This window comes from Lacerta agilis, chromosome 2 (genome assembly GCF_009819535.1).
Source record: "Lacerta agilis isolate rLacAgi1 chromosome 2, rLacAgi1.pri, whole genome shotgun sequence".
In the NCBI taxonomy this organism is placed as follows: Eukaryota; Metazoa; Chordata; class Lepidosauria; order Squamata; family Lacertidae; genus Lacerta; species Lacerta agilis.
Window position 1 is genome coordinate 19,995,485 of NC_046313.1, and position 116,425 is coordinate 20,111,909.

General features: G+C 42.3%; 5 protein-coding genes across 14 annotated transcripts; 2 read left to right on the forward strand and 3 right to left on the reverse strand.

Annotated features, from left to right (window-relative positions):
* Positions 1 to 3,908: 3,908 nt before the first annotated feature.
* On the reverse strand, positions 3,909 to 43,469 carry PECAM1 (platelet and endothelial cell adhesion molecule 1). Of its 6 annotated transcripts, XM_033138854.1 has the most exons (17): positions 43,152 to 43,468; positions 43,006 to 43,032; positions 36,341 to 36,634; positions 33,212 to 33,511; positions 32,729 to 33,004; positions 30,457 to 30,708; positions 29,541 to 29,822; positions 28,780 to 29,061; positions 27,710 to 27,817; positions 27,034 to 27,061; positions 25,420 to 25,493; positions 22,897 to 22,956; positions 21,292 to 21,360; positions 18,919 to 18,975; positions 13,559 to 13,612; positions 10,867 to 10,889; positions 3,909 to 6,414 (listed from the first exon to the last, which is right to left on the reverse strand). In XM_033138854.1, the coding sequence occupies exons 1-17, from the start codon at positions 43,183 to 43,185 to the stop codon at positions 6,385 to 6,387; spliced, it is 2,250 nt and encodes a 749-aa protein (XP_032994745.1). In that variant the 5' UTR covers positions 43,186 to 43,468; the 3' UTR covers positions 3,909 to 6,384. The 6 variants fall into 6 exon arrangements, with proteins under 6 accessions (XP_032994745.1, XP_032994748.1, XP_032994746.1 ...); XM_033138857.1 differs by lacking the exon at positions 21,292 to 21,360 and having other exon boundaries at positions 43,152 to 43,469; XM_033138855.1 differs by lacking the exon at positions 13,559 to 13,612 and having other exon boundaries at positions 43,152 to 43,467.
* Positions 43,470 to 57,532: 14,063 nt separating this feature from the next.
* On the forward strand, positions 57,533 to 66,049 carry MILR1 (mast cell immunoglobulin like receptor 1). The gene is made up of 7 exons (XM_033135900.1): positions 57,533 to 57,605; positions 57,687 to 58,001; positions 58,772 to 58,894; positions 62,032 to 62,115; positions 63,174 to 63,236; positions 65,007 to 65,066; positions 65,844 to 66,049. Exons 1-6 carry the CDS (start codon positions 57,533 to 57,535, stop codon positions 65,060 to 65,062), a joined length of 714 nt encoding a protein of 237 aa, XP_032991791.1. The 3' UTR covers positions 65,063 to 65,066; positions 65,844 to 66,049.
* A 555-nt stretch (positions 66,050 to 66,604) lies between these two features.
* On the reverse strand, positions 66,605 to 74,812 carry POLG2 (DNA polymerase gamma 2, accessory subunit). The gene is made up of 8 exons (XM_033135911.1): positions 74,161 to 74,812; positions 72,139 to 72,259; positions 71,877 to 71,982; positions 70,488 to 70,661; positions 69,807 to 69,947; positions 68,994 to 69,074; positions 68,302 to 68,402; positions 66,605 to 66,803 (listed from the first exon to the last, which is right to left on the reverse strand). Exons 1-8 carry the CDS (start codon positions 74,810 to 74,812, stop codon positions 66,638 to 66,640), a joined length of 1,542 nt encoding a protein of 513 aa, XP_032991802.1. The 3' UTR covers positions 66,605 to 66,637.
* A 4,357-nt stretch (positions 74,813 to 79,169) lies between these two features.
* DDX5 (DEAD-box helicase 5) lies at positions 79,170 to 85,824 on the reverse strand. Of its 4 annotated transcripts, none has more exons than XM_033138864.1 (13): positions 85,673 to 85,824; positions 84,330 to 84,495; positions 84,095 to 84,191; positions 83,867 to 84,000; positions 83,717 to 83,782; positions 83,048 to 83,189; positions 82,763 to 82,923; positions 82,483 to 82,655; positions 82,199 to 82,309; positions 81,706 to 81,770; positions 81,564 to 81,623; positions 80,155 to 80,379; positions 79,170 to 79,837 (listed from the first exon to the last, which is right to left on the reverse strand). In XM_033138864.1, exons 1-13 carry the CDS (start codon positions 85,702 to 85,704, stop codon positions 79,464 to 79,466), a joined length of 1,806 nt encoding a protein of 601 aa, XP_032994755.1. In that variant the 5' UTR covers positions 85,705 to 85,824; the 3' UTR covers positions 79,170 to 79,463. The 4 variants fall into 4 exon arrangements, with proteins under 4 accessions (XP_032994755.1, XP_032994753.1, XP_032994754.1 ...); XM_033138862.1 differs by having other exon boundaries at positions 85,697 to 85,821; XM_033138863.1 differs by having other exon boundaries at positions 81,706 to 81,767; positions 85,697 to 85,820.
* Positions 85,825 to 91,546: 5,722 nt separating this feature from the next.
* Positions 91,547 to 116,131, forward strand: CEP95 (centrosomal protein 95). Of its 2 annotated transcripts, none has more exons than XM_033138867.1 (22): positions 91,547 to 91,688; positions 95,959 to 96,087; positions 96,537 to 96,644; positions 98,790 to 98,903; positions 99,561 to 99,669; positions 100,266 to 100,381; positions 102,264 to 102,371; positions 102,806 to 103,014; positions 104,072 to 104,144; positions 105,073 to 105,161; positions 106,555 to 106,673; positions 107,242 to 107,377; positions 108,284 to 108,410; positions 109,807 to 109,988; positions 111,510 to 111,602; positions 111,862 to 112,012; positions 113,070 to 113,230; positions 113,910 to 113,984; positions 114,387 to 114,539; positions 115,211 to 115,357; positions 115,442 to 115,513; positions 115,728 to 116,131. In XM_033138867.1, exons 1-22 carry the CDS (start codon positions 91,670 to 91,672, stop codon positions 115,905 to 115,907), a joined length of 2,670 nt encoding a protein of 889 aa, XP_032994758.1. In that variant the 5' UTR covers positions 91,547 to 91,669; the 3' UTR covers positions 115,908 to 116,131. The 2 variants fall into 2 exon arrangements, with proteins under 2 accessions (XP_032994758.1, XP_032994756.1); XM_033138865.1 differs by having other exon boundaries at positions 99,558 to 99,669; positions 115,728 to 116,130.
* Positions 116,132 to 116,425: the final 294 nt, after the last annotated feature.

Below are 116,425 nucleotides of genomic sequence, written 5' to 3' on the forward strand. Positions count from 1 at the left end.
GCGCAAGTAGATATATAGGTACCGCTGCAGCGGGAAGGTAAACAGCGTTTCCGTGCGCTCTGGCTTCCGTCACAGTGTCCTGTTGTGCCAGAAGCAGTTGAGTCATGCTGGCCACACGAACCAGAAAGCTGTCTGTGGACAAACACTGGCTCCCTCAGCCTGAAAAGCAAGATGAGCACCATACCCCATAGTCGCCATTGACTGGACTTAACTGTCCAGGGGTCCTTTACATTTACCTTTTTACTGCCATAGGTAACATTTTCAAAATGCATCAAGTCCAAACTTCTAAGATGAAAATTAGCTGATCTCCTCCATCCTGATCTTCATGATAATTATCAAAATATCTAATTATGCTGCCAGATAGTGATTCTTAATACAGTGGTACCTCTGGTTATGAACGGGATCCGTTCCGGAGCCCCGTTCGCAACCCGTGACGTACGCAACCTGAAGTGCCATGTCTGCGCATCTGCGCGACGTGATTCGGCGCTTTTGCACATGCTCGTGACGTCATTTGATGCGTCTGCGCTTGCGCAAACCGCCAAACCCGGAAGTAACGTGTTCCGTTATTTCCGGGTGCGGCGCATTCGTATCCTGTGCGGTACGCAATCTGAAGCATTCGTAACAAGAGGTACGAATGTACAATGAATTATACAGCTCATATTGGCATGCATATCAATTGCAAAATTAGGTGTGGTGAGGTTGGAAAAGAAGGACATGGAGAGAAACTGAAATAATTCACAAATCCAACTCCTTGCTTAAGAGAGGGCATTTCTTACTTACTTACTTACTTACTTACTTACTTACTTACTTACTTACTGAATTTATATACCAGGGAGGTCCAACTTCCAATAGTCTGCAATCTACTCACAGTATAAAAAAACTGGCAGTGATCTACTCATTGTTGTAAAAAGACTGGCAGTGATCTGCCCAATGTTGTGGAGCTTTTTTTAGGAAGCCTAAGTTGGGTTGTTGTTGTTGTTGTTGTTGTTGTTGTTGTTGTTGTTGTTGTTGTTGTTGTGTTTTTTGCTTTTTTGTAAGGAGATTGCTGAGGGGCCAGAGATCTACCAGGAACACTCCATTATCTACCAGTAGATCGTGATCTACCTGTTGGACATGCCTGCAATAAGACATGAAGTGCAATTCTATCCAACATGTAAATGAGTGTGGCATGCTGGATTCAGACACTTTATGTTTTCTCTGTGCTTTCTGGCATAGGATATTTCTCTCTCTCTGCAATGTTACATGCAGACAACAGGAAGTAAATTAGGCAGCCTGTTACGTTTTCTTTCTTTCTGGAAAACCCGTTCCTACTGAATGTTGATGGAGAAGAGTCTATTCCCCTTCCATAAAATTCCAGAAAAGGGGGGGGGGCTCTAAAACAAGTTGCCTGCAATCTGGAAAGATTCCCTTAGCTCGTATTTTCGTAAAAGGCAACAGTCTTCAACGGTAAGGTTCGCCCAATTTCATCTCACTTTAGGATATTACCAGGCAAACAGAACAAGTACATTACACTCAAGGGAGCATTCCCACCTTATCAGATTGCTTTTCTTGAGAACTACTGTCCCCTGAAACATCTTTCAAATGAACCCAATGAATTTCAGTGGTGAAGCCTTGCTAATGGTCTCGTCAAAGGTCAACCACATTTTGTTTTATGGCTGTTGATCCAGCCTTGGCAAGACAGCAGATACACAGAGAACTAAACATCCAGAGTTTTAATGGCTCATTGTTTGCATCTTGTTGAAACCAAGCCCAGATTCGAACTGAGTCAACACAAAGATCTTTCCAAAGTCTTACACTTAGCTGCCAGATGGGCATTCTTGGCTTCCAAAACCTTTTGTCTGAATAAAAGGACATTGACCTCCATGCAGTTGAATACTCCAGCCCTGCCCCCCCTTCTACAAGAGTGGACTTCGCAAACTACTTCTGTAGGTATACTTGTACCTACAAATGTAGGTATGAAAATGCATTCACTTTGCTTGATCTTAGCTGTGCCACAGACTTAAAGTTGCCTTAATCAACTTGACTCTCTTCAGAGACCTGCAGTTCCATGAGGGAGGCTGGCGAGGGTTGTTTCTAAGGCTGTGTAAACACCATACATTCAAAGCACATTTTTGCCCCCAAGAATCATGGGAACTGTAGTTTAAGGGTGCTGGGAATTCTAGTTCTGTGAGGAGAAACTACAGTTTCCAGGATTCTTGGGAGGGGTAGAATGTGTTCAATGCTTCAAATGTGTTTTACATGTACAGTGTGTACACAGCTTTAAAGTGCATCTTCATTCTGCAACACACAAAGAGGAGTACTGACAGCTCCAACTCAGATCAGAATATTTTTTTTAAAAAAGAAAACACTTATTCCACCACCGTTTTCCTTATCTATCTGTAAAAGGGAACAAAAACTGAGATATATCTGCAGTAGCTACAAGCTAGGATGACCAGGTGAAAAACAGTGCAGGATGCTGCATCTTAATACTTCTGTAGAAAAGGACATTTCAATAGGAGACGCTTGCATTACAGTATAAGCTATTCCTACCCTGACTTTGCATTCTATATGGTGCTTTCCAGTAGACTTCCAATAAGAGGAGGTTTGTGCTTTAAAGTGGTCCATAAATTTGTTTATTATTAATAACAGTATGAAATCAAGTCCTAGCATGGCCCAAAGAATATGGGCTGAAAAGCTATTGGAACATATATATAGTACAGAGAGAACAGTAACTAAGGCTGAATCCACACATATTTGTTTTTTTTTTAATGTTTTAAAATATATGTGGAATTTGCCATTAGCTCACTGGCGCCATCTAGTGTCACATTTGTATAATGCACTTAAAACATTATATTTGCAGCTGTATAGCTGAGTCCCAAGATGCTAAAGGTGGCTCTGTTAGGGTTCAGAGGAACTCTTGTATGGAGCATTTGCACAAGAATGTGTCCTATCCTATACAGGCCAATATCCACATTGCTACACTTGGAGCTTGATGGCCTTACTGGAGTGGAGAGGGCTGTTTAATATGTGTTATTTCACTTACTTCGACATGGAGGAAGCCAACCCTGCTGCATTCTGCTGAATTGGGTCTTGCCCCAAAGTCCTACCCTGACAGCACCACTGACAGCTGGTCATCATCACAGAAAAGCAGATTGCTGATCTTCTCCCCATGCCCTGCAAAGCAGGCAAGGGTAGGTGGGTGGATGCAAAGACATGGTTAGGCAAAGTAATAAGCTACTACAAAGAGAACCAAAACAGTCCTTCTGGCATAAGGTGTTAGATATTCTTTAAACCTCCACCCCGCCCAAACCTTGGACAGATGTACCAAAAATGATGTGCATTCCAATTCCAGCTTCTAACAAAAGGGCTGCTATCCACCGAAACAATAACACCAGTGGACCCTATATTGTATTTTCATTTTCAGTGTGTACACCTCGTGTGCTTACCTCGCTGCCCTCTTCCATGGATGTTTTTATCACCACTTTGAAGTGCCTTCAGCTAGCACAAGGGATGGGTTTCTTGGCCCTTTGCACAGGGAAAAGTCTCCTAAAGGGGCTTTAGCCCTCACTCAGTGGTACACATACACAAGTGATAGCACTAGGACAATTGTGGGAATGGCATAAGCTGTAGCTTTTTTCCATCATAACTTGACTCAGCTGGATGGGTTGGGCCAAACATTTCTGATAACAGACACAGGCTGCCAGACACAGAATTATTGCCAGAATGTCACGCCTGGCTACAGAGAGGCTGCATCCAATAAAAGTCACACAGACTGTTTCCAAAACCATGAAGTTCAGAGTCTAAAATTAACTAACAGCATCACTGAAGCTTTCAACGCAGCTCTCAGTCTGATGCCTATCTAACGTCCGCACTTGTATATTCTCACACGTGTGACAAATGTAGTAAGAAAAGATTCCGCCACAAATTATATTTGAGTCAATTCTTTAATTAAATACCTCATCAAATTCAGTGTAATAACATTTGAATGGGGGAGCATGGCCAAGGTTCTCCTAAACGCATTTGCCAAGGGACACATGTTGCAAAGAGCCTGCGCCACTGCTAAACTTTTAAAAAGGCAAGTCTTCAAAAGTGCAATGCAGCAACTTAAGGGAGATTAATTAAAATATATCGCATCGGCAAGAACCTGAGCGGCTCACTCTTTTTTGTGGATCGTAATAAACCTTGCTTGAAAAATGGATACCAATCCACAGAGGTAACAAGGTTAGTCCCAACATCTGCCTATAGATCATTTAACACAAGGAACATGACTTAAGCCATGTTTCATTGATATTAGTGTTCTTCACTTCTTAGTTATATGTAGCTTCATGGTTTTTGTGGCTAAATACATTAATAAATTATTGACTGGTGTTATATGTGCTTGAGCATTTACACATCACTTTCTGCTGGAGTCTACGTCCTGCTTTTATGAGCAGCACAAATATCACAGTAGACAGACAGAAGAAGCTTTGTTAAAATCAATGGAAGCTTGCACCAGCATAAAGGCTGCTTTAGGATTACTGCCTTGGGAGTAAGTCCAATAAAAAGGGAGACTACTTATTGGGCTATAAGCATTGCAGCTTTTTGTATCATAGCAATCACTTTAAAATGAAATCCTTATTGTTGTCCTGGGCCAAAATCGTGACACTGAATCCACGCTACATGTTTTAAATGAAATCCCTATTATAAAAGATGTGCCACATACAAGTACAACATTTTCATCATCTTAGTGTCTTTTAAAATTTATCACAAATAAAGGAGAGGAACATTTTGAACTGGAATTATTGAATCCTGGCTTCCCCTCCCATACCCAGGAATCATTTCTGATATCCAGGTTTCCAGAGATATATTCAAGAGAGGATGGAATGGCAAAACACTGCAAATGTAAAATCAAGGTCTGTTTCAAATCCCAACCAAGGATCTAAAGAGTGGACTATGCAGGTGTAACCCTTTGGGTAGATGTAATGTGCCAGCGAGGTGGAAATGAGATCATGCCCCCCACTTCCAACATATGTTCAACGTAACTTCTGAAAAAGCTAAGCATGTACAAACTGTCTGTGTGTACCCTCTGTGCAAGTAGGAATATGCAAGTGCAGTTTGTACATGTGCAGACTCTTTTAGACAGTGTGCTGAATGTCACAGAGGGTGGATACAGCAAGCGTGCTCCTGCTCTGCCCCCGTTCTGCTTTAGTTTACACAGTAATATGACGTCTTCACAGTCCTATAATGTATCAGTGATCTCTGCTTTGTGTCATCTGACTCATGGGAAGAACAGTAATTTATGCAGTGAACTATTAAGCAGCATATGAAAGAACCCTCGATGCAAGAGGTTGTTTGACAAAGAACAACTGAAGCTCACAGTTGCACTGGCATTACACCTTTAGGAAAGTCAGAAACTTTTCACAGGTATTCAACTTAAAATATAGTTATTTGGTTCTAGTGTGACATGCCCAGGTCTGCAGATGAGGTTGAGTCTCAAGAGCAAAAACCTGCTTTGTCAGACAGCTATAGTAGTAGCACTTCTATATTTAAAAAAAATGGCAAATCCTTTAAGGACTTATTTATTGTGCACCTTCAGAAAGTGAACACTGGGGGCAGACAATGGGTGTTTAATAATCATTTTCTACGCACCCTAGCCAAGGCATTCCACGGATGATGCAAACAGGACATGAAATGTCGATGCTACTAAACACTCTGGACATTTTTCCTGTGTGAAAGACTGTCATGTGTGTAAGACACTCCTCCGTCTGGCAAAAAAAGAAAGAAAGAAAAAACAACTCTGATGTCTTGCTACCAGCAGCATTTATGCCCACAAATCAATTGCCAGAGTGGCTTGCACTGTCTTCAGGGATCATAGGGAAGTGAACAGATGTAGCTTCACATTTTGGCAGGCATATCATCTCTCCAGAAGGGTTTGGAGGACTGAAAACAAGAGAGGTGGGAAAACAGTCTCCATATGTACACACACATCTGTTGATTAGAATGGCATTAAAGAAAAATACAGCTCAAACATTGGGAGAGGGTACATCACCCACATCCTCATGCTTGCCCGATGGCTGCAAAGCACGGGTACAAGTGGTTTTCTGTTTGCCCCACCGCTTTCCCCAGAAAAACCCATTCTTTACCACAAAAGCAAATGTCAAACTGTGGAAAGCCCTATTGAGGTTTGTAAAAAAGCAGGTTTCCCTGGAGGAAGCAGCGGGGCAAGTGGAAGTGTGGGTGAGCCCTATGTTAAGCGGTAGCAGTGGCAGAACAGCAATAACACTGTATGATGCTAGGTTCGCCCCATGGGGGTTACCAACAGCTCAAGCGAAATGTGACTTCTGAGAGCACCTAAATGCTGCAGAATGTTGGGAACTGGTAGCTTGTCCTCCTCCTTGTTTTCACAGGTGTTTGTTGCCTGCTTTTCTAAGTCTCATCAGGAGAGCTTTCTATTCGCTGCAAACAATGAGAATAAAATACAGTAAGCACAAATCCAACATGTTGATCAAACATCACACCAAAATATGATACTCCTCTGGATCTAATAAATATATTGCTAAAAATTAAAAACATGCAAAATTAATTTTGAAAAGTTATGCAATGCACATTGGCATTATTGGCTGGGGCTGAAATGAGTTGGAATCGAACAACATGTGGAGGGTTGCAGGTTCCCCACCCCTGAATTAGAGCCTGGAATATGTTCTAAAGACCTTTGACAAAGAAGAGAGTTTTTTCAAGCATGTGTTCTTCCTTCCCTATTGCATAATTACTGCACATCTGCAATGGTGGACAACATGAATTGGTCAGCACCATCTTCCCCCAAGGCATTTGGAGTGGCTTTTCTGCCTAGCCAACAAGTACCAATGGACATGTAAATACAAATGAAAGTAAGGTTATCTGAGCAAAATGGACTGCTCATTTCCACACAAAAGACATACCCAAGTGTACCTATAGTTTCCACTCTGTTGTCTTTATGTGGTTTTTAACTATGTTTTTCTTTGTGTCTCCACACCAACAGTGTAATGTTTTCCCTGGAATTTAAAATGGATGCCTTCAGCACAATAATTTATTGTTCCATCCTAAGTAGTTTCTTGAGAGTCCCATGGACTGCAAGAAGATCAAACCTATCCATTCTCAAGGAAATCGGCCCTGAGTGCTCACTAGAAGGACAGATCTTGAAGTTGAGGCTCCAGTACTTTGGCCACCTCATGAGAAGAGAAGACTCCCTGGAAAAGACCCTGATGTTGGGAAAGATGGTGGGCACAAGGAGAAGGGGATGACAGAGGATAAGATGGTTGGACAGTGTTCTTGAAGCTACTAACATGAGTTTGGCCAAACTGCGGGAGGCAGTGAAGGATAGGCGTGCCTGGTGTGCTCTGGTCCATGGGGTCACGAAGAGTCGGACACGACTGAACGACTGAACAACAACAACAACAAAGTAGTTTCTTCTTAGGTACTGATGAAAACACTCACATCCCCTTCTTAGAGTAGCTGAATTGTTGAAAAAGCATCTTTTCTGCAATTCAGAATTTTCCCAGAGTGGCTTGGGTTCATTTGACCACAATGGCAGCACAAGGTGTCCCAAATGGACAGCTGTTCAAAGAGGTAGATAGTAGATATCATCTTCCAATATGGCACCCTTTAAATCTATAGTAATTTAACACTTAAAGTATGTTCTGGCTGTATTTTGCTTTAGACCAAATAAAGCAAACCAACAAGACAAAGTAATGGAGGGGAAAACGTTGATAAAGTCAAGCTGCATTGCTGAACCAAATCAAGCACAATACCAAATTAGTATTTGACGAAGTGGTTGCTCATTGTTAAGATATTTCCTTTTCATATGTTTTCAGAAACTGGTGGTAGCTATTAAATAACACAGAAAGATTGCCAGCTCTGATTCCAGGAAGGAAACCCCCCACCCAGTTCCTTTCTGAGTAATTCAAAATTTGCCCATGATACTTTCAAAACTAGCTTGAGACAGAATTCATTAAGGGGCAAGGAGCACTGTAGAAGCATCTGCAAACAAGTCCCATGCATGACAAGCAATGTATGACATCTATAATTCTGAATTAGAACAATTAGAAGATGATCCATGAGATCAAACAATGAGATTATTATGGGATGCAGGGGCATATATTAAAGTACCGGTAATTCCATATATCCCTGCAGCTTTAAAAGTTCAAAGCAGTGGTTCTTAGAGCTTCTTTTATAATCGATTAAAACATAAGAAAGAATTGATCCAATTTAAATTCAAAGCAGTTTGATACAATTTGAAAAGTGCAAAAAAAAAACAACAACCCCAGCTCTGTCTGGTGCACTATAAACTATGTTGGTGGTTTTTATGACCCCAGCCCTTCAACATACATTTAAAGCACATGACTTCTTCCAAAGAATCCTAGGAACTGTAATTTCATCCTCACAGAGCTACAGTTCCCAGCACCCCTTAAAAAGCTATAGTCTCCAATATTCATTGGGGAAAGTCATGTGCTTTAAATGTATATTGTGGATCTCGGGGGGGGGGGGAGAGAAACATGCTTCCTGTAGGGAACTGGAGGCAATCACGACTCTCTGCAGCATGTTTTTGCTGCAAGGAGACAGTGAAATACACTGGGTGTCTGCTATCTGCATCGGGTGAAACAGTCCTTGAACACCTTGCTTGTGAGAAGTGCCACTTGATTCCCCCCCCCCTCCCGCCGCCGCCACCTTAAATAAAATAAATGAAGCTTATGGCCCTTCGTTTCTTGTGCACAAGCACTTCCCAAGGTAAACCCTTACGTTTCAGAAAACAGGAGGTGAAGAAAGCAAGGGCATCACCCACAGCAGCAGGGTTGCAGGATTTAAAGCTGGAGATCATTCACATGTCTTGAAATCTTGCAATGCTGCGGGAGATAAGGCAGTCATAATTTCTTCTCCTACCTGTTCCCTGCCTGGCACAGTCACCCACCATCCTCCCCTGCTTGAGGACAGCCTCTCCAGGTATGCCAAACTGTAAGAAGGTGGCAGGGTGGGTGGGATGGTGGGTGGGTGGGGAATCGTTAGGAGAAGTTCATTAGCCCGTTCCCTGCCTCAGTGGGGTGTGTAAAAGTATATGGCTGTTCTCTGGTTCGGAATATGTCAACCCTAAAGACTCAGCCAAGTAGTTAAGCACTAATAAGTTCCATTGTCTTCAACATGAGAGAGCTTAAGGGTCTGTTTAACTTTCCCATTGAAACAAACAAACAAACAAACAAACAAAAACAACACTTTTCAGCCTAACCCAAAATGTGGTGACTCAGATGTAAATCTAGCTAGATTCAACTGGCCTTCCAAAATTTGGTTGACACTCTTGTCATTTTGGGAAAATCTGTGTCCCTCTCATCCCCAAATCATCTCAAGCCTTAGAAAAATTCTTATTTTAAAGAAGTGATTGGGGCAAACTATTAAATATCTTCTCCTACAAAGCCATTTGGATAGTAACTATCAGTCACTCTTGTTTATTCTTCCACATATTGACATTGACCAAAAACATGCTGCTTTAGATTCAGAGTGCTTCAGTCAAAAGAGAATTAAATGGAAGAAAATACATTTAACAACATTGCGTGGACCCTGCAAAAAAACTTGCATCCATGAGAAGCACTGATCCCACCCCACAAATACCCGCCTGGAAGCACTTTAACAACGAACAATGCAAGTCTAAGGCAACAGAGATATTAAATGCTAATCTGAAGTGAACAGGGATGAATGAGGTAACTACTGTTCCTCTGTTAAAATAGGTCTGTTTATATTCTAACAGACTCTGTGACCTTCAGTCCTGTCCCAGTCGGATATAAAGAATACAAAGTGTTTCTTCCTAATCTCACAAGGACTCGGATGCCTATTAACAAGAACACCTATTAACAAGAATGTTGTGTGTGTGTGTGTGTGTGTGTGTGTGTGTACGCACACATTTTGTGTCACTGAGTGATGCAACTGATGCTATTTATTGTGATTCAGAGTCAGGGCCTACTGACATCATTATGGGGCATTTGAATATCCTGAATGTGCTATGATTAGTTGGTCATGTGCGAAAGTGCAACCAGGCAAAGGACGTGACTTCCTACACCTGTGAAGCTTGGTTTGGAGACTTCCTTGTGTATCCAGTGCCATCTTCTGACCACACCTAAAGCTTACTGCTGTTGGTTAGCTACTCAAACAGGTGCTCACAGCATCCCACTGCTAAATATCACTCTTTGAGCATTCATAAAGGCAAGCCAAGAGCAGTATCCCACATGCAGAGGCACACAATGAGGAGGTTCTGGTCTGGGCACCACCATGTGCTCAATTTTCCCCTGGCTTGTGCCCATAAGTGTAGGGTTTGTTTCTTTACACAATTGCCAGAATTGAGTTGTATATGTGTTTTTGAGGAAGAATTTGTATCAGGACACTAATGTGGAGGATAGGGAAGATTTTATCCCCCTGCAGTGTGATTCCAAACCAGATCAGACCCACCATACCGGCAATTTGCATTTATTTATTTATTTTCATCCTACCTCCTCTACCTGTTTCCCCAAAGACACTCAAGGTTAATGGATGAAGCTGATGGGTGGGTTACATATATATATGTGTGTGTTTTTAGTTGTATCTGTTTTAATTTACAGCTCTGGGCTGCATTGGGGAAAGGTGCAGATATAAAATAAAAAAGGAATAAATAAAAAATTAATAATTAAATTCTTTCAAACATAAAAAACACTATAATTTACAGAATCTCTCTCTAGTTGCTTATTATTCTTATTAGGTTTACCAGCTCAGTATATACACTGTAAGTATACATTGTAAGAATGAACAAAATGCTACAAAAAGCATTTATTAAAACAGAAATCTAGGCTTCTGCTTTGACAATCAAGTTCTTATCTCCCAAGTTCTTATGACGGAAATAAAATGCATACTTACTGAATGTCTGTTTCCTCCAGCATCTGAAAATCATAAAATCTAGTTTAGGAACTGGTAAGAGTTAACAAAACAGTACAACCGTACACATCAAGGTACAAACAAGAGGTCTAGAATCCATTTTTATCTGAGTGCTTTCTAGCATTCACAGTTACATATGCAATAAACATATCATGGAATCATAGAATTGTAGAGTTGGGAAGGACCTCCAGGGTCATCTAGTCCAACCCCCTTCAATGCAGGAATCTCAAATAGATCATACATGACAGGTGGCCCTCCAACAACTGCTTATAAAGCTCCAAGGAAGGAAAGTCTACCACCTCTCATGGAAATCTGTTCCACTGCCAAACAGCACTTACTGCCAGCAAGTTATTCCTGATGTTTAGTCGGAATCTCCTTTTTAAAAAAGCTTTTACTGTCAAAGTGGTTGATTTTAATTTTGAAGTCGAAACAAAAACTAACATTTTAATTGTTTTGCCATTTCCCTGGTATTCCTTTGTTGGTAACTATGGTGTGTTCAAACGTCAAACTGCTGATCCTCTAACAAAAATATGTAATTTGTCCCATAGTACAGCTTCCACACCCAAGGACTGGAAAGCGGCCAATATGATACAATTTTTTTTAAAAAATGGATCCAAGGAGAACTGGAAAATCACAGGCCAGATAGTGTAATGTCTAGTTCTAGGAAAACTGGGGGAAAGTATTATATTTTTCAACATATTTTCTTGTTGTTTTTATTACACAAAACATATCTTTAGAATAAAGAATTAACATCAGACACCTCCCACACCTGTTCCTGGGTGGAAAGCATTATCAAAGCTTATAGAAGAGCAAGATTTCTGCAAGGATACATCCATATTCACTAAACTTTTTTAGTTCTTTTGAGATTGTCAACAACAAGCATAGAGAGGTGATCCAATCAACACTGTGTATAGTACCGGTACTTAGAATCTCAAAATATCTGCAATAAAATTCTGCATCAGACTCCTAAGTAAGCTTAGCTGTCACAGGATATGAGGGCGGGTCCTTTTATGGATCTGTAGATGGTTAAAGAACAGGAAGCAGAAAGTAGGAATGAAATGACGTTCTCCCAATGGAGGAATGGAGGAAGTGGATTCCTAACTAAGATCAGTATTAGGACCTGCCCTTTTGTATTTGCTTATAAATGACCTAGAGTTAGGGGTGAGCAGTGAAGCAGCGAGGTTCGCTGATGACGCCAGGCTGTTCTCATCAAACTGCAGCTCCCAAGGTTCATTGAAGGAAGGTGTTACAGTGTGATATCTTTGTTAATTTATCCTGATTCCCTGTTTTGTGTTCATCTTACCTTTATAACATTTATCAATAATTTGAAAGTGTATTCTGTTCCATGTAAACTGCTTAGAGGTTTTTACAATGAAGCAGAAAACTAATTATGTTGAGAGAAGTGTTAAGTCGGTAAACTCCTTTCAAAAATTATACTGTAATTATAAATGGAAAAAAATGATAGAAAGCTAACATACGTTTTTACTATAGAGCTACCTTCCTATTATGCTCATTTCTCATTTTGTGTGTAGAATAAAATAATAAAATAAGAAACTCTCAGCCAACTCATGGGGTTGCCATATTTCAAAAAGTAAAAACCAGTACACCCCCCCAAAGTTGCTGAGCTTCCTTTAGACAAACACCACCTTTTGGAAATTCTGCCTTTGAAATTCCAGTAATCTCGGCCCTTGCACAAAGTTCCAGAGCTAATTAAATGCTCTCCCTCTATATTGTGCTGAAGTAGCTTCCAAACAGTCAGGAGTTGGCACTGATTCCAGTTCCTATTCTACGCTCTGCCCACCAAAATACAGGGTTGGTCTCGCAATGTGAAGGGGGGAGATGTGCGCAATGTGAAGGGGAGGGAGATGGAGTAGTTGAATCAACTCCTTAATCCATACTGACAGGTCATGATAAAGTAGGCACAAAATTTGGGATTGTTGAAGTAGATACAGTTCAGAACAGCTCCTTTCACCAAAGGTTAGATCAAAGAGCCATTTGAAATAAACAAATCTGAAACAATTTATTAAAGTCACATGTGGCATGCTAAGCATTGTACTTACCAGGAAAGAGGAAATTATAAATTTTGTGTATTTCGAAAGCTTCAAATGAAGGGATGTTTGTTAATTATACTATGGCTGGGTGGGTGTGGAAACCGGGGGAAACCAACGGATATCCCATGTCTTTGTCACCCTAAATCAAAAGTCTAGGTGGCCAGCAATGTTTTATGAGTAGGTCTACAAGTATGTCTCACAGAGTTTTTACAAGTGTGTCTTTATCTGCAGCATATCTTTTGGTGCAGATACCCTCCGACTTTAATAAAGTGATGTACCGGTAATTAAATTATTTTTTAGCCCCCAAAATCTGGCCTAAAACAAAACAAAAGCAATGGACATGGTTGCCAGGTTTCACAGCACCCTCTGCAAGTCAATGAGGCACGAGTCCCAACTTTGAAAAACGAGAGATGCATTGCTCACATACTATATACAGCGGATATCCAGCTCTGTGGAATGCATGAAAACACTCATACATTCCATTTTGAATATTGTGCTTCCAACAATTTATTCACTGTTATCATCACCAGCTTTCCCTCTGCTTTAAGAGAAAGGCCTAGACAACAAAACTGTGTTGAATACAATGGTGGGTGGTATTCTGCTAAGGGCTAATCCACACTTACCTTTTGCCCCGTGCTTTCCTGTCGGACACGGACCTTGAAAGCCCGGACCTGTGCCTAGAAATGCAGAACAAAAGTAAGTGTGGATAAGCCCTCTTTCCACCACTAGAAAGATTTATGCTTGTGCAATGGAATTCCACCCCATCTCCAAATCTGCCCTCCCCTAGAATAGATTTAGGGGGCATGCAGGGGAGAAGAGAATGACATTCAATTGCACAACCGCAAATCCATGCTATACAGTTTAGCATTACAATGGGTGGTATTTAACTAAACATTACTCAGAGTAGGCCTGTTGAAAATTAATGACTAAGTTAGGGCCATTCATTCCAATACTCATTCTACACTGAATAAAACTTAGCTCAGGGGTCGGCAAGGTTTACCTCGCCTGGGCTGCTTCACTCCAGTGGAGATCCCTCCGTGGGCCGGATCACGCATGTGATTTCCGGCGTCTGCGCAGACGCGATTTCCGGTGCCGCGGAAGCGAGTCCCCGCGCCGCATTGCGCTGGTTTAACGCAGCGTGCGGGAACACACCGAGTGGGTGGCTCGGTTCAGGGGCAGCTCAGGGACTGGTTAAACGACCCCCGTAGGCCGCTTGTGGCTCATGGGCCTTAGGTTGCCGACCCCTGACTTAGCTGAAGGACAACCAGTGAAAAGGATGGTAAAATGTTCCAACTATTTTGCAAGTGTAGGCCTATACTCACAGATGGGATAATCTTTGGATTAGCATATGAGAAGTTTAGAGGCTCTTTCAATGGCACATACTTTACTGTGGCCTTCTGTTGGGAAATGTCTCAGTTCCACCAAGAGGGCGTTTGGAGGGGTAATGTCTGGAGTCTGAAAGCAGGAAACTGGTAAAACAGGTTTCCTGAGGCACAAAGCCACTTCTAGGGTCTTATTCCAAAGTGAGAAAGGCAGCAAGGATTTCTCAGGCCTCTCTCCGCTTGAGAACATTTGTTTTTCCACAGCATATTGTGGGTGGCAATGGGACCCTGTGAGCGTTTCCTGTCTGGACACTGAAACTGCCTCCCAGCAACTGACTCATTTTTCCAGTGCAAGTACCCACACAGAAGCTTGTTGATCAGGTTTTCCTTATCCCAGGTTATAAGGAAAAAGAAGAACGGATTTCTGCATGGTCTGATTCTCAAATTTTAGATGCATTAATTTGAAACGGCTTCAAGGGAGGGCAGAATTTAATGGGGAAACAATAGCTGAGAACAGGCATTCTCAGGATCTTATAAGTCTGCTGGCGCACAGCAGCCATGTGAAAATCCTGGAGTGCTGGCTCCATGGTCAAGGGGAAGCGATATACACCAATGCATGTGAAAAGTTTGGTCCTGGGTGTAATAGTGGGCAGCTGGAGTTGTGAATTGGCCCTCATTTAGGACCTCTTCCCATCGCAGCTGGCTTTGAAGGGCCTATGGGGAAAGTTCTTTCAGTGCTCCTCCAATGGCCTTGGGTGGGGTTACATGGTGCTGGGCAGCCCTGTAGTGCTAAACGGAGTGGGCAACAGTGGGATCAACAGACCAGGAAGTGGCAGCGCACAGAGGCGGAGCTAGCTGCTCCGGCAGCTGGAGTGATGCACATGCTGTGCACTTGGGGGCAGGGCTAGCTGCCCACAGGGGCACACCTGGGGTGGACCGCATTCACTGCACCCCCTTCCTCTACCCATGGCAGCGCATAGAGCAGCATCTGCAACACCCGGAAGTATGAGTCAGGGACACAAAGCACTGCAATTGCTTCTCTGTGTACCGGGCAGCTTCAGCAGGCCACTGCAACTTCCCGCAATGTGGTCAGGCGCCATGGAGTGTCACTGCAAATCAGTGATGGCATGTTGCGCCCAAGTATTTTAAGGCGCAAGGGAAATGACACGGCTGCTCACCGCAGCCATCTAGCACTCGGGCAGTAGCAGAAGTAGCAGTGGTGACATTGGGAGGAGTTCTGGGAGTCTGCAGCAATCCACCATTCAACTCTCCCACCAATGAGCCTGTCCTGATGTAACATTGCTGCAAAGTGACACTACTACACGGTTCCTGGGTGAAAATGGCCAAATAAAACAAAGAGTCAAAAGCAGCATTAGGCTACAAGTGCATTAGAACATCCCTGCACCTTGAAAATGCTTGCTGGAAGAGACTCCAGCTACAAATGCGCAATGGAATCCCTACTCCAACATATTGTCTCATGGCAGGCAACATTCCAGGCACCTTCTTAGAAAAGTGCCCACCACACAGCTGACAAATCTGGTGACATCAGAGAGATGGGAAGGAAAGGAGGAAAGAAGGAGAGTTCACAGGTATGAATCACTTTTTTCTATTGGAATGTAAGTCAGCATCCCTCCAGGTAGAGTGGAACTAACTTCCTGGCAAGTGGATCACTGGTACGTACCAGGAAGAAAAGGTCAAGGCGGGGAGGAAACTGGTGTGGTGTAAACACATCAATAGAAGCACCAGATTGGTTCCACTGGTGCATTTGCACCGTGCTGACTTCTCTGGCATAATGCCTCTCCCAATTTCCCTCCCAGTAAGCAACACTGACCTACCCACCAGTAAGCTAGAAAAGTGGCTGTGCACTACCTAGCAAATGACTTTTGCTGCTAAGGGGAGGGAAGGTATGCTCTGGGAGGTGCCTTCAGAAAGGAAAAGGAGACATATTGTTCCCCACGGATGGCTGGATCATTCAGATTTTGGCCCCCTCAACATATATACTGCAACATTGCCTCCAAAGCAGAGCTCTTTAGTTTGTCCCATAGGAAATTCATGATAGTTATACTTCTAGAGGCATACAGATGGGAACTAAACTTGCTTCTTGCTCATATTATTCCAATAAGTTTGATGCAAAAGCGTATGAGGCCACTGTCTTGCTGAAGTTATACTAGATGAGAAGCTGTCTGGGAACCATCTTGGGTTCCATGACCGAAGAAAGCAGGGGTGTACTGTAATAAAATAAATTAGAATCAACACCTTATCCTATCTGCATAGTTCTGCCATGGATTCTTCATTGGCTACACTCTAAAGAATGGGAGAATGTTAAACAAGAGTTCTGTTGCAAGGCTCCAGTTTGGAAGAGCTTTAAATGTGTCTCCAAAGCCAGGAAATTTAGTCACCCCCATTTTTAACACCCTCCCTTCTTTATGAGCCATGCCTCATCTGGGTGTGTGCTTCTTTATATAAATGCTATCAATAATCATCTCCATACACAAAGTCAACATGGTTCTGTTTCAGTAAGTAATGCAGTAAGCCTCCAAAATGGCTTTGCTGTTGTGTGATGCCCTGCTTATCTGTTTGAAACACTTTTCCTGTGTATCAGTCAGGAAAAGCAGGCGTAATTAGAACAATACACTGTTATTACATTTCCAAAAATAACTGAAGCTGTAGCTGGGTATGTGTAGGAGAGAAGGTAGAATGCAAGATTAAGGGGGTGCTTGCTTATTGTCAGCCTAATTCAGCTCCCACTTTTAATCAAATCTCATTTCACTGGACTTCCTGGCTCTACAACAAAGTATTGATTAAAAGGATTTTAAGTAACATATGCCCTTCTCAAACTCATTTAAGCAGATAAACTAAATAATGATAGTAAGTTTTGTTTACTATAAAGTTTTAAAACTATAAGCTTCTCCAAATGAGATTTATTGTGGAAGTTATAGCAATTCTCACTTTGCCAACTAATAGGGTACAAAGCAGAGAAGCATTCATTTTCTTAAGAGGCAGACCTCTAGTGCTTTGACATCAATCAATCAATTTATTTATTGCATTAGCCCTATGGCCATAGCACATAGTAAAAAACCAGGCAGTAGCCTGACACGATTATGCAAAGAATACAACAGATACAGTTAAAACAATTGGAAGTAAAATCATACAGGATAAAACAAATAAAATAAAAAGCACTAGCGGACAGTGTCCATGTTGGGAATATACATAAGACTAAGGCTAAGGGAAGTTGGCCAAAAAGGTGGTCCTGAGTTTCAGGGCCTGTAATATGTACATGGCCACTCCACGTGAAACCAAGGGGTTGGCATCCACCAATAGATATTTCATGTGGTCATCGTCCCTGGCGATAGTCGGCGGGATTAGAGGGAGAAGCCTAGATCTTATTGAGGCATATAGTGGGCAGTAGAGGAAGAAGTGAATAAAGTCCTCTATCTTTCCATTGTTGCATGGGCAGAGTCGAAGATCCAGAGGGGTATTGGAAAATACACCCTGTAAGAATGCTGTGGGAATGGCATGAAATCGAGCCAGTGTAAAGGCCCTTCTCAGCGTAGGATCCATCAGATCACTCAGATAGTGGGCCAGAGATCTAACTACCTTCACACGAGGGAACCACGTGGAGAGTCTGGCCGCATTAGATAGTTCTTGATCAAGTGCAAGCTGATTTAAATCTTGCAATTATCTTATTAGTATAGAGCTGGATATTACACTTCAAGAAGTTGGGGGATATGTTTGCAAAAAACTGGAGGATAGTTCCAGACCCTCCAAGTGTCCCTATTTTTCAGGGGCATCCCTGATTTAGAGAAGCTGCCCCAGTTTCTAATTTGATCCCAGAATGTCCCACTTTTCCTTAGGATGTCACTATTTTCATTGGAGAAATGTTGGAGGGTATGGAGCTATCCAACCCCTGAGCTGTCTAAAGGCAATCCTGTATAGGGAAGGTTTTTTTAAAAAAAAATGTTTAATGTTATATTATGTTTTTTATATATGTTGGAAGCTGTCCATAGTGCTAGGGCAACCCAATAAGTTGTGCAGTGTATAAATACAGCAGTGAAATTATCATTATGGAATGGGACGTCCCTATTTTCATCAGAGAAATGTTGGAGGGTATGTAGTTCTTGGCAGCCTTGGAAGAATGCTGTGCTCAGTAACATTTCTTCACATGCACTACCCTAAATGTTTAAACTGGCGTATTCAGGACTCCTGGATGGTTAAGTCCAGTCAAAGGCAACTATGGGTTCCTTTTTGTTGCAGTCCAGTATGAACAAGAATAAATCCTAGAGTGACATATGCAGATGAAGAGAAGTGTACATGTTAGGGAGCAGACAAAATCAGCCAGCTTTTGATTGCATTGATTTTTGTTATCCAATCTTAAATTCAGTTCTCCACATTTCCACAATAGTTTGGTTGGCAGAAGGGGAAGATTGGCAGAACCCAGTTGGCTAAGTTGAACAGAAGGATACCTCTGCTTGTTCCAGCACACACGCTCCCCAGACCAGCATAAGGCAGGCTTGGATTGCTCTGTTCGTAGCTCTTTCGTAAGTTTCCAAATGAACTCGTCATAAATGCTTTCTTCCTCAAAGAAACAGTATTTACATATAAAAATGCCACATGGGTTCTGTATTATTTATGTTTTTGATCTTTTCCCCTGGCTTACTTACCATTAGTAGCTTTTCTGATTTCAGTATAAACCGTTTCAGGCTTCTGTACAACAGGAGCTGGGAAAGGTATCAATATAGAATCAGTTACTTTGCGGTGCGTGTTTTAAAACTGCCCTGTCATCTCAAAAGAAGGAAGCACATGACTACCAATTAGGAAAATGGCTTTTACTATCTGTCCAGACCTGAAAGTGCACTATAAATGGATGCAATGTTTATCCATAACCAAGGTGCAATTTTGCATTCTGATACACAAATATGAGCAAGACGTACCTCAGTAATTTTCCAGTTATTTAGCCAATCCTGTTTATGGTGCAACACAAAAGCAACCATAAACAACGAAGCAAGGCTGCAGAGCCAGCCTCCTGACAGCAGAATCACTGCCACTTACCTGGGGCAGGGCAGGGGCAGGGGCAAAGTTGGAGTAGTGAAAGCACAGCAGCCTGCCCACCCCAGTTGCAGTTAAGTAGCAGCAATGTCATTGTCAGCACCCCTCCAGCCCCCTCAGGTGCAACGAAGTCAACGAGGAAGCCCTTAATGGGAGGAAGTGTGTGAAGAGGCGGGTCTTATACCTGACAAAATATGTGTCACTTCTGTAAATCGGATCACTGTGCTCTGTGGAAAATAACTTGCCTAACTGAGCTGCTGACCACAAATCTATTTGACTGCTGAGCCAAGGAGATAAGTAACTCTACAACATTTAGATTTAGAAGACATCTGAAGGCAGCCCTGTATAGGGAAGTTTTTAAATGTTTAATGTTTTGTTATGGTTTTTATATATGTTGGAAGCTGCCCAGAGTGGCTGGGGCAACCCAGTCACATCGGTGGGGTATAGATGATGATGATGATGATGATGATGATGGTAATAATAATAATAATAATAATAATAATAATAATAATAATAATAATAATAGTAATAGAATAGGACATTCCTATTTTCACCGGAGAAATGTTGGAGGATATGCTATGAAATAGCAGAGTACTGCTGAACTTTTAATACCAACCATTTCAATAAATGTGCATGTTTCTTTTTAAAACACACCATTACCCATATACTTCTGTCCAGTTCTAAATTTGGTTTGGTTATTTTTTTTATGTTTACCAGCATATCTGTGCCAAAATATTTGAGACTGGTAGCAATGCCAGTGGTTTTTTACTGTCTGGGTCAAAGCAATGCAGGATCTGTGCCTCTGCCTTTTCCTATTTCTTCCTCCTGATGGTTTGCCAAAGAGGTCTTCTAACAAGCAACATCCTTGATTCAGACAATTCATCCCCTGCCAAGTCCTGCTTCAGCTCAACATATTGACACTGATCTGACCTACGGGCTTTCACTCCCAGGAACAAATCCCACAGACCAAGCATGCTGCTTCATCCACTGGGATAAAAAGTTAGTATGACACCAGACCAGACACAGGCTAATGTTACCAAGTAAAACAAATCAATGGTCCATGTAATGATTATATTGTAGCACAAAGACTATAATCAGTTAGACTATTTATTAATGCCATACATGTAAACCTTTTTTTTTAAAGAGTAAAAAGTGAGCTGCTATTTATATGGCTCCATGCAGGTGATAAGCCTTTAAATCAATTGGCCTGCTACACTCAGCCTGGGAATGGCATATTCACGCTCGTATTATTGAAAAAGGAAAAATGCTGGCATGCCGTTTTGCGGGGAGAGCAACATTGGAATGGCTGCTCATTTTTGCCTACACTTCCATACACAACACAAGGACACATACCCAGCATATTATTGTTACTGTGAAATTAGATTAACAGGGATCTTATATCTGTGAATGCAAAATGGATCAAGATGAGCTGTGCTAGAATCAAACTCTTAAGGGCAGCCATTCAGGAAAAAAGGAACCCAACTGTTAAGATTATCTGGGGATGCATAATAAAGCCACCATGTCTCCCCTTGTTTTCTTTTTCCCTTTTCGTGTGGGATTTTTAGACTCTGGTTATAGTATGTGGGTTAGCTCACTTCCCCAACCCATTCTTTTTTTCTAAAATACCAATTGCCTGCAGGCACCCTTGGGGAAGGATGCACCTTATGCACGCGCCTGCTCTCTGCAATTAGGATGGTGTGGATTCATCTATAGGGGATGCAGGTTATGTGCCAAGGGCTGCGAGCAGAACTGCATGGTTCTGGTGTCCTTTCTGACTATATGCAGGTGGCTGCAGTGTCCTGTTTATGAAGAAACACCTGCTGGTCCTTGAAGCGGAAGCTTTATTTCTTCCTGTTTACTAGTAGTGCGGAACAACGGTTTTAAGATATAATCCTGCGCCTTCTAAAATGAATTGGAAAATTACAATTGACACCAGTCACCAGTCTCTTCCTGCTATATGTAATGGCACAAGTCAGCTATTTAGTTACCTCTGTAAGAGTCAGCAGCCGACACTTGCACGACAGTATATTCCACCTCGGAATTCTCAAGATCAGGTCCTGCCCCAAAAATAGCAAGAAGATGTTTCTTTGTATTACACTCTGAACTTGCTGAAGGCCTGTTTTTTTTTGCTATCTCTGGAATAAACCAGTCACACTCCCATTGACTTCAGAGGATGCAAAAACAAAGCTTGTGTACACTACATCCACAATTCAGAATTTTTTAGTCGTCCCCCCCCCATTTTGGAATCCCAATAAATGCAGCAGATTTTCCCTCCACCAGTGACAAAAACAAACCCAGAGAGTTGGAAAGACTTGTAGGGACTAGCTTTTGCCATGTTTGTGTGGAGAGGAGGAGGAGGAGGAAGAGGAGGAGGAGGAGGAGAAGCCATGGTATACATGTGACCCAACCTCTCCTTCCGCAGAATCTCTCCCCCTGTATTTGGGCCTCTGAAACAAGAAGTGGCAACCTCAAATACATATCTAATATTGTATTTTAATTTTAAGTAAATCTGGACCCCACCTTTCAATAAAATTGCTGCTGAAGAAGCAACCCATGAATGAGCCATGTCTGATAACTTGCAATTAGATTTATATTTATTTATAGCTGTTACTTCTCTCAGTGGATATGTATTTATTTTAAATATATATCTGACATGCAGATCTTAATTCATTCAACAATGTGCTATTTATAATTGCTTGGTTAACACGAGGTTGTGCTTAAAATTTCTTTGAGTGGGCAGTATGAAGAACAGTTCAGCTAATTTTAAACCAAGCAAAAAGGAAGTCTAGCTTTTCTGACGCAACCCAAGGCCTAATGGAGGTATCAGTCTTTCTAAGAGCTAGACTAGGTCATATATTAGCTACCAATCTGTGCCCTGAAGTGCAGCATGTTTAACACAAATTGCAGGTGGGTTATCTCCAATCTGGATTGAGATCCTAGCATGTGGAGCTTTAGCCAATTGCCCCCCTTCTCTGACTCCAACATGGATTGAGAAGCCCATGCCTGTAATTCGTATATGGAAATAAATCTAAAATGTGCCTAGTAGAATCTAGCAAGACTTGACAACAGCTAACTTGAGCTTTTCCACTCAGTCATTGGATTGGCAATCAGTATAAAACATGGCAGGGCTATATCAAAGCATTAAAAGCATTTGCTCATATGCTATGCTAATAGCGTTGACCTGGTGTCAACAAAACATGTAGTGGAAGGTGGCAGGTTTGCTTTGCTGCAGGGACGTTGTTGGTGGGTGATAGAAATAATAACAGATCTCTTTGCATATTCAAAATGTCAAGTAATGTCAAAGCAGCTATGATTAAAAAGAAGTGGGTAAGGATGGAAAGGTCCCTCTAAAATATTTTAACATTTGTAAAACAGGAACAAGCCTGATTAGGCTTTCTGTGGAATCTTTCAGTATCGGAATCCAAGTGGCATCCATGTAAATTGTTGTATTTTGGAATTTATCCCCGGAAAAGATATACAAGCAGGGTGAAATCACTCCAAGCTGGAAGAAACAGATTCTGTTCTAATCCTCAATGAACTATACTCTCTTGAAAAGTTAGAAATACACTCAAAAATAAAAACCCAGAAGTTACCTTGACAATCCTCGTTTGATTTTAAATTATTTTTTTCACCATCTTCATTATAACCTGACCCTAAAATGTTAAAAAAAAGAAGAGATGAGCAGACAAACTAATTAGCAGCAGTTTGAAAAACAGCTACAACTCCATTTTATGCACAATATTTGAATCATCACATATCACGTATAGAACGTCTTAAATCTGGGGTTTTGCCCTCCACAGTCTCCAGTGTGCCCCATCCTTGAATCTTCCTTATCGTTGCCTGCTATAAATACTCACAGTCAGGCCCCTCACTTGATTCTTGAGCTATGCTCTGCAGCCTGTTCCACTGATGGTTATTCCTTTTTCCTATGCCCTGCTCTTTGAGAAGCTCTCGTGGGTTTTTTTTTTGTTTGTTTGCCCCTTCTTTTCTGCTTCTCTTTAAGCTCCTTTGACCAGCTTGAACTAATTCAAACCCTCCAAGTGCCCCTCTTTTCCAGGGACGTCCCTGATTCATAGAAGCTGTCCCAGTTTCTGCTTTGATCCCGGAATGTCCCACTTTTCCATAGGATGTTCCTATTTTCATTGGAGAAATGTTGGAGGGTATGGAGTTATCCAACCCCCGAGGTGTCTGAAGGCAATCCTGTATGGGGAAGGTTTTTTTTAAATGTTTAATGTGTTATTATGTTTTTATATACAGTACTGCCCAGAGTACTAAGGCAACCCAGTAAGATGTGTGAGGTATAAATAGTAAAATTATTATTACACAATGGGACATCCCTATTTTCATCAGAGAAATGTTGGAATATATGCTAATTACGTGGTGGCAACTCTTCTGTGCTTTTGACTGCACATCTGTATGATGAACTTTGCTTAGATTGACTATGACAGCTGATGTTTGACCAATTTAACATTACTGGGTCTCATTTTAACAGGTAAAGACTCCATTTTAGGATCATGCAAAGCCAAGACAACTGATATAAAAGTGTTGTGCTTAATTTCCTATGTCTGAACATCATACTTAGCAGTCCAGTACACACAACACACAGTCCACCTGAGAGTGTCTAGCAGGCTCACACTCTCCTCAGGTGTATTTGGTCTTTCCTTTACCCCTCCCTTTCCTGAATAAAAAGAAAATTGTCCAGTAGAACCTTATAGACCAACTACGTTTGTTCTGGTATAAGCTTATACCAGAACAAACTTAGTTGGTCTATAAGGTGCTACTGGACAATTTTTTTATTTTTTTATTTTTATTTCGACTGCGTCAGACCAACACGGCTACCTACCTGAATCCCACCCTTTCCTGGTTAGTAATAAATGTGGTTTACTTCGACATCTGAAACCAGTGCAATCCTAGTTACTGCTAATCAAATGCATTTTTGTATTCTTTACAAAATTCAGAGAAATGCAAATTATGAAGGCTAGCTGTATTTTGCTTTGCGGATTGTTTTAGAAAGTGCAGATTGAGTACGTCCACCTTTTAATTTGGACTGAATTTATTTTCTCCCCCATCCCTACTTGAGGGCCAGGGTGGCATAGCAGGTTCTACAGTGGCAGCTAAAGGGATAAGGGAAGCCCCCTCCCAAGACTCTCCTACTTCACCCACATCATTTGAAAGGTGCAGAGGATGCTTGTAGCCAGGGTGGATTTGATTTAAAGCAAATTGATTTAAATCACTAGTCAGTAAGACTTGATTTAAAACATTTTTTTTACAGAAAGTCTCATTCTTGCTGGTATAACCTTAATATTTACAACCGGACGAAGGTTTCGCTTTTGGAATAATAAGAGTAGTGTTTACAGTTATATCAAAAATTACTGATTTGGTGATATTATTAGAAATACATAGACAGATAATTATGAAATTATTGTGAGGTTTAATAAGTTAACTGTTTATATTTGGACAACTTTTCTGCTTTATTGGAAGGAGAAAAATAATCATTTCCCCGTGTCAGTTTCAGTTTATTGGTTAGCTTTTCTATTAAGGCCGTTTCCCATACAATTTGGTACCATCGGTCCATGTTTACTCCTGACTGGTCTCTCCAGTGTCTGACTATGAGTCTTCTTTCTGGCTGCTGAGAGTAGGTGGGTTATAAGATGTGTATAATGCGAGTGGTCATTATGATCTTGGAAGATGTTCAGTGGGGCCAGTTCTGGGGTGAGTTCTAATACCTGTTTAGTTATTTTGCATATCTCTTGTAGGACTGCTGTCCAGAAGGGCTGGATTTTAGGGTATTCCCACCACATGTGGAGGTAACACAAAAAACTGAAGAACCATGTATGCCACCATGAGCTCCTTGGAGGAAAAGACGGGATATAAATATAATTAATAATAACAAAATATGTGGCCCATGTCCCTATGTAACTGTATCTATCAAAGCCAAGTTCAACTGAAAAACAAAATATAGTCAACCCTTTTGTGTATATGAATAAGAATCTTTTGTTTGGGCCAGGTCTAAATAATGGCATGATTTCAAGGTGGAGGTTCTAAGACTAGGAGAGAGAAAGGGGGAAAAGAGTTTGAAGCAGACACTATCAATAAGGTCATTAACCATAAGCTACCGAAATAGAATTCCCCTTCATTATTCTGTCGTGGTGTCAGCTTCTCACCCACTGAATTGGTTGCTGCAATAGAACTGAGAAATGAAAAACAGAACAAAGAACAGAATATGAAGCACTGGTATTTTAACAACAGAAGGTCATCTTTTAATAAAGCTCAGTCTTCCCCTTGATGTCAGAGATATAATTCTGGGGACATGCAATCTAAAGAATTATGGAGTGTCCGCAGATGCTTCTAAGACACTAAGCTGTTTCATAGATGTGCAAAGGCATCATTGGATGTGCCTTTTGATGGTAAGCACCCTTATCACAGTGGGACATGGGTGGTGCTGTGGTCTAAACCACTGAGCCTCTTGGGCTTGCCAATCAGAAGGTGGGCGGTTCGAATCCCCGCGATGGGATGAGATCCCGTTGCTCAGTCCCAGCTCCTGCCAACCTAGCAGTTTGAAAGCACACCAAAAAGCGCAAGTAGATAAATAGGGACCGCTCTGGTGGGAAGGTAAACGGCGTTTCCATGCGCTGCTCTGGTTTTGCCAGAAGTGGCTTAGTCATGCTAGCCACATGACCCGGACTTAACTGTCAGGGGTCCTTTACCTTTACCTTTACCCTTATCACAAGTCCCTGGCATTTACAATCTAGGTTGGCTTGGCCCCGGGTAGGCCATTTTTCATTGGAAATGTGATACCAGAAGAGCCTCAGGTCTGAAGGACAATAAAAAGCCGAATTATTCTTATAAACAACTATTTATATGATATTTTTTAATGTGCCAATGGGGGTGTGTGTCCTGCTTTGCCTTTAAAGTGGCTCACAACATTAACTATATGAATAATCCAAAAGCAAAATAATTATTTGGAAACAAACTAATTTGTTTGCCAGGGTTGTTGAGGCATAATGCTTCCCTGCTACAGTTAGATTGTCGCCCCCACCCCACCAGGCCAACTTTATATTTTATCTCATTTGTTTGCTTTAGTAGTTTAACACTGAAAACCACACTAGCAGAAAGGCAGTAAAATGACTGCAGGGAGAGGATAGCACCTCGGTGGCATAGTCTTCTGTTTTCTTTACTCTTCTGGCATTCTTAACACAAACTCCTGTATCTGCTTGGATTATGGTTACCATTTCCACCGCAAAAGATTTGCAAATGACACATCTGTGGACGGGGCTGGGGTGAATATGCAAACCTTATCCCCAACATCTGTGTGCTCCTTGCATCCCACCCACCCTGCCAGCCCCCAGTCTTCCTCCTGTTGCATGGGTGATGTCTGCAAAGTGCTTTTGCTGGCATTTTCTTGCATGTGAATAGAACACCTCCTACTACTGCTGACTCTGATAAAAGCAGGGCTTTTGACAACATAGAGGAGTCTTTTTGCGTTCAAGCAGATATGAGAAGAACCCCATGCAATCTGAGGAAGATTGGGGGCTGGGGTAGGTGGGTTTTGCGCAAGTATGTTGTGGGCAGGGTTTGCATGTAAACTCCTGCTCCTGTCCACCCTTTGAGCATTTGAATATTCAGGTGAATGCCTGAACATGCTTATGCTCAGGACAGCATCAGGGATACATCATCACCACATTTATTAGAATTAACTCACTATTAGCACAGTAAGAAAGCCAACCTACCTAGTCAACTCCAAAGGACTGCCTTTAGCTTCATAAGGGAAAATAACAGCAAGTTACTAAAATATACCACATGTATAGAAAGTCAACTGCATAAATAAATGAACAAGCAAACCATGTTAGCACATATGTTGTTGCTGCACTGATGGATGAATAACTCTGAATACTAACCGTTCATAGCTCACCCAGCACTACCCCACGTCCAGCAATGAGCATTGGTATTTGGTTGTTAATAACAACCTGGGGTTACTAACTCACAAAGTTATGTGTACAGTATGAATGTGTACAGTGGTACACAGGGACAGGCAACATTGAATTTTATTTGTCAGCTATTGCAAATACAAATAAAATGATTAAACTTTAAAAGGGAATCGTTTAGTTATTGTAATGAGCGTTAAATACCACTTTCATGAACTTCGCTGTCACACTATAGCAATCAAAAAGACCAGACCCACAGTTTTGACCAAAATATTGTAACTTTCATCAGAAAAGCACTATTCAGCGTTGCTGGACTATAACTCCCATCAGCCCTAGCCAGCATGGTAAAAAGTCAGGGACGGCAAGAGTTGCAGTTCTACACATTTGGAGGGCAGCATCTAGTCTATAGCCACCCTGGGTATAGACAGAAAAGCATCTATTCTATTCACCACACATCTGAATGCTAAAGAAAGTATCTTACCCTTTGCCCTCTTCCGAGTATACCACCAGGAAGCCGCAATGGCAACACCAAGGAGAATCACCGTGATGATTACCACAATGAGCCATTTCTTCCATGAAGCAAGAACAACTAAAAATTAAGGGAAAAGCAGATCATGCATCAGGCACGGTTTGGTATCACCACCATCCCCCGCAACAACACCAATCCTTCACAAGAAGTAACAAATCTCTTCTGGTGCTCAGGGATGCAATTCCACATAAGTATGAAAAATGTGTACAAACATCGCCACCCCTAAAATCATTCCTGTTCTCATGTTGCTTAAGTTCCAGGTGACCTGTTTATTGAGCATTCATCCTGTCACTTTCCCACTTCCCCAATCAGACTTTTTCAAATAAGGAAAGTGACAGGAAGATGCACTGGAAAATGTAGGATAAATATTTGCTTGACACAAATCCACCCAACCTCCCTGAAAACAAATCAGGATGAATACTCAATAAACAGGCAACCTGGAACTTAAGCAACACTGATGTAGGGAGTAGTAATGTTGTCAAACCCTCCTATTTGATTTCCCTCATTCTAACATCAGGGAGAAGCATCATTCCACTGACATGACATGAGGGTGCTGACAATTCACCGCTAGAGACCCCAAGGACCCCCTTGCTGAACAACATTTCCAGGGTTTCCTAGAAAGAGGAAACATCTGCTAAAACCCCTTTAAAGTTTACACTGCAGGTGTGCCTTGAAGAGGTTTGTGAGCCTCATCCTCCTTGCTTCTGGCCACTATTCTCTTTCCCCTTTATGCCAAGAATATCCTTGCAGAAAATGCAAATACAAATGAAGGAGGATTTGGGATCCAAGACATTCTGTCACCACATATATTTACTGTCATGTACACAATTCTGGAGACCCATGACCAACAATAACTGTCCAAACTGGGCTACCTTGGAATACACCTATCTGGAGCCTCCTGAAATATGGGTAGCATTTGGATCAAAATGCATTAATACCCGAGGTGCTATTTAAAGAATTTCGTCAATTCGAATGATATGGCACCATATGTCCAAAAAAATCAATCCATGAACAGAACGTACCCTTGACAATCATCATGTTGCTCTCTACAGGTGATTTTGCTTGGTTGTCAGCTCTGCAAAAGTACTTCCCTCCATCTTGGCTTGTAAGGCTATCTCTGTACCAAACAGCAATGCGTTTTGTCTTCTCTGTTACTTTATACAAAGGTTTGGGGTGGTTTTCTCTAAAGAAGTTGAACTCAATAGGATAAGATCCTGAATCAACAGAGCAGGAGATTGCGAGCTCTTTGCCATCTTCCACATCTCCTTGTGAAAGTCTCCCCAAGCTTATGTTGCCAACTGGAGCTGTGGATTAAAGTACGGAGAAAAGGCTGAACAGCAGTGGAGAAGTGCTGGCTAGATGGCAAATTATAAATGCTGGAGGTAGATTAAGTTAAGAACGATTATACATAGAATTCATTTCTAGAATGAATTCATTCAATTCATGGGAGGAACCTCTGCCAATACAACCTAGTTATTTAGTACTTTTGTTTCCTTGTTTTGAGTTCAAAGAAGTCACTGTTTAACATGGTTGCATTGAGTTATATCTTTCCAACAATTACATAAAATTAAAATTAAAAATAAAGCAGTAATAAACAGTCAGATAAGTGTTTCTGAATATATTTAAAAGTTGTGTCAAAGTGTATATATCAAAATTATTACAATTATTACAGATATGAAATGATGTATAGTAAAGTGTATTGCTTAGAAGAGTTAAAGCATTTAACCTTCTAAAACAAAAACAAAAACAAAGTGCCCCTTTTAAAAAAGCACCAGACACTTACCTATCACTGTAATGTTTACCCTAGTACTTCGTTGTGGAACGGAATGGCCATTTTTAGCTTCACAACTGTAGTCTTCTGGAACATGTGCATTGGTTGCTTTGACCCAAAACTTTGCTGATTCATTTACTTTTACTTCTGTCTTGTTAACATATATGCCTCCTCTGTACAGAGTATATGTTATGGGTAGAGTTCCATTACTGGAATAACAGTTTACAGTGAATGACTTCCCCAACACTGCTACTTGGGAAGTCGGTGGGGAAAGTCTTGGTTTGGAAACGGGAGCTGGAAAAAAATCAAATTAAATAGGTGCATAAGCCGCTGCATGAATAATCCTGCTTAAAGTCATTTCATAAGGTGACTAATGAGAAATGCACAAAGCTGCCAGGAAACAATGCTCTGTGCACTTGAAGAACTCTAATCGCACAGAGAACACGCCCTTCCAGCACTCCAGCTGGGGCTCCAGGAGGCGAGGGCGGCCGGCTTGCAGCCCGCCCACCCGCCGCCTTGCAGCCCGCCCGCCCGCCGGTGTGCGAGCGCCCACCTGCCCCTCATCCCTCGCCCGCCAGCGCTCGAGCGCCCGCTCCAACGCCACGGCCCTCATCCCCTGCTCGCCCCCCCCTCCCGAGGGGCAGCCAGCGCAGGAGGGAGGCAGGCGGAGAAGCAGCAGGCCAGGGGTGCCAAGGGATCACTGCACCACGGCGGCCAATCCCTCTAAGACGGCCCTGCTTAGACCCCTCTCCATGTTGCAATTGCTGCTTTACCTTGCCTTCTTGTCTGAGTGTGGCTACTGACCTCCCTTTTGCTGGGGCCATCACCTATCCGCATTAGTGAGTATACCCAGGAAAGCCGCCATTCTGCAAATAATTATATATTGCTTCAACATATGAAAGACTTTCATATTTCTCAATCAGCTTACCATAAATGTGTAGCCGTGCAGGGGCACTCTCCTTGGCAATCCCATTTATCTCAGCTCGACAAACATAGACTCCAGTGTCACTTACACGGACCTTGGTAACAGTATAGACATCTCTGCTTGCCACTACTTTGTTGTCTTTTATGACTGAGAAATGTATTGGCAGTGAGCTGTTAACTTGACATTCAATTTGTAACAAACTGTTTTCATCCCATCTTGTCTGATTATGAACTAAAATCGGCTTGGAAAACAGTTCTGCAAAAGATATGTAGGGAACAAATAAGTTATCTATCTAGAGCCTTTCCACATGATCCATTTATAATATATCAAATATGCAATCGTTCAATATTGGTGGAGGATCTCAGAGGTCTACATAGTCCCAGGCACCTAAAAAAAGCCAAGCCTGAGCCTCAGACCATGAGATTTCCAGTTCAAGGCCTGGAATTCCTTACATGTGTTAAGTTAACAGTACCCTCTGCTTATTGAATACACATGGTATAAACTCAGACTGATCTTGCTTGTATGAAAGTGGCATATTATATTGCAATGCATCACTAATTGACAAGTGTTTCAACAAGTTATATGAAAAATGCTGTTTAATGTCATGCAGCTCAGTAATGTCACAAATCATGCACAGTATGAACATTCACTTCACAGCTTTCCCTGCTCCTCAATTTCTAATTTTCAGGAGATGCCATGCCGTGCTGCGTGGAGTCAAGATTATTAATTTTTGCTCTTTTATTACAAATGGACCTGTTCATTCACCTACTCATTTGTAAAAGATAAAGGTAAAGGTACCCCTGACCATTAGGTCCAGTCGCGGACGACTCTGGGGTTGCGGCACTCATCTCACTCTATAGGCCGAGGGAGCCGGTGTTTGTCTGCAGACGGGTTCCAGGTCATGTGGCAAGCATGACTTAGCCATTTCTGGCGAACCAGAGCAGTGCACAGAAATGCTGTTTATTTTCCCGCCGGAGCGGTACCTATTTATCTACTTGCACTTTTGACGTGCTTTTGAACTGCTAGGTTGGCAGGAGCTGGGACTGAACAACGGGAGCTCACCCTGTCACAGGGATTTCAACCGCCAATCTTCTGATCGGCAAGCTCTAGGCTCAGTGGTTTAGACCACAGTGCCACCCGCGTCCCTCATTTGTAGATGACTGTGAAAGTTTGCGTTTTAGTTTGTTAGTTTTTTAGTTCACGATTACATTTTTTTGTCTCCACACAAAGGCACCAAGTACATAATGCATTCTTGCAAAACACAGTTGTTTCTAGAACTCTAAAGCACACAAATAAATCAGCAGCTATAAGTGAACAGTAATAGTACATCAAACATTAAACGTGAATGAAATTCTCCCCTTGCAGCATGGAAAGGCCTGAATCAAATTAGAAGCAGGCCTGACTACAATGCAATTACTCGTAGGTGCATGCAACTTCTGTGTGATTTCTAAAAAGCACTCTTGGGTCTATTGCTTCATTTGAAATAGTCCCTAAACTAGTTGTGTTGTCTGCTAAACCCTTTGGGCGGAGCGGGGGGGGGGGAGTCTTCCGACTTCAGCTGGATAAACAGAACTGATTTATTAGTGGAGATTATACATAACCTTTGGGTTGAGCTGCATTTCCTGCACATGGCTGCAGCCTGCCTGAAGGCCAGACCACATTACACACAGGTACATGGAACTGCGCGATCGGCTACCACCCTTTCCCCCAATTTCAATCGAAATACCACAGATGGGAAGCCACATGGAAGGTAGGACAAGTTGGAGTGTGCTAATAGGGGTGGGGTGGGGTGGGGTGAGATGGGGGAGGGCGATGTGCCTATCGTATTGGCCCAAATATAAGCCACACCTGAATATGTCGCACCTTTAAAATTCAAGGGGGGGGAGACAATACCCTAATATAAGCCGCTCCCTTAAAATTCCGCAGGCATTCACACCCATTCCGTTTTACCGTATGTCTGTTTCAGCAGCGATATCATAAAAGCCAATTTTTGTAAGGTCGCGAATTTAAGCCGCACTTTAACTTTTCGCAGTCGGAATTTGGAAAAAAAAAGTGAGGCTTATATTCAGGCCAATACAGTATTCCCCTACTGTATACTGCTGCCCCTCTCTCAATCATCCTCATCCAAAGCAACTGCGACCAGAACTTTCATCTTTCGGGTAATAAATCTAGATCTTTAGATATTCCAACCCTGGATACTCATACAAGTCCAGACCTAGTACAAATAACAGCATTCCATGTGTGTGAATTTGCACAAGTGAGAGAAAGATCTTACCTGCCACCACAACATTTACTGTGCTGATTTTGGACACGCTCCCAAGTTCCACTTTACACATATAATTGCCATTGTCTTCCATTGTGGCTACTTTAGAGTACTGCACAGATGGACCAGACTTGGTGCTGTTAAGAATCGTTTTGTTCTTCTGGATTATCATTTCAATTTTGATTCGATCCTGGTGACGTGCGATGGTTGTACAGTCTACACGCAGGTTATCACCTTCTGTAATGTTCTGTGGTGGGTGGATGGTTAAGGTGGGAACGGAAAATGGTTCTGCAACAGAAGGGGGGCAGAACCAATATATATTTAAACCGAGCATAAATAAAACAACATCTGCACAGATGGTATAAGATTTGCTTTTGGTAGTTTGCCATTCATTCCTACACCTACTTGTTTTGACTAGAAATCCTTTTACACATGCAGGAGTAACTATTTAAATATTTAGGAATGACAATAAAGGTTAAAAATTGACCAACTTACCAATGACAGTTACAATTATTTTGTCACTGCGCTCTGATTTCTCAGATTGAGCCCCCAAAGTCTTATGGACCTCGCATTCAAAAAACAAAATGGTGTCCCCCGCATTAATTTGATATTCCAGTTTGGCAAAGTTTTCTGTAAATGCATGCCTCTCCCACTGCTGTTCAGAATCACGCTGGTGGTTTTTATAAAATTTTAAAGAAAATGGGGCCTTTTCTTCTGGTGCTTTACAGCTTAAAGACACTGTTTCACCTTCCATCACCTCCGTTTTCTCGGCAGTCAGAATGGGCTTCGTTATTCCTTTTGAAACAAAAACAAACATGGGATGTTAATCAGAACATGCTTATCTGAGGTGCAAACTACCATAGGTGTTACCGTACTTTAAATACCCCTTGGATAGGATTGCTGGTGCCTTTTTTGTTTATCTTTTAAAGAGAAAGCAGGTGCAGGGACATGGATCTAGATCTCTCCCCATCCCAGTTTCTCACCAAAAAAAAAGAACTCTCAGTGCAAAGAGCAGCTGAGGGAGATTTGATTTTTTTTTTCCAGAAAAGCCTCCAAAAAGCTTGGAGTGGGCGATATAGATGTTTTGTAATCAAAACACACAGGTAATCCCAAGCAAAGGATTTGCCTACATGTTTAAAACAGTGCCTCCTGATCATTTTGAAGCGGAACCCTCCTGTAACCCAGTCTTTTGGGATCCACTTGCAAATGAATTCCCCCTTTACAGCAGAAAACACAAGACTATCCAGTCAGTTGTAGGACTAGACAAGTTTCTATTTTATTTTCCATTTTTTCATATTAATCTAAGTAAAGATAACACAGCCTGTACCGAGTGGAATTTAAGCATGACATATAATAAGGGAGGGAGCAAGCAAGCCTGTCTCGTAAAGAGGTTGCACAGCAGTACTGTTGTGCTATAAGTCTGGTAAAATCAACCAAGAGACAAAAAACACTGGATACAATATAGGGGCCTGATCAGCTGTTGCTTCCCTTTATCTGAATAGGCCCCTAAAAAGGTGAGTTTATGTAGACATAAACTGAAAACAGAGTCATTAGTGTATCTGGGAAGACACAGTCGGAAAGTAAGCATTTTCCCCCTGGGTCATATTTGTAAATTGAAGAAGGATGGCAGATGATGACTGGAGACAGGGCCTTTTCTGTGGTGTCCCAGATTTTTAACTTTTTCTAGCAAAATTAATATACTGCTTGATTGGAATAAAACCTGAAAGCAGTTTACAAAAAAAGTAATACATTAAAATTATTGATTAAAGACAGTTAAAAACAGGCATTCAAAAACATTCCAAACTAATTAATAAGCTAAAACAGATTTAGACAGATCTAACTTTGAAATGTCTGGATAGGTTTACCACTTGCCCAAACAAAAATATTTTAAGCAGGAAAGAGAAAGAGTAGTGAAGGCATGTGACTGGTTTCAATAGGCAGGGAGTTCCAAAGTGTAGGTGCTGCCACACCCAAATACTGATTTCTTACAAGCGTGGAATGAACATTATGTGGCATGTGTAACAGTGCCAGTTCCATAGATCAAAGTGCTTAGGTGGTCATATATGGGGTAAGGTGATGCCAGAGATGCTCATTTGGTGTCTACAGGGCCAACTCAAAACTTTTTGGCACCTGGGGCAAACCACTAAATCGCACCCCTCTCCCCGCCAGGTAAGAAGGGGTGAGTGAAGATCTACATCAGGAACAAGGCAGAGAAAAAAGATCAACATCGTGATATGTTGCCCCTGTGGATCCTGCCACCCTAAGCTGTCACCTCACTTTGACTCATAGGTAGGCCAGCCCTGGAAAGCTACATGACTACGTTTTAGACACTGAATCAAAACATTTTTATTTCCCAAACTTTTAATGAGTGATATAATCTCTACTCATTTATAGCTGCTCAGGGCTGTCTTAAGCATATGTGGCGCTGGGGTGCAAAGATCCGCCCGGCACACACACACACACACACACACACCAGGTTGCCCAGTCCCAGGCGCACAGGAGGGTGCAGCTGGCTGGCCGCCTCAGCATCTCACTGGCTCGGTTGCCCCCGAACTCGTGGCGCAGAACTGCCCGCAGCAGAAGAGCCTGCTGTGGCGTTCAAACCAATGGGCAGGCATTCCCTGGACTCAACTCTTGGGCCCCAGACTCTCGGCCTGGTGCCCTTGAGAGCCCGGCGGCCAGGTGCCCCGCACCCCTAACGCCTTTGGGTAAGACGGCCCTGTAGCTGCTGCTATTATTGTTTTATTGATGGTATTCAATGGTATTGACTTTTCTTTGTTGTGATTTTATTTGTAATTACTGATTATGCTTTTATTGTTGGAAGGTCCCTTGATGGGGGGAAAAACTTAATACTGAAAGGCAAATAAGAAATACTTTAAATGAGGAGCAGGGAACCAGTATAGTCCTCCATATGCTGTGGAACTTCAACTCCCATCAGCCCTAGTCAGCATGGCCAATGGTCAAGGAGGATGGGACTTGTAGTCCTACAACATCTGGAGGGACATATGTGTAAACAAAAACAAAAAAGCAAAGAAGGGGGAAATAGCACAGTTGTTGAGAGAGCAGGGGGGAGAGACAAATTGAGAGCAAGGCAGAAATTAGGGGGTGTGAAACCCAGTTATAAACTGAATTTTTAGCAGTGACAGGACATCCAGGAAGAAACTGCAGGAAGACGTGAAGAAACGATGGTGAGAAACTGAGAGAAAATAACAGAAGAAGCAAGGATGGGGGAGCTAAAGGTCAGCTGAGTAAAAATGATGTTAATGCTAAGAGACGATATAATGAAACTAAACAGAAAAAGAGTAGAGGACCAAGGAGATAATTGGGAGGGACACCAACAGAGAAATCAAAGGAAAGGGTATCAGTGGTAGAGGAATCAATTACACAAAGGTAGATTAAGAATGTAGTGATCAATATGTCATATGTATTAACCAGGTTTGGCCAACATGTGGTCCTCTAGAACTGGTTGAACTACAGCTCCCATCATTCCTGGCCATTGGTCATTCTGGCTGGGGTTGATTGTCCAGGACCACAGGTCAGCTACTTCTGATATAAGCAATGGTGCTATTTTAGCATACAGTCATATTAGAGAAAACATAGGAGGGATGAATACGAAGCACTCACCATGTACTTGAACAGCCACAGTACTACTGACCCTTTTTTTCCCCTCCACATCCAACGCACAGCTATACTCTCCAGAATCAGAAAATCTAGCCATTGGGATTGTATAATCTGCCCACTCTTGCTCTGATGAACTATTGACCAGAAGCAGTCCATACTTGAAAAATGAAAAAGTATAATTCATCTGGAATTGTTTGCTCTTGCTGATGTCTGCGGAGCAGTTGAGGGTGACCAACTCTCCATTATTCACTTCCACAGATGGAGCAGCGCGGAGTGTCACGCTATTGATGGTGAACACTGGAAAGGAGGAGAAATGTTAGTGACAATTTATAATCCGCTGGCAGAGAGGAGGAGGAAGAATGCCTCTTCTAAGATGGTGCCTGTTGCCAGGGCTCTTGTAAATACAATTAGTCCCGTGACTAATTTGGGTCCATTAACTTCAATAGGTCTACACTGAGTAAGAAGAGCACTAGGTGCAACCTTCAGAGGCCTCACTATCCTTGTGACTCTCCTCTAGGTACATTCTAGTTTGCCAAAATCTTTCTAAACTGTGATGCTGTCCACAATGGGACGCAGTAATCCCAAGTAAAGAGTCATTAGACAGATGTTTTAGAGGGAGTGCTTTCCTCATCCAGTCAAAAGAACGACACCTTCTTCCATCCCAACAGAAGCAGTGGCAGAAGCAGTGGGTGGAACTGGAATAATAATAGTAATAATAATAATAATAATAATAATAATAATAATAATAATAATAATTTATACCCCGCCCTTCCCAATTAAAAACAACTTTTAAAACAGCTTAAAAATAGCATAAAATACAACATAAATGTAGCATCCATGTCAATAAAATTCAAAAAAAATCAGGGTCATTTGGGGGGGGGGCAGTTCAGTAAACATCAAGTGATCACCAGGGCCAACTGGCCAAGTTGCTCCTACTAAGGCCAGCAAGGAGACCAGGGAAGAGTTTAAATGTGGGGTCCCAGAAGGGTTTCTTCAATGGAAGAGGGAAGGGAAAAGGGAATGGAGGATCAGGCTAATTCAAATTGAAGGCCAGGTGGAATAGCTCTGTCTTACAGGCCCTGCAGAAAGTGATCAAGTCCTGCAGGGCTCTAGTCTCGTGGGACAGAGCATTGCATCAGGTCGGAGCCATCACTGAAAAAGCCCTGGCCCTGGTGGAGGATAATCTGGCTTCCTTAGGGCCCGGGACCCTTAAGCTATTATTATTCATGGACCTTAGGGTGGAGAATTATAGGTGTCAAAAGCTCCCTCCTCCCCTCTCAGGCTGCCCCAGGTGCCAAGTTATTTCGCTATCTTTATGAAGTCTATGATGACTAAAGGAGAAACAAACTTTCCCCAAATAGCTGGGGCAGCAGCATGCGATTGGTTGGTACACATACCCTCTATGCAGGAGCAGAAAGCAGTATAAGGAGTTAAGTAATAACAATAACAATAACAATTAATATCTTGTACCCCCCCACCCATCTGACTGGGTTGCTCCAGTCAGTATAAAGCAGGCATAGGCAAACTCGGCCCTCCAGAAGTTTTGGGACTACAACTCCCATGATCCCTAGCTAACAGGACCAGTGGTCAGGGATGATGGGAATTGTAGTCCCAAAACATCTGGAGGGCCAAATTTGCCTATGCCTAGTATAAAGTACAAAGTATAAAGGAACACATCCAAACAGAAAACATATTTCAAAATCCAAAACTGGGCTTCCTTCAGATGTCTGCAAAAAGTCATATGATTGTTAGTCTTTTTGACAATAACAAATATCACTGACTTATAGAGTAGCCTTGATGATGAAGAAGATGATGGTGAAAGTTTAGGAGAAGCACTGCAGGGTTTCCTTTCCTTTCAGTGAGAACACATTTTGCAGTACAGTACTTATTAAAAACACAAGAAGAAACCCCATCAGTGTTGCAGTCTGCTGGCTCCTGAAAATACCCTTGTTCAAGCATTCCGGTAACTGAATTTTTGATGTTATTGTTTTAACTGTTGTGTTGTGTTTTGTGTTGTTTTTTTTAAAGTTTTGTTTTAATTGCCATGCTTTTTAAATTTTTGCTTTATTTTATATTTTAGTTAAGGGTTGTATGAGCTTATAGCTGCAATAAAGTTTATTATTATTATTATTATTATTATTATTATTAGCGCATTTTAGAACCCAATGGAACTGTTATTGTGTATTTCATTGTATTAATTTTAATATTAAATATATTGATTTATTGCATTTTCATTATGTTTCATTGAGTTTGTAGTTGGAAGCCATTTTGGCATATCAGTGATAATTTAACAAATAAATCACAAATTTACACCAGTGCACAATGGAAACAAATGGACTCCTAGAACAGGCAACACTGCTGATCCTGCGTCTGATTTTCACAACGGCCATGTGGATTCCTGTATCCCAGTGCTTCCTGACACTATTTTGCTTTCTCTCCCAATACCTGAAAGGCCTCACCTTCCAAAAATGTGTAGCAGTTTTTGAGGGGAGAGCTTATCCCAGCTTCAGTGCTGCTCAGGTATGCTACCTTTTCGCAATTTATTGATCAAATAAATTTATTTATTCCAGATTCACCATTTCTCCAAAGCTTTTTTAGTTATCAGATTTTCCAGGGAAATTGTAAATAATATGGGAAAGCATTTTGATGAGAATGATGTTTTGTGGTTGCTGCACAAAATGTGAAAGCACAAGCAGCACCAAGTTCATAATAAACTGCCATGCAGGAGTGTCCTGAAAAGGGTGGTCAGCAACTGAACTTTGCAAAACTGAGTTGGGGGAGCTAAGATACTCCATAGTACGGTAGATTGCCCATAAATTGTGCCGTAAGTCTCACTATGTTCAGTGGGACTTATTTCATAGTAAGGGTATTTAGGATTGCAGCCTAAAACTGGTATAAAATTTCATTCTTAATCAACAGATTATCTAGTGGCTGCACCAGGTCCACAAAATGATACATTTCCTCCCTGGGGTTGTGATCAGCCTGATAATAGCTTGCTTCCCTTATCTACAAAATTAAGGCTCTGCCTCAGAGTCTTTTGTCTCAGAGCCTTCACACTCATGCACATAGCAATTTGCTGAGCTAATATACTTAATGTCATTTATTCTACGAACAAAGTTGTATAATGTTTGGTTTTGACGTCTTTGAGAGAAGGGAAAGCTGTTAGTTTGCCTGGAACTAAAAACTTGTATTTATTTTTTAATTAAATTTATATGCCACCCTACCTCCCAAAGGAGCCCGGCCTGTCATGAAACAAGAAGGTATAAAACAATTTTAAAAGCTATTTTAAACACATGTAGGGCCTAGGAACGGTGAGGAAATATGGATAGGCTGAGAGCTTGGAAGCTAAGTAAGAAGTACTCCAGGAATGTAAGGAAGATTAGAAGTGGAGACAAATCGGATCAAGGAAGGCAGTGCTGGAGTAGGCAGTGCTGTAAGATGAAGGCACCTTAGGTAAGGCTAATTGCAAGGAAAAAGTCTGAGTAAAACAAGAGCAGAGACTTGGTGGAACAGTCTGGCACAAGAGACCAGGGCCCTGCGGGATTTGGCATCTTTCCGCAGGGCCTGCAAGACGGAGCTGTTCTACCTAGCCTTTGGGTTGGTTTCAGTTTAACCCTGATGTTTCGTTCTTTTGGTGTGATTGGTGGGCTACTTAAAAATGAGGCTGCTGTTTAGATTTAATTTTAAATTGTATTTTAATCTGTATTTTAATGAACTGTTTTATGTTTTTGTTGTGATTTTATTGGTGTTAGCCGCCCTGAGCCCGGCTTGGCGGGGAAGGGCGGGGTATAAATAAAAATTTATTATATTATTATTATTATTATTATTATAAGTAGTTGAGGCAGTGCTGTAGTTATTGGGGGGGTAGCTGGGTTTTGCCCCAGGTGAAGCTCCAGAAGGGTGCCATTGAGGCTCCCAGCCTCCCTCTCTCTGTGTGTGTATGCAAATGGGTGCAGGGGGTGCCAAACTGGGTCTTTGACCCAGGTGAAATAAAGCCTAGTTTTGCCCATAGTTGAGGAAAGCAAGACCTAGTGAAGAGGGTGGTTGAGAATTTTGCTACCATTTGGCAGAGATTGGGGGTGGTCATAGAATTGTAGAGTTGGAGGGTCACCTTGTCCAACCCCCTGCAATGCAGGGATCTTTTTTGCCCAACATGGGGCTCGAAACCACGACCCTGAGATTAAGAGTCTCATGCTCTACTGACTGAGCAATGCAAAACTTTTGTAACAGTATAAATCGGGGGTGGGGGAACCTACATTTTAGAGCAAAAAGGGTAGGTAGGTGGGATGTGTCATAAAACTCTGGTTTACTTCCCCAAAGCGTTTCCCGATCGTCACATTTCCAAGTAGACTCTCATCCAGGCAGTGTACTCAGCTGAGAAAAAAGTGCTTTGGTATGTGTGTGTAGGGGAGGGAGTTGCAGTTCCATAAAAATCAGTAGTAGGCACAACAATGATTTAGCTCTTCTCTAAAAACCTGAATCCTCCTTCTTTCTATGTCATTGAGCCTGGCCAAGTTTAAATGAACAGGTTGGCTGCTGTTACATGTCATTTCAGTCTTCATTTCAGGGGACAAAAGCTATCAATGACTGCTCTCATTTAATTTGAATATCTAAATCAAAAAAATTACCGGTAGTAGAATTTGCCAAGTAGCAGCAAAATTCAAGGGGTTCCAGGAGCTCACCCACAGTTGTGTTTGCATTGGGAAAATTGAGGCACAGCAGAGGTTAGCGTCTTTAAGAAGTAGGATTTATTCTACACATATTTACACCTAAAGTCCTCGCTGGAGGGAGTGCAGAACATTATACCCCAAGGATGTCTCTCATTGCCCCATTCATAAAATGAAAAATGTCTAAACTGCACCTTTTGCACACCAACTGCAAGTTGGTGAACAAAAAAACAACCACCCTAATATCAATACAACATTTTAAAAAATCAAAACACCACAATAAAACCATAAAACCACCACCACCACAACAACAACAACTACAACAACTGATCTAAGCAGGTAAGGCTATATGCTACATTTTTAAAGCCTGGACAAATAAAAGCATTTTAATCTGGTGCCAAAATAATGCAGTGTCCGTGTCCATCTTACTCCCTTTGAAATATATTTATTGTCATTGTTAGCAGCTCAAACACTCACAAGGTTTAACTTCAACCTACTGTAATAAAATTGAAAGGGGACCCACTGGATTGATGGTAAACTGAATAGGCTAGGAGCTGCTTTTTATTGTGTATGCTCGTATTTTAATAACCAGCATGGTTCTCTGTTATTTTGCGTGTCATTGTGATAACCTTTGGAACAAGACATAATGATGATGGTGCCATTGTAGGCAATGCCTTAAATCAGGCCCACATCCCATAGGCCCACCGTTTCCTGACTTCCAGTGGCCTGCTGGTGGAATTCTAAATGACTTCCTTGTGGGTGACCATGGGTTTTAGCACCTGGCCAGCAAAATGAGCAGGCACACAGGTCACCTGGTCACAGTCTTCCCAACTATGGCGATAAATGCTGAAATCCTATTTATTTAAATGTCTAAATATATTGCATTTATACATATGATTCTATGCATATTTTATATAAATCTGCTCCCTCCTTTTGCCTCTTCTTTGGGTGACATGTTTCCTCTTTTTATCGTGATGAGGTGAAAATGGCTACCCTATAGGGCTCTCCAAAGCCAACCAAACATGGAGGAGGAAGGAAGGAATTGCTGCATTGTTACATCATCTGCATTGCTCCCCTTCTCTTTGGATTTACGGTGAGGTTGGCCACTGGTAGCATCATTTGCAAGCTGCTGCAAACAGCCAACCGGCACCAGTATGTGAACTGCTGGGAGTATTCATGTTTTTGAGTTACTCCTTCTGAATTCAGCAAGGAGTATTAGTGGGGTGGGGAGAGAGGACAAAAAAAGTAAAGGGAAACTGGCACATGGCTCGGAAAGTCCTTCAGGTGGTGAAAAAGAGAAAAGGGGAGTAGTGGAAAGATAAGGTCCAGACCTGTGGTGATGTGCACTGCATAATGAAAGTTTGAATGTGCACTGGGGAGACAAGGATGGGGAGAGTTCAAAGAGAGGAGGTAAAAGATAAGAGTATGATGCAGCAGAGAGAGAGAGATGATTTATGGAGAACAGGTTAAAGAGAGAACACAGCAGGGAGTTTTTTGAACTATAACAAAATGGTACCCTTTATTTAGTTTGTGGTTGCAGGTTTGGAGGATGCTGCCGCAGCCCGCAACACCAACATTGAGGTAAGATTCAGCTTCTCCTACTAACAATTTATGTATGTGGGGTGGAGGGCCACAGCATTTTGTCCTTAGGCTCAAGTAGGAACCTGTCTCGGGCCAGCCTTGGGTATACAGCTAAAGTTCCCCTTCAGTGAAGTATTACAATTCAGGCCGATAATTGCACCGACCATTTTGGATTATCATATGTGACCTCAATCAGCAGATATCACATACCCATAAATTAGATAGGAAGAAAGAAGCATATATAATTCTATGCATGCTGTCGAAAAATTCACAGAACTCATTTGAACTTCTACCGGAACAAAGTTTCTGTTACATACATACAAAACTAGAGTAAGTAACCAATTTTTCTCTACTTAACCCCAATAACCCCATAAGTCTTTAGACTGCAAAAACATAAAATTTTAAAAGTTGGAGACTTACCATTACTTTGCGCTTTCAGCGTGCAGCCTAGAAAAGCAAAAGGAACATTGTAAAAATAAAAAAAAAGTATAAAAGTGAGGGTTTGGGGTTGTTTTTTTTTTTTTTTTTTTTTACAAAAAAATCGAGATGTTCAGCCCTTAACTTACAATGCAAGAAGATCAGCAGCAAAACACAATGCATCTCGTCATTGGAAAGCAGACATGAGACTCCAGAATGAAGAAATTGTCATTAGTTCTGGTAGCTCCCTCCTTCAAGGACCTTCAGTTGTGAAGAACTTTCAGTTTATTTTCTGAAAGTAAAAGTCTGGCAGTGCAGCTTCACCGTAGAAGTGAGCAGCTATGTTTTCCAGGACCCCAACACCAACTGGCTAGATACTGGACAAGTAATCATTCCCATTACTGGAAACTGGAAGTGGCAAACAATGAGGATCTCTCTGCTGCAAACAGGCAGATTACTGCTCAGGAAATGACAGGCCTTTTCCTGAGGGAGTCAGTGAACGCATTTGCTTTGTTCAGTTTCTTAAGGTATATAGAAAACAAGAAGTACCAGTGACATTTTTCCGGTGACTCTGTTCATTAGTTTACAATCACTCTTCAACTGTTTAAAGTTAGCAATGTTCTTTTTATTTCATTTCATTTCCCAAGGAATAATACACTGGATACATTTTAACTCATGTTATATACTGTATACAGTATTGTATGAAGTTTTCTTAGATGTTACATATAGCTCAGCCAAATATGCTGTTTTTGAGGCCAGTTGTTACATGAAACGGGGTGGAACTTTGTGGGGAGAAATAACCAAGGGTGCTTTCAACAGTGATGCTAAGGACACTTTTTGCTGTAACTTTTAGAAATTAAATAATGACAATGTGCAATGTGTTGTTGTTTTTAGTGTGAATTCGTACAAATTGAAAGGAACACCAGCAATTTGCTATGTCCTAAAAGAAGAGTGCATAGGGTTTCAAAAATGTTAAGCTTAGCAAGTGGAAATCCCAGTATCTTTTGTTTCCCTCCACACTCTCTCCCACACCCAACATATGGCCTGGATCAAGACATGTTTGTTTTAGCTGAAGTCAGTTTTTCCACAGGCTCTGCTAATTGGAGTTTGTGTACTATCACTCCCTGGTTACTTCACGACCATTTGCAACGTCTGCGTGCAAAGTTTATACTCAGCCTCCTCAAATTCATGAGCTGTCTCCCAAATCTACCCTATTTGAATGAAACTAAGACACAAAAAAGACAGAAGGGGAAGAGGAGATAAAAATAAGAGATCACACATAAGAGATATGTGTTCTATTTTATGGGTCACTGGGATAAATCCTTAAAACTACAGAACAGGTGGGATGGGGAAGAAATCAATATTTTTAAAAGCAACATTGGTCTCCTGTGCTCTCAAAAGCAAAGCAAACCGAGAAAGTGCTACCCTGGAACATCTTACCACTTGTTGTTGTTTAGTTGTTTAGTCATGACCCCATGGACCAGAGCACGCCAGGCACTCCTGTCTTCCACTGCCTCCCACAGTTTGGTCAAACTCATGTTAGTAGCTTCGAGAACACTGTCCAACCATCTCTGTTGTCCCCTTCTCCTTGTGCCCTCCATCTTTCCCAACATCAGGGTATTTTCCAGGGAGTCTTCTCTTCTCATGAGGTGGCCAAAGTACTGGAGCCTCAGCTTCAGGATCTGTCCTTCCAGTGAGCACTCAGGGCTGATTTCCTTCAGAATGGATAGGTTTGATCTTCTTGCAGCCCATGGGACTCTCAAGAGTCTCCTCCAGCACCATAATTCAAAAGCATCAATTCTTTGCTGGTCAGCCTTCTTTATGGTCCAGCTCTCACTTCCATACATCACTACTGGGAAAACCATAGCTTTAACTATACGGACCTTTGTTGGCAAGGTGATGTCTCTGCTTTTTAAGATGCTGTCTAGGTTTGTCATTGCTTTTCTCCCAAGAAGCAGGCGTCTTTTAATTTCATGACTGCTGTCACCATCTGCAGTGATCATGGAACCCAATAAAGTAAAATCTCTCACTGCCTCCATTTCTTCCCCTTCTATTTGCCAGGAGGTGATGGGACCAGTGACCATGATCTTAGTTTTTTTATGTTGAGCTTCAGACCATATTTTGCGCTCTCCTCTTTCACCCTCATTAAAAGGTTCTTTAATTCCTCCTCACTTTCTGCCATCAAGGTTGTGTCATCACCATATCTGAGATTGTTGATACTGTATTTCTTCCAGCAATCTTAATTCAGGTTTGGGATTCATCCAGTCCAGCTTTTCACACGATGAATTCTGCATATAAGTTAAATAACCAGGGAGACAATATACAGCCTTGTCATACTCCTTTCCCAATTTTGAACCAATCAGTTATTCCATATCCAGTTCTAACTATAGCTTCTTGTCCCACATAGAGATTTCTTAGGAGACAGATGAGGTGATCAGGCACTCCATCAAGATCAAGAACTTGCCCTAGTTTGCTGTGGTCGACGCAGTCAAATGCTTTTGCGTAGTCAATGAAGCAGAAGTAGATGTTTTTCTGGAACTCTCTAGCTTTCTCCATAACCAGCGCATGTTTGCAATTTGGTCTCTGGTTCCTCCGCCCCTTGAGCCTAGTTTGCATCCAACTTTAAACATATGTACCGTAAGTGTTTGGTTCCTCTCTCCTCCTGATTGTGCTAGGTCAGGGGAAAAACCAAGCCTGACTTTAACTTGTCTTGTGACAAGTGAACTCAGGCTCGTACTTCATTTGTCTACAAACAAACCACAAGTGGAAGCCTAGCTACATTCTTGACTTACCGCTCATGGTTCACATGGAGGAAAGTATCCAAAAATTCGGGCTCCGATGTCACAGCAAGCCAGAATTAGAGACATAGAATTATATAATAGCTTTTGCAGAAGAACCTGGTGGTGGCATGTGTGTTTCAAATTATATATATATATATTCACAGTGGTTAGCATAGGATAAAAATACAGATGCCTAGATGCATACAACAGGGGCGTAGCAAGGGGGGCGCAGGGGGCGATCCGCCCCATGTTCCATAATGGAGGGGGTGACAAATTATCAAGGAACAATTTTGCCCTACCAGGGTGGTTCATAAAAAACTTTTTTTTTAAATGTCTGCTCCAAAGGTTTTATCTTACTATACTAGGGATTATATAGCTATATATGAAATTTCATGCATATCAGTAAATATCTTGACCTCCTCCACCAAAATAGCTGTTTGCTTGGCTGTTTTCCTATGTTGTGAAGGCTGAAATTTCAGTTCAGTGGAGCACTTACTGTTCCCAACCCTAACCCTGTGGAAAGTCATCTAATTAGACTTTAATTTGATTTTTGAGATGTTTTTAGGAGGTAATTTAATTATTGTTTGATTTTATACCAATGTTATGTATCTGATGTTAGCCACCCTGAGCCCGACTTCGGCCAGGGAGGGCGGGATATAAATAAAAGTTTTTTATTATTATTATTACTTGTTATTATTCCTTTGTAAGAAAATATGAAATAACGTAAAACCATTTTTGCAGGGTGGGGAATCAATGGAGGGGGTGGTGACAAGAAATTTTCCATACCGGGTACCACCTGACCTTCTTACGCCTCTGGGGGGGGGGTGACAAAAAATTTTTTTGCCCCCGGGTACCAATTTACCTTGCTACGCCCCTGGCATACAACTCACTAAATCCAGAAGGCCTCAAGATACCCGTTCGACCCACCCTACAAAAATACTCTTGCTTCTTAGTTCAAGAGAAGGTGGTTAATAAGTAAACTTTGGAGAAAGAGAAAAGAATGGGCTACAAACTCAAAAGGCACCTCATTAACAGTTGAAACATCAATATAGTTTTAAGCTGCAATGTACATTAGCCCTTGGCAGTATAAATCAAGGAAGTCTCACAAAGCATGGCCTTTGTTCTCATAGCCTTCCGTGTTTACATAAAGCGTCCTTTGTTTCTCTTGTGTTCGGTGGGAAGTGTTCTTCCCAAATCCATAAGTTCAGGTATAATCTGTGCTAGAGTCTTTCTGTTACACACATTTCTGTGGCATTTTGCAACAGGAAGCAGGAAGGAAATATTATGGGTAATGAAGGTCTAGCAAAGTACCCTAGTCACAATTTTACAATAAAAAAATAACACAGTAGCCATAGCAATAAATGGCCAGGAAGCAACTTTTGGAGGCTTGTTAGCTCGATGTTTGTTCCTTATCCTGATTTTCTTTAAATATACTTATCACACAGCTTTGAAACACTGGCCACATGCCATTCTACCTCTACGCAGTGAGGCAGAAGTAAAGGAGCAGACACAGACCACCCCCACTCAGGGGCAGAGGGAGAGAGCGCCATACAGTGGTTAGAGCAGGGGTAGCAAACATGGACGCAGGTGGCACTGTGGGCTAAACCACAGAGCCTAGGGCTTGCCAATCGGAAGGTTGGCAGTTCGAATCCCCGCAACAGGGTGAGCTCCTGTTGTTCGGTCCCAGTTCCTGCCCACCTAGCAGTTCAAAAGCATGTCAAGTGCAAGTAGATAAATAAGTACCGCTCCGGCGGGAAGGTAAATGGCATTTCCATGCACTGCTCTGGTTCACCAGAAGCGGCTTAGTCATGCTGGCCACATGACCTGGGAAAACTGTATGCGGACAAACGCCAGCTCCCTTGGCCTATAGAGTGAGATGAGTGCGCAACCCCAGAGTCATCCGTAACTGGACCTAACGGTCAGGGGTACCTTTACCTTTACCTAGCCAACATGGTGCTTTCCAGAGGCTGCTGGACTCCAAATCTCATTATCCACAACTGGCATAGGGCTTATGCACACTTACCTTTCCCTCCATGCTTTCCAAGCATGGTTCACGCTTTAAAGCTCTGTGTCTGAACACCCTTCCCCCCCCCGAGCTTTCCCCACGAAAATCTGCTCTTTAAAGTTCATTCAGAGCAAATGGCAATCCACTCAAGAGCAAAACAAGGGGGCATTCAGGCACACAAGAGTGGACCTGTGCCTGGAAAAGCAGGGCAATAGGTAAGTGTGGATAAGCCCATAGCTAAAATAGTTCAACAACATATGGAGGGCACCACATTGGCTTCCCCTGGCTTAGAGTGTTTAACTAGTGGTCATCCAAATTTCCACTTAGCTATATATCTCACTGAGTGATCTGGGGCCAGTCACTATCTCTCAGCTTAGTCTACTTCACAGGGTTGTTGTGACAAAAAAATGGCGAAATAGGTTGTTGTTGTTGTTGTTGTTGTTGTTGTTATATTTATTGTATTTATATATAATTTACTATATTAATTTACTATATAATATATTAATTTACTTTATATATAAAGTAGTTGTTATACTATTTTGAGTTCTTTGGAGGTGGGGTATAAATATAATAAATAAAATGTCAATTCTGTATGTAGTTCTGAACTATTTAAAAATTGCTCAAATAAGAAAACTAAACCAATCCTTCTATACAACAAGTATTGAATAACACAGAATAGGTGTAGATTTTAATCTGTAAAATTCCCACTTTTCTCCCACTCCAGGCAAAAAAAGAGTGGGAAAATCTGGAACTGATCTTAATGTCGCAGACACCAGAAAGAATGGGAAATACATACAAGGAGCATACAATTATCTCTTGCAATGACACTTCACTTCAAGCATGAAGAACCAAAATCTGTAACTTTTCCCCACTGGTAACAAGCACAAGAATGAAAAGTATTTAAAAACAATACAGATTGAGGAATGCCAGTTTCCCCAAAGCCACTAACCTGCTGCGTGAAAACAATTGAGTACGAATCATCAGCTGGAAGCCTGAATGAGATCCGGCAGGGAGAGTTGTGCTGTTAACAAGGATTCCTGATCTGTCACCTTTAACATGTCTGCTCCAGACCATGGCTGGAGATCATGGTCACTTCCACCTGGCATTGTCCTCACAACACTGAAATGGTAAATACTGGATCAAAAGGGTGGGAGGGAGATCGGATGGTGTTTTCGATAAGGATGACATTTTGTAGATCCTGTACAACTTCCACAAATGGAAAGTCACAATAAGCTGCCTTTAGAGGCACCCCATGAAGAGTTGAGCGCCCAGAGTTCCAGCCAGGGAGGGAGGAGAATGATGATGCTGTGGAACCAGCTAGAAGTATGTTGGCAGAGCTTGCTTCTTTCGACTTTGTCCTGCTCAGCAACCCCACTGCAATGCAAATCAGCTTCTGAACCTCCTGTACAGGATCACTTGTCTCCAGAACCTGTTTCTAGGGGGCAGAGCTGTAAGAGACTAGAGGTGAAGAAGAGCAGCAAAACTTCAGCATCCTTGCTTTTTACCTTTGTTATCCCTGCGCTGGTAAAGTAACTGAGCTCAAGGCTTTTCTCTTTTGTAAACTGTTTTGCGCTTATAATAAAGAGTAACAGAGGACTCGCTTTGCCTAGTAACTACAGGTGGTTCATCACTAGGAATATTAAAAAATGATTTCTATTCCTGCCTCTATCCACCTGTTCTTCTGCAGCTCAGTTTCTGCCAAATACATTTGTTTCACTGTCCAATATTTTACTTAACTTACATGGATTAGCCTAACTATTCCATGTTCACTAATTGCCCTTTTACTCATGAGGAAGGCTCATGGCACATGCAGTATCATAGCTAGGATAGTCCCATGCCTGAGGTGGACTAATGGGGCATGCATTACCCACATCCTTTGAAATAACAAAGGTCTCCCTTCTCTCTGATCCTCTGACTGTGGTTGAAGTTTCGTTCTGTAAAGTAAGAGTCTCGAGTTTTACTCCTCTTGTGTATACTTTCCCCGTCTAAAATCATTCTAAGGACCACAATAAGAGGCTCATCTAGTCCAGCATCCTGTCCTTCCTGTAGCCAACCAGGTATCTATGGGAAGTCAGAAAGCAGAACGTAAGTGCAACAGGACTCTCTGCACTCCTGATCTTGTATAGCAGGGGTCCCCAAACTAAGGCCTGGGGGCCAGATGCAGCCCAATCACCTTCTAAATCTGACCCACAGACAGTCCGGGAATCAGCACATTTTTACATGAGTAGAATGTGTCCTTTTATTTAAAATGCATCTCTGGGTTATTTGTGGGGCCTGCCTCGTGTTTTTTTTTTAAATTATTGAAAAATATAATATTAAAGCATACTAATAGACACATACAAATATACATACATACATACACACATACATACATACATTCCCCCATACATTGTGTAGAAGAAAATTGGTTATGCCTATAAATAACATTTTACATTCCTTCTCACCCCTCTACCACCCTTTACCTCCACCACCCTTCCACCCCCCCCCCACCTCACCCAGTGCTGGGCTTCCAATCTTCATTTCCCCCCCCAAAAAATATAGTCCGGCCCCCAACAAGGTCTGAGGGACAGTGGCCCGGCCCCCTGCTGAAAACGTTTGCTGACCCCTGTTGTATAGCAACTAGTATTCAGAGGCACACTGCCTCTGACACTGGAGATAAAATATTGCCATCATGGCTAGCAGATACTGATAGCCTTCGTCTTCATTATCAGCGACATACATTCAGTCTTGCAGAGGCCATACTTGGATCTTCCAAAGTATGAGAGTGAAGTCAATAGCTCCTGTTTCCCACTGGGCCAGGTCATAATGCTTATCTTCTGTGAACTTGCAGAAGCAGTGTCCGTTCTTCCTTATCTACGTGGCTGCCTTCCAGCATGCTTATTCCTCTCGCTAACTCCGGATCCGGTACAAATATGCTGCATACAAACTGCCCAGTGTTCTCTGGGTGTGGAAAACCTGGTGCCACAGCAGGAGTTTAATCTTTCTCTTTGGAAGCCTGTGTCATACGGGTTCTGTATGCAGCCCTTCTACCAACCACAGGGCCATTGTTAGTTGGATGTTGTGACTAGAACAGCAGTGGGGACTTCATCGGTCAGCAACGTTGTCGTTTAGATCAGTCTGTGTGACTTTGATGCAGCCAAAGGATGAGATGCAACACTTTTAAGTCCAGTTTTACCTAGAATGTTTCAAGCATGTCTTTATCACCATGTTTTAAATCATTGGTCTTTGAAAATGCTTGGTTTTGGCTGGATTGTGCTTGAGGGTTCTCTACTGCTACTGAAGGCACAGTGGTCACAGAAGCACTCGAGTGCCTGCTACCAGCTAAGGCTGGTAGCCCAGCTATGCTCTTATCTAGACAGGAATATCCTGGCTCCAGTAATCTATGCTCTAGTAACCTCTAGACTGGATTACTGCAATGTGCTATGTGTGGGGCTGCCTCTGAGGATGACTCAGAAACTGCAGCTCATACAGAATGTGGAAGCCAGACTGCTAAGCAAAGTGGTTTGACACAGTTCTGACACAGTTGTACTAGCTGCCTATACATTTCTGCATTCAATTGAAAGCACTGATTTTAACCTACAAAATATTACCTGGCTCAGGACTCCACAATCTAATGGAATGCTTCATCCGATAAGCCTCTTCCAAGTTGAACCAGACCATACCTAGATCTTGCATCCATTATCCCGCTGAATCAGACCAAAGCAGCAGCAGGAGGAGGAGAGGACAGAGGGTGAAGAAAGAGCTGTGAGTGGAGGGAGGGGGAAGGCTTTGCTGATCCTTTAGACCCCATGGGAAACCTGCTGTACCTGGAACTGGGGGTGCAGAGTGCAGCTGAATGGGACATAAATGTGGGCAGCCTGAGGAAGTACCATTCACCTTGGTTCTGTCCATAAAAAGCAAGTCAAGAATGAGAGACTAGGGTGATGTCTATGATTTTCAGGAACTCTTTTTGTTGTGTGACTTATGGGTGAGCTGAAAGTTTGTTTGTCCCTAATGTGTGTACAGTCGTACCTTGGTTCTCAAACGTAATCTGTTCCGGAAGTCTGTTCGACTTCCAAAAACATTCAAAAACCAAGGCGCGGCTTCCGATTGGCTGCAGGAGCTTCCTGCACTCAATCCAAAGCCATGGAAGGTGCATCAGACGTTCAGCTTCCAAAGAACATTCGAAAACCAGAACACTCACTTCCAGGTTTTCAGCCTTCAGGAGCAAAAACCTATCCATACCAAGGCGTTTGAGAACCAAGGTAAGACTGTATGTTGTCTGGGAGGAAGCAAGATCTGTTTTTCTCAGGCAAAGTGTTACTCAAGAGGTATCAGAAGGAAAAGTTTCAAAATTGATGAATGACTACTATAGACAAAAGAGGATTTACTCAGCTCAACTGTTTTCAGGAGAGGCTGTAACAATGTATAAAAGCCATGACAGAAATTGGTAATTGAGCAGGTGATGTGTAGGAAGAAAGGATGAATGTATTTTGAAATGATACTTGGAAAAGTTATTTTACTGGGAGCAGCAAAGGGGAGAGGAAAATAGATGGGAAATCGGGGAGGGGGTCAACTTTTAAATTTGTATAGAATTTGTATTAATTTGGTGACAATTTGTTGAAAATTATGGAAAATCAATAAAAATAATTGGCGCAGAGAGTTTGTTTGGACCCTGGGTGAGAACACAGAGGCTGAGAGGAAGGGAGTGTAAGAAGCAACATGAATTGATATTGCTTTTTATATATTTGTATACAAGAATGTAGCATGTTTTTATGTAGCTGTGTATTTTTTTTGTCATGCTTTGTTTAAGTTGCCTGTTGTCGCTTCGGTTTTCTGTACACCGCTGAGATATTTTAAAATATATTAAGAGGTATAGAATAATCAATCAATCAATCAATCAATCAATTAGAGGCCCTTCTCCAGGTGCCCCCTCTGAGAGTGGTTTGGAGGGTGGCAACAACAAAGACGACTTTTTCAGTTTTGACCTTCACCACTCCAGCACTGCAGTGATGGAATGCTCTCCCCAGTGAAGCCTGACTGCTGCCAACATTAACATCCTTTCAGTGATAGGTTCGAACAAATCTCTTTTCCCAGGCTTTTGAGGGATTGTGATAATCATGCTTACAGCTCCTTCTCTCTGTGTGGGCCAGGGAATATTGTTTTATTGTTACATCTGATAGCTGTTGTATTATTTACATTGCCCAGAGGTATGGTGCATTAGGTGACTAATACAGGTAAATTGAAATCATAATGCATCAGTCAACATTAGCATAATCAACACTGGTGTTTAATGTGCTGTTGCTTATTCAGTTTCCTTCATGGGTGCAGAAACATAAGGGGAACATCTACCAGTATTTTTTGTGTTTTAGCAGTGGACATTAATTGGTATATCACTTTGTCCTGGCTAAGATCCAAAACCTTTGTATTATCGTCTCCATTGTTGTATTCTTGTTTGCATCAATAAACAACAAACAATAACAACAACAACAACTGAAGTTCCTTAAACAAGAATCTTGGGGCTCAAAGTCATAACCTTCAAATCAAGAAATTAAATTGGGGGCTTTTAAATAGCTGGGGAAGGGCGGTGTACAACCTGCCACTTGTTTGGCAAAACCACACAATGATAAAAAAAAACACCCAGAATAATATAAATAGAAAAGCACACAATAATAGAAATTTTCTTTCATAAACATGCTGGCTAGAAACATGCCACTATTTTAGGTTTTAAATAGCTCATCAAAAGTCTCAGTGATGGCCATAAAATAATTATACTTCTCTCTTGGAGTAGTCTTCCTTCCTTCCTTTCTGTTACTTTAAAGGTATAGAATTTGTCCACGGCTCTAACAGGCTTCTATGATTGGGTTAATGCATTTTAAAAGCTTGCCCATATGTCTGTTAAGACTAGGAAGTCCAATGGGGCCTAATAAGTCTGTTGAGACAAAACATCTCCTGATATTTTTGCTTGCTGCGGTGAAACTATCTATTGCTCAAATGTGGCACAATCTATAGGGTTTTGAAGTAGACATATGGTATAAAAATGTACAGAGGTGGTTTGAGGAAATAACCCACAATGTAATGGTGCTGAAAGGAAAGGGAAAAAACAGACACCTTTTGTGCCATCTGGTGGCTGTTAATTGCATATACTGGTGAAAAGGGTCTATAAAATACGTTATCAGCTGCATCACTACAAAACTCGGTATCGTAACAATGTACAGTAAACTTTTTCCTATTACCAATCCCATGACCTGCGGTCAAGGGGAAGGGGGCTCATGAAGCCTGTTGCTCATCCATTCATTGTCTTGTCAGATGATTGTTTTTGTTTAGACTGAACCAAGACCAATTTTGTGATGTGAGGAAACTAAAGATGCTGAAGGTCAAGACGTAATGGCTAGGATGGCATATGAATCATCATTCCTTTTAATTGTGAACTTGGTTGTTGGAGTGCCTGTCAGATTGGAAATTAAATGGAGGAGATAGTGGTATCTAGGGAACTCAGGAGGTATGCAGAAGACATGGAGGAACAGCTTAAGTGCCTGCTAAACCTATTCATGTCTGTGGAGAATGTTGAGGGGCAAAAAAGAAGAATGGAGCTGATGGGGTGGAAAAGAGAATAGGAAACTAGCTTGCTCAAGCCCCTAAAAGTTTTGTCTTTGAGGATTTGGAAGATTTTTAAAAACCTTGCAGTATACAGGGATGTTGCAGGAGGAAGGAAAGGAAAAAGGACACATTTCTCGCTTTCAAATCACAAAGTACCCCGCCCCCAGGTTCCACGATAAGGCTATAAAATGCTTAGATTCAGGGCTAGCTTTACTAATAAATCAATTTGAATATAATAAATTTATCTACATTAGTATCCCGCACTTGCCATTCACTACCTAACTTATCTGAAATATTTCAGGTGGAATCCAGCCAAAGTTAAAGCACTTCAAAGTCCCATTGGTTTCTAAGATAGAGGACTATGTCTACACTTAACTCCCTAGTGTTGTGTGTTGTAAAGTGCAATATTACAAATGTGACACTAGATGGCGATGGTGAGCTATGGCAAATTCAATCTATTTTTCGAAAGTTTTTTTTTTAAAAAAGCATTTTTGCAGCGTTTTTTTTATGTGTGTGTAGATTCCACGCCGGTTTGTTGTCAGTGTATATCATTGTATGTATTAGGCCTACTAGAGGGTACTAGAGGCTAATGTTTTATCAGCTTGCCTTAGGAACTAAGAAGAGCCTTGCTGAATCAGACCAAAAGGTTCATATAGTTCTGCACGCTGTCCATACTGCACCCAACCAAATGCCTTTAAGACCACACCTCTTTGAGGAGACGAAAATATCCGCCAGAAATAGCAATGCCGAAAGAACACAAAATTACCTGCATATCCTTTTGTGTGTGCTAAAATGGTCATTTTAAATCCACTGCATTGCATAATGGCACCATCTAGTGGGCAGTTCAGTGCAGCTGGTCAGACCCTTTCCTCCCATAGACTTTCACTGCTAATGAGCAAAGGCAGTTTCTCCTTCACTCTCGATTCTGTGGCTGACCGAAATGGGCTGGCTGTGGTTCAGCAGTGGCTGTGCTCCTCTAATGATATACACAATACCAACGAGAAGAATTAATCCTATTCACCCAATGGCGCGGACAAATACATAAGTCTTTAGCACCTTTGACTGGTGTCGTAAACTCAAGCCAGTGGGCACCAGTCTTACTTGGGAGGAGACGGGCTCCCACAACAGGGATGCCTGTACAACACCCAAGTGCTTGTGCTGTCTTGAAAGTCGTTTTCTAAGCAAAACGTCATTTCCTACCCTTTCTCTTCTGTTCTCCTTTTCTTCCAGCTGCACTACAGTCCAGCTTCCCCCTTCCACATACATGCAAAATAGCTGTCTGAGCCAGCAACTCAAGCTGCAAAGGGCTGTGTGGGTGAAGCAATGCAGTTTGCATCAGAGGCTGATGTTTCTCAGATAATTTATACAGTACATCACAGTCTGAGATTCCTCCCAACTCACTAGATAGTACGTATGTTTGATCATCAGAACGATCATGCTTGAATCTGAACACAAGATAAATGTCAAGACTTTTTTATTTCTTTCAGCAAACAGAAATCTATTTCCCCTAAATCAACTTCCTCACATTTATTGCTCAACGTTATTCAGACAATACTTATTTAGCAGAACCACAGCTTTGCAGATGAAAACTAAACCACTTCTCCATTCTTGTTAAAAATGCTGAAGTGCTTAGTGTTTGTGTGTCTCCCTTTAGTATATGGTATGAAATATTTCTACAATATGCCTATTTCTACAATGCTGCCCATTTGATTAACCTCATTCAAGGTGTTTTTTCTTCTTTCAGCTCATTCATGTCTACCCAACCTGGATCACAGGGGTGATAAGAAGGTTGATCAAAAAGGTAAGTTTCTCCTTCAACTTACAGTAGTGAGATTCAAAATGATGCTATACTAGAATAGATGGTAAGTTCAACTATATGTAAATCATCTTAGCCTGGGCGCATGTGCAATAATTCTTTTTAGTGCAACAATTCTACTTTATTTCAGTTACTTATATCTCATTTAAATTGTTTTAAAAACCCACAACAAACAATATCAAAATAGAAAAGGCCATCAGGATCATAGCCCTGTGGTGGGGGAGAAGACAGTGAAGGCCAGTGTTTCTCAACTAGAGGACACCCCCAAAGGAGTGTATGAAGCTATTGGGGGGAGGGGTGCTTCCAAAAATACTATGAGTACAAAAGTAAAAGTCACAAAATTTCAATCCACTTGGAAATTTAAAAAAATAATAATTAGGAGAGCTAGGTTTGAAGGGGTGTGGGATATTTATGTTAGCTAAAAGTGGATGTGGGTTTAAAAAGGTTGAGAAACATTTGTTCTGGTGGAGGAAAATGAGGTGAACTGCCTCCCTCCCTCCCTCTCTCACCTAAAGTCCATCCCACAAGAGAGTTAATGGTGTATCACATGGGGTGAGGAGTGGAAAAGTCCAGCCTCAGCAGGTCCTGAGGTCTTTCTTCACCCTTTCTTCACCTTTCTCTTTCCTGGAAACCTCTTTGTATCAAACATCAATCTGGGCAGAAAATATAGAATCATCTGTTCAAATCTGATCTAAAGTTTTGATTAAGGCTTATGGAAAAGGAGCTTGTCAAGTAGGGATTTTCTCTATGTGCTGGGTTTTACAGCTATATATTGTGGCATTGCTGCTGTTAATTTGTAGGATAGGTTTCAATGTATTTTATGGTTATGTATTTCTCTCTTTTTTGCTGTATACCACTCTCTGTGTGTGTCTGTACAAGAGCAGAATATAAGTGAATTGCTACTGCTAATACTATTCTGCCCAAGCTTTAGATAACTGGTAAAGACCTTGTGGTTGGTTATTTGCTGCACACAAAGATGTACATTAAAGTTCTGACACAGCAGGGATTGTTTTACTTTGGGAAATGTTTATTTGTGAGGGGGGATTTGAAGTAGAGCAAATGCTCTTCTTCCCCCCCCCCACCGCTTTAAATGTCTGCTCCAACTCACTCCTGAAAGCTGATTCTCCCTCTCTGCAGTGTCTTTGCCCTTATGGAAGGGATGAAGGAAGGCTGGGTAGGGTCAGGATTGGAGTAGAGAAGCACTAGGACAGGAAACATTTGAGAATATCATTTCCCCTGCTCCAAATCCCCCCACTGCCATTTGGAATTAATGGAATTCACTACCAGAAGATACTTAGATATCTTCCAGAGGTTATTTTATCAATTCATGGTCTAGTGATATTGATCAGGATGTCTATATGGAACTACTGTGTTCTGCAGGCACTCGATGCCACAACACAAAAACCAGCTGCTGGACAGCAGAGCAACAGTGCCCGAGTGCATTTTCCAATTCAGCACACAGCATATTCTAAGGAGTTGTTTGCTTCTTGACTTCTCATTATAGATGTGCCTGCCAATTTCGCTACTCGCTCAGGGTCCAATGCTGTTTTCAGAATTTGCAGCCATCCAAACGAAACTATCATAGGCGGGAATGTGATCCTGGTGTGCTACTACTCAAAGACTGATTGGCTGCCAATTAACTACACACTTTTCAGAAGCCAGACCAAGGCTGTAGGCTATGCAACAACGTACAAGACTGAAGAAAGGGCTGTGTTTAACCTCACAGTCATGTCCACCAGTGATCTGGGTGAATACAAGTGTAAAGCTCAAAGATTTAATAAATCCAGATACAGCCTTGGACTCAACATTACATTAAGAGGTATGTGTATTTTCGAATATCTAGAGAGTTCTGGTTTTAGGGTGTGATCTTGAAAAGTATCAGTTGGGAGTCCTCATTGTGTTCTCATCAATTATGAGCCTGCCGTGCTGAGAACTTACAGCTTGTAAGAACCCAAGCACCTGCCATGACAGGTGTCATTTGCACTTGAAAAGCCAGTTATAACACACCCATATTCAGAAAGAAAGACCTCTACGTGCAGGGCCAGAGTCTACATTTGCCATACAAACATCCATGGCTAAAGAGCAAACTAAAGGTTAAAAGGAAAATGGACTTAAAGACATAAGAATGGGACACACACACACACACACACACACAAACAACAACAACAACAACAACCTGGGACTAAACACCAGCAAAAAACCAGGAATTGCCCAGCAGAGCTGTGAGTGGAATATGGCTTGTATAAGAACAGTCATCCCTACTGACAGGCTTAAGGCTGCACCCATGGTTAAAAAGCATTGCCTTAGGCTAACTTCCTTTCTGTGAACGGCACAGAGTTCTGCTTATGGGGAAATGGAAGTTTCTTCCCCCTTGCGGCCTCCTCAAAAATCTGCTCCTAGGAATTGGACAACTATTTGTAATGGTGTGACCGTACATGGAAAGTTGCCAGAATGCCCCCTCTTGCACTAATTTGAAACAATCTAGAATCTATTTAGTTGCAGTTGTTTCATTTTACTTAAAAATGCATCACATTGGACAGGAACATCATCCATGTTTACCTAACATCCATATTATTATATTTCTCCCAGTGGCAGAAGAGAAAAAGAACAAAAACTTGGTAGCATACATTGTGCCTCCCTTGCTGTTGCTGCTGTTGCTGCTAGCAGTAAGTGCAGCAATTGCACTGCTGATTCTTCCTTGGTGTAAAGCAAGTAAGTATGACTCTGTTTTACCTATATAAGGATCCCTTTTTGTTGTTTTTTAAGACTAACTTCTGATATCACACTACTGGCCATCAGTCTATCTGCCTACAACACATTTAACAGTCCTGTGCAGGTTTTTCTAAATGGTTCCAAACGGTTTTTCCAAAGGGGAACCAAATGAATTGCTTTCATATACTTCACTTCTTTAAACAAATCTGTTGTGATTTGGTGCTCTTTGGTGAAGGACTTGCACATTTATTCAACCTGGTTTTTAGTCATTTTGGTGTATGCCCACAGAAACCCAGTTTCTCATCTAAAAGCCCCACAGCTTCATAATGATTTTTAAGACTGGAAATTAGATTATCGACAATCACATAAAAACATCTGTCTTGAATAGATCCTTCGGATTTCTGTCACTTTGTTTCTGTTATTTCATAATGAAATGATTTTCTCTTCTTAAGGCACCTCTCTGTAAATTCTGGCTTGATAGTCATGATATTGGCAATAGCAATGCCATGGAGTAGGCATATTAGTTTTCTTGAATTAAGGTTAATTCAGCTAACAAGCTTTTAATGTTATTGACATCAGCGGCAGTATCTCAAAGCTTATAGCAGTTTATGTCTGTAGTCAACTGAAACCAGTAACTGTTACCAGACTGGTGCCATGATTATGCACTTGAATGATGTGATATATTCCAAAACACCCCACAGCGCAAAAGATGTCTGTACAGACAAAGTTAGCTTATTCAAAGACTCCACAGCAATGGCAATCTTATCTAAAGGAGTTGCAATTAAGCATACAGAATCCACCCATGCCCTCCAATATAGGGTCGCCATATTTCAAAAAGTGAAAATCCAGACACAAATGTTGCTGAGCCTATTTTTTTAGTTTTGCCCAAAGTTGTTGAACTGTTTTTTTTAGGAAATTTGCCAAAACCTACACTCCCAACGTGGGTTGCCAAACATCTGGATTTTACCGGACTCTAAAGCGATTTCTGCCCAAAGACGGCCAAATGTCTGGGAAATTCCAGATGTATGGCAACCCTACATGTGTATCAGAGGATGTAGAAGATTTCCAACACACTCTTTTGGAATTTCCCATCACTGGGGACTACTACAACAAACAAAAATAAATAAACCAAAAAGTTGCTGCACTTTGCCCAAAAAGGCATTGCTTCCCGGCAACATTCAGCACTCCACACAAGCTAAACTTATAACAAGCACATGAAAAAAAAATTAAGTTGCAGCATCAAATGCATTTAAAGGCAGGTGTTAGTCAAGGGTATTAGTTTCACTTGTCTAGGTGGAAAGTATTTTTGCAAAGCATAACATAATATATTATATATATTCATTTTTTATTTCACATGTCTTCTAACAACTTAAATAACGGCTTGGATCTCGATGTTCTGAGAGACCATATCCTCCCATACAAATGTGCCCAGGGTTTGAGATCTAGGCCTTTCTCTTGGTCCCATCACCCTCAGAGATACCTTGGCAAGGATGCAAGAGAGGGTTTTCAGGGTTTTTTGGGGGGGTGGGGGTGGGGAGTTATTGGGTTGTTGTTTTTATTTTGATTATATATTTTGTGGTTTTATAATCTGATTTTGTTCTGTAAACTGCCCTGACACCTCTGGGTATAAATTCAATCATATCAATCAATCAATCAATCAATCAATAAAACTCCCTTCCAAGGGAGGCTAGGCCCTTCCCTGGCAAGACAAACGTATTTATGTCCAGAAAATTCATGGGGCTCCTAAACCTTCTGCGAGTCATGTAGGCCCTAGCACATGGTACACATGAATATTAACTTGAGGTTTGAGGGGGAAAGTGCTTTGCATTTGGTTTTACACTCACAAAGATGAAAGTTTTTTAAAAAACCATGCAGATTTATTCTAGTGTGCTGAGCGTACAGGCAAATTAATTCACAACGAAGCATTCGATAATGAAAGAGCAATCTTTCCTTACCTTGAGTAGTGCTGGTGTGGCAACATCTCTGTGCTTTGGCAGAATCCTTATCAGCTTTTCCTAATAAAAGTGCTTTTACAGTGTCACTCAGAACCAAACGGCAATTTTGAAACCAAGCCCAGGTTGAAGTAATTCCCCTGACCTTTTCTCACTTTTCTGTTGCTCCAGATCGCATTAAAACCATGGCAAAACAGATGTCGACTTGTCCCAACATGTTCTAGGCCAAACAAGAGGCGGCAACATGCATTCTTATGCTATAGCTTCTTTGCCGCTGTGGCATAATAAAGTCCTTTTTAAGAGAACTGTAGGCAATGTGAACTGGGGCCTAGTCATTCTGGTCTCCGTGTGCCTTAATCCTATTCATAAAAGCCTATAGAAAAATTGGGGTTTAGCAACCTTGTAGCCGCCTCTTTGGTCCGCAGAGATGCCAAATTCACCTCGTGAAGCATTGCTTGGTTTCTCCATCTAGGCCCAGGATTTTACCCCTGTTCCTTACTTAAAACAGACCCGCTGAAGTTATAGACACGACTAGCTTCGGCTCATTCATTTCAGCAGGTCCTATTCTCTGATTAGAACGTCATTGGAGAATAGACAACATGGCGCTAGATGGGCCAATGGGCTGACAGGCAGTTTCCTATGTTCCTGTGAGTGTGTCCTGGAGAAAGCCTTGAGACTCATAAAGATAAGTGTCAAGGGCTGCATTGGCAGCCAAGGCCTGAAGTCCCTCACCCATGTATGTAAGAGTGTTACAGCACATTTGTTTGATTGCTAAGTTGAAATGGTTCCTGTATTTAGAGCAAGGGCAGGGAACCTTTTGTTGTAGGCTTCATCCCTTGAGGGAAACCTGTCAGGGTGGCATGCTGGCAGTGGGCAGGGCCTGTGGAGATGGGGCTTACTATTATCTCTTACTGCCACCCACTTTCCCTCTCTCTGCAGCTCCCTTTCCACCACCCATCTTCCCCCCCCCCCTTGCACTAGGGGAGGCACAACCTTGGCAAGAGCATGCAACCTTCAGAGGGCTTTCCCCCACTTCATCCTTCAATTGCTCAGCACATGTACATTATTTTCGTCACCCCTGACCTAGAGCCAATAGAAGAGGATGCTCTTCACAGGGGGAAGCAAGGCCTTGCTTATCAGAAACACATTTTAACCCTATCACTGTATTTTGCTTTTATTTCACAGGAAAACAGAGTACAGGCAGCAAACCAACTGTTGTCGTTTCAGCCCATCGCCCAAGCAGTGACAACGGTGACGTTTATGATACTGGTAAAGACCGAGCAATTCTATACCCTCCCAACATTTCCCCGATGAAAATAGGGACATCCCATTCCGTAATGATAATTTTACTATTTATACCCCACACATCTGACTGGGTTGACCCAGACACTCCGGAAAGCAAGACGAAAGTATTCTATTGAAAGAAACAAGATTTGGTTCTAGGAATTCTGGCTCTATATGGCAAGGGGGATGAATATTTTACAAATCCTTTGTTGTAACATCGCCACAGGGGGTGGTGGTGGTGGTGGAAACACACACAACAAATCTTTTAGGCACATGTTATAAAGGACATTATAGCTCATAGGGAAGCAGCACATGGTATACTGCTATGAGACCCTGTAGTGTGTAGAATGACATGTGCCAATGGGCCAAACTGTATAGCCAGTTGACTATCAGGAGCTTGTGCAAAGAGCTTTGAAAGCTGGCTGATAAGAGAGAATGGAAAACAGGACTGAAAAGAGTTGCAATAGGCCTAGTGCTAAAATCATAAGGCTCAAGAACAGGAGAGCCTTGAGATTTATGTAGACTTGTACCTCCCTGTGTTCAAAAGCCTTAGGTGGATATTTTATGAAAGACATTCATGGCAACTACAGGTGCCTTTTCTCATATACATGAAACATATTTATGAAAAGGGCTAAGAATAAGGAACTCTTTCATGTGAAGGAGTAAATGCAAAGAACCAACAAACCCAAACTCTAATAACTCTTTCCTGTAAAGGGATATATAGAAAAGCAAATTTAGCACTTCCAGAGACTACAAAATAGGCCCAGTTTCATTTTATCAATCATTAAACCCTCATCCTGGGAACCATGCAATTGAGAATTGCATTTAGTATTTCCCTGGATCTTAACAGAGATTTAATTTCAGTTTTGTTAAATAGTCTCATTTCAGGCATCACATTCCTGACTTTTCAAGACCATAGATTTAAGGATGAAGAACGTAATTTCTGATTTGAGGCATAACATATAAAAGATTGAAGTGTTTTTGCAGGCCAGAAATGCCAGTTAACTCATCTTTTCACTTATTCTTTCTTGCATTCTATTCAGTATATGAAGAAAATGAGTATTGCAATGTGAAACTTAAAACCAAAAAGGAAGACAACAGAAATGGTAAAGTCTATCTTGAATTCCCTAAATAAAGCAATGCTAGGTTGAATACAGGTTTGCCCTCCGGAGTTGGACAATCCTACTAAAAGCAAACTATATATTAGGGTATGTGCACTAGTGAGTTATACTAAACAAAGAAAGAAGTGAAACAGGACTACCAGCATGCAGCACATGAGCATTATGGTTAAAAATAATGTCCAAACTCAACCAATATGAGAAACTTTCCAAAACTCCACGAACTTTCATTTCAAAAACAAAAAAATTAAAAGGACAAAACATTTAGTTTTGTTTACAACCTTTAAGAAATGATATATTAAAACACAGTAATAGCCCCCACCGTGCAATGTTAGTGGTACTGAAAATATTTATTAAGCTTCATTTCAGTTTTGAAACCAGTTTTATGACTCATTATTGCTTACAACCATGTTAGTGAGCACAGCAATATATATATGATTTTTTGGAATTACCCCAAAATACCTTACCTCAAAGCAGTAATGGAGAACCTATGCCCTCCAGATGTTGCTGGACTAACTACCACCACCCGGCCGCTGGCAATGGTGGCTGTGGCTAATGAGATTTGTAGTTCAACATCTGGAGGGCCACAGGTTCCCCATCCCTGTCCTAAATAAGCAGTCTAAGGCTGCAGTCTCATACTGCGAATGTCCTTTTTAACTCAGTGGAATTTACTTTCTAGGAGAGAGAGAACTGAACTTTTTTTAATTAACATGGTATAGTACTTCAGATTTGTACTCAATGCATCCTTAGCTACTTTACGGTGAGTTCTCTGCTTGTTACAAACAGGCTGGGCTACTGTGACATTGAGGAACATTCATATTTTTGCACTTCATGTTTGTTTGTGGAGAGCTTTACTTTATAGTAAAGTTGTTATAGTTATAATTCGTGGGTTGCCATCTGATTTTAATCTGTATTTCAACCGATTGTTTGATCTTATGTTTTAATGTATTATATATTTGATGTTAGCCGCCCTGAGCCCAGTCTTGGCTGGGGAGGGTGGAATATAAATAAAAATTGTTGTTTTTGTTGTTACACAGCTGTTATCTTGTGAAGGATTGCAGCCTTATTATAATGACTGCTGCAAACTGGTATCTGATGCTGTGCTATGTTTACGAGTTCTTAAGGAATTCTGGCCCTGCTGAAAAAGAAATATTTTACATAAAAGAAATGGAGCATTTATCAATAGGCATTGCCCCCGCAAATAGGTAGGAGAAAATTCACATAAAAATGTATTTTAGACACATATTACAAATAACTTTACAGCTCATATTTTAGCAAAAATGTCTTTTAAAAATGCAAACACTTGAAGATACAAGTTGCTATCCACAACTGACACCAAAATTAGTGGAGAAATGCACATAGCAAGTACTATTGGATTGCACCCTACATTTTGTAAGTTTAGATGGGAGGACATGGAAGGTTCCCCCCCTGAAACCATGCTCCTTCCCTGAATTACCACATGAATGTGACACTACCTGTAATAGTTATGGAATGGCAAGATATAACAACATGGAAACTGATATGACTAAGGTTATGTACACATTATGCCTTTAAAGCATATTCAAAGCACTTTTGCTCCCTCAAACAGTTCTGGGCACTGCAATTTGTTAAGGGTTGCTGGGAATGGAAACGCTGGGAGAGGTAAACTACAGTGCCCAGAATTACTTGATGTAAATATCATGCTTCAAATATATAGTGTGTACACAGCCTTTTTAAAAAAAAAAAAAAAAAGTTAAGTTCATTTCTTATTTATTCTAGTGATCCTTGGTGGGGATAGTACTGTGCACTATGCAGAAGTTGTCATCCGAAGATAAAAAGGTACAGTTCCTTCCTCATTATTCACAAGCAACTGGGTTTTTCAGATTATCCGATTATGTCCACTTGATCATGTCTCTGTCTACAGTGGGTAGGCACAAATCTTTAATTTACTTACTATTTGTGATGTGTTGAAGATAGTACCCTTTTTTCTCTTACATGCTAGATAGCCAATTCAGGCACTGGAATGTTCAAAGCTTGGTTCAGACAAAAGCAAGACTTGGTCTCATTTTTGTCGTCATCGTTGTCCCCGTCCCCCACTCTACTACTTCCTTCTACATTACAGGCCACCAGAAACAAGCTATGATTTACAAATGTGGTTTGGATGACATGCACAAACCATAATTTGGATGCAAGAGAGGTATTCAGAACATGTAACAGAAGGCAGAAGCTTATAAAACTGAAGCTCGAGTATTACGGTATATCCAAAACCAGTTTCTAGTGATGTGCAATGCCTTGGGTAAAAAATATAGGGTGTAGGAGGGAACCACAAACCAAAAGGCATACTACTCAGAGCGTAGAAACAGCAGTGAAACCTTCATTTTTTCAATAATCATTTCATATTATATATTGCACTCAATATATATATATTTTTCAGTCACTGCCTTACTCCCCGCCGCTCCACTTAATCACTTAAGAATTGTTTTTCATATATTGATTAATTACCCAACCAGCAGGAAGCTGCCAATTGTTCATCTAAATCTGACTGTTTCCCAGTAGCTTTAGAATATTCATCAACAAAGCCCATGTCCCTGTTTGTTTGTTTGTTTGTCTTTACAGGACTCTAGTTTGATACAAGTTGTCTCAAGATACTACAGCCAAGATGACACAGCGGATCTAGAGCCTTTCCTTTACCTTTTGACATGTTCAATATTACCTGCTTTCCCCAGCTACGTGTCTCCAACCTGAGGTTCAGCATTTATTCAAACTGACACAGCAGCAATCAAGGAAGTGGAAAACAACCACCTCACTTCACTGGTTCCAAGTCTCTCTCTCTCTCCCCCCCCCCCTCCATTGGAGAATGATTTTGCATATGAACCTGGGACACTTAAGATAACATACTCCAGTTTATGGGAATGCCATTTATATATGCTTATGTTGGAAATGGAAGCAGAATTAATTTGGCTAACAAGTTTAGGATGGGTCCATGTTCAGATGATAGTTGCTCCACTGCACACAAGTCATCCATGCATATTTCTACTATAGAAAAATACAAATTTATTGATCAACCATGTACTAATTCCTTTCAGATGAAGATGTTGCTATGTTGTGATAAAAATAAGATCTCCTGGGGTCTGGAAGGCAACAAACTGCTAGTTATCAAAGGATCATTATATCTTTGCTTGCCCTCTGCTTCTTACTTTAGATAATGTTCTGTAATGTTACTATGAACTGAAAGCTGTGGCTTTCCATTTGCATGGTTTTGCCTCATCTTATCGCACGATGAAAAAGAGCCCCCTACCGAACAGAACAATGTATCAGAAAAAGAAGTCAGTTTTCCTGGCTTTTGTTAGCTACAACCAGGGAAAAGATCCATTCAGTCAGGAAGAAGAGAATTTGTCTTTATTGTAAGCTCAGATGTTTTTAGCTGCTGAAATGTACTTGGTTAAGAAGTCCTTTAATCGGGATATATGCATCATTTCTTTCATTGTGGTGTCCCTGTTCCTTAGCTGGACCACACCATTCTCTAGTGTGGTATCACTGACAAGGATTGTGAAGAGGATACTCATTTCATCATACCTGCAAAAAAAAAGAAAAAAAGAAAAAAAAAGCCTGTGGAACTGGTGCTCTTGTTGTATTCAGTAGCAGTATGACAAATTTATATTAGGGGAAGCACATTGAAAGAATCTGCTAGGCGTTCTGTACTTTAAAAACCAGCACTTTCCAGGAGTCTGCAGTTTTTAAAAATAACTTACAGAAATATTGCTATAAGGCATTCACTTCTCCTTGGGGGGGGGGGGAGAGTTTGTTTACTAACTGACCAGTTGGAACGATTTTCAGGATTAAGTGTTGCCCTTGTTAACCCAAGACCAATTTCACTCCAAGTGAGTCACTCAGTCCTGGAGCAGGTGAAGGTAATGTAGAGGTGCAGTTTGCCCACTGTCTCCAAGACAAGACGATGAGGGGCAAACTGCACAGGGCCCCTTCTTTCCCAGCCACCATTTACTATCCTGTTCATCTCCCACAGACCACCACCCTGCTATCCCTGGACTTTTAAGGATACAACAGAGAGCATGAACAGCCTTGGTATTCCCGTATCTTGCTTTACCACCTGAGAACAGCAACAGAAGTCTATACCCATTTGTGAGTCAGTGTAAGAGCCACAAAACAGTTTAGGGCTACAGCATGTTGGTGGGAGAAGGGCTGCGGAAGTGTGATGATCCACTGCAAAAGTATTTGCAATGCTAAGATAATAAAAAAATAGAATTTCTCAAAAGCAGTTCAGATATTTTTTTTAAAGGCAAGCAAGACAGTACTGAGTATATTGTAACAAATTATTAAAACATGCCAGTGAGTCAACCTTGGTAACCCTGTCGGAGGACCACCACTAGGGTTGCCATATTTCAAAAAGTGAAAATCAGGACACAAAGACTGTTGAGCTTCTTTGGCTAAAAATAAAAACGAGTTTTTGAGCTAATATTAATGAAATTCGTCAAAATCTACACTTTCAGCAATTTCTGCCCAGACACTGTTTACAAGGGCAGAATACTGACTATTTCCGGCAAATTCCGGACTTATGGCAACACTAACCTCTGCAGAGAGTGAGACAGTGGGAGTGGAACCTCGCTCCTGCTTTTTAATCTCTCTTCAGCTTTTGAAACCACTGGCCATGGTACCTGCCTGTATTGGATCTGGGGAATGGGAATTGGGGGTGCTGTATTACTGTTGTTCTGGTCCTACCTCTGGGCAGAGCCCAGAGAGCAGCATTGGAAGAGTGCTTTTTGGCTGCCTAGTGGTTACATTATGGGGTGCTGCAGGGTACTCTCTTATCGCTAATGCTACTTAATAGCTATAAGAAGCTGCTGGGAGTGGTCATTAGAAGTTTTGGGGAAGGGAGCGATCAGCACTATTTCTCCATAACATCTGAATAAGGAGAGGTTACGTGGTCTCTGGACCAGTGCCTGGATTTTATATCACAGGTTTACCCCCATGTTGGGCAAAATATTCCTGCATTGCAGGGGGCTGGAATGCAGGGCCTTTGTGGTCTCTTCCAGCTCTACGATTCCATGTTTCTTACTTTGCAAAAAGCTGCTCCAGTGACGACTGCACGGTTTCGAGATATCCAGGCCAAACAGAAATCCCATTTTCTAACAATTCACTGAACAATCCCTTGCACACCTACAAGAAGGAAACACTGTCAGTGACTGGAATGTTAAACTGGAAAACAAACATAGCTTTTTAATTATAATAAATTAATTGACAGCATTAATGATGTAAAAACATTCAAGATACATTCTGGAAGAGAAAGAGCCAAAAAAGAAATAACCTAATGCCAACAATTTAACCTTGGTTCATTTAACTCAAATATATTTGACATTTCCTTGTTCTTGGCAATAGAAATTAACTTAGGAACTGATGAAAATATTTTTCCTCTTTATTTTGTATACAGTTACTTTGCTTCCTAGGCAATTAATGCTAATCCCTAGGATCATCAGCTGTGTGAAGTTTCTCTACAGTACAACTCCTGCACGCAAGTAATAACTAGAGACAAGATTTATACGTGCCTAAGCAAGTGACTCTGAGAACCTGTACATTTGGGCAATCCTACTTAAGTAATCCATTGGTTGGCTTAACACAATATGCAAACCAGGCCAGTGCGTTTCATAGCAGCTAGGACAAAAAGATTGGATGCAGCATTTGAGCCAAATGAACTGAAGCTGGGCTTATCTACATTAAAATAAAATAAACACACCTACTTTCATAGCTTACCTGCCTCAGCTCGATTGTAGGGCCTCTTCCCACATCCAAAGCTACTTTGATTGGCGTCAAACATGGGTGAAGTTTAAGTACCTGAAATACAAAACAGTAAAAGAGATACACAACCATGAAACATTCCCAGGACTATACAAATCACTGGCAGTATGTAATGTTCATTTTTATTTTTGAACTCATGGGAAATGGAGCCCAAGCCAGGGAATTAACATTGCCAATTAAGCCTAAGAAAGAGAATGGCAATGTTTACATTCTCAGGACTGCATCCTTCCCCTGCCCTTCCTGTATGCCCAGAATGAGGAGCTTGGCAGATTAACTCCCATTTTGTTTGACCAGTTTGTTGTGTTGTCTGAACTGATAAACTGGTTAACATTAGCGATGGCTGGTTACAACTTCTAACAATGGTTAGAACTTCTAACAATTGAAGTAGGCCTTGCTTAAACTAACCTTATTTGAGTTCAACTACAGTTCTGGCTCCAGGTAACACATCAAGCTGCACTTAATCAAAGGCAAAAACAAATTTTCTGAACTCCGTAGCATTTGAGCCCGGGACTTGCTGCGGTTCATTCACTTGGCACTGGAATATGCTTTATAATGGTGAGTGAAGATGGGCCATATCACCTTTTATAGAAAATTCAATACCCTAATCACATAATGCAATATGCTAGGTCACAATCCAACACAAGGATAATGCCCATTAGTTTCCATCTGTGTAGGAGTGACCCAAGTGTTTTAGTTATAGGCTGCCACAGTGTATATTAATTTTTCAACCTCCTAGCTGGCCTGCATATGCATTAAGAGGAAGATCACCTTTCTCTGCAGAGCTTTCTTCCTTGTTGAAGCATTTTCAGCCAACTGCATACCATCACAGAGATATGCTAACACTCCACAGTCCAGATTGCCGCTCACAGACAGGATATGAGGAACAACGTTCTTCCTCCCATCTCGACCCTGAAGGAGAAAAAACAAAAATGTGCATTTGGAAATCTTTAAAACCCAGGAATGCATTCTACAATAAGAAAGATGTAAAGAAGCAGATTAATTCCCATTCATTTGACATGCTGACTCAATAAAAAGAGAGTTCACAGTGATGGTGGGGGAGAAGGGGAAAGATAGGTTAAAAAGTGTTTCTAAAAGAGCTGGAACGTGTGATGAGCAGAGAAAAAGTGTCTACATATTTCATTTGTTCATTTCCAATGAAAGAAACACGCCACTAAGCACCTGTTGCCCTCCTGCATGCCACCTTCATGATAATTCTGCACTTAGTGACTTCGAATGCACTATGATTGGGGGATTGCTTCTACTTCAAGTCTTGTTGCTCATTTATAGTCTTGAAACTGTCCCCCCGGGCAAAGTTTTTATCCCATCTGCTTCACTTGAATGTGTATTAGTTAGGCAGTGCATATTGTAAACCACTGTGGGAATCCTTGTTTGGGGCTGTAAAGCTGCCTATAAATGCTCTTAAAATAAAATAAATTTAATAAAACTTACATGCAAACTGGATTCTTTTCCTGCATACATTTGTAGCAGGTCATTATCACCTAGATTGCTCAGAGTTTCTATGACTTCCTTCCCCCAAGGAAAGTTATAATGGAGATTGCTGCTTCTTCTTCCTTCTTCATCATGATGATCACTACTGGTGAAGCTGGATGGGCTTATTGCAAACTACAGAAAAGTAATAGAAGGATCTATGAATGTACAGATGACATTTATGCCAATTACACTGTGTTTTATCCTGGTCTAAATAGAAGCATATGCATTAATGTTTAACCTTATTCTTTAGTTAACTGTCTTTTCACTCTGACAGAAAGTGGCATGTCTGTATATCGGCTGTGGCTCAAGGACAAACAAGACACACAGTAGCCACTATGCTGGGGTCACCAATATGACACCCACAAGTGCACCCATACCGTTCCTTCCTGGGCACATACAGCGTCCCTATCTTTGCTGAAATTACACATGAAATAAGCATTCCATTATAGCCAATAGGATAGGTATTGCCCACCACAATTTCTCCAGTTTGCAAAAGTGCTCTCAAGTCCTAAACAGGCTGATGACTCCTGCCCTGGGGGAATTATTAGAACTGTAGCAGGGAGAAAGTGAGAAGATTAGCCCTTCCCTCCCCTGCCTAAATCCTGGCAAAAACTGCTTCTTTGGCACAGTGCAGTCAGAAGTTCCACAACCTACTCCAATGCAAGGAATTTAGGCATGCTCTGCCACAGATGGAGTGTATATCAGTGGAGACAGGGTGTGGAGTAAAAGAAACATGGGGAAATTTCAGCTGTAATTTCATGGGGGGACGGCATGTGTGAGGGTGAGAACTTGGCTGATAATTCAAAGCACAGGAGACTAATGCCAACGCTTCACAACTTCTTCTCATATCAGACCGAGGTCAGAGGTGACAAGAATACTACCCTAGCATTAGTGGGAAGGAACCATACACAGACTGTGAAAGAGAATGTAGCAAGCTGAAGTATATAATGCCAAGTAAGATTGCAGCAGCAATGCCTTACTTTCCTTTTGCTGGACTATACTTTCCATTTGGAAAGCTTGCAAAAAATTCTACGTTAGTTGCCAGTCCAGAAGAATTTTTAGTAAATTACATGCTTGCGTATAGTTGGATCTAATTTTTAGTGACTGCGGGAGGCAGAACTACTTGCAAGTCTAATTGAGAATCTTGTTGGCATCATATATTTTAAATTAAGCAAATGATTGCTTGAGTGCTAAAAGTGGGCTTGTTCATCATTATTCTAATATTGAGGGAAATGACCTACAGCCTTTTAACCTTCAGCAGCCTCCTTAGGGCATATAAAAACAGTGGCAGACAATTCACTCTCTTTGTACTTTAAAAGCTAATAATGCAAGTACTATACTGAATACCTTTCTCCACCACTGGAGACGCTGACGTAACCAGTAGTCCAGCCACTGTCCAGCAGTTCTAGCAGAGCTGTACCACACTAGGGAAGTCATCGTGCTTTCACCTGTTCTTTAAACAACAGCAGGAGGCCATCAAATTAACACTTTAAAACACAAATAAATGGAAGAGATTATTTTTCTTCCAGAAATAGAACAGACATGCAGAGATAAGCACCTGTGGCCAAGTATTCTACCAAAGCCTATTTAGGAACGTAAATTACAGTACCTCATGCAATTCTCATTTTCATTATTTCTTACTGGATGGAAACATACTCCTATCTGAGCAACCCCAAAAGGCAATCTCTTGTTGACCAGTTCCAGGCATTCAATGTATTGCTGTAAGGCACCTAAAAACAAACAAACAAACAAACAGGCTTCAGCATTCATAGGAAGTGTTAACAGTTCCTATATGTTTATCTGTTTTATAATGGAAAATAATCTGGGACATAGACAACCCAGGACAAAATTTAGCAACTACACCGAGTAGTGTCATAACTTACAATTGCTTTGTTATATACAACTGTATACTGCCTGGGTTACTTCTGAGTTTAGTGCTGTGTTTTAAATATGTTTTGTGCCTGTATTTTCAGAGAATAGTTAAAAAATGTGCCTTCTTTCAACTGAAAGTTCCAATACCATAATATAAATGTGTGATAGAATAGCCACACATTCCAGCATGCACACATTCAGAGATACAAAAACCTTAGTTATACAGGTATTTTCTAGAGGGGTAGCAGAACCTTAGCTGTACTTGGCGAGTTGCATATCCCATCAACCGCAGCACTAAACTTCAATTGTGTGGGGTGGTGGAAAGGCACTTTTGAAAAAAATATACAGTGGTACCTCGGGTTAAGACTTAATTCGTTCCGGAGGTCCGTTCTTAACCTGAGGTACCACTTTAGCTAATGGGGCCTCCCACTGCTGCTGCGCCGCCGCACGATTTCTGTTCTCATCCTGAAACAAAGTTCATAACCTGAGGTACTATTTCTGGGTTAGCAGACTGTAACCTGAAGCATCTGAAACCTGAAGCGTCTGTAACCCGAGGTACCACTGTATTGTATATCTGCTGTCACACATATCTGCTTTGAAGTTACAGCTGCAAGTTTGGCAGAATTTATCATAACTAATTCAACACAGCCAACTCCCTAGAACGCTCCAATGTTAATATAACCTAATACCAAAATGTGAGCAAGTCTTTGGGCATTGCAACTTCAGAAGCAGCCAATGCTGAATTCATAAATCAACCAGCTGTCTAAATGCCTGCATTTTCTATAATGAAATACAGCACAACAAGTGTTTCGTATAACACTTCAAGGTGCTAACTCTGAAACAAGGCTTCTGCATAATAAATACGTGAAATATTTTTTATTCACCAAAGTTTTCTATTGGTATCTCATTAGTTATCAGTGTTTGTTGCTGCAAGTTACGAAACAGCACAAACGGTCAATAAAATAATCTTCATCTGCTTGTCCTTATACTATTTTAATATCAGGTTTGTTGAAGAAGGGTTTGAAAATGACCTAGTAGGCATTCCTTTCAGCCAGGCTGTATATCAGCATCTGGTTTGTTAATTTTGGAGGATGCCACTACTACACAGCAAATCTACCAACATAAACACCTGCATTTCAGAATAGTCACAAAACACTTTGCCAAATACTGTAGACCTTTGCCATCTGTTAAAATGACATCTTTCCTTTTTGCTTCTTTGTTTTTGGCTGAGCTGATGCTGCTCAACCTCACCTTTCCATCTTTAAAGAAAAGAAAAAAGGAGGAGGAATTATTGCAGCCAAAGATGCAGGCTGAACTTTTTATAGGAGTGCAAAGAAAGTTAAAAAATACTTTTTTTATTCACCCCAGTCTTTTAAACCCCTGAAGCTGGAAAGAAACCTATTTATTTATTTATTTATTTTAAAAACTATTTAGTTTTTCAAATTTTAAAATTTACAAACAATTGTCAAACAACCAAAATAAAAAGAGAATTCTGTAGATTCCCCTGGACTTCCCTCTTCCCCCTTTGTGGGTCCTTGTGTCAACTTTTTCGTTCCTGCAGATGAGAGAAGGAACCTTTTCAAGATGCTTTTCACCATTTCCAACGGTTGCCTTTTCACCATATCTTTCATTTTCTGGTCTGCAAACCTACCAAGAGGACCTGTGTTAACGGGCAGCCATCCTAATAAAACCCTTCCATCCGTGATAAAACTTGGGTATGGCATTCTGGAGAAAGAGAGAGAGATAAATAAAGCCATACCGTGAAGGAGGTTGTCCCGCAGCACCCCAGACGCCTCCAGCATCTTCCTCAGAGAGGCCAACACCTGCTCTTTGCTTAACTGGTCATTCTCCAACATTTCCCGAACGCCTCTCGAGCGCAGCGCAAGGAGAGCTTCCGCGGGCGGCACTTGGCCCGCAAGGGGAGAGCGGCAGAGCGGGCCATCCACCCCCAGCACTTGCTCCCTGGACGCGACCACGGACTCCCACCACCGGGCGGCGAGGTTCTTCCTCAGCTCGACCCCCAGAGGCCCCAAGCCCGGGTGCTCCCCGCTCAGGTGAGAGTCCCAGGTGAGCTTCTGGGGACCTTCGGCTCCTCGCAGGAAGCGCCTCCTCTGACACAAGCCCAGGAGCGCTTCGGGAAAGCTGCGGGGCTCCTCGTCGGCGCTGCCGGGGGATGAAGACACAAGCCCCGCAGAGCTGCTCAGGAAACGCCCCGGCGGCTGCGGCTGCGGCGGCGGCTGCTGCCCCCCGCGCTCCCCTGTCAGGAGCCTGGGCCGGTCGGGCGCTGCTGCCCCCGGCAGCCTCTCTCTCTCCGGCCACCCGCGTCGGACGGGCTTTTGGACCCTGCAGAGACCGCAGCCACGCGCTCCGCCGCCGGTGCTGAAGAAGAAAACAAAGCGGCGGGGTAACATGTCTCTCTTAAGCGCGGCGGCGCTCTGCTAGCCCCGCCCCCCTTTTAAAAGAAACAACAGGCGAGCCGCGTAGCGCATGCGCATCTTCTCAGTCCCAGCGGGCTGGAACGCAGGGGTGGGTGCGTAGAGACGTAACTTCCTAGACGCAACCACTGGGCTGGTTTCCGGTTTGGGGAGGGGGTTCCCGCTCATGTAGGACCTGTAGGGAAAATGAGGTTTTGTCGTCGTCCCCCATTATAATCTACCTCTGTGTCAGACAAGGTTTGGGAAGAGCCATGTTCAAATCCCCACTTAAGCAATGAAATTCATCTCTCTGCCTAACCTACCTCACAGGGTGGTTGTGTGGGTTTTTAAAAATATATATATTAAAGATTTTCTTGGTTTACAAAGGTACATGCCTTTTCTTTTTTCAGGTTGTACAGCCTTTCTTACAAATCAGCTACCTTTGTTGCTAGGCCTTTGTGTTGAGTATAGTATAATATTGGGGAAGAAGAGGGGGGAAAGGAGGGTGGGGAGAGGCTTATATTATTTTGTATACTGTAAATGTGGGGTTTTGTGTCAGTGTCAGCTGGGTAGGTTCTCTTCATATTCATTTATTACATTTCCTTGGTAGTGAGATGTTTTGGGGGGCAGGGTGTGGTTGGTTGTCTGTGCTTGGCTGCAGTGGGATTTGTTTGCATTTGTGAGGGGGGTGGGTCAGGTAAGCCAGGTCAGGTAAACCAGATTAATTTGTATGCTGTCAGATGATTATTCTTTGTTTATTATTATTATCATTATCATTATTATTAATACTATTAATACCATGTTTTCAAATTATACATCTCAAACATTTTACATGTGGAAAAATAGAGGTGGTTAGCTTTTGCTGGCCAACTCCCCAAGGGACTGACTCCTCTAAAGTTTATGATCAGTCAGAGATTAATGGATGGGGGCCAGATCCAGTGGTAAGGCAAATCTTTATTTTTCTGTTGCAAGAGAGTCCCCTCCCCTCCTAGCAAGGAGGCAAGAGAAACCTAGAACAATGGTGTGCCAAGCTCCTATAAAGACTCTTGAAATTGCCCACCCTGTAGCCCAAGACCACTACCCCCAAAACATCATACATAAATCACAGGTGGATCTCGTTCAGAAAATTGAGCGTTGCATCTCTCCTGTCTGCCAGGATACCTGATAATGCCTTAAAAGATAAAGGTAAAGATACCCCTGACCATTAGGTCCAGTCATGGACGACTCTGGAGTTGCTCATCTCGTTCTATAGGCCGAGGGAGCCAGCATTTGTCTGCAGACAGCTTCCGGGTCATGTGGCCAGCATGACTAAGCTTCTTCTGGTGAACCAGAGGAAACGCCGTTTACCTTACCGCCAGAGCAGTACCTATTTATCTACTTGCATTTTGACGTGCATTCAAACTGCTAGGTGGGCAGGAGCTGGGACCAAACAATGGGGTCGTGGAGATTTGAACTGCTGACCTTAAGTTCTGATCGGCAAGCCCTAGGCTCAGTGGTTTAGACCAGTGTTTTTCAACCACTGTTCCGTGGCACACTAGTGTGCCGCGAGATGTTGCCTGGTGTGCCGTGGGAAAAATTTGTTTATTTGATTCCTATTCAAGAGAATTACTTTATATATAGTCAATATAGGCACAGAGTTAATTTTTTTAACACTTTCTAATGGTGGTGTGCCTCGTGATTTTTTTCATGAAACAAGTGTGCCTTTGCCCAAAAAAGGTTGAAAAACACTGGTTTAGACCACAGCGCCACCCACATACTGATATTTTTCTCAGCTTAACAGACACTTGCCAGACAGTATTTGCAGGGAGGTGCAAGCCCCTACAGTCCCAAAGACAATTGGAAAGCTTTTCCCATTTCCTTCCTCCTTGCAGAGAAATATTTGAGGTCAATTTGGGAGAGTCAAAATGGCTTCAGGATTGCGGGTGGCGCTGTGGGTTAAACCAGAGCCTAGGGCTTGCCATTGGGGAGCATCCAAGACGAGTAAATGAAACCATAGCCAGTTCTGGTTCCAGTTTGAATGTGGTAGGCATTGATGGAGACAAGACACTCAGCTATGGCAGCTTTAAAATTAAAAATTAAAAACACAGTAGAATGAGGACTGCGGTGTGTTGCAATTGCTAGTAAAAAGACAGGAAAGGAAGTTTTATGTCAGATCCCATTGATCTCCATGATTTTTAAGGCTTTAGGAACAGATGCAGGAATGTTAGAGTAACAGAAGCATAGAGGCATCTGGTAATACTGTTTTTTTCTGCTGGTGAATTGCTGGTCTAGCAACAAAAGGATAGGTTTTGTTCTTGTGGAAGGAAGGTGTGCGTGCAATGTTTTTCTATAGGTGTTTTACATAATACTTCCTGCATCTAATAAATGGGGGGGGGGGAGTGTCAGTTTTCATTTCTTAGTAATGATCTGATGTGTAGAGATTTTTCCTATTCTAATTAATTCAAGAGGCTTCTAGGCTTTCTATGCAAAAGAAACAAGGCAGGTGGTTAGTTTGGATTTTTTCTTCTGAAAAGCAGAGTACAGCTGGTTTAAACTGGTTATCTTTCCGTCAAGGTTGTACAGGAGCTTGGGTTTTCACTCACTTTGTCTCTTTGTCCTAGTGTTGTTTCTGCATGCTATAGTGTTAAGGTTTAGTCTTAAAAGTTTTTGTAAGCTTTATTGTAAGTGCTGCAAATGGATTTTATGGACTGTGGCAATCTTGAATGTATTGGATTTGTGACCATTATGCTCATTTGCCTTCAGTAGCAATAAGGCTCTGCTGGATGAAGTACAATTGCCTCTGGCCTATTGTTTTGAAAACTCTGCTACGTATTTAAGTTTTTTCCTCCTCTGGTGCTGGCATGTCACTCATATCATGTTCCTGCTGTATTGATGGTACTGTAGTAGTATCAACACTACTGTGTCTGCAAGTGGAAAAGGCACATCTGCTGGTGTACCTTTCTGTCTTTTTTAGTTGTTCCCGATTTCTTCGTCACCATAGCTCAGTTCATGTGTTACTGATGTGGACAAATGTGTGTTGACTAGGAAGCAGAGCAGCACCTTTAGTGCTTCCTCCAATGCTGCATTTGTACCTATGGAGTCACTTGGAAACAAGCCCCATTAAAGTGGGACTTACCTAGAGGGATGGGCGAAATCTCCCTGCCAGGTCTTCAAGCAGGTACTGAAGATTGATGCTGTTCTAAGCTCAAGATTACCAGCACTGCTAAGTGTGCCGATTTGCTGACACTGCTGCTGGACTGAAGTGGTGGAGGGGGAGGGGAGAGATCTGGGTTGGAGGGGTACAGCTAGCAAGCTGATCAAAGGGCCATTAGTAGGTAAAGAGCACAGCTAGAAGACTGCCGCATTAACAGCATGCTTAATAACAGCTGGTACATCTTTGAGAGGAAGGTGGCATGTTTACATTATCTGTGTAAACTTTGCACAGCAAAGTGTTACATGTCTCTGAAGTCATTTGGCTGAAACTTGTGGGTCTAATGCCGAAACCAGAACTCGTAGAAAGCAAACGTTTTTAAAAAATTGTTATGGTTGACTCCCTCGTTGCATTACCAACCAGTAAACCAGATTTAAAAGTATACTCCACTGGATTAAGTATGAAAGGCTGCCTTGCCAGCATTAATTATTCTTGTTTGGCACTCTGACTCATCAGCAGGTCAGTGGAAATTTCCATCATACAAGATTTGTTAAATCATGGTTATAACCTACTTCCATTAGGTGGAGCTTATGGAGCAGCATTAAACCTGCTGAGCTTGTTATCAAGGATGGAGAGGGAAATCAAGACATTAAGTTACAGTGAATCCGAGTAATCCTATTATGGGTGAACCAGTAAACTGGAAATGCAAGACAAAGAATGTATGCAATCACCATGTCAAAATCTGGAGGTTATGAAATATTTTTAGCAAAGGAAATCCAATACAAAGCTAAGGTTCATCATCCTGCCTTCCACCACAGACCAGGCAGATGAGCTTTGACACTGGAAATTTTGTTACTGTTACTTTATTAGCCCATCAGGTTTCCCTGTTGCTGCAAAGGCTTTGTATTACACTGAGAAATGATATTTTGTCTCCTAAACCGCCAAGAAAAATGTGGGGAGGGGGGGGCAGTTAAGTCATGATGGACTGATAAAAACATCAACATTGTGGGAGCTACTGCCAGTCCACACCAACCCATCATTTTAAACCATTTAGTTGGATAGCAGCTAGAGCGAAACGAAGAGCTCAAAGTAGTTCAACGGCAGGGGTAAGCCACTTCATGAAGCCTTTCTTGTCCTTCCCCTCCCCCCATTAGATAGAAAGCATTCACCACTTATCGTCAACTTGCTTAATTTATTTGTGCTCAGAATCATATAGCACACTAATTGTGTTTTCAAATATCTTTATTGGAAGGCCATGCATTGCCCCCAGTTGCTGTATTTCAAATCACTGTACATTTACTTTGTGAAAACACTGGCTGCATTTTCTAGTACAAAAAACTAAAAATTGTTCAGGAATGTAGAGAATATTCAACTTAAATAGCGGAAAAGTGCACCATAGTTAACAGCTGCACTGCAGACGTGTCTGCATGTTCCATAAGATTTTAAATAACTATCCTGTCTCAACACACAATATAAAGAGCAATTATGAAAAACAAGACACTTAAATATACTTCTAAGTTATTGGGTATAGTTTGCTGGCATTGGATAACCTATCATTGGCGTGGTGCCAGTTGCAGGGTATGCATACTGCTGCTGGTTCATTGCACCGTGCATGTTTGCCATGTTATTCCCATACTGCTGATCATAACCATTCTGATAAGCTGGAGTGCCAGCCCTAAATCCACCCTGCATGCCAGCTCCTCCAAAGTTGTTTCCAAAGGCAGTTCCGTTACCAAAACCTTGAGCACCATAGCCACCATTCTGAGCTTTTGCACCGAAGTCTCTCTTGCCCACTGCACCATAGGTTCTTTCAAAGTTTTCCCTCTCTCTAAAACCAAATCCACCTCTTTTGCCCGCAGAGTATCTGTCACGTCGGTCACCTCTGGAACGACCTGCAGAAAAATCAGGAGGCAAGTTAAGAAAACTCCTCGTTACAATTTAGAACCTCCAACTCTTAACAGGAGCAAGGCAAAAGTTCTTTTTGAAGTTTAAAAACAATACAACAACAAAATAGGACTAGAACTAAAAACATCTTTACTGGTTACATATTTAAGCACTGAAAGCTACTGTTAAAGAGTTATTTTCTACTGTGGTATTACAAGGAAGATCCATTTTAGGGCAAAAAGGAATTCTGATGTCCATTAAATAACACATGCATATGGAAGAATCAAATGCTAGAAATATTGTACTAAGACAAGTTAATATTTACCTGAACCTCTGTCTTCAACCAACTGGAGCAATTTTGGGTTGATTGCCTGATTTGCTTCACGAAGTACAGAGATGAGGTCGCTTACTTGCTTTATATTGTTAGGTGTAAAGAATGTGTATGCTGTGCCTGTTTTGGTACTGCGGGCAGTTCGTCCAATTCGGTGGATATAGTCCTCAGAGGAGTTAGGGTAGTCATAATTGATGACAAATTTCACATCTTCCACATCTGTAAAGTGTTGCAGTGTGGCAAAAAGCAATGTACAAAATTTTGCACACCACAACAGCCAGATGAAAAAGCAAGTTAGACAATAATAGATTTTAAGATGGTAACTGCTGTAAAGAATGTTAATTATCTATTCCTGAAAAAATTTTAAAAAATAAAAACCACAACACCTGAGATCATGGATGCTCTCTCTCCTCTGAACCTCTTTGCAATTCACCCCGTGATCTAAATCCTTACCAGAGTGCCCCTAACAAGTCAAGTGACATCTGAATGCTTCTTGCAGTAAGACCAAATAAGTTCACAGTAGCCTCTTCCGTGTGCTCCCAAGGACCTCGGTATAAAAAAATGAGGTCTTGCCACACACTAGAAGCTCTAATAGAGGGCCACACTGCTTGTCTTGCCAAGACCTTTCAACCGCAGCTGCAAGAAAAACATACCTGTCCCCGAAAGGTCATCAAGTTGTTTTCATGCACTGTGTCTCGTCTAGGCAAGCGCTTCCAAGAAGCCAGCGTTCACTTGAGTGTGTGTCTCTCTCTGGCAGGTCTCGACATGACGGTTAGGGTATAGGTGACGGAGGAACTCCAGGTTTGAAAAGCCACTGCTTTTTCCCACCCCAACTTGTAAAATTGAGAGGTGGACTTTCAAATTTCATGTGCCAGTACTCACCAATTTGTACAAGGCTCAGTACATTTTAAAGCTGCTCTCTCTCCATTTCAAAGGTTGGAAAAAAAACCAGAGATCACTGTAGTTTAATTATTCTTCGACATTTCAGCAAACTCACTGAAATCCAAAGACTCACGGACCACAGCAAACAGTATGCACACAGACTAAACAGCAGTGCACCATGGCAGTCATGCAAAGCATGGAACAGTAGAAATAACCGGGCAAAAGTGAACCGTGAATGATGCTACCGTTTGAGAGAACAGTTTATGGGCTCGTAGTTTTTGTCTTTGCCTTTTGAAGATTACTGGCACACAATGTTCAACTTTCACCTCTCTATTGGACTGGAAGCGTCCAGACGATCACTTCCACTAGTCCTCCATCCCCCTCGAGTCCTCCGATTGTCATGCCTAGGCCTTGCCACAAAGACTGCACCTTTATGTGAAAAAACTTAGAAAAATGCAGAGGTTAAAGAAAGCAACGAACTTTCTTTAAAGTTGTCTGTCACCCAAAATAGTTGTACTAACCTAGACCTCTGGAGGCAACATCTGTAGCAATCAGGATAGGAGCCTTTCCGTGTTTGAATTCTTAAACAAAGAAAACTGTATTAGTAAAAAAAACATTTGGTATTCTAGCAGAATAACCTTCCGCCCACTCTGAATTACTCACCATTTAGAACCCAGTCACGCTCCTGTTGACTTTTGTCACCATGGATACCCATTGCTGGCCACCTGCAGTAATATTTACCGTCACATAAGTATCTTTTATCAAAGTCACTAAATTAACCAGTAGTACATTAGCAGTGACATTTTATTTTGTCCGGCACAGCCAGTAAACACACATGGCACCCCTACCCCAGCATGTTCTTCCACTTTTATCAGGAAGGCACTTCTACAGTCTTTATCCTGCTACAAAATTCACACTTCATAAAAATCTACTGGGAAATGTTGCTCTTGAAATATGGGATTACATTCATCCTGACCTGACAGTTCTGGAAATTGTGGTAGGGAGACATAATTGCTTGGGGTTCTGCAGCACCAGCATGGGTACCATGGAATAAGCTACCCCTCCCCACATTTCAGGTATACAATTTTTTCATATTTAAATAACTGAATTATTCCTTCAAGTGCCTATGCTAATTAGGTTCACTGGAAATATTTACCCATCTCTCCTCATTTTTCTAGTAAGATCATCACATCTTCTTTTGGTCTCCACAAAGACAATAGTTTTGTTTTCTTTCTCGCTCATTATTTCTTCCATCAACCGAATAAGCCTGTTGCAAAGAAACAGTAGTATCAAAAAATTTCAGAAGTATGGGATTTGGCACATCTTGCTTCAAGGGAAGCTGTCAAGCTCTAATGCAAAGGACTTCAGAGTATGACATTTAAAGATCTGCAGAATGCTTCAACTATTCTTTCAACAGAAAGCATTTCCAATTTTACTTACTTATCATCTTTCTCTACATCATGACATACATCCACTATCTGCAGAATATTGTGGTTTGCACTTAATTCCAGTGCGCCAATGTTGATGTGTACATGTTCTTTTAAGAAGTCTTCTGCAAGCTGCCTAACTTCTTTGGGCCATGTTGCACTCCACATCAGAGTCTGCCTGTCAGGCTGGAAGTAAATGGATATTTTTTAACACAGTCAGTTGCCCAGCTCCTGGAACTAGCAAGTTCCTGGGCACAACTTCCCAACTGTGTCCAATAAAAGTGTGAACTTACTCTAATCTGTTCTACAATTTTTCGAATCTGAGGCTCAAATCCCATATCAAGCATCCTGTCAGCTTCATCCAGAACGAGGTAAGTGCATCGCCGGAGATTGGTTTTTCCAGCTTCCAAGAAGTCTATGAGCCTACCGGGTGTTGCAATGCAAATCTCCACACCTGAAAGCAATATATAAGGTACTTAGTAGTCATTTCTCAAAATGATTTTGTACTCTTTGTAGCTTATAAGCTAGCATGGTGAGGCTTAACATACTAAAACGTTGCTCAGCTGTCATTTTTATACCTCTTTCCAGGTCACGTATTTGTGGTCCCTTAGGAGCACCTCCATAAATACAAGTAGACTTCAAACGGCAGGCTCTGCCATATTCTGCAGCCACTTGCTGCACCTGTTGAGCCAGTTCTCGAGTTGGTGCCAGCACCAAACACTGTGAACAGAAGTACAAATATAGTCATACTGTACTCTGGGTAATTTACTGGTACAGATTGCACTGAAAATGACAGGACATTCTATTTTTTACTTCATTCTTCAGAGTAAAGTAAACACTGGTGCAGATTCACTTCAGGCAGTGAAGTTCATTACAACTTTATGCCTTTTGGTTAGCGTTTTTCCATCTGTCTGCAAGTTTGTGGTGGACAAATAAGTCATGGCTTCAACAACTGCTATGGAAGATGTAATGGACTGTATTTATACACTGGCCACTGGAGGGGGTCATATGGAGCAAAGCAAAACATATCAATATTGCAGTGGCAGTACTGTTCAGTGGCACTCTAGGAAAAAAAATGGAAGCTGCTGAGAAGACCCAGCAGCTTAATAAAAATGAAAGACATGAGCCCAAAGATAAAAAATCCAAACTTTCAGCTCGATCTTATCACAAATACAAGTTTCTACAGCCATGACATAAGCTCTCCTTACTCCTGCCAAACAACAAATTTCATGTTGCTCAATACTTACAATGGGCCCATCTCCTCGTTCTAGGAATGGCTGGTGGTTTATGTGTACTATGGCAGGCAACAGATACTGTTGGAAAAAAGGAAGAATCTTAGTTCAAGAAAAAATTTTCATTCATTTAAATCATCTGAACAGCTAAATAGAAGTACTTACAGACAGTGTTTTCCCCGATCCAGTTTGTGCTACGCCAACCATATCCAGTCCACTCAAGGCAACAGGCCAACCTTGTGCCTGAATAGCAGTTGGTTCCGTAAAGTTCTGTCTCTGAATAACTTCCATAACGTTTGCTAAAATACAAGGAAGTATGTTAGTTAAGTCTGACAACTTTATTAAAGAGGTGTATACAAATATGTATTTATTACCAATTAATTTACTACTTACCAGGAAAGTTAGCTTCATAGAAATTCATAACTGGTTTTGGACAATTGTGGCCTTTAACTGTGATCTCTTTTCCTGCTCTGTATTGTTCAATCTCTTGCTGCAAATTAAAAAAAACCACAACTCATCAGGAATAATAGTTACTGAAGTCACTAAAACAATGATTTAAGCATGCTTTAAGCATGCTTTAATTACAGCACAATTCAAGCAACATTGTCTACAAATTGAGTTTTCATACCATAGGACGTCTGGCAACATCAGGATGTTCCTGGTAGAAGTTCTTCTCAAATTTAGGAAGCTCATCTAGATTCCATTTTTTCTTTGTAAGCTTTTCTCCAGGGTTCCCAAACTTCTTCCCACCTAAAGATCCCCCTCGACTTCCTCCAAAACGAGGGCCACCAAACCTGCCAAAGCAAATTTTAATTCAGCGTCTCAAGTAACCGTTGTTAAGGGACATATTAAAAAACGACCTCTACATCTGTGCACCCCATAGCTTCCAACCCAAAAGATAAAAATACAGTAAGGTTCTGAACTAGTATGATACTAGAAAAGAGAACTTAAGTTTGGTTAACACTTCAAAAACAAATGTCCCCATCGGTAATTGCCGGGCACTCCCTCTTTGCGTCAGGCTCCTAAGTGGGCGGGGATGGTTATGAAACCTACAAGGTTCCGGTAAGAAGCTAGCTTTTTCAAGCGGCGGGATTAGGCTACTTCTCTTTTTAGACACATATACTGTAAATGCTTCATTCAGAGCCGGGAGAGAAATTCGAAGCACGGCGCTTAGGGCGCCTGCGCGCAGCCAAAAGGGCTTCTAAATCCCGCTTAGTCTACCCCCCGCCTAGCCTTCGTTCCGTAAATTAATCCCATTTCTAGACTGGGCTTTTTTGTCCGGGGCGCGTGGCAGGGGAGAGGGGTGGCGGGGGAGGCCGCCCGCCCAAACGCGCCAAGCCGCACACAAAGGAGGCCGAGAGGCGTCTCCCTCCCTCCCGCTTTTGTCTTTTCCGTCTACGCCACATTTTCTAGTCGGCGCGTCCATTTTGACGCCGGGGCGGGGATAGAGAGAAGCAGACGGAGGAGGAACAAAGGCAGCCGCCGGCATTTTGATTTCCCCCTCGGTCGCCGCATGGCGGGGCCAGCCATTGACATCCGCCCGCGTCCAGAGACAAAAAAAAAGGGAGGGGGAAAGGGGAAACCGGTTTCGACGATAAGAAAAATCCCAGTCCGCACGCCCTTTCCTCCCTCCTGCCCGCTGCGCTTCTCTTCCCCACCCCCCACCTAAATCGCCCTTCCCCCCCCCCAGCGGAACACCACCCTCAAATTTCCCTCCCGCTCCTCGCCCCCCCCCACCCCGCCCATCCTAACAATCAGGCCTCGGTCAGCGACGACATCCATGAGGCGGTCGCTCTTCCCTCTCCTCCGCCCCCTCCCTTCATTCCGCGAGCCTCGAGCGGTCGCCGGGAAACGGCTGGTTCTAGTCGCCGCCATTTTAACGACCCCGCCATCCCAGCCCCAGATGGTATTTTAAGACGGGAGCCTCGGGAGCCGGCCGCGAGTTAAGTGAACCGAGCCCCTCAGGCTCACCCGCGGTCCCTCTCACTGGAATACCCAGGCATGCTGACGGCGGCGGCGGCGGCGGCGATCAAGACGTCGATGAAACGGCAGGGACGGTCCACAAGCGAAACGCCGATGACGAGGGCGACTGAATGGGGAGCGTCTGGCCGAGCGGATGCCGGTTATATACCCGGCGCCGCCGCGAATGCCGGGAAGCCGGCTCGTGACGTCAGCGATGAGCTTGTTCGCGCCCTGTTCCCCCGCCCCCGCGCGCAGGTTCCAGCGGGCGGAAGATTCTCTGCTGTTCCTCGAAAGGCGGGGCAGGGAAGGGGGGCGCTTGCGCGCGTTCTCGTCCTCGAAGCCGGCCGGCGTGCCGGGTGGTTATAAACGAGGCCAAACGGAAGCGGCTCTCTTTGTCCGGGCTGCCATCAACGCCGGCCCAGGAAGAGTCTCGGCTTGAAATGACCTGTAGGGCTTTCCTTCCCCGCCCCCTACTTTACGCTACTCCCCCCATTTAAAAGCGAAAGGAGGGTCGCCCCCGGGAAGAGAAATACCGCGCGATTAACGATAACGGTGAACTCTTCCCGGCTTAGGGAGCCTTTCAAAGCGATGGTAATGAAGGAAGCTCTTCATAGCGCATATATTTCCAGGAAAAGTACAGCACCCACTATGGGCGTAGCCAAGGGGGGCAGCTGCCCCCACAATCAATAAAAATCTACATATAGCATACTCAGGTTCTGCCCACTAACAAAAGGCCTACCCTCCATGGTACCCACTTTGGAAAGTCAAATCCTATTGTCAGGGCAAGAGGAGTATCTTTCGAACCCATGACTGCACTGCATTTAACAGTAATTTCAAAGTTGCGCATCCCTGACCTGATGAGAACCCGATCCTATTTATTTTGTGCATCATGCTCCTCTTCAGCGAAGTTGCTTCTAAATTTCAACTGCAGACTGATCTTTCTGCGGAAATAGTGTTGCCCCAAGGTAACAGGCTCATTCCCCCACTCCCAAGCACCCTCCTCTGTTCCCTTTTTGCTTGCCAAAAGAGTAGCAATATTGTAATGGCGATTTATTTTTTCTTGATTGTAGTTCAGAACATGAAACAACAGGTTATATGGATGGCATCGGTGGTACGAAAGCAGCACAGCAGATACAGAGAGGATGCAACACAGGATAGAGGGGAAGGACACAACCCTCTGGATGATGACAGCAATCATCACAATTACTAGAATGTCACAGGCCAACTTGCAGCACTGAAAAGAGTCATTGCAGAGGTGACTGCCACAAGTGCATATGAGCTGTAAAAGGGAAAGAGAGTGCACACATTTGTGTTTTTAACTGCCCTGGGGTTATCTGATGGAGGGTGAGCCAAAACAGGTATTTAAAAATAAGTAAGACACATGGCATAAGACCATAGCATTCTGTTCTCACACGACACAACACACAGGAAACTTCAGGCTGATCCACACCCTATATTTAAAACACATCTAATACACTTTAAAAACACATGACTTCCCCAAATCCTGAGAACTGTAGTTTTTTTTTTAAGGTGCTGGGAATTATAGCTATGGTCTCAGGGTTTTTTGGAGGAATGATGTGTATCAGATGTGCTTTAAACATTTGGTGAGAACCTATCTAAAGACTACCCATTGGAAACAAGATGGCAGCACAAAATTATTATTATTAATAATAATAATAATAATAATATACTTCCCTTTATCTGTAGATCTCAGAGTGGTTCACAACATATATAAGATAAAAAAGACAAAAGAAATAATAAAAATATGAAGAACTCCTCCCCCCACATTTTATTATTTTTATTTACTCATCCGAAACCTATTTTGGTATTACAGTATCCAGGAATCAATTCAGTTTGAGTAAGGCTGCAGAACATGACTGGAGTGCCAGGAGTTTGTATTATAAAGGAAAAATTATGATTGGAATAGACAAAGAAAGTGCACAGAACCAAGCAAAGAATACCCATACAACAAACAAAACCAAAAAGCAGAGTAACAGTACAGCAATTATCAGATATCCTAAAAGACCTTCAAGCCTCTGGATAAAGATACCAGTGGGACTCCCAACAGCAGCTACAAACAACACCATTTAAGTGCAGAATCCATTTTTGGACAATGAGAGCTGAGGTCGGGTGTATAAAATCAGCAGTGCTAATACTGGTGATTTAGCACCCACATACCCTTGTGTTGTAAGAATTTAAGGTCTTTTATTTATTTATATAAAATATATATTAATTCACCAAGCAAACACAGGAAGAACAGGCCTCACACCATTTTTCACTCCCAAACTGACTAACTGTATCTCTGCAAAGAGGAAGGAGGTGAGCAGCCCTCTGCCTGAGTGATAATCTCTGGCATTCTGGTGGGCCATTTCCCATGGATTTGGCCCAGGCTAGATCAAAGGACGGTCATTAGCCCTGCCTGCCCAGGACAGGAAACCATGAACACTTTTGTTTTGCTGAAGTGTGTGTCTGGGAGGGGTTCAAGGAGGGATGGCACAGGTGTGAGAATTCTCAGGTTACCTCCTCTGACCATCCCAATTTGTGATGTAATTCTGATGTATGTATGATGTTTGGAGGGGTGGTCTTGAGCTGGAGGGGGGCAATTTCAAAAGTCTATATAGGAGCTTGCGCTCCATTGTTCGAGGTATTTTGCTTGCAAAACACCCTGCTGCAAGTTTTCTAATACCGGTAAACAAGGCCTTGCTTTGGGAGACTCGGTATTGTCTTTGTCTTTGTGCTGCGTTTTTGGGAAGGGGCTCTTAAAATATAGCGCTATTCCTGGGGATATGGACTCCCTTCTGGAGATGGACCCAGTTACAGAATTTGTATACGGTAACACTTGTACCCCCATACTATACCTACCTTGGGAATTTCAAATGATCATAGACACTGTGTGTGTGTGTGTGTGTGTGTGTACACATGTGTACACTAGTTGAAGCGTCAGCTAAAGGCTTACAACAGACTCAGGGATTGCATCATCAAACCAATAACCACACATGGAAAATGAAAGCAAAAACTCAACGCTAGCTCCAGTATGCAACAGGTCCCAGATAAATTCCCCAAGCATAAGGCTTTATTTCTTCAAAAGTTTGTAGCCTGGATGTTATTAGTCCTATCAGTACAGCATAAAATAAATTATAACAGAAATCCACCACACCCCTGGATCTTAAAGCACCAGCAGACTACTACAGGGAGAGGTACCACTTCGTGTTTTCAGTTGCAATATAGCTATGGCTTTAAAGGTAATATCAGCAACTTAGATTGAGCTTGTAAATGAATATGCAGCTGTTGTAAGAAATTACGGTCATATATATATATATATATATAATGTTCGTAAGTGTTCCAAGCAAACAAGGCCACGTGTCTGAGGCAGACAGGTCTCACACCATTTTGACTCTCAAAACTGACCAAAGGTTTACCAAATGGGTCTCTGCAAGGAAGCAGGGGTGAGGGATTTAATTGTCCCAGGAATTAAAGAAGATTACCACCTCAAATGTTGGGAAAGATGGAGGGCACAAGGAGAAGGGGACGACAGAGGATGAGATGGTTGGACAGTGTTCTCGAAGCAACTGGCATGAGTTTGGCCAAACTGCGAGAGGCAGTGAAGGATAGGCGTGCCTGGCGTGCTCTGGTCCATGGGGTCACGAAGAGTCGGACACGACTGAACGACTGAACAACAACACCACCTCAAAGGAATGGCCAGGCTACTGAGAAAAGGCAAAGCCTTTTTGTGTGATGTAGGTGTGATGTATCTGGGGGATGAGCTTGGGGCTGCAGCGCTTCTGTATGTGTGAGGTTTCTGGGGGTGGCCCAGGCAGCCCTTTGTTTGGGGTCTTCTTCCCTGCTCACCTGTGTGTGAGGAAGGGATCCTGTTGCAACAGAACAATAAAGATCAAGTTTACTAGCTGCTTTGCTTCTATTCTCTGGTTGGCCTCTCTTTTTTACTCCTACTGATGGAGAACCTGCAAAGGACATTACAAGGGCTCTTGTGTACCCCATAAGGGAATAAGGGCAGATTTTTTTCTTACAACACAGCCAATGCAGTTGTTTTAAGGATCAGTGAAATATGAACCATGCTAGCCATACCTATTAAACATCTGGCAATTGCATGCAGCACTAATTGACTCTCTGGCTTCAAGGATAATTTTTGCAATAATCAAGAGAAAGTTACCAAGGCATGGACCACTGTGGTCAGACTATCCCTGTCCAGGAACAGTTGTAGCTGGTGAACTATGGTACTTGAAACTGGAAAGATACACTTCTCACCACCAAGGCCTCAAGTGATAGTGCTGTGTCCACGAATACCCATGAAGTACATACACGGGTTACACAAGGTTGTAGCCAGTGCTGAAATGAATGGACCCAAGTTAGCCATATTCATTGATAATAATGGGTCTACTCCAAGTACAACCTACCATAAATCAAGATACAGGATCAGTACTTGGGCAATGCCCAGGACAGTGAATATTACTTTGGGATACTGCAAAACTACACACAATTGTGTAGTTCAGCAAGTATGTGTTGCTGGTATTTCTTGGACTAAAAGGAAATACAACGTTTTGAGACATTAGACTCAGTTTAATCAAGTGTTTTCAGTCTTCAGCTTTATCTCTGTTGTGACTGAACTCAACTACAACATGAATGCTAAATCCAAAACCATTATCATCAAAACTCAATAGGTTATAAAGCTAAAATCAAGTGTTACGTTTCTGGACAATGTGAAACATGAATGGATAAAATAGTGAATTCCATGAAGTCACAAATGAAGATTTTTGGGGGGAAACTATCACGCTTCTCAAATTTATTTCTTTGGAATAGACATTTGAGCAAAATGGTTATACGACAGCTAGAGAATAGAAATGGTTAAGGTTAGTGTTATGGACTCCAATGGAACATTAGGAACAAACGGCAAAGGCCTGGGATGGGATATAGCAGAATTCCAATTCTGCATACACTCTAGTCTAAAATCAAACAAATCAAACAAATTCCTCAGATCCCACTGATGAAATGCTGAAAACTGCTCTTTCTCAGAGGAATTGCCTTCCAAGACTCCTGCAGTTTTGACCTTGCTAGGCTTGACTTGGCTCCCCGTAAGTCATGTGTGCCCAATGTGCCATGCAAGCCTTTATTCTCCTGCCCACCTTCCCTCGCCTTCCAACCTATAACCATGTGCTCCGTGGCTAGTTGGCAGCAGGAGCAGGTGCTCTCAAGGCTGGCACATTGTCCTTGATCATCCAAAATGACATCTGCCAAGGGGCCTGTTCTGCTGGTTTACATCTTTCAAAATCGACACGAGCGCCACCATCCGAAGACAAGGGGGTTCTTCTGCCCTGTCTGGAAACCTGGCGGCGGAACCAGGCACCGCTTGGCAGTGGCCTAGATCTGCAAAAAAAAGGACACCTTTGCTGACTTCTACTTTTAACTATGACGACTCTCCTTTTACATACCCGTAAAAAGGAGGATGCGTCCAGGAAAAAGAGGACACATGGCAACCCTAGCTGGGCCGCATGGTGTGTGTTTTTGTGTCTCTGTGTGTGACCTTAGGCAGCTCCTTGTGTCTGTCTCTGTAGACCTAGCCCACCTCACAGGGTTGTTGTGCGGATAAAGAGGGCGTGGGAGAGGGGAGGACGCCCTGAGGGCCCCGAAGGAAATGCAGGGCAAAAAAACAGGACGTAAATCGAACAAGGCAAAACGGAGGCTTATTCCCGCTCCATCCCGCCATCAATTCCCCCGCCGCCGTTGCCACGGCAACTGGAGCGGCCTGGAAAATAAACAGCCGCGTCGCTTCGCAGCAACGAGGGGGGCGGGGAAGGCGCGAGACAACAGAGACAAGAGGAAGTCCTGCCTCTTCCGCTCCCAGCTGACCAATCGCAGAGCAAAAGGCCGTAGAGCGGGCCAATCGTTTAAATATCCCTGGGCATCGCTTAAGGGCGAACGAAGCGGGAGGTGAGGGGGCTGCTGGTTTGGGCCCGGCTGCGGAAGATTAAGTCGCCTCCGCAACCCAAGATGGGCGCCGCTGAAAGAGGTGGGCGGGCCCGCTCCGACGAGTTCCGGGCAGGGGGTGGCTCAGGAAGGAACCCCCTCCGAATGCGAGGGACCCTAATTTCGGAAGCAGGAGTAGGAAGGGCGACACCCGTTTTCGCCCCCTCACCCCATTCCCACACTCTCCTAACACCTGTTGCCCCTCAGCATTGGTCCTGCTGTCCGCTGTGGCTGATAGGAACCGGGGTTTAGCATGCCCGGGTTGGGGTAGGCTGGGGTCCCACAGGTTCTTGTTCCCTGTGGTAATGCGTTCCATATGCCTCTCCTCTTTGCACGGGAGCGAGCAAAACCGCCGAGTCTCTTGGGCTTGCTATTCGGAAGGTCGGCGGTTCGAATCCGCGCGACGGGGTGAACGCCAATCATTGCTCCGTCCCAGCCTCTGCCAACTGGACTTAACCATCCAGGGGTCCTTTACCTTTTTACCTATGTAAAACAGTGGGGCCACATCAGCCCCTATCTCTATAGAAGCACAGCTCAGTCGTCTGTGATGTGAGTTTTCTCTTAAAAGCAGCAGATCCACACACACCCCATTCCTATCTGGAAATCTTCTGATGCTGTACTACAGTGTGATTTAATTTAACATGGTTATTTTTCCTTTAAAAAAAAAACCTAACAAATTTGAAACGACCCAGTAAAGGTAAAAAGGTACTGTAAATGGTAAAGGACCCCTGGGAGGTTAAGTCAAAGGCAACTATGGGGTTGCGGCACTCCTCACTTTCAGGCCGAGGGAGCTGGCGTTTGTCTGCAGACAGCTTTGTGGGTCATGTGGCCAGCATGACTAAACCACTTCTGGCACAACGGGACACCATGCCCAGAGTGCACTGAAACACTGTTTACCTTCCTGTGGCAGTGGTACCTATTTATCTACTTGTGCTGGCGTACTTTTGAATTGCTAGGTAGACAGAAGCTGAGACAGCAATGGGAGCTCACCCCATCGTGGGGATTCGAACTGCCGGCCTTCTGACCAGCATGAATATTGGCTTGCCCAGTATTGTATTTGCAATCGGTATCTGTGAATGGTTGCTAATAATAAGTATATTGGAGGGGAATTCTGCACCACACATCCCTGTAATTTATCTCCTCTACGCATACAATCTGACTCCACACTGACAAAGAGAGCTATATGTTAAGTCTATCTAGTATGGTATAAGTGTCTGGATTTGAACCAACTTCATCAGATACGGTGAGGAGGGCCCTCATCTAGGAAAACACAAGGTGCCCAAGAAGTACATATACGTGACCATTCTATTGTTTGTCTTTATCGCTCTTGCTTGTGAAATGTTGGTAAATACAGTAATTCTTTTAACTTGTCTGATGACACAGATGAGAAAGCTACCCTTAGAGGAATTTTGTTCTCTTATCAATGCACAGTTAAAAGGGAATCTGACTTTGTAACTTATAAAGTAGCACTCTATGCATTGGCAGCTAAGAAGATCAGGAGGAAAGAACTAGATAAAATAGTGGACAACTGCAACGGGGATTCAGATATTTAATTTGGCATATGGAAACATACATGTTATTACAAATATAATGAAAAAATGCTTGTTTCTGAGGTGCTAAAAGAAACAGCATTTTATAGGTGTTTAGTTATCTGAAGGCAAGGAATCAGTCTTATATTTATTGTAAGCACTTACAGTTGGAATAGCTATAGGGATTGATTCCCTTTTATCATCATCATAGACTTCTATTGCGCTAGCCATAGGCCTTGGCATTCAGAAAAATAACAAAAGGAAAAACAACAATAACCATAAAAATCATCAGGCACCCCACATACAATATAAACCACGGTCACAACTACTAAGATTGTTTGTTGCATAAAATAGAATAGCAGAAGATTCTCTAGTAAAATTTAGCAATATTATAAGCAACCTTTAGTTGGTTGCGTATGTTTTCTCTTTAATTTGTGCCTTCATAAGGTATCTTACGTGTATGAATAACACTCTTGCCTGTGAGTGAGCCCCACTGAAGTCATTTGCACTTAATTTTGAGTATATTAGTATAGGATTGCACGGGGGGGGGAGCTCATGTTCTTAGAAAACTTAGAAAACTGAGCACATAGTGCTGTCCTGGTTTTTGTCTTGGCTACCTCACTTGGCACTCGTCGGAGAGAGTTTATTTGGCATTGCTCTGAGAGATCTGTTGCTTGCAGCTCCTTCCAACAGGTTTTGACAGTGACTATATAAAAAACAAGTACTGTATGCAGTTGCAACATGATATCCAAGAACTTGTTCACAGGGCTCTATATTAAACTTCTATTATCTGGCAAGGTTTATCAGATTTCCATATATTTGAGTATAGAATGCATCCCAAATTAGGTGGTAGTCTTTGATCAGAGTTTGTTTCAGAAACTGGAAATAGACTAAAAGTTTGCAGGCCCACTAATATTTTTCTTTCTTAAACCATTTATTTATACTCAGAAATAATATTTATTACATCACAATGCAAATATAGGAGCTCACCAGTGTTTTGATACCCAAAGTGGTCTATATAATTTGAAATAAACAAATTAAGGACTTACCGGTATATAATTGTTCATTTATAGAAGGTAAACAAGGGCACTCAGATTTCTCTTGAAATCTGTTGGAGACCCCCTTTTTGTGTGATGTAGGTGTGATGTTTCTGGGTGTGGGCTTTGGGCTGCACCTCTTCTGTGATGTATATGTGATGCTTCTGGGGAGTGGTCTTGAAACTCCAGTGTGGGCAATTTAAAATTTCTATATAAGGCCAGGCACTCCTTTGTTCTGGGTTCTTCCCTGTTCTCCTGTGTGTGGGGTAAGCGCCCTGTTGCAACAGAACAATAAAGATCAAGTTTACTAGCTGCTTTGCTTCTAAATATTCTCTGGTTGACCTCTGTTATTTTACTCCTACCGATGGAGAACCTGTAAAGGACTCTACAAGGGCTCTTGTGTACCCCTTAAGGGAATAAGAGCACATTTTGTTTATTACACATTAAAACAATGCCTGCAAAAGCTAAACTAAAATGGTCACAGTGGCATTACAACCTTTATCATTCATCAAAATATATTTTAGTTTTGGCTTCCTACTGCATGTTATAAACCCAATAAAATGCTAGGTCAGGGATGGGGAGCCGCTTTTGTCAGGCTACATTTGTCAGGAGGGTGGGGCCACCCACCTGTCAGTCACCTGAAGTTATGATTCTGAGCCATGCTCTCCTGATTGCTTTTATGCAGCAAGGCTGATATTTGGCATTGCTTAAATTTGTCAGTGAATTATTACTATAAAATGATTGACACACCACTTAATGCCCAGTTGACAAGCGCAATTACTTTTGGCAATAGTTGGATCTACTCAGGAATGCAAACACCTGGTGTGAAGGAACAATCAGGAGCACACTCTGAGCTTTATGCTCCTGGTTCTTCATTGGCACTCACCACTATCTAAGTCTATACGATTCCCACACCTGATGGGTGTGAATGAAAATGGCCTCACAGGCCAAATGAGGCGGCCTTGGGTACTTAATTTGACCTGCAGATTCCCTACCAACCTGGTTAGTGTTGTGTAGAAAAAAATACTTTCCATTGCTGTTTCCAAAGGGCTTACAGCTGAAAAAAATAGGAAAGACAAATGTGGAAAGACCAGATTCTTACATATGGATGGCATGCAGCCTGAAGAGAATTGTGCAATCAACTATCACATTACCTTTCCCCCCTCTAAGCATAAAAAAAGGAATCTGAAGATAATAAATTGATCATTAAAAGAATCAAAAGCAATACTGCCACATACTGTATTCATTCCTGAATTGTCTGTAATATCATGTAGTCCTATACCAGGCTAACAGAGGAAACACATGCTACATTTTAAGCTAGTATTTTACATACATTTGTAGTAAGATGAATGATAAGGTCTAGACTAGAGAGTTATTTTAAAAATGTGATAATATATTTTTTAAAATGTATTTTTAATTACTAAACTTGATACTCCTATAAGAGTTTGATCTTGACCTCTAAACGCCACTTTCCTACCCAACAAGATTGGTGAGAATGTTGGTTCATCATGGGCTACTGCAGTGGTAATAAACAAATAGGCCTGCCAGTTCAATTGCTGGAGATTAATGTATGCATTATGAGATAAATGGCAATTTTGCACCCATTATTTCAGAAAACTTATTTTTGATGGAGATTTTAAAAAATTGTTACGTCCTTTTTGGGTCCTTGATAGAAGATTTTGTAGCCTTCTTTATGCAAACACATTCTCTGAAAAGCCATAATGTTTCATCTCTTTTATTTTAATAGAATGGGTCAATGTTGCCAATGATCTCCTGACAAAATGTAACATAGATCTGCATGTCAGCAATCTCTCTGACTGTGGAGCTAAAGTGTTTATTCATCTTTATGAATCGATACTGGGAGAGAGAGTGCCAGGTAAGAATGCTTGCCTCCAACAATGTATTGGTTTTCTAGGGTAATGTTTTTCCCCTGTTGTCTGTGCATATTTGAAATAAATAGTAATGCTGTGAGATTAGGCATCATATGCTTTATATCCAAGAGCTTTTAATAACATAGTGATACACACACACACACACACACACACATATATATACCAGTATATATATACACACATACAACGGTACATATATACACACACACACCAATTGTAACTAAACACAAATGGAAACTTTGCTCTAAACTTCTTTTTAATAACATTGGCATGAGAAAGCACTGAACGATTATACACAATCCACTGTTATGTAGATTTCTGCCAACTGACTCATGGGGTCTGTGCAGACTTGCTCTCAGATTGCATGAAAAGCAGCTTACGCAGTATACTGTTCTGTGAAATAATAGCATGATGCACTCCCATTACTTTATAGATGTCATAGCTGCACCTCGTTGCCCTGAAGACGATGCCCATAATGTGCAGTCAGTGATAGATTCTTTGGCTTTGGACTACTTGCAGATCAGCTTATCGCATATAACTGGTGGGTACCTATCATTTGTGATCTAGTTGAGATTCCTGCATTGCAGGGAGTTGGACTAGATGACCCTCGGGGGACGCTTCCAACTCTACCATTCTATGATTGCTATTGGAAAAATTAATAATAATAAATTGTATATACTTTTATGGTTGGGGCAAGCAATAATTTAATTATGCTGGATGTATGAAAGTCTGACAGTGCAATATTTTTTTCATTAAGTTTATACACCTTTATGAATTTACTTAATTCTAAAAAAAAAACCTCAAAGTGGTTTACAGAAAGATAAAATCAAGAAAAATTTAAAACCCTACAAAAGTTAAAAGTACTAAAGCAGATTAAGATCACCTCAACTTCCTGAGCATCTGGATAGGCTTTTCTAAACAAGAATGCTTTTTAGCAGGCACCTAAAAGAGTACAGTGGTACCTTGGGTTGTGGACACAATCCGTTCCGGGGTGCCGTTCGCACCTCGAAAATTCCACAACCTGAGTGGCGATGTCGCATATGCACTTCTGTGCGTGCGCACACAGCCAAACCCGGAAGTAAACACTTTCAGGTTTGCCACGTTCGTAACCCGCGCCGTTCGCAACCCACAGCGAACGCAACACGAAGTACGACTGTACAGTGAAGGCACCTGCTTGATCTCAAGAGGCGGGGAGTTCCAAAGTTTAGGCACTGCCAAATTAAATTGCCAAGTTTTTGCAAATGCGGAAGGGTTATTACGTGGCACTTGTAGTAGTTCCAGATCTGCAGATCAAAGGGTTCAAGTGGGCACCTGTGGGGTAAAGCGATCTCGTAGGTAAACTGGTCCCAGGTTGATACGGGCTTGATAAGATAAATTGGCTTATGTTGATAAGATACTAAGAGTAACACCTTGATATGATACATGACTTCTTAGAAGTCAGCCCCATTGCCTCCTGAATCTGCAGTATATAAAGAACTGCAGTCCAGTTTACTGCGGAACTCCATGTGTCTTGGTTGTGGGAACCAATATAGAGCATATTGTGGGCAAGGGGAGAGAGATTGGGGGAGTGCTTCTGCAATAACTCAGTAGGATATAACCCAGTCCACTTAAGGAGCAATATTTAGTCTCTGTATTAATTTGGCAGTTTCCTCCTCCCACATTTTTAATCAATGTTTTCACTTACTGGAAATGTGTGACCTGGGCTGCAATCCTAAACACACTAGGGAGTGCGTCTCTGTGCTTCTGCAGAAAAGTGCACAGGGGATCATGCTGCTCAATGAAGCACCTTTTCCCAGTAAGACAGATTGATAGGGCCTTCCTAAAATGTAGGAATTATATCCGACTTACTGAAAGATTGAGGACCTAAATCTTTCATTAGTTAAAACATATTCAGAGGGTAGTATCCCATGAAGTAGCTCTGTTAGCACAAGGATTTTGTTAGTGCATGAAAGACATTTGGGACTCAATACCAGTTGCATTTCTCTCTGGCTTACTCTTCCTATATTAGCAATTATCTAAAGAGGAAATGTCACTGCTTTGGATAATGGGTTTGTTCATGGATCACTATTGTTAGCACCTGAGGCGGGTCAAGCCCCCACCAAGGCATACAGATATACTTGTGTCAGAAAGGGTTATTCCTCTCCTAGCAAAACAATTGCACCTTGTTGGGGAGATGGAGTTTACAAGAATCCTTGGCATGCAGGATTGTGCCCCAAGTGTTCTAATGCAGCTCATTAAACAAAGCCACAGAGTTGACATTTCCTGCTGCTACCTTTTTCTTCCATTTTAGAACTGTGACTCAGAGGTGAGATTACTTGAAACCTGTTGTGAGTTTCCTTTCCAACACTATGCTCGATGGAGCAGCCTCAGATGCTTTCCAGGGGCTTCCAAATTTTTTTAAAAGGCATTCTGAGCGATTTGGAATGAGAAAGGAAAACATCCTCTGCATGATTTTCTCTCACTGTGAATTTCCCTTTACTTCATCGAGTCGTAATAAGCAGAGAGAACAATCCACAACATGGATCTCTTTATGCCTGCTGTTGCATTAGGCTTGATTTAAGCAGGACTTTGAGCCATTTGCATGGAGCCCAGCCCTGCCCATCATTCTCCTGGTTGTGAAAGGCATACACTACCCATGTTCCCCCCCCCCTTTTCTGCCAATCTATTAACACTGATTTTTGTCAAGGGGAGAACATTGTGAAAGGAAATAAGGAGTCCATCAGAAATCTCTTGGAAATATTTGATGGCTTGCTCGAGTACCTGACAGAAGAAACCAGTGAGACGGCTTCTCAGAATGGCGGTGAGAGAAGGGGCATAATCAATGGCATGTGCTTCCTCTGTGTAGATAGCGTATTCTGTTTATTTGTATGTAGTTGTATCACTTTTTGATCTTAGAGGGGTATTCTTAAAAAGAGAGGGCACTTTCAATGCCTTGCTTAGCATCAGTATGTTGGCATAAAGTAAAAGGACTTGCAGTGCCTCTCAGTCACCCTCAGGCTGTAATTACAGGAACAAAAAGTAAGAGCATAGGAAATAATAGAAAAGAAAGAAAAAGCTTATTATTAGTTATTGAATTAATATACCGCCCTATACCCGGAGGTCTCAGGGCGGTTCACAGAACAAAATCAAAATATAAAACCACAAAATATGGAGTGAATTTCTTAGCAAGTAGTTTTTATTTAACAATATTGGTTGCAAAGCAATCAAGCCTGTCAGATTTAAAGCTCAAAGTGACTGGTACTGTATGAAACTGGGTTTTTACAACAGTGCCAGCACACCTTACATAAATTAGCTTCTGTGCCAGAATAAATATTTTGCTGCGTTAGTCATACGCTGACCGATATGCCACTGCAGATGTGTGGGCTGAGGAGGGGATTGATACTGTCACGGTCATCTTTGTGGTAGGCAGAAGTCTGTCTTGCTCCTTGCTCATAATAGTTTTGTTTATGAACAGATGATCTTAACCAGAGGGCTGAAAATGAAGTCCAGACTACCGGTCTTGAAGAGGAAGAAGGTGGTGTTCATGATGTGCCAGTTCCCTCCCTGACACTTCCGCCTGCCTCAGGGTAAGGCAGGTTCATAGTTCCCTTAGCTTTCCAAGTTTTTACTAGGTTGCAAAGTGTGTAACATGTTAGTACCACTGTTCCCTGCTTCTGTAGGTGAGGCAGTGGTGCTGCTAGGTAATTTTAGACTATGGCCTTTCAATGGCCATGGGCACCACTTTAGTTGTGAAGCATACAGTTAACACCTTCTCGCTCCCCACCATTGCTTGCTCCACAACTGCTTCTGCATTCCTGATATGTTAGAGCCTCTGCAAGCTGATGGAATGCACTGAACTCAATGTTTCTGCTTGGCGTCTCAGAGAGGATATTGCTGCAGCTTTCTTCCTCCACCGCAATGCCATGACATGACACTGGCTCTGCAACCAACCCACTGGTGCAACCGATTGCCAGATGCTGTCCCCGTTCCCAGTTGTGTAGAATGGCTAAAAGTAGTTGTCACCTGGGAAAATACGTTTTCTCCAGTTAATGTGGTGTCATAGCCTTTAGTTGATAAACATGTAGCGGTGATCCTTGGCGTTGGAAGTGTGCGCCTTTCAGCTAGAAGCACCACCTTGTGGCCAAGTCAAGTAAACAAATTTCCTTCCTTACATTCTGTTTAGGTCTTCTCGGTCATCAGAGATAGACATTCCATCATGCGAGGTAGACGGTTCGGAATCTACAAGTGAGCTCATTAAGCTTGGCGACACTGCTTATTTGTTTTCTCTAAGAAATGAAGGTGAGTTCAAGCAACACACAAGAGCAGCCAGATCTGAGTAACTGAATGGGTGCCGTGTGGAGACCACTTCAAATAGTTTCTTCCCTGTGCAGGCACTTTCCCAGCAAACAAAAACTGTTGGTATGCAGCAGCTTGCTACAGAGAATTGGCAGTTTCTCTCCCCACATTCACAACTTACTTGAGATGAATAGGCCTCAGACAAATGATTATGAAATCTATGGTTCGTTGTAATATCTTCTAGCGCAGTAGTAAAAAACCAGAAGAGTCACAAGGTCAGTCACTCCCACCAGCAGATGGAATAAATTGTAACCCTTTAACTACAAACACAAATGAAAAATTCAGATTGCATTTTTTTTTTAGATCCTGGTGTCATTTGGAAGTTGGTACTCAAGGATCGAAATAGCGTAAAAGGTTGAAAAAAGTTTGAGATTCCCACCAATTCTGCTTATTAGCATACAATTGAAACCAGCATCTTAATGGCCTGAAACATGAAGCTGAGAGATGTAATTCATTTGAGTAGTCTATATAACTCCACAAGAAGTAACTAATACTTGAAATCAACACATTTGGCAGGCTATAAATACAAACTCTGCTGCAGATAGTATTAGCAGAAGTATGGGGTATAATGTTTATGTCAGATTCATGCAACAATATGCCGAGTCACAAGGTTATGTGGGAAAACCAGTGGTCCCTTTTGGCCCATCTTTTGTGGGAAGATCATATCTTAATCATCATTTACGGAAATACTACTACTTGCTGACTGGGAATTATTGTAAATTCCCGACTTCCAGAGTTCATTGCTGGGTTTGGACTCATCCAGAACTTATTTACACACTACCGTCTACATTTCTCTGTCAATTTCTCTCACTGGGTTCTTGGACATTATGTGATTAAATGGAATGAGCTGGTTGATAAAAATGGTAACTTGCTGGGGTGTTAGTCAGATACCACACTGAGTGGTTGATTAAATTACTAACTTACTAAAGATTTTTAGTTGTTTGATCTGCATTTAAACCCATCAGTTTTGAACATTTACGCTGGCTTTTGCATGTTCCCCAAACCTTAGCATGCATATTTTCGAGATATTGCTCAGGACCACAATACCACAAGGAACACCTCTTCCCATATGAACTGACCTGGACCCTGCTATCACGATCTGAGGCTGTTATTGGTGTCCCTCTTCTGCAAGAGGGCAGCAACACGAGAACAGGATGTTTCTACAGTGTCTCCCTGCTTGTGAAATGCTCTCCCCAGGGAGGCTCGCCTGCCTTCATTACATATCTTCACACTCCATGCAAAAGCATTTCTCTTCTCCCAGGCCTTTGGCTAATTAAACAGTCTGTGACCTTTTAAACTGGGGGGGGGGTATTGTTTTGGTTTATTATTATGGTATGTATGTTTGTGGTTTTTATATTGAAAACTGCCCTGTGATCTTTGGATGGAGAGCAGTGTAGAAATTAAATTAAATAAATGTATAAGGGTACTTACAATATGGTAACTTTCAGGATCACTCACTGGATTGAACCCAAAAAGTGCCAGGGGAGCTCTCATGCTATGGGGCTTACCTGGCTCCTACTTCTGATTCCTGCTCTCTGCATCCACATATATATCCCAAGCTGCTCCTGAGGGTTAAAGGACCTTGTGAAATGCAATGGGATGAAGCACTGGGGGCTGCAGAACGGTGGAATTGGCAGGATTTGCTGTGTGTGGGATTCCTTGCGCAAGATGCCAACTTATTTATTCTCTTTTTCTGCTCCCTGTTACAGCAGTAGTCTGTTTGGATAATACATCTCCTTCGTAATTAGCAGTGAAATACGTGCGCTCCCTCTGCACGTAAACAGTCACCTCCAAATGCTGCCCTTAAAATTTCAATTTCTTACAGAGTTACCTGCAGAAAGAGACATCTTGAAGATGATTACAAAACCTGAAGATCTTGTGGCTTTTACGGGACCATCTAGTGGCAGAAGAGCTCATGTCAGAGAAACTCAAGGTGAGTGTATATCAAAGAACCTCAGAAATATATATTTTAAATATATTGCTGGCCTTTTCTTGTGTGCGTTGTATTTTAATCAAGTAAAGGTTCCCTTTGTTTTACTACCTGGGTTTGATCTTTCTTTGGTGATCTGGTGGGGGAAAGAGAACTGGCTTAAGTTTGTTACTACGTTTCATCTTACCTGTGCATCTTACTCAGTTAAATAAAGCCATTCCTTTTTTTGTGAAAAGTCTTGATGCACCAAGTTGACAGGACCTGTGGGGGAAATATCCTAATCAGTTCTATGAAATCCCATAAATTGCTTGCTTCCAGCATTGGGCCCAAAATTTCTAAAGGAAACTTCCCAGCGGAGCGATTAATTATAATAATTATATGCCCCCCTTTTTTAAAGTACATGGACTGAACCTCTTAAACTGCTTGTCTTTCCTAAGGAACAGCCAAATCTGCTTTGTCGTCTAAGGAGAAGTTGTGTTGTTCCCATGCGAAAAAGCTTGGGGAACCAATCCGCCCAGCTATTCCTTTGCAGCCACCATTCCAGCCTTCCGCATCCAGGCCCTCTTACCTAACTGAAAGAGGCGCTGGAATTTCAGGCAGACGTTCGCCGCCACCGGCTAAACCTTGCAGACTTGCGTCCTCTGATGTAAGTGCTGAAGCTTCCTTTGTTTCTGTTTGTATTGTCAGCCTTTGTAGAAATGCATTGCCTTGGGATCCTTAATTTGAACTGCTTCCTGGTTATCATTGCTAGGCCTCCCTGTGTCCAATATGTATGTTTCACTTTCAGAACGTAGGTGGAAGAGTCAGTGGCGTAGGAAGGGTGGGGCGTAGGGGACGGGTTGCCCCGGGTTCGAGGGGAGGGGGGGTGACACTCCCCGGCCCCTCCTGCCACTCCCCTGCCGCCCGGCACCCCGCCCGTGCTTCTTTATGGACGGCCGGGGCAGCCCCACAAGCCGCCACTCGCTTGCTGGCTCGCCGTGGGAGCAGCAGTGCCGGCCCGTATGCACTATGCAGACCTGGAAATTCTGGGCATGCAGTGCATCCAACGTGCGTCATGACGTCACGATGCATGCGTCGTGATGCCCCGCCCCCAGAGGGTGCCTCCGCTCCGCTGCCCCGGGCGGCGAAGAGGCTTCCTCCACCACTGGGAAGAGTGTATTTCTGACTGAATTACAGTACACTGTCTAAGCAATACAGTAAGTGATTTTGGGGAAACAGAAGATGATTAGTAAATGGAAGTAAGCCAAAGCCTTTCTAATTGCACAAGGAGAATCAGGGGTGTTCTCTGTATGTTGAAGCAAACTCAGTTGGTGTCATGTCTGGATGGAAGAGAAGGGATGAATAAGGTGAATAGACTTTTAGGAGAATTGGCAATTATTTTACTTACTTTTGGAGTGTGTGTGTCGGTCATAATATACCGTTGATGCTATTAGCTATTTAGATGAGAAATGACAAGGCCTACACCAAACGCAAATAAATTTTAATGTGGTGTTAATACACCTGGTTATTTTTACAGTTTGGATAATACTTTATGCACAAGCAGTGACCATTTTGCAGGCATTTGATTGGCGTTTGACTGTTGACCAGCACAATGACCTGGAATGCAACCCTCATGCAAACAGGGAGTTGCCCATATATGCATTTTAAAAATACAAACAAGCAAATGCCACACAAAATTTGCATGTCCTACTGTTTTTTAACAGCCTGCAGAGTCCCTTGGGGAAGAGTCTGGAACCCTCTCAGGTGACATCCTTTCTTTATCCACGATCACTTCCGGTAAGAACATTCCTTGAGTTATTGAAAAGTGTAATCTTAATATCTCTTCTACTACTCTAATTAAAGCTACTGACATAGGGAGAAACAGACTTTTGAAAAGCACTTGTAAAAAGTGGCTACTTGTGGATCTTTCTTTCTTTTTAATGTACTCTGAAAATGTTCTCATTTGCCAGGGAACATCACTGAAGTTTTTATAATGGTATGGCGAATTCTGTTAGAAACTCACTTCCCTCAAAGAGCTCTGCATTATCCCAAAGAGACTTTTCAGCAAACCAGGAGCTGGTCCCACTGAACTCGGTGTCAGTTACTTTCTTTGGCAGATTATATAGGATTGCATTGTAAACCAGTACTGATGTTGCTGCATCACAACTCCCATCATCCCTGGCCATTGGCTGGGGCTGATGGAAATTGGAGTCCAGCATTTGGAGGGCACCATGTTGATACCCTTTATCACTTTAACACACAGTTCGAGTGCAGCATTAACAAAGGCACCAATTCTTGTTGACAAGAACATTTGATTACCTTTCACCTTTAAGCCTTTCTTTTCCCTGCTAACCTTCTTGGGTAATGAACTAACATTAGCAAAAAAAAAAAAAAAAATTGCTGAAGAGAAACCATTCTAGAAAATGTGATTAACCACCCTGTGATAGGCACAGCCAGAGAAAACAATTTGACCCCCCACCACCACGGAAGTTTTTGTTATGTTTACAAGTTAAACTTATTATTGCCAATGATCCTGGCAGAAAAATCTATAGAAGTCTTCATGTGGAGGTAGTTTACAAGTCACTAGTCATTCTGTTATCCTGTTTGCATATGCTGTGACAAATGCGTTTAGTTTTTGGGGACTTGGGTTTGCCTCTACTTGTGTATATAAAGAAGTGAATTATGTAAACTAATTTCTTGTGGCTTATGCTGTTGGCTCTTCCAGCTGTAGATAATGAACCTGCATCAGAAGCTGATGTGGATGAAGAAGCCGATGAGCCAGTGCTAGAAGACGCCATAGATGATGCAGGAAAGGTAGCTGTTAATTCATACCCTGTTGGATGTAGATACATGTTTATATAGGGATGCAGGTGGCGCTGTGGTCTAAACCACTCAGACTCTTGGGCTTGCCAGTCAGAAAGTCGGCAGTTCGAATCCCCATGACAGGGTGAGTTCCCGTTGCTCTGTCCCAGCTTCTGCCAACCTAGCAGTTTGAAAGCACGCCAGTGCAAGTAGATAAATGGGTACCACTGCAGCAAGAAGGTAAACAGCATTTTGGCTTCTGTCACAGTGTTCTATTCTGCCAGAAGCAGTTTAGTCATGCTGGCCACATGACCTGGAAAGCTGTCTGTGGACAAACGCCGGGTCCCTTGCCTGAAAGCGAGATCAGCGCTGCAACGCCATAGTCACCTTTGACTGGACTTAACAGCCTAGGGGTCCTTTATCTTTTACCTTACATGTTTATAGTATTTGAATTATAGTATTTGAACAGTGTGATGCAGCAGCAAAAAAAGCTAACACTATTCTAGGCTGCATCAACAGAAGTATAGTGTCCAGATCAAGGGAAGTAATAGTACCACTCTATTGTGCCTTGGTCAGACCACACCTGGAATACTGTGTCCAGTTCTGGGCGCCACATTTTAAAAAGGATGTTGACAAGATGTAACTTGTGCAGAGGAGGGCAACAAAGATTATAAAGTGTCAGGAAACTAAGCCTTATGAGGAACAGTTGAAGGATTTGGGTATGTTAGCCTGGAAAAGAGGAGACTGAGAGGAGACAGGATAGCCACCTTCACATATCTTAAGGGCTGTCACATGGCTTCAAGTTGCAAGAAAGGAGATTCCGACTAAACATTCAAAAAAACTTTCTGGCAGTAAGAGCTGTTCATCAGTAGAACCGACTCCCACGAGAGGTGGTGGACTCTCCTTCCTTGGAGGTTTTTAAGCAGAGGTTGGATGGCCACCTGTCCTGAATGCTTTAGCTGAGATTCCTGCATTGCAGGGGGCTGGACTAGATGCCCCTTGAGCCCAACTCTTAAGATTCTGTGAATTGCCATAATAAAAAGTGTGCCATCTGCAAAACATGTGACAGGTTTTGCTTGTGAGTCAAACTCAGGAATGCTTAGATTTTAAAAGGCTGCATTTCTGATTTTCATTTTGCTCAGAAAGAGAGAGTACACATAGTGCTGGCTGCTCAGAACCCAAAATATATTTCTAGGCTGGCAAACAACATTGCAATAAATGAATATCATCCTTTGAAGTACTGCTAATGCCCTACAAGCTGTTTTAATATTACCAGCAATTCCATTTGGCAGCCCCTCAGTATATGGTGTGGTACTCATTGCTCAGTTTTAACACCAGGCATTCTCTTTAATTTATTCTTGACTTCTTCAGTGAGAGTTTTTCCCCCCTCCCTCTCATCTAAAAGGAAAGGAATGAGAATGTTCCATACACACCAGCTCCTTGCTTTGAGAAGGACAGGTTTCCACAGTTTACAACAAAGCAAAGCACAAGACCAAAACAAAGGAATCTGCTTGCTGGAAAAAGGTATGCATTTCCTAGATCGTCTGAGATCCTAAAGGTTTTCTTGCATTGTTTAAGACAGAGGTGGGGAACTACCAAGATTATTAAGTATGAGGTAGTGAGAGAAAAGGAGGGGATTTGAAGTGCTGATGATCTGGCTCTGTTCCAGGTAGGTTCCCTCCAAGGGGAATGTAGTCCTCAACCCCCCCCAAAAGGTTATTTTCTCCTGACTTAAAACCTCAATATTTGCCTCTTCCTCCCAAACCAGCAATGTCATCAGCAGCTTAAGGTGATACATGCTAATAACAGTTTTCATATTCTTCATTTATTTCCTCAAAAGCCCATTCATGCAACCTGGGCACTGATTCTTGCAACACAAGTTTCCCCCCCTCGTTGGAGGGAATAGCATGTCAGATAACTAGCTAAATATTTAGGGAGGCCAGTGTCATCCCTGGGGTCTCTCAGTGTACTCTCATTGTATCACTGCCAAGATGAACTCCTGGGAATGCTGTCTGAGTGTTGCTGAAATGAGGTCTTTGATAGAAAAAAGCAACATTCATTTTCAGCCTACTGACCCCATGTGGTTTCTCAGCCAGAAAGAACGTTCCATCACAGACTCGCTTGCAGAGGAAGCTTCTTCACACCAAACGGCAAAGGAAAAGCTGTCTGAACAGGAGCTGAAGGAGATGTCGGACAAACTGTCCCGCAGGATGAATGAACTAGATGGAGTAAGTAAGCCCCATCTATTCTTGACAGCACCTTCTCCCAATGTAGTGCAGCTGTCCTGTGAGAAGACCTAGTGAAAGGGGTGGGATGGCCAGGAGAGTGGGGAGGCACCTTCTGAATTTAAAATCCTTTAGCAGCCCCTGGTACCCAAGAACCAGATGGGAGACCATTTGGTGTCCAAAATACACCACCCTGGGCTTTCCCAAACATTCTAAGAAAATCAATATATGTAGCATTAGGTCAGTTACTCCTTCCTGGAATTGACTTTTTCCAAAGAGAGACAGTCCAGTATTAAAACTGCTACCCAAAATAATGAGAAGTTTAAGGACCTAAGAAGAGCGTGCTGGATCAGGCCAGAGGACCACCTAGTCCAGCATCTTGTTCTCGCAATGGCCACCCAGATGCTTGCAGAAAACTCTCCTGCGGTACTCGGAAGCATTCCTGCCTGCATTTTGTAGTAGTACTGTAGCGGCACAGTCCGTTCTGCCACCCCGTGATTCTGCCAACCATTCTGCCACATGCATAGACCAGGCTGCAATAAATTCAAGCAAGTTACCACAAGGTGTCAACCTTGGTTTTGGTAGTAAATATGAGACTATCTATATACTTGAGGCCGGAGTTATTGGACAGATGTTTTGAACACCCTCCCATCAGATGTCAAGGAAATAAACAACTATCTGACTTTTGGAAGACACCTGAAGGCAGCCCTGTTTAGGGCAGCTTTTAATGTTTGATGTTTTGTCATGTTTTTAACATTCTGTTGGGAGCCACCCAGAGTGGCTGGGGAAACCTAGCCAGGTGGGCGGGGTATAAATAATAAATTATTATTATTCTAATAAACAGTTAGTACTAGGTTGTGCTATTGGAATGCATTCTTGACAGATGGGGGGAATCTCTTTAAATGACAGATGTTAAAGCATGCTCTGGGCGAGCAAAACAAGGAGGAGGAAGAGGAAGAGTCATCAGCCGATGAAGATAATCTTTCTCAGCACAGTGATAGTATCATGGATTACCGCCAAAGGAAACCGGAATCGGGTAACAGTTCAGAGTGTTAAGTTTGAAGACATCCTGGTGAGCTGCCCCTTTCTTTGACAGATGATGTGTGCACCTCATGGTGGGTTATGCTGCCCTCTTGTGGTGAAAGACAGAGGATGCAGACGGCCACAAGAGGGGCAGTATAACCCACCAATGCTGTGTGTCCCAACACCTTAAAGAAATGCCCTCCAGGCGAAAACCAGCTGTTCCTTCTGCATGTGCATTTGGACTCCCTTCAGTAAATTGCAATCCTGCTGCTGAGCCTGGATTGGCAAAGTGTGGATCTAACGCCTAAAGTGAAAGGAAAGAATGTTATATTGGAATATGAGGCAGTAGAGTATTTGGTCCCAGAGAGTCCCACTGGCAACTGAAGGGCATTCACCGTAAAGAGCTGTCACGCCTCTGTGGCTCAGCTGGCACACAATGTTAGTATAAACCATGACTTAACATAGGCTTGCCATACGTCAGGAAAATTCCTGACATGCCCTGGTTTTCAGGTGCAAAAATGACATTGGGGGGAATTTTGCCGAATTGGCAAAATGTCAGGGAAAACCCGGATGTATGGCTATGCAATGGAAAAAGCAGCGGAAACAGCTCAGAAAGCTTAAAATCACAATTTTGCGGTAGTTTTCCCTTAAACAGCTTAACAATTTTGGTGGGTTTCAAAAAAAAAAAAATCTCAACAGCTTTGTGGGTGTCAGGAACTTTACTTTTTGAAATATGACAACCCTAGCTTAACACAAATTCACAATTGTGTGGCTCCCTGAGGAACTACAGCTGCTTTGACCCTCCTTCAGCTGTGCTGAATTGCTATGAGCTAAACCACGGGTGGGCAAACTAAGGCCCAGGAGCCAGATCCGGCCCAATTGCCTTCTAAATCCGGACCGTGCACGGTCTGGGAATTAGTGTGTTTTTGCATGAGTAGAATGTGTGCTTTTATTTAAAATGCACCTCTGTGTTATTTTGTGGGGCATAGGAATTCGTTCATATATATTTTTTCAAAATATAGTCCGGCCCTGTACAAGGTCTGAGGGACAGGGCACCGGCCTCCTGCTGAAAAAGTTTGCTGACCCCTGAGCTAAACCATGCTTTGGCTTAGCATGCCATCCAAACCCAGGGACATGGTTTGCTTTGTTCCAGTGAACAAACCTCATTTCACAGCTCATGGTTTGTCTGGTGCAAGACAAACCATGAGCCTGGGTTCAGACAACAGGCTAAGCCAAGGCATGGCTTAGCTTGCAGCACCAGGACCAAAGGAGGAGCAAAGCGGGAGCCAGCTTCTCTTGCACTAAGCCAATTTGGCTTCATGTTACGTGCGAACCAAATAAGAGCGTGTCTGCAAGCACCTCTCGTTTCTGCTGCTACTAGAATCGCTCAGAGCTTGTTTCTTTTGCAGGTGTGCTACGTTTCGGAAGGGCACCCAGCAGAAGGCGGTCACTTTCTGCTTCACCCCCTCCGTCAAGCCACCACCTAACCTCTGAATCAGGTAGTGCGCTTTGGAAAGATGTACGAGTGCCAACAGGAAGAATGTGCGACCGTGTGCAAAAGGAAGCAGACCAGAGGAAGTTAAGAGCAAAGGTAAGGGCAGCAGGATTGCAAGATGCAGCCTTCCGGGTGAACAGCCAATAGCCTCAATAGACAGGTAGGGCATACCCAACACAGAAGAGCCTTCCCAGAGGTCTCTTGCACTAGGGGTGCAGGTGGTTTATCTGCTTGCCCAAAGGGGAGGTTTTAAGGTTTTCTTTTAAAGGGGGGGGGAGTATGCCCAGAGATCTGTTGTCTGCTTCAACATCCACCCTCTGAATTTGCTAAAGTTGTGATGTGACAAGACACCCTGGAAAACAGGCATTCAATTCTGTTTTGGATTTGTGATGCGGCTTGAGCAAAGTGCTTTGGCACCTATAATCAGCTTTCTAGCCTGTACTTAAGCAGCCAAGTAATAAAACAGCTTGAATAATTCTTCAGCTTTTATTTCTCTGATGTGCTGGCTTCTGAAGCTTTCCCTTATCAAATACCCTCTTCTAAACTGCGTAAGAGTTTGATTGGCTGTTAAATCTTTGCTGCCATGTTTCTGGATTGTTTGGCTTTGTAATTTCTTGAAAAGGATCTTATGCCCAGATTAGCATTGCAGGACCCAGCCCAGTACAGGCAAAGGTTTGGTTCAGGCCTTAGCAAAATTCCTTCCCACATCTGATGCTTTTTGGGGCAGGGGGTCCAGCGGGAATGTTATGCATTAACATTCCCAATATTAGCTGCAGCAAACATAGCTCTCACTTTGTGGGGAGAGACATTCAGTTTCATTGTGCCAATTATTTTGTTTTTATGGGTTGTACCCAGTGCTCCATGCATGTAATTCTGCTGGGATTATGAGACTTGCCCTTCCTTTACGACCCCACAGTCTACTCCAGGGGCTGATTTTGAGGGTGTGCAGGGGGAGGAAGGGGGACCTCGGATGCACACACAGAAGTCCATTGGGCCAACAGAACTGCAGTGCTGGATATACGGTATTTCAGCTGACACATAGAGAGACAAGCATCATCCTGCAAGCCTAAATCTCTACCTCGTGGCTGTTCTCCTCTGCACTGACGGTATAGGACTTGTTGATGTGAGTCATGCAGGGGCCAGTCTGGCTGTTGGGTCTGTTTCTGAGCACTGTTCCAATTCCTGACCCCTACCTTTTTAAAGCTCTACATGGCTTGGGACTTGGGTACCCTGCATTCCCCTGCCTGTGCATTAAAGCTAACCTTTTTCGGGCCTCCTCTCAGTGCCCCGGCCTTCTGAGAGGAGAGTTGCAGCAACTGGCAAGAGCTGCCCTGCCTTAGCGGTGCTTTTTCCTTGGGGAGGGCTTGTCTGGCAGCTGTGTTTTGGGGCTGGTCTGTTTTCCCAGGCTTTGAAAAACCCCAGACCTTTTATTCTTCTGTGAAGCTTTTATACCTTTGTTTGGATTCTGCTTTGGTATGTTGGCTTTCTGTTTTTATATGGTTTAATTGATGTTTAGCTGCCCTGGGAGTAGAAATGTGGAAAAGTGGCATATAATGTTTTGCTAAATTGACACACTTGTTGTGGACATTGACCAGGTTTTGTTTTTTTGCCTTCCAGCTCTTGACCAAAGCCTACGAGGATGAATTAAGAGCTTACAAGGCTCGTGAGAGATTTGAACTGGCAGAGCTGAAAGCCAAGGCCCAGGAAATTGTAAGGGGGAGCAAAAAAGAATGGAGGAGTTGGGGGTGGTGTGCCTCTCTTGTGCTGGTCTCCAATTCCTGGGATTCTGAGGGTGGATTTCCCTCTCTTTCAAGGTGCATAGAAATGCTCCTCTTCCTTGCTCAGAATCCATTTGCTCTACAGGAAGAATTTAGCCCGGTCCGTGTAAATCTCCTTGCAAGTAGCCAGTGGCTATTTTTGGAAATGCTTGCATTTCAGTAACTTGTTCTTTGTGTCTGTCTGCATCTAGGAACAAAAATACAAGGAGAAATTATTTAAAGAACCTTCAAGAGCCTCACAAGCAGCAAAGATTTATTCTAGAAAAAATGGTCCTCGGAATCCCAAACTCAGCCAGTGGATTTCAAGAGGAGGGTTTGCAAAGCCAAAGAAAGCAGCTCCAAGTAAGAACTACAGAGAGCTCCTTAGTAGAAAGCTTGGCACCTTTTGAAAGTGTCGGCTGAAGGCCAAGAATACTGGCTTCTTGCCTTATGACCTCCATATGTCTAGACTTGTGTAAGAGAAGCAAATTCATGTACCCGTTTCTAACCAAGGGCACACAGCTCATCCCAACCCCTTTCCCAAAAGCCATCAGAGAAGCCAAGGCTCCCACCACCCCACTCCTCTCTGCTCCGGGAGCTCTTCTGAGTTCAGTGTAGTCACTGGCAAGGGTTTGTTGCTTTAGAATTAGGCGCCCAAGCAACATATGCCAGCCGTGCTTATACAGCTTGATGTTCTTCCAAAAGATACTGAAAGCATCTGTGCCAATATGGGCAACCCTGTTTTCCTTTGCTACACACCTGTAGCTGACTAGGAAAACAGAGGCTGCAATTGTGGTGGTCGCTGCAAGAATGCTGGGAGAGGATGCTGTCAACGAAAAGAGCGCGCTCCATAAATTGCACACTCACATTTCACCTTGCATGTTCTCCATTTGTGGTGAAAAGCCACACACCAAGCAACTCCAGCTTTGTTGGTCAAGTGTGATACCTGCAATAAGTGCGCAGTTCCCCATTTCGAGGTACTGCATGGAGCAACATGGTATTTGAGACACTAATTGCATATTACATGCACATGTCTAACAGAATCTTAAAAAGGGAAAAACAGTTTTGAGACGAAGCACAGACATGATAATGTGGGCCTGGGCTTAATTTTTCCAATGGCCACTATTTCTCTGTGAGTTTGTTTCTTCCTGCAGCAAAGTAACTGGTGGTGTTACATGCCTGGAACATAATAGCTAGGTCCTACCCACACTTTGGGGCAGTTATTTTGCTTTTTTCCTTTTTAAAATGTGTGAGAATTTAACAATGCCCTCCATACATACTTATTCTCCAGGGGCATAGACCTGCAACATCTTCCTTAGACAAGATGCTGACAGCTTGAGGTCTGGGACCTCAGGCTATGCTGCCCTGCCCTTGTCTTCCAGAGCTGGGTGGCTGACAGCTGCCTTTCTCTCTCTTGCAGTGAAGGTCAAGGAGAACGACCTCTTGCCTCTGCTCCTGGAGGATTTCCCCCACCTACACATTTCCCGCCCTGTCATGAACAAGATGTGGCACCGGCAGCTGGCACAGATAGACCATCTGAAGTCAACCGGCAGTAAAAACAAATTCAAACTGCAGAGTGAAGTGAGTTACTCTGCTCAGGCCAAGGAGGGTCTTTTAAAGATCAGGTGGGGCCATGTGTACCAGCCATATATTAGGCTCCAATCCTATGCATGCCTTCTGGAGGGACGGGAGAGGGATTGCTTTTGAGTAAATGTACATAAGATGGCATTGCAAAATGTGCTGATCGGAACCAGAGTCTTCTGCTTGGTTTTTCTTCACTGCAAGACTGATAAGGCTGTAAAAAAGGGGGGGGGGGACTTTTCCAGATTCCATCTGAATAGATTCTTTCCACAAGGAGCTAGTTCTGATGAGATGAGGAGGTTGGGGCATAAAAGAGATGGGAAGCAAAGAGGGAAGTGGACCATGCAGCTAGTACCTTTGTGGCAGGGCTCAACTAACTCCTGCTGTGTTGAGAGAGGGTGGCTGGAGGAAAGCAGATGGGGATTTTAGAGCAGCATGCGCCTTTCCTCTTGGAAGCGGATCGGCTTTCGGTGTGGTTGCCTTCCTGCTCCCAGAGGGAGACAGAGCAAACAGAAAGTGTTTCTGAGAGAAACTGTAGATTCAAACGTGATGGGTAAAAAAAGGAGGAAGGGCATTGTTTTGTTCTTTAAGGTGTTACATGAGATCATTATAGTATGCAGAAGATTGGCATGTGCAAAACCAATATTAATTAGGTTTCTTTACTTCCCCCCGCTTTTAGGCACTAGAAACATTGAAAAGGCACGAACTGCTTGTTGACCTCATTAAGAAAGAGCAGGCTCATAACAGGAGACTGGTATGTTCCGAGATCTTGCAGGACGTGGGGCTGGTTAGGGCAGGCGGGCCAGTCATGGTTGCCCAGCATGGACTTTATAAAACTCTTGCCGTTGTTACCTGCTTGGGACCAGGTCCTCAGACACTCCTACTGCCACACCCTCATCTAGATTTGGGGATTTACCAATTGCTCAGCAGGACATTATGCTCGATAGTGCTGTAGCAAATGGGAGTGAAAAACTTGACAGCTGAACTTCTGAAAAACGGCCTTCCCTCCTAAACTCTTGTCCAGCTATAGTTCCGCTAGAAGATCAAGAAGGGAATTCATCTTTTCTGGTCGCTGCACCTATTTTAGAAAATAGTTAATACCTTCTCTCTTCTCCTTAGGGAAACTTGAATTTTGTTTCTCGGTTTTTGTCTTTAGCAAGAGTTGAAGCAACACATTAATCGGCAGAAATGTGCCCAGAACAAAATGAAGGAAAGACGACAGCAAATTGTCCGAGCCAAAAAGTACTACCAGGATTATAGAGTTCAGCTGCGGGCAAAGATGATGAGAGCCAGGACACGTGAGGAACGTGTAAGTTGAGGGGAACCTGCGCCGCAGGAAGTGGGACTCCTGCTCTTCCTCCCAGGAATGTCCAGCTGAGATTGTAAGGACTGTATTGAGACTGCAGGCCAGCTTCCATGTTTTCCAACATGCTCTGATCGCAGCTGCATAGCTCCTCCTCCATGGGCAGCTCTCCCACCACTCTGGTAACTTAGAAATGTCTTCACCATGCGAGTAGGCTGCCATCATATGGGCATTTCTTGCACTAGGTGTGCTGGTGCTATTGGGACTGTGACACTAGTTTGCAAGGTACCACATGATCTAGCTTACCCATTCCTTAGCAGGGTGGGATGAGACCTGCCCACTGGAGATCAGCTTTGTGACGGCTATAATACATAGATATTTCCTTTGTAATCTTTGAGATTAAGAGCTGGGGGGAAACTTGTCAATAAAGTAAAAATACACTTTCACATAATGAACTATGTAAATACCAAGTCTTATTTAATCAGCTAAAAAAATTATTAGTTGACACGTTGTAGCTACTGATCCATGGCCAAGGAAGCAAACCGACTTGTGCGCCTGTTGCAAAGCAGGTTACGTTCCCTTGGAAATAATAGGTTTGAGCACGACTAGCTTTCTTCACTTGGTGACCTGGGCTGGAGCTGTTCTTATGTGTGCGGATGCCATGTTTTGTTTGGCAGATATTTAAAAACCTGTTTGAAGAAGGCTTGGAAATTCAGAAGCAGAGACTGCATGAGCTGAGATCGTATGCCAAGGACAAGCGGGCTGAGCAGAAGAGAGAACATCAGGCTGAGCTAGAGGCCATGGAGTGCTACTATAAGGACCAGGTAGACTTGCTTCTTCCTTACAACACAAGGATAAACTAATGTAATCTTCACCTAATTAATTTGTTTTTCTTGCGCTTTGCTTAGTTTTCAATGCTGGCAAAAGCCGTTTCTGAAGAACGTCGAGAAATCCAAACCAGAGAAAAAGCACAGGCAACAGTAAGTCTTATTGCTCTAAACTTTTTGTCTTGTTGGCCAACTACTGGACCAGTGTTTCTCAAACTAGTCCAGCTGCAGTTGGACTACATCTCCCATCATTCCTTGCTAGCAGGACCAGTGGTCAGGGATGATGGGAACTGTAGTCCAAAAAAACAGCTGGACACTGAAGTTTGGGAAACCTTGTACTAGACTTAATCCTAATGGTCTCTTTCAGACATTAAACAAAGTGAAACGTGAGCTGAGATCAAAGATGGAGAAGGAGATTAAAGAACTGCAGGACATGATTACACGTGATGATGATGATTCATTCTTCCGAGAACTGGAAGCTGATCGCCTAAAAACCAGACTCCTAGTGGCTTCCTTTCAATATAGCAAAAACTACCAGTTCCTTTAAGTGTTGGAATGCCTCTTGTTTCTGGCAAATATGCTTTTTATATTTAAAAATGATACTGGGCGGTTCACAACCTGAAGTATGACGTTAGTAGCTTGTTTTGCTGCCCGGAATCCATAGACTGTTACGGTGTCAAGGAAATATTGAACTGATATTTTCAAAATGATTTTTTTAAAAAACAAGACTTTTTCAATAAAGGTTAGCTTCTCAACCATCAAAACTAAGCTAGTGAAGCTTCCTTCCAGGTTAATCTAAATATTAATCTTACTGCTTAAGTATAGCTAACTGATGATGCATTTAAATCAAGCCTGGGTATATCTAAAAGATAAATTCTAACCTATAGAGCGATTTTGGTATCAAACTTAATATCAATTTGCCCCCCCTCCCAAAAGGTGTCCATTACATTTGAGTAAATGCAGTATGTTGTTAGCACACTTGGAACACTGTGTACATTTCTAGTCGCTGGAAGAGATTCAGAAAAAGGTGATGGAACAAATCCCCTATGAGGAAAGTTTACAATA

Coding starts and splice junctions, on each gene's coding strand:
- PECAM1 (XM_033138854.1), bottom strand. CDS start 43,185: ATGCATTGTGTTTTGCTGCTGATCTTCTTGCATT. Junction 25,494..27,033: donor AGTCCTTTGGAGTTGACTAG/GTAGGTTGGCTT, acceptor TTCATTTCTCAG/TTCTATTGCAGCAACCAATT. Junction 22,957..25,419: donor TGAAGGGGAATTCTATTTCG/GTAGCTTATGGT, acceptor TTAACATTTTAG/GGTCAGGTTATAATGAAGAT.
- MILR1 (XM_033135900.1), top strand. CDS start 57,533: ATGTCTATATGGAACTACTGTGTTCTGCAGGCACTCGATGCCACAACA. Junction 58,002..58,771: donor ACTCAACATTACATTAAGAG/GTATGTGTATTT, acceptor TATTTCTCCCAG/TGGCAGAAGAGAAAAAGAAC. Junction 62,116..63,173: donor CGGTGACGTTTATGATACTG/GTAAAGACCGAG, acceptor CATTCTATTCAG/TATATGAAGAAAATGAGTAT.
- POLG2 (XM_033135911.1), bottom strand. CDS start 74,812: ATGTTACCCCGCCGCTTTGTTTTCTTCTTCAGCACCGGCGGCGGAGCG. Junction 71,983..72,138: donor GAAAATGAGAATTGCATGAG/GTACTGTAATTT, acceptor TGTTGTTTAAAG/AACAGGTGAAAGCACGATGA. Junction 68,403..68,993: donor CTACAATCGAGCTGAGGCAG/GTAAGCTATGAA, acceptor TCCTTCTTGTAG/GTGTGCAAGGGATTGTTCAG.
- DDX5 (XM_033138864.1), bottom strand. CDS start 85,704: ATGCCTGGGTATTCCAGTGAGAGGGACCGCGG. Junction 84,001..84,094: donor CTATGAAGCTAACTTTCCTG/GTAAGTAGTAAA, acceptor CTTGTATTTTAG/CAAACGTTATGGAAGTTATT. Junction 83,190..83,716: donor AACGAGGAGATGGGCCCATT/GTAAGTATTGAG, acceptor TTCTGTTCACAG/TGTTTGGTGCTGGCACCAAC.
- CEP95 (XM_033138865.1), top strand. Junction 107,378..108,283: donor GGATGAATGAACTAGATGGA/GTAAGTAAGCCC, acceptor TTTAAATGACAG/ATGTTAAAGCATGCTCTGGG. Junction 109,989..111,509: donor AGAGGAAGTTAAGAGCAAAG/GTAAGGGCAGCA, acceptor TTTGCCTTCCAG/CTCTTGACCAAAGCCTACGA.